Consider the following 144,179-nt stretch of genomic DNA (forward strand, 5'->3'; position numbering starts at 1 on the left):
TAAGTCTACAGTTATAATTGGAAGTTTCAATGCCCCTCTCTCATTAATTGATAGAACAAGTGGAGGAAAAATCAGTAAGTTTATAACAGACTTGGCCAACACTGTATACTAAATTGGCTTACCATTAATCAGAGTAAAATGCACACTATTTTCTAGTGCACACAAACATTTACTAAGAGAGACTAAGTTCTGGTGCATTAAAAAAAAAAAAAAAAAAAACTAGAAAGAGATGAGAAATTCCTTGAACTGATAAACCACATCTATTTAAAAAAGTAAAGCTAGCCATAGACCTAATGGTAAAAGACAAAAAGTTTTCCCCTTAAGATCAGTAACAAGGCAAAGATACTTACTACTTCTATTCAACATTGTATTGGAAGCTAGTCATAAAGCAAGGAAGAGAAATAGAAGGCATACAGATTGGAAGGAATAATTAAGACTGACTTTATCTGGAGATGAAATGATAGTATATATGGAAAACCCCATAGCATCTAAAAAATTAAAATTAAAAGCCTACTAGAATAAGTTTAGCTAGATTGAAGGATTCAAAATAAATACACAAAAAATTAACTGCATTTCTGTATACTAGCAATATGTACAGAGAATTAAAATCTTTTAAAAATCCATTTAAAATAATATCAAAATATGAAATATCCTGTACTGAAGAATGAGTCTGACAAAGATGTGCAAGACAAGTACACTGAAATCTATGATGCTGAGAAAAATTAAAGAAGGCATCAACAAAAGAAGACACACACCATTTCAATCAGAATACTAGGAGTGTTTTGTAGAAATTGACAAATGACTTCTAAATTTCTATACTGGAAACCTTAAACTACCTGATTTCAAGATTTTTCTAAAGCTATGGTGATCTAAACAGTGTGAAATTGGCATAAAGATAGAAAAATAGATCAATGGAACATAATAGAGAGTCCAAAAATAGATAGACACATTTGAGTGAACTGACTTTTGACCAAGTAACAAGGAGATTCAGAAAAGATGGATTTTGTTAACAAATGATGACAGAAAACTGAAGAGCCATACAGGGGGAATACTTTTTCATACTTTAGACAAAAATTAAACTCAAAATAGTTCAGGACCCAAATTTAAACCTAAAATTATAAAATTTCCAAAAGAAAACATAGGGAAACTCTTTTTGAGCCCTTCGGCTAAGAATAGGAGCCGTAAAAGAAAAAAAAAAATTGTAGATTGGGCTAATTGAAATTAAGAATTTTTGGTCTTTGAAATGCATTGTTTGGAGAATTTAAAGACGAGCCACAGATTTGGATAAAATATTTCAAATTACATAACTGATAAGAGTTTCATATACAGAATATACTAAAAAATGTAAAACCTCAAAATTCAATAGGAAAGCCAACTAGTTAAAATAATGCAAAAGATTTGAATGCGTTGCCCAAAAAAGACGGTAAATACGTGCATGAAAAGATGTTTAACTTTGCTGATCATTAGCAACATGCAATTTAAAATCTTCCCGAGATGCTGCTATGCATCCTCATTAGACTATCTAAAACTGACCATACCAAGCGTTGTGGGGGTGTGGAGCAACCCAAAGACTAACACACAGCTGGGGGGGATCCAAAATGCTGTAATATCTGTAGATGTCAGTTGGCACATTTTTAAAAGTTAAACATACACTTCCCCTATGACTTAACAATCCTGTTCTTGGATATTCGCCCAAGAAAAATAAAAACATACATCCTATAGGTGACTGTTTATAGCCGCTTCATTTATAGTTACCAAAAACTGAAAATAATCCAAAATGCCCGTGAACAGGTAAATGGTTAAGAATGTTTGGAACAATGAATACTACTCAGCAATGAAAAATAATAAATCCAATCAACACAATACTGGGGATGAACCTCAAAGCATTATGCTAAGTGAAAGCAGCCAGAGACAAATAGCTATAGGTCGTGTGATTTTATTTGATGTATGTGACATACTGAGAGACATAGGGACAGAAATCAGACCAGCAGATGCCAGGGTCTTGGGGTAGGGAAGAAAGATTTGGAAATTTTATACACTCATCAAAAGCCATGAAATTCTACACCTAAAAAAGTGATTATCATATTGTATTATATCTTAATCATATTGACTTTTTCCCCCTACATCCTTTGCTTATCTTTCTGCCTTTAGTCCTAAGTTTTTTTCTCATGACTTCCGCAGTAAATAACTAAAAGTGTTTCTTTTAGTGTGTGTCTTATTGGTAGTTTTGTTTCTAGCTTATGAACTGCAAAGTGAGTGAAAACATTGTTTCTCCGTTAAAAGCCCATGCCATGAATCAGTTCCTCTTTGCAGGCCCTGTTCTGTGATTCCGTGGCAGTGGACAGACCCCACACGAGACTCACATCACTCTGTGAATTAGACAGAGCAGGCTGTAGTGCTGACAACACTTGGGTCCTTGTTGGTAACCCCAGTGCCATTTGTTTCTGGGAATTCTATGCTTTTTCCAGGCCCCTACCGCTAAGATTCATTTTGGGAAATGTGATCATGTGACATCTTCTTGCCAAATGTCCATGAAGCAAACTTTATTCCTGACCATCCTTTGCTTCCCCAGCAGAAGTGGGACAACCCATATGGAATGGAACCTTGGCCTTTCTCTGCCTTCATTTCGGTCTGGTGTCCAGGAGCAATGCTAAGCCCCAGGCCATTTCCTTCTCCTGGGCCTCACTCTGTTGACTCTCAATTTGCCAGAGCCACGGTTTCCCCAGACTGAAGCCCTTGATATGTGTCCAGCATCTATTCTAGCAAGACCTTTCATTCGTCCCGCTGAAAGTGTGCACGGCCACCCCAACCCCACATCCTACCTAGGACTCCAGAGCCTTGGAGAAGGGGAGGGGCCACCCAAAGTCTGCTGAGCATGGGCCCCCCTTCTTTTCTGGGGTCCTTCTGGCCTGACTGAGATCCTCTCAGAAAGGAGTGGAAGGTGGCACTGGGAAATAATGGCAGCGTGCTAAAATTAAGCATTTTAAGAGCTTGTATTTGGTGGAGGGGGAGCATCTGGTCCATTAGGGTTTTCAGAGGTTTGAAAATTGAAGGAAGGCTGAGACATCCTATCTGGACACCCTGCTTCTTACAAGGCGACACTTACTACCATGAGAAATGTCCCCTAAGCATCTCCTGCTGTGGCGAGCATAGTGAGCTCACAGCCCACATACCTTCCCCAAGTGCTTGCCACGGCCCGTGAGCCAGACGTCCTGGCAAATGAGATGTACCTGTGAACAAAGCAAGCAAATCCTGCCTGGGCGGAGCTTATGTTATTTAAATGACTATTGCAACCAGAATATGAGAAATGTATCTTATTTAGTGTTTGAATCTATTTTTTTTTTTTTTGCTAATTGCTTCAAAAATTTTTTGAGTCAATATTAACACAGAATAGAGACAATAGAAAAGGCAATAAACAAAATCCTTAAATGCATCTTTAAAAAGCCCAAATTATAACAAGAAAATATCTTTGATGTTTGCTTTGTTTGGCCACATCACCGAAATACAATAGTCCTCAGACCCACCAAGGGAAAAATATCTCCAAAGTTCACAATGGCGGGCAGAGACCCCCAGCAACAGCCATCTTAGATGATAAGCACAGGCTTTGGGGCCAGAAAACCTGGATTCTACTCTCAACTTGGAGGCGTTGCTTAAGATTTCTGGGGCTTGGTTTCCTTAGCCATAAACATGACTGTACAAATGCTGCCTGCCTCCCTGGCTTGGTGGGAGGAGCAAGCAGATGAAATGTGTACGGCTGACCAGGCCAGCTGCTGTGCAGGCCCTTTGTGTGCAAGCTTTTTGCCACCTCACAGAACAGAGAACTCCCCCAGAACACACGATCAAAAAGCCATACAAAGATATGATTGCAGCGAAAAATCATAGAGCCAGTCTGTGTTTTTAAAATGGTAATATAATGGGATATATACATATATATGCATACATATGACAAATATAATGGCATATATGTATATATGTGTACAATATATACATATATAAATATAATGATATATGTGTGTATATATTTGTATATATGTGTATACAAATATAATGGTATATATGTGTAATATAAAGTTATAAAGGACATGCATGCTTGATGCTTTTTCTTGAGGATGTTGGGTTTTGGTGGTGTTTTAATTTTGAGGCTAAGCTGAAGCTAGGGAATTTTAAAAAATACAAATAAAATACAAATATAATATTCACAACCTGATCACAATCTTCTGATGTCTAGCTGTTAATCAGAGAACAACCAGACACAGGGACTGCTTTCACCCCTACAACCGAGAGTGTACCTAACCCTAAGGACTCTCAGCAGACAAAATCAAATGACCTTCCCTCAAAGCCTTTCTCCAAGAGAAAGGCTGGAGCTCACTGCAAGGACTGGGCTTGGGAAAATATGTCATCTGTCTCTCTATCGCTAAGAATGTGAATTATCTGGAATCCTTTTCCTCCTTACCCATAATTGTGTCATTTGCTTTTCTCAGTGTGGCAGGAACAATCTGTTTCTTTTCTATTTCCTGCTAGTGTCATTTTGTCATATTTGGGTTCAGCAGTAAGATTCCTGTGTTTTGTATCTCTCAGTACTAACTAGGGATATTCAAATCTCCAAGCAAGTTCTGGGCACTCACACACACACTCCATTCACATCAATTTCATCATTAACTTCTTGAGGGCAGGGACCAGGTTCTTTTGTGTTTGGCAATGCTCAGTACCTGCATTTTTGAATGATGAATACATCATATAAACCTATTTATTGGCCAAAGCCTAAAGTAAAGGTAAAATTATCTGTAAGTGTCTCATACCATGCGCGAAAACATGAACATTTGAAATCGTTTACTCTGTGGGCTCACGCCTGTAATCCCAGCACTTTGGGAGGCCAAGGCAGGTAGATCACCTGAGGTCAGGAGTTTGAAACCAGCTTGGGCAGCATGGCGAAACCTCATCTCTACAAAAAAAATTTAAAATTAGCCAAGCATGGTGGTGCATGCCTGTAGTCTCAGCTACTCGGGAGGCTGCAGTGGGAGGACTGCTTGAGCCTGGGAGGTGTAGGCTGCAGTGAGCCAAGATGGTGCCACTGAACTCTAGCCTGGGAGACACAGAGAGACCCTGTCTCAAAAAAGGAAAGGAAAAAAGGAAAGGAAAGAAGGAAAGGAAAGGAAAGGTAAGGAAAGGAAAGGAAAGGAAAGGAAAGGAAAGGAAAGGAAAGGAAAGGAAAGGAAAGGAAAGGAAATAGTTTGCTCCATTTTCTATTGTAAATAGCACTGACCTACTAACTAGACAACAAAATTATTTTTAAACTTTGTTGACTCCATTTTTTCTGTCTTTCACCAATATTCAAATTATGGAATGTAATGTATCTAGAAGAGTGTAGACCATCAGAGGTTGTCATAAAACTGTGAGAACTGGTGGTCTATGAGCTACGGGGAGATCATTTTAATCACTCCTTATTAAAATACCAGTGGGTATTCCCATCAAAAGAAGGATGTCATCAAGTCAGCACCATTCTGTCCCCTTGATGTGCATGAAATTGTCATTATGTCTGATCTGAATATATGTCTATGTAGGAAAAATAAACTAGAATTCTGTTTACAGCTCTTTCCTGAATTCCTTAAGCTCATCATTCAAATGGCCCTCTTCATCCCTAAAATATGCATACTTAAGCCAGCACAGATGTGGCGGGGGATGCAGGTTGGAAAACTGTGTTAATGCAACATCCTGCCCTGTGGATGCCTCCGTTTGCCATAGGAAAGCTAATGGATGTGTCCCCGGGAGACGAGAAGCTGGCCCATGGCAGGCAGCTCCAGAGCTCCATATGGAAATCCACTATTAAATGTAGGTGCTCTTAAGGGCTGCTTAATTAGTAAACTCAGGCGGCCACACAGTTCGCCGGGTCCCTGGGTGAGAATCCCATTCCGGCAGTGAGGTTGCATCTGGCACATGGCGTCTGCTCCACACCCGCCTCCGTGCCTGCCAGCTCCGGGTGACTGGGTTTGGTGAAGATTTCTGCCTGCTTGTGGGCATGCTTCTCATGCCCGCATTTACTAGGTCTATTGCTTTTGTTGTGTTTTGTTGCCCTCACCCCTCCCTGGGCAGTCGATTTCAAGGCCCCTTGGCCTTCCCCTCAATACCATTCTTTGGCAGGCTCTCCTTCCTTCCCACAGTTCACCTATCATTTTCACTGACTTCAACACGATCTCTGACACAACCCCCTAACCAGGCAGGGAGCTGGGTTAGAGGCACAGCTGCTCTGTGCTCTACAGGGACTCACACTTCCCCTGCTCGAAGCCCTCTGTTGTCACCGGCTTAAAAGGCCAGAGAGCTAGAATGTCTGGGTCGACTCTATCTGCTTGCTGTCGCCATGGCCTCAAGCCAGCCATGAATCCTATGTGTTTTCATGGCGGGTGTTGGCGGGTGGGTAAAGGTTTCTAGGATTTGGCTCTTCCAATGCCTTCAAAAATTCTTTCACCTTCCTCTTATGTTTTAGAATTGAAAACAAACAAACGAACAAAAGATTCCGATACGACATTACAAGACAGAGAATGTAACTCATAAGAACTTTAAATACTCCAGATGTGACATCATTTCCAAAGTAATGATTAAACTACAAGGCAAGCATTTGCTTTGAAGGAGTCATGTTGATGCTGATGGCTTACCTTCCTCACAAACTGGCAAACTCGTCACAATCAAAGTAACATATATGCCTGCTTAATGTGTTCACTTTGCTAAAAATCCATGAGTACCATTTTCAAACTAGAAAACATGACACCCCCAAGGCCTAACTTGATTTTTGCTGTCAGTTTCATTGGAAAGAACATTCTCCCATTCTGCAAAGCCTCCTAGATGGACGGTGTTAGGTTTTCCTGGGCCTGACTTGAGTGTTGACAATCTGACATGTTTCAAGAGGACTTAGAAACTTTGTTCATCTAAAATATATAGAGGAAATGTGTTCCATGTCTTTCCTCCACTTTCCTTTACATCTGTTGCTTCACTCATTCTCTTAATTTGATTACAATGCTTTTGCCCTTTTTTCCAGACTGGCAAATGTTGAGTGACAACTACAGCCTGCTGGCCACGATGTCCACATTTCTCAGCCCTTATAATCATCCTGTGCAAACTCATGATGTCCTCCCCTGGGTCCGGGGCATATGGGCCCTGCATTTCAACAGCTCATTCAAGCAGATGGAATTCCCATGTTCCATGTCAGGAAGTGCCTGCAGCCAGAGAGACACCAACAGCGGGACAGATCATATGAGTCACAGCGTTTTTTCCTCTTTGTGTCCGAGAGAAAGGACAAACTTTGGATTCAACAGAAAGTCCTTAAAATGTTTGTCTTGAAATAAGGATGAAGAGGCAAATGGTTCCTTGCCCCAAGCAGTCGCAGTCTTGCCTATGGCTCGTATGGCTGTAGCATGTAGAGAAAAGATATTTCTTTAAGCACCTTCTATGTCTCAGGCTGGTGTTCTTATTTGTCCGCATTCTGCAGCTCAGAAAACTGAGGCGTAGGGGGTTAAGCACCGTCAGGAATCTGGTGCAAAAGCCTACACTTTCACAGCCTCACTAGCTGATCAAAAATCCAGCAGGGCTGGTGTCAGACACATACCCACCCATCCAGCTCCCTGCCGCAAGTTGAGAATTTGGCAGAGACTCGTAGCATTTCTCAAACTCTCCTGAGAGACCTGTGAGTGGAAAACTCATGGCAAACTGACTATACACTGAACTATGACCTGATTTAGAAATACCTTAGCAATGATTGCATTTTCACTTTCTATAACTGTTTTTTAACCCATTTATGTGGGCTGTGTAATTAGAGAGTAAATTCCATTTCTTTGGAGATGTAATTCATTGATAATTTTGATCAAATTTAGAATGAATGCTAAATTAAGAGTAAATTCAGAGTTGAATATATTAATATTGGGGTAAATTAGGAAGGCTTTTAATAGTCAAGAATTGTAAATAGCTTTTATTGAAAAGTGTGACCACAGTAACATCTGTTATATTGGGGCCAACACAGTTAACCTTTCTTATGGGTCATTATAAGCAACAGTCAATAAAAATGTACTATGCAGAATCTTTCATACAGTTTTATCCCTTTGCACAACATCTCCACTTTTTAAGCTGTTAATAATGTTCCAAAATAAACCTTCCATCAGTTCAAGCTAGCACATTTGTCTGAGGAAAAACATAATAAATGCATTGCCTACAAGCAGTTAAGAAATCAAAACTACTGCAAGCTGAGGAATATCTCTATAGGGAGCCCTGGTGCATGGTAACGTAAGCCCCCATGCAAATCCACTCCTGTAAGCTATGGCACGGCTACAAAAAAAGGCAGGCACCATAAATATGGAGTCTGTAGATATAAAACAGCAATGATGTAATGCTGGAGGATTTATAAGTTCCTCCACTTCTAGCTGAGAATGTGGACAATACAAAGCCTTTAAACAATTCTATGTCGCACAGGGTCATGGGACACCACAAAAGCAAATATTTTGTGTGTGTGTGTGTGTGTGTGTGTGTTAAAATTGGGTTTAAAAAATATCTTTCAAAAACGCAGTCATGGTTTGTACTCTGTAGCATGTTGGTATTCAAGGACTGAGTTTTCAAAAGAGAAACATAGGTAGCAGAGTTTCCATCTGGCAGATTCCCTGTTGAAGTCACCCCAGCATCCTGCATGAGCGTTAGTTACGTTACCCTATGCACATATCAGGCATCATTCTCTGGACTCAGCCTTTGAGCTTGGACCCAGGAATTGGCACTCAGTGGGCCATGGGGCCTCCACCTCTTCAGGCTTTGGGTGCAAAGTTTCCTAATCATCAGCATAGGGCAACCTTCTCCCCTGCACCAACATCTTCCACTCTCCCACAGTGAGTGCTCATTCCCTTGATTGTGCCCAGCAACGTGGCTGTCTTTGGCACCATATCATTATCACCCCTCTGTCTGGGGCGTCCCATCAGGTGGGCATGCTGGTCACCCTCAGATTTCTCCTTATATGGGTGCACTTTTTGCATTCTTGTCTCTGTGGGAAGGGCTGAAAGAACTGCTGGCCCACACAGGCCGACCCGGCCCCTCATGAACATCTATTGAAACTGATGGATCTGATGCCTCGCATCTGCCAAGCTGTCATTCAAGCCAGGGGGGATTTGGAGGAAGACAAGGCAAGCATTGTAAAAATGACTTTGTGATCTAGTTTATTGGGCTCGCCTTGAACTCCTAGGTACGGTTGGGGCGGAAAACCTTGTTTCCTGCAAAAACAACTTCACATAAATGGGAAAATGCACCATATAAGGAACAAGTGAATATTTTCCCTTGATTTGTGCCTGAAACATATGAGTGGAGGAAAAAAAATATCCCAGCTGTCTACTGCATTGTGTGAACATATACATGCATTTAAATTACTTATATCATTACTTACAGATGTAATTGTGAAATATGTTCTTTTTGCATTCAAAATTAGGGACTGAACAGATGGTGAACGCTCAGTTTAAAGCAATATGTCCATTAAAATAACCCGTACTGTTGGTGTTTAGTGTAACAATAGCAATGAGTTCATTATAGCAGGGTTCTGCAGCACTGCTCGCATGGGGAAGAAGAGCTCTCAGAAAATCCTCACTGGCCCAGGTGACACACATTCCGAGATTGGGCCACTTTTCCACCCCCTCAGCCATCAGTGGAGAGCTTCCAGGGTTGAACTCCTTGTTTTGCTTAGTATTTTGCTTCTAAAGAAGAAAGTCAATAAACAGCTGACATTTAGTAGTGCTTTGCTTCTGGGTTATTTTTTCTCTACTCTCCAGATGTGCTGAAATGTGTGGTTCCAGATGCATCACCTCCAACAGGATGATGCTGCTCCCACCAGGAAGGGGGGGTTTACCCAACTAGCCTGGGTCAGTTGCATGGGCTAACAGCACATCAGATCCCTGCTCTCTCTTCTTGGGGCTCTGCAAGGACCACCAGAAGGCCAGGCACCTTCTGGGCTGGCCAGGGCTGTCTCCTAACTCAGTTGTGACTAAATCGATCCAAGGCATCTGGGTCTGTTGCTGCCTCCCCTGTTCTCCCATGCACCTCTCATAATATGAATACTCTCAAAGAAAGGCAAACAAATATCAGCATCCCTCCCCATCCCCTGCCATGATTTCCATTTCAGCAACAGTGCCAGTGGCTCATATCCTCTAGAAAACTGCTATAAATCAAACCGAAAAATGTTGAACTCTCTCTGGGAGCCCCGAGCTAAGAAAGAGGGGGAATATCCTCCCGTGCAGTCTTGGGTCAATCCATTGGACAAACTGATTCAGTTTCTCCATTTTTAAAACAGGGAAATCATGATTATTCACCTCTTTCTTATGGCAGTTGATGACCAAATGAGCTGCACAAACCTCACACCCACAGCGGTTGGGGAGGAAGAGGAAGGAAAGTTCCACCATGGGAAGAGCAGGGCATGTCTCGATGATGGTGTGCAGAACTTGCAGGTGACCTGGCCTCCAAAGTGACCAGGAGTGATGGTGCATGACTCGTATCAAGGCAAAGTAAACATTCCTCCCAGGCTATGGCTGGGGAAGAGTGTGTCTGAGGACCCAGTTTTCCTGGAAATACCGATGGGAAAAGACAGTGAAGAAGCAGAGTGTTTAGGGTGGAGGTAAAAAGAACAGAGACAGGAGACACAGATGAACTTTCAGGCAGGTGTCATTGTTCTTATGTCAGAGTGTTAGGAAGACTATACACTTCCTCCTTTTCAGGGGGTGCAGGGATCTGCACCCAAACTTACCAGAGTCAAGTGTCTGCATGCTCTTCATGGTGTCCACTGTTTCCTCTTTGCTGCACCAGGACAGAAAGACAGGAGGGAGAGAGGGTGATCCAGGCTTGGGGTGGACGGAGGACAGCCTAGTAATCCCTCAGGGCCAATCTTCTTTGAGTGTCACTAGGGATAAAAGAGGGACAGATGGGGATCACTTAGTGGGAGCCGATGTAATTCAGTGGTGCTCAATTATTGCTCTTTATCAGCATCTTCTGTAAAGGATACTCAAGGGCAGCTACCTGGGTCCACTGCATATCCACTGAGTCAGGATTCCTGGAGGTGTAACCCTGGATGTTTTTCTTTCTAAAAATTTGCTGTGTAAGCAGCAATACCATGTGGGTAGGGTAGAGAAGCCAGAACTGAATCCAGGAGTGGTATGCATGCCTACTTGAGATGCCTGACAGCCGTCCCATCCCTCTCAGCACCTGCTGTATGGGTCCTCTTCCCAGCCCTGTCCAGCCAACCTGCCCAGACTCTACTTGGCTGTGTCCCCCCATGGTCCGTGAGCTTGCCATGTACTTCCATTCCATCGTGTTTCTGCTAATTCTGTCATTCTATTAGAATATTATTTTAATGGAGTTTTTCCCACCCATTGCCACTCTGGTGAGCCACTGCTCATCCTTGAAGGCCATGCTTCCACATCACATTCTCTTTGTACTACTCTAGACATTACCACTGCCATACAATGATCATACTAATGGTTGCCCCATTTGTTATGGCAGTGAAGCCACATTCAACATTTACTGTGCTCAGCAACTCATGTGGTTCTTGCACAAAGTGCCGATGCCTGGGTTCTGCACAAAGCGCCAATGCCTGGGTTCTGCACAAAGCGCCGATGCCTGGGTTCTGCACAAAGTGCCGATGCCTGGGTTCTGCACAAAGCGCCGAAGCCTGGGTTCTGCCCCGGGACTGCTCATGCACGAAGTGTGTGTTTTCTGAGCACCCCAGGCCACATATCTGCAAGTGGCCTCTGCAACAGAGGCTGAGAACCCTGCAAAGTGCTCGCAGTAGGAGTCTTACCTGGGCTTGGCTACAGAGCAAAGCCCTGCGACCAAATCCTGGGGCCTGGAGGGCAGCATGGGTCTTCTTCACTTTGAGAGGCCAGGACCTCCCCAGCACAGTGCCTGACACATAGTAGGTGCCCGGGAAAGATATGGCAGGTTAAATAATAAGTAAGACTGGCACAGATGGCCCCGTGTGAAGTGCCAGAGGCAAGGGGGAAATAAAAGGAAGACACTGGTAACACCTGCCATGATAAATAAATGAAGGAAACTCACCTGGGCCATGAGAGGAGAGGAAGCAATGAGACAGGGATTCAGAAAGATCGGGGGCGGGGGTGGAATTGAAACTGTGGACTCAAAAAAAAAAAAAAAAATCAGACAAAAGCAGCGTAGCTACATGTGGCCAAACACGGGATGTGGTAGTCAAATACAGTCAGATTCAAGGAGGCTTGATTCAAAAAGAAATTACTTTCACTTAAGTCCACAAAGCAAGGAATGGGAAAAACTCGAAAAGCAAAAGCAGAAACAACTAATGGCAGGTGTTAAGGGCTGAATCACATGCCCCAAAATTCATGTGTTGAAGCACCAACCCTCAGTATTTCAGAACGTGATTGTATTCGGAGGCAGAGTCTTTAAAGCAGTTGTTAAGTTAAAATGAGGTCATTAGAGTGGGTCTTAATCCTACATGACTGGTGTCCTTTTAAAAAGAGATTAGGCCACAGACACGCACAGATGGACAACCATGTGACGACAGAGAGAAGGCGGCATCTAAGCCAGGGAGAAGGGAGAGAGGCCTCAGGAGAAACCATCCCTGCCGACACTTTGATCTTGGGCTTCTGGCCTCCAGAGCTGCCAGACAGCAAGTGTCTGCTGTTTAGGCCTCCTGGCCTGTGATGCTGTGTTACCAATGCAACCTGAGCAAGCCAGTACAGCAGGTGAGACTGTGAGGAATTTGCTCTGCCCACTGAAATAGAAGCTTTATGTCAAAGAGTAGGAGACCCATCCATGACAGGTGAGGGGCATTATGGCTCCTGAGAGACAGCCAGAGGGTGGGAGAGGAATTCCACATCTGCGGGGGCCAAGCTAAAGTCAGACTCTCTCTGGACTCGTCCTGACCTGTGGCCACCATCACACAGGGGCCAGCCCGTCGCACTTGACAGTTGACCAACAGCACTTACCAGGCAGCCTCTGAGGGCCAACTCTTTGCCAGGCCTGGGGTAATGGAGATCAAGGACCCTGGTCAGCCCTCCACTTGTGAACAGTGAGACAAATTACCAGGCAAAGCCTCGGTGGGATGGAGGAGGACAACAGGCAGAGATGGAAGGATCTCCTGACCAGCTAGGGGCTGGGAGGGCCATAGATTCTGTCTGATTATATTTTGAAGTATAAGTGAGGATTAAGGAAGAAGGAAACATTGGGAAATCCAGGTACAGGGAGTAGAAGGGCAATTCCAGAGACAAGAGACAGTCACGCACCTCTAGACCAAAGGATCTGGTGTGTCCCAGCTGTGAGGGTCGATGAGATCCAGTGACGGATGTTCCTCCAATGCACTAGGCACTGCAGAGGCACTAGGATACACTGTGCCACTGCAGAACCACCCAGGACTCTGCCTTCATGGGGCCTACATCCTAGCAAGGAGATCTGGTGCCCCAGGAATGGGCAGACCCATGAGTTGGAGCTTACCCCGTTGGCATCACTGATGATTCTGTAACTTCCCTCTTACGTCACTTGCAAATGCATTTTCCTCCACCATGACATGCTTCTCCCCACTGCCAGGTGAAGGCCCCATCCAGCTTAGCCATCTCCCAAATCCTACACAGAATGAGTTCTTCTATTCTGTGTACCCACAGCAAGTTAAGGATGAGTTAAAGCATTTGCCACAGAAGGCTAAGCTTGCTTCTGTGTACAGCCCGCCTTCCCTACAATATCTGTGCCTTCAGCAATCCCTGGTTCAGCAGACGTGTGTGGAGCGACGTGGAAGCGAGTAGATGAACAGAGTGCATTAGGTACATCATTCGCTTAGGAATAAAGGGGATACTTGGAGATGCAAAATGCACTGCAGTCTCTATAAAAACCCAGGCTGAATAAAATGGGCTTCATGGGCAAGGTCAGCACCTGGGGCTTCTCATTCCTGGTCAGCTGTGGTTGTGGTTCTGCAGCAAAGAGCAGTGTGCTCAGCAGCGCTGGTGCTCTGAGCTCACAACACCTTCCTCTCCACCTCTAGAGCTGCAGGCAGAAGGAAGCAATTGAAGAGCTGGGACTCCAACCGGGAAAGAGGGCGAGGACAGCAGAGTCGGGGATTTATGTGCCTGGAGGGAGGGTTGAGATGCTCAAGGTAGGAGAGAGCACCCTTTCTGTTGACACTATTGGAAGAGCAGAAATCAGTTTTTCAGAAGCCGAAAACATTGGCAGTGGGGTTTGAAAGATGAAAAAATTCCAGTTCAAAAAGTAAGTAATAAAAAATAGTACAAAATAGGAAGAATGATCAAGAGCAGGAAACCTCTCCATCTCAGATGTCAGCATGGTGGGATTTATTGGGAAAGAAGACCAGGAGAGCCAGGGAAATGTAAAGGCCTTGGAATGATGAAGCATGTGTGGAATATTTTATGCAAAATTAATATATAACAGTTGGTGATGGAAAAGGAACCACAGCAGCATGCACATTGTGTGGATAACCTTATAGGAAACCTCAAAACAATGTAAGATAATGGATAAGCAAACACCACGTAAAGGGGCCAATGAAAGGTGAGAATTGTATGCCTCAGTTATGCCTTGATCTTTATGTGTAGCTGCTTCCTAATGTGTGCTTTTTCCTGTATTGTAAACTCTGGAAGACAAGAAAGGGTTTCTTCATGCCGACTTTCCAGCACCTGGCATTGTACCAGGCATTCATTAACAATAGGAATTGAATTGAGGTACAAACACAATGACTTCCACATTAAAATACCATTTAATAGAGTTGACCTGGAAGGAACATATGATTATCTTTACAAATCAGGTGCATTTAGGTAGATGAAAGGAACTAAAATGAGCCAAAGGTGGTCCAGTAAGTAAATAGCATAGAAGATTATTTGGTGAGGATGACAAGGCAGCTTCCCAGAGAAGAAAAGAAACTTGGCAAAGATGTTAGTGGAAGAACGTCCTGATCTTGATTCTGCCAGTTACCTGTGACCTCAGGTGCACCTCGTAAGCTTTGTGGATAAATTGATATGCTTTACATAAACACAGATGTAATTCTTACTGACTATAAAAGTAACACATGCTTATTGTTAAAAAAGAAATACAGAAAATTATAAAGAATAAAATACAAATGTTGCCTGCAGCTTCATTTACCACACATAATTACCTTTAACATTTGTGTGCATTTCCTTCCAGTTTTTTTGCATGCATTGATTTTTTAAATTTCCTTCATGAAATTAGATTAATACATCTAGCTTTTATTCTGCTTTTGAAAATTAACATTTTCTTTTGAGCGTTGCCTAACATTATTAAACATTATTTTTAAATGCTTTTGTAATGCTGTATAGTATTCCACCCAATAGATATATTCATTAATGCAGTAAGCAAATATTTAATAAATGTTCACTGTGGGCCAGGTCCTCAGCTAAGCCCTAGAGCTAACAGTGGGAAACTAGGAAGCAGAGGGTTATGGAGAGAGGAAAATGTGGGATTGTAAACACACATAGGTGCGTATTACCATTGGTTTAGACCTTCCTCTCTTGTTAGTCACTTTTCTGGCATTTTTGACATTGTAACCCATACATCAAGGCCTTGTAGCGGAGGTCACAGCCTGAACCTACGCTGAGCCTCCTGAGTGCTGGAGATAAGGTGCTGAGTGCAGACACAAGGGAGGTATTTTCCCTGTTGCATTTCTGAGAATGGGTAGATGGTTTGGAAAGGATCTCTCCTAACCACCTGGCCCACGGACTTCGAGCCCCATGGGGAAAAAGGCTGTTGTCAAAACAGAAGGCTATTTTCAGGAGGGCCTCCAGAAGACACAGGACATGAACAGCCCAGGCAGGATTCCAGGGGCACAGAGTGGCCTCCTGAGACAGAGGCCCTGGTGCCCCTTGGGGTCAGAGCTGGCAATGTGGACAGGAGACGGTGGAGACGGTGTGCTCAGCAGGACAGCAACGTTCTCTGGGTGGCTGCTGCGTCAGGGCAGGCTAGGCTCCTCAAGTGGCTTGCAGCACAGGAGAAAGCGAAGGCATTCTGGTTTCCATGGTAACTGTAATTGTGGCTCTTACTTGGTTTGGTGCAGGTTTTCTGAGTCTTTAAGAAATAATTGCAGGAGGAAGGTGCTGCGCGTAGGGCTGGAAGTCGTGCGTGGGCAGATGGGGCAAGAGTTACTCCTGTTTGGGTGGCTGATGAGAACTAGCTGGGAGAGTCGGTCTACCTGAGGAACTAACTGCAGGACTGGATCTGCAGGTATGAACTATGTCAGAGCTCGAATACATCCTGCCAACGTGGTTTCCAGGAGCACAGCCTCAATTTACACCCCACCATCGAAGTGTGAAAGCACCCATGCCCCCACCCCTGTGTCCCTGTTAGCCTCCAGGATTTTTAGAAACCTGAAGATTTTAAAATATTTTATCTTTGAGCAGCCCAGGCAGGATACCAGGGGGCACACAGTGGCCTCCTGAGACAGACGCCATGGTGCCCCTCGGGGTTAGAGCCAGCAGCTCGGATGGGAGGTGGTGTCTTAGCTGGACAGCAGCATTTTCTCTGAGGGCAATGCACTATTTCTAGTGTTTTATCTTTGCCAATCTGATGCTGTTTAAATGGCATGTTGTTTTAATTTCCATTTTTGTATTCTAAAAAAAAAATGGTTTTCTCACATATTGATCAATTTTCATTTTCTTCCTAAGCAAACTATCTTTCTATGTCTCCTTGCTTTAAAACATTGTAATGGTAGTGTTTCTCATATGGATTGCCATCTATGTGTTAAGGATATTTACTTTTCAGTTTTACATTTGTTGCAGGTCTTTTTCTCATTTGTCTTTTGCCATTTAGTTTTGTTTATGATTTTTGGCATATAAAATATTTTAACCTTCATACAGTTAAATCGATCAGTCATTCTCTTTGATTGTATCATTTTATTGTATGATAGAAAGTCCTGCTCTACCCTGGACACACTTAAATAGTTAGCATATTTTTCTAATGTTTCTAATGGCTTCCTTTTTTTACTTTTATCCCTAAATTTATCAGGAATGTTTTTGGAATATAGTTAATGGAAAGAAGAGAAGGCAATCTCTATTTGTTTCCCCATTTTTCCAATGCTATTTGTTGGATAACACCCTTTTCACTTCTTTTATAATGCATCATCCTTTATCACATTTTAGATCTTCATTTAAACTTCTCAAGTTTCAGTGCTTTTTTTGTCTTTTACAAAAAACTGTATTTCTATTGTAATGTTAATTTTTGATTTATGGAAGTATTTCAAATAATGAGAATATCTATTATTTTTCTTCCAGCTGCACTTTTGATTTATTTTTATTAAGTTCCAAAAATAATTCTGCTAATATCTGGTATATCGCATACTAGTTCACTTAATCTTCAAAAATCTTTGAAAAGTATATTTTATAATTTCCACTTTATAGTTGGAGCAATTTAAAGTCAAAAAATCCTAGAAACCTTCCAACATTGCTAATAAATTTTAGCAGGTGAAACTGGTAGGCCAGCATTTCTACACATGTCTCTCTGATGGTAAATCTCAAGTCCTCCAAATCGCACAGAGATCTTCCAGGATTTTGATGATTATATTTGAACCAAAATCCTCAAACTATTCCTCTGAAAGTATTTTTGGTGTTAGGAATCAATGAAGAAATGCTTCATCAAAGAGAAAGAAAGTGACATGAGGGAGAGAAAATGAGGGAAGGGGTTTTAGACTTGCCTGTTCCTCAGCTGCATTTGCTGGTCTCTGCATCCAGTTCCAGGAACACAACCACCTCCACCAACATTACTCAGGTCTCTCTTCTTTTCCATTTATACCTGGGGTTTAAGGTCTCCACAGGGCCAGAGGTGCAGTTATTATGAATCAAAATAGTATCCCCAGTACAATGGGGATTGATTGTTTATCAACTATGGAAGAGCAAAGAATTCACAGTGATTTCAAGAGTAACTGCTAAAATCACAGTAACAGCTAAAATTGTGAGCTTGTTTTGTCACCTGAAATTTCAACTGAGGTGTCTAGCTTAGGGGCAGTGCTTTGTGTGTCCTGAATGTTATCTTCCTGTGGGAAAAAAGTGGTACCTCAATAGCTTCTATAGTTTTACAATTTGAGTAATTTGCAATTTTCAAAGAAAAATACATTTCCAGTCTGGTTGAAAGAAAATATAGCAAATGTTGGGATAGAGGCCAGAATTGAATTTCCTCACTGCTAAGTTGCATAATTCTGTATTATCAGCCAATCCACTGAAGAAAACTGGAGTTAAATCTTTATCCAAAAGGTAAGCTCTCACATAGGAAGTTAATGGCTAATGGTGTGATATAGTTTGGCCATTTCCCCACTCAAATCTCATCTTGAATTCCCACATGTAGGAGGGACCCACTGGGAGGTAACTGAATCATGGGGGCAGATCTTTCCCGTGCTGTTCTCATGACAGTGAATAAGTCTCAAAAGATCTGGTGGTTCTAGAAGGGGAAGTTTCCCTGCATCAGCTTTTTTTTTTTTTTTTTTTTTTTGCCTGCTGCCATCCATATAAGATGTGACTTGCTTCTCCTTGCCTTCCAGCATGATTGTGAGGCCTCTCCAGCTACGTGGAACTGTAAGTCCATTAAACCTCTTTCTTTTGTAAATTGCCCAGCCTCAGGTATGTCTTTATTAGCAGCATGAAAACAGATTAATACATAGTGAAATTTATTTTATTAGTATTTCTTCAAGGTTTCTAGCATTGTGTGGCTATGATATGAGGAAAAAAGCATACCTATGTAGATATTTTTCTATGTGAATGCTTTTGCTCTCAAAATAGTAACAAAAATTCCTTTGGAGGAGAAGTTGCATGCATGCATCTTCTTGCATAGATTGTCCTATTGTTCACTCAATCTGTAAACTCCAGTAAAGGCAACTCCAGCTCATTGTTCTGCCGAATGCAGTCGTCACAGAAGCCTAAAGAATATTTTTTCTTTGAAGAAGGAGCTATTTCATTCCCAAGTACCCAAATACACTTAAAGTATCTAATAGAAATAACTGGTGGATTTTCTCTCAAACCTTAAAATGCTCTCAATTAAAAAACATTTCCAGAGAGAGAGAGGAAAATTGCCAATGCTGAGATTTATGTAGTAATTTTATTCATTTTGAAATGTGATAGATATTAGGTATTGTGGCAGATTGTGAGATAATATTCATCTCTTTTGTAAAACATATATTCCCATGGGTTATCTAGAAAGTATTAGATGTTTCGGCCAGAATAAAGTATCATCTATTTCCAGGAGACTTTCTCCATCAGGGCTCTTGAGCAGACCTTGAAAACAAATATATATATATCCTCCTCCAGTCTTTGTGAACCATTCGTGTGATAATTCTGGGACTGGCTCAGAAACCCCCATCCCATCACAGGGACCAATACACATTCCGTGCTATTGGGGTACTAGGTGGAATGTCGCGCAGTTCAGAATTAGGTTTTCAATTTCATCCCCAAAGACAAACAATTTTCAAAAATTCCCCTACGTCGCCTGCTGGAATACCTAAATCTGTTTTTCAATGTGGGACTTGTTGTACTATAAACAAAACTCTATTACATTTAGGAAAACAGAAAAATCCCAGACTTTGTTTCAAAGTTGTCAATTTGTGCGTAGTCTTTGTTTTTTTAAGTGTGTATACTGGGAAAATTAGACTGTTCTCATATTTCCAAGGAGATTCTAGGTTTTTGCATTATGGCTGGACACATCTCAGAATGAATGACCCTCATGTCACTCCTCACCAGAGTCCTGGAAGAACCAGAGACAAGAGACGGGATTGGAGCAGCTGTTTGTCTTGCTGCAGGGAGGGAACACCTCCTGGACCCACCCACAGTCTCACCCTGAGTGCACTGGCGCAGCCTCAGGAGGGCCACTGCCTTGTCTGCAGCCACAGTGCCTGGTGAGCAGCCTTTTCTCTAGGGCTGTCAAAACCAGATCTGAGCCCACAGCCACAGCCAGGTAACTCTGAGAAAGTGAAGCATGTAAGACCGTGTGGCAGATCCACGGTGCATTTCTGTGAACCACATTTTCAGCTAGTGCCAGAGGGTCTGCAGTCAGCAACGCCTCTCCAATAGCCCTTCTCTTTAAGTTTCAAGTAGAAAAGAACAAGGCAGCCTGCAGTCCCAGCACTTTGGGAGGCCAAGGCGGGTGGATCACGAAGTCAGGAGTTCAAGACCAGCGTGGCCAACATGGTAAAACCCCATCTCTACTAAAAATACAAAAATTAGCCAGGTGTGGTGGCACACTCCTGTAATCCCAATTACTCGGGAGGCTGAGGCAGGAGAACTGCTTGAACTCAGGAGGTGGAGGTTGCAGTGAGCCAAGATAGTGCAGTTGCACTCCAGCCTGGGCAACAGAGTGAGTGAGGCTCTGCCAAAAAAAAAAAAAAAAAAAAAAGAAGAAAAAAAAGAGAAGAGCAAGACATAGGCACTCAGAATGCAAGCCCAGCCTGTGCCCACGTCCACAAGCTGGTGTGGCCCTCAGTTTTCAGAGCATAGGCCAATTCAGGGGATATGTTTAGAACAATGCCTGGAGGTCATGATGACTCTTGCTTCAGCCGTCCACAGGGCACCACAGGCTCACACAGGCAGCATGGCCTTGGTCATAGTACTGGACTAGAAACCCTCCTTCTTTGCTAACAGATCAACAATGAATCATGCCCTTAGACATTAAGTGATCCTACCCTCTTATGGGTGTAACAGTGGGCGTATCACCATAGCTTTGCTATAAAAAGTTTACTCTCTTCTGGGAAAATATATCTTTAAATATCTTTTTCTGTATCATCTGGTCTTATTTCTTTACACACACACCCTGAAAATCATATATCTCCTTCATCCCGGGCACTTTTTGCAATAAAAACTGATATTTAACCCATCAGCGAGTCCTGTGGGCTTTACATCTAAAACACATTTTAAATCCACTTATGTAATCACTGTCCCCCACCATCTATCCACCTCATCTTCTTCAGTAATAGAACTTGGGAATTTTAGCTGGGTGCAAGAATATGTCATTTCCCAATCTTCCCTGCAGCCCGCCATGACCAATAGGATATAATTAGACATAGTGTGTGAACTTCCAAAAAATGTCCTTAAAGGAAGGGAGCACGCTTTTCTCCTTCTCTTCATACTTTTCTTCTAATTGGAATGCAAATCTGATGGCTAGATCTAAAGCAGCCATCTTGGACAATAAGGTAAGCTTCAGAATGAAGGCCATGCATGGTGGGACAAGATAGAAAATCCTGGGTCCTTTGTACAGTGGAGCACCCTACCAGCTCTGGACTGCATACCTAGAATTCTGTGGGAGAAATGAACTTTCATCTCCTTTAAACCCTGCTTTTACTTGGGGTTTTGAGTCACTTGCGGCTGACCCTGATCATAACTAATACATTCCACGACTTCATCCAGGATCACCTGGTTGCCATCATGTCTCATTTGGACACCTGGCTGTCTCCCTGCTTTCTTTCTACCAAAGCAGTCATAGGGGTCTTTACAAGCACAATCAGATCATGTTACTGCCCTGTTTCAAACCCTCTGATGGCTCCTCATTGTACTTAAAGTAAAATCCAAACACCCTGAGATGGTCTCCGTTGTGCCTGGCACCCCGTGTCCTACTCCCAAGCACCTCCCATGTTGCACTCAGCCATGCTGGCTCCGCCCTCTTCCTCCAGGAAGCCTGGGCTGTTCCTGCCTCAGGCCTTCGCACTTGCTGTTCCCGCCTCAGGCCTTCGCACTTGCTGTTCCCTCTGCCGGGTGCACTCTCGCCCCACACCTTAGCGGCCAGTCCTTCTCACTCTGTGGATTTCAGTTTAAATATGCATCACCAACAGAGCCTTTCCCTGGCTGCTTGATATAGTGTTTGCCTGTCCCCAGCCACTGGCCTTATTTCCATGTCAGAGCGTCAGTCAGTATCTGAGTGGAGGCCATGCTGCCTGAGCCTTTATCATCTTCTCACAGTGGAAGGTAGACTCAGTGGGAAGGGGAACCGTTTCATTCCTGCTTAGTTTTGTATTTTAAACACCTAAAAAGTGTGTGGCTCGGCCGGGCGCGGTGGCTCACGCTTGTAATCCCAGCACTTTGGGAGGCCGAGGCGGGCGGATCACGAGGTCAGGAGATCGAGACCACGGTGAAACCCTGTCTCTACTAAAAATATAAAAAAATCAGCCGGGCGTGGTGGCGGGCGCCTGTAGTCCCAGCTACTCGGAGAGGCTGAGGCAGGAGAATGGCGTGAACCCAGGAGGCGGAGCTTGCAGTGAGCCAAGGTTGCGCCACTGCACTCCAGCCTGGGCGGCAGAGCGAGACTCCGCCTCAAAAAAAAAAAAAAAAAAAAGTGTGTGGCTCTTGGTAGGCATTTAATATAAACTTTTTTTTAAGAAATGAAATTTTTTCTTCCACTTTATGAAAATTGTAAAGAAATTTCTCTTAAACCTTTGTTCTGTCTAAGATTTCACGCTGACGCCACTCTTCCTCACCCACCCCAAGGCTCTTCCAGGGATTCATCCCTTTCTTCAATGACACTTTAAGTATCTCTGACTTGTCCTTAACACATTTGAATCCTGGTGTGTTTGTGGATCTATGTTCTCTTCCAGATGAGAGCTCTGAAGGGCAGGGATCTTGTCTTATTCGACTTGACACTCTCAGGATCAGGCACCGCACCTGGACGTGCTTATTTTCACAAATGGATGGGTTCCATTTTTAAGGACCACCGAATTTTGCTTTGGGTAATAGATAATCTGCAATCACTATCCAGGTTGTCTACTTCTGTAATCTCCACGGCATGGCTGGTAGGAGAAGGACTAAAGGAGAAGTTTTCAAGTTGCCCAGCTTCTCTGTGGTCTGGCTGGTTTTGCTTTGCACCACATTGAAGCTTCTATCTGGTCCACCAGCCTCCAGTGAAAACAACTCTGCTTGCTTTATTCCCAGGGTGATTTTTGCGAACCAAGGCTATACTGGTGCCTTCCAGGAAGGGACCCTTCTGGGATGTGTGGCCTGGAAAAGACTGGAGAAACAGAAAAAGAGGAGAGGAAACCCCAGGAGGTAGGAAAACAGAAATGAAAATGTGGTGACCATTGGTGCAACAGATTTAGTTGTCATACTTGGTAGATCTGGGGAGGTGGAGCTAGGGGACTAAGCAGGTCAGCAGCCACCGCAGGGCTCATGGCTTTTGAATGGTGGACAGTAGAGAAATGGCTGCCCACTGGCACCAGGTTTTCATCATTGGCACACTTGAAATTTGGGGTTGGATACTTTCTTACGTTGCAGACGCTATCTCACACATTGTGAGATATATGGCAGCATCCTTGGCCTCTACCCAACAGATGCCAGCAGCACACCTGTCCCCAAAGACTTTTGACAACTGAAAATGCCTCCAGCTATTGCCAGATGTTCCCTGGGGGTAAAATCACTCCCTCACTCCCTTCAATTCACTGCTGCACCGGTGTGGATGGAAGAGGTTTTTCCTGGATGCTTCAAACACACGATGCATGCTCTTTGTGAACAAGGATACTTCTGGTGGCTGCGGGGAGGCGATTTTTCTGATGAAAATACACTCAGGGTGGTCTCACAGGGAGTGGAAGCCACCCCACGATACCATGAGTCCAGGGAGAGCCGGGAGGACAGAGGTTCGCACACCAACCGGGAAAGCAGCACTGCCTGGCTGGAGATGAGACGTGTGGCTGGGCAGGTGCAGTGAAGCAATGGCTTCTGCTCTGATGCCTTCCAGCAGGGCATCATCACTTCCGAACTTCCCTCAGGCCCCACTCTTTGCTGTTGCTCACTACAACTCATTCCTTCTTTCTGTGACCTCTCAGGCCCTGGAAGGGATCTGAGTTCGTGGTCCTTGGAACAAAGCATCAACAGGTGCTGGTGACAGAAATTGTGCTGACAGGCCAGGAAGTCCTAGAATCTCTACTTAGTGCACCTTCTTAATATTTCAATGTGCATATGTAACTCCTCATATATAATTTCATTGTAAGAATGTCTGGTCCATATCTCAGATTTTATGAAGATTATTACAAGTACTATGTCCCAGAAACATCCCAGAACATTACTGGAGAAATCTGGAGCCTCTGCCCCCTGGAGCTGCTTAGTGCTGGGGTTGCTTCTCTGTTTTGCAAATCTCTGGAATGGGCAGCTCCAGTACATCAGGGTCTGACCACAACTTCTACCCACTCTAACTCTGAGACCTGGGCCCCTTGCTCACTGGAGGGCCAAGCTCACCATCACCCCCAATGCCCCCCAAATCTCAGTCTTGCATTAAGTGAGTCTTCTTCTTTTCCCTGCCTGGCTCCTGGGGCTGTTGGGAATGCACACGGTGCAGCACCTGCAGCATGCTTCCAGCGATGTCCTCATTAGGCTGTCAATTCTGGACCCCCAGAAAATGACCAGGCTGTCATATCTCTAAGAAAATGAGCAAATCAGCCCTGAATTCTGCCCCCAGCCCACCTGCCATTCCTCCAAATGCCTGTGTTTGCAACTCTTTTCTACCTCCCAGAGGAGGCTCCAGATTTCCCCAGTAATGTTCTGGGATGTTCCTGGGCACACAGTACTTATAATAATCTTCATAAAATCTGAGATATGGGCCAGACATTCTCACGATGAAATTATATGTGAGGAGTTACATATGAAGGACCATCCCTTCTCCTATTCAAAGCCAATCCTCCACTGTGCCCGTGACCGCCGCCCTTCGTTTCCATCTTAGATGTTGCTCCATGAGGGAGTTCTTATATCTGATTTTTTTCCTCCCTATGGTCTGCTTTCTTAAAGCCTTTGAGCCTAAAGACATTTCACTCTTTTTTAAAAACCCTCCCTCCACCCTTGTCATCAGCCCCAGCTCCATCTCACCCCTTCTCATCATAAGGTCAGGGACTTGGACATTGTTTCTTGTTTTCTGGCCTATCATATGGTCTATCTTGGAGAATGTTCCATGTGCTGATGGAAAGATTGCATATTCTGCAGTTTGGGGGTAGAATGTTATGTAAATATCTGTTAAGCCTATTTGTTCTAGGGTGTAATTTAAGTCCATTGTTTCTTTGTTGACTTTCTGTCTTGATGACCTCTGTAATGCTGTCAGTGGAGTATTGAGGTCCCCCACTATTACTGTGTTGCTGTCTATCTCATTTCTTTGGTCTAGTAGTAATTGTTTTATGAATTTGGGAGCTTGGGAGGTTAGGTGCATATATATTTAGGATTGTGATATTTTCTTGTCGGACTTATCCTTTTATCATTGTATAACATCTCTCTTTGTCTTTTTTTTTTAACTGTTGTTGCTTTAAAGTCTGTTTTGTCTGATATAAGAATAGCTACTCCCGCTCACTTTTGGTTTCCATTTGCATGGAATATTTTTTGCTACCTCTTTACCTTAAGTTTATGTGAGTCTCTATGGGTTAGGTGAGGCTCTTGAAGATGTCAGATACTTTGTTGGTGGATTTTTATCCATTCTGCCATTCTGTAGCTTTTAAGTGGAGCATTTAGCCATTTACATTCAATATTACTATTGAGATGTGAGGTACTGTTCTATTCATCATGCTAGTTTTTGCCTGAATACCTCATTTTTCTCATTGTGTTATTGGTTCATAGGCTCTGTGAGATTTATGCTTTAAGGAGGTTCTGTTTTGGTGTATTTTTAGGTTTGGTTTCAAGATTTAGAACTCCTTTTAGCAGTTCTTGTGGTGTAGACTTGGTAATGGTGAATTGTATCAGCATTTGTTTGTCTGAAAAAGACCTTATCTCTCCATCATTTATGAAGCTTAGTTTTGCTGGATTCAATATTCTTAACTGACAATTATTTTGTTTAAGGAGGCTGAAGGTAGGACTCCAATCTCTTTCTTACGACCCCTTCTGGCTTGCAAGGTTTCTGCTGAGAAATCAGCTGTTAATCTGATAGGTTTTCCTTTATAGGTTACCTGATACTTCTGTCTCACAGCTCTTAAGATTCCTTCCTTTGGACTTTAGATAACCTGATGACTATGTACCTAGGTGACGATCTTTTGTGATGAATTTCCCAGAAGTTCTTTGAGCTTCTTGTAGCAAGGCCAGAGAAGTTTTCCCCAATTATTCCCTCAAATAAGTTTTCCAAACTTTTATATTTCCCTTCTTCCTCGGGAACACCAGTTATTGTTAAGTTCGGCCATTTAACATAATCCCAAATTTCTTGGAGGCTTTGTTCATTTTTTTATGCTTTTTTCTTCGTCTGTGTCTGATTGGGTTAATTCAAAAGCTTTGTCTTTGAGCTCTGAAGTTCTTTCTTCTACTTGTTCTAGTCTATTGTTGAAACTTTCCACTGCATTTTGTATTTCTTTAGGTGTGTGTTTCATTTCCAAAAGTTGTTACTGTTTTTTCTTTATGATATTTATTTCTCTGGAGGATTTTTCATCCATATTCTGGTTTTTTTTTAATTTTGTTAAGTTGGTTTTCACCTTTCTTTGGTATCTCCTTGAGTAGCTTAATAATCAACCCTCTGAATTCTTTATCTGGCAATTCAGAGGTTTCTTCTTGGCTTTGATCCATTGCTGGGAAGCTAGTGTGATCTTTTGAGGGTGTTATAGAACCCCGTTTTGTCATATTACCAGAATTACTTCTCTGGTTCCTTGTCATTTGGATAGACTATTTCTTAAAATTGTTCTTGAATTTATTTCTCATTGGAATGTGTTTTTTTTTGTTTTTGTTTTCTTTCTTCTTTCCTTCTCAAGGATCAGACTTTAATGTTTATTTTATCTTAATTTGATTCCAGGTGATTGCAGGGGTAAAGACTCTGTATGAGATCCTTAGTTACAGAGTTTTGTGCACTAGTTTTCCCTGATGCTCCTTGTAGTAGTTAACATTCTTGGTGTGTGGGTGAGCTCACTGTCTCCTATGGAGTTGGAATGGCAGGGATCTCTTGAAACTTATCTCATTCTCTCATGGTGTATACTTTATCAATTTATTTAATTTTTTCCTGGTGTTTTATTTACTGTATTGATGATTCAGGCTTCAGGCCAATCAAGGAGTAACCCTGGGTAGGCACCCATTGTCGCTAAAGCAGGTGGGTAGATGTAATAGCCAGCAGTGGGCTGAGGCCCCAGCCTTGATGAGGGTGGCTGGAGAAGCACTCAACCAGATACGCTGAGGTTTTATCAGGGTGAAGAGTGAGACCTACCTCAGTTCCCCTCCCAGGTCAGCAGCAAAGCTATTCACCTAACAGCCTCACTCCTGTCCTGGTGTTTTAGCTATTCAGATCAGATAGGCACCTCTTTACATCTATAGGAATGTTGATGCTCCAGTTAGGGAGGAATTGTGACTCTGCCTCTCGTGCAGGCCTGAATCTGGAGTGTGGTCCTCCTGTGGGACTGCACTCAATTTGGACTGTTCCAGAAAGGCTGTCTATAGGTGCCTCCATGCTGCATTCCTGTGGGAGAAGCCCCGGCTATATCTTCAGAGGAGTCCCAGAGGGGAACAAGGACCCTTTTTCCAAGGCCTTCGTGATCACAGAGGCTGCCTGTCTGTTGGGGTATAGGTGCAGACTTTCACTGTAGCATCAAGCACTGCAATTGTGTCTCTGCTGTGAGAAACTACCCACCAGCAGAAAGATCTGGAACTCAAGTCTTGCTGTTCAGATTTTTTTGGCCTACAGATGTGGTGCTTAATAAGGTGCTCTCCCCATTCCCCTAGGGATGGGGCTTCCTGAGAGCCAGGCTGCAGTGGTTGTTAATGCTCTTCTGGATCTAGCCACCCAGCAGGGCTACCAGGCTCCAGGCTGGTGCTGGGGAGTGTCTGAAAAGAATCCTGGGATGTGGTCCATGTTCTCGTCTCCCAGCCATGGATACCAGCACCTGCTCTGATGGAGGTGGCAGAGGAGAGGCTCTGGTTGTAGATATGTTTTTGTGTGCTGGCTTTCTTAAATGCTGGTTATAGGATTGGTGAAGTTGTCATGTGATCAGACTCAGGGCCTCTGGTTAGCCAGAATGTTGCAGGTGGTGGGATTAACTGTTGTTTTCTCCTTCCTTGGAGCAGGGTTACTCTGTCATGAGTTGCTCTAATGGCCTGAGGTGGTTGGCCTCTAGCCAGGAGGTGGCACTTGCAAGAGAGCACCAACTGCAGTAATAGAAGGGGGATATAAGCTTGCCCTAAGTTGGCCAGGGTGAGTATTCTGGTTATTCAGGCAATGGTTGGGGTCACAAAGTTCCCAAGAGTGTTTGTCTTTTGTGTTCAGCTACCAGGGCAGGCAGAGAAAAACCATCAGATGGGGGCAGGGTTAGGTGGGTCTGGGCTCAGAGTCATCTTGGGAGGGAATTGTCACAGTCACTGTTGGGGATGTGGGGGTGGTTCTCAAGCCAGTGGGGTTTTATGTTCCAGAGGGGAACATAGCTACCTCTGCTCAGCAGTATTGTTCACCAGGGAAGTGGGGAAAGTCAGCATTGAAAGGCCTCTCCCACCTCCCACACCATTGGCAAGGCCAGTCTTGCTCCCACTGTGCCCAACTAACAGCACTGAGTTTATCTCCAGGTAGCCTGTGTGTGGGGGGAGTGTTAGCCGGGGGACACTCAGTCCTTGCCCCAGGCCATAAGCTACTCCACTGAGCAAGTAAGCCGTCCCCATCTGCCTACTATGTCAGCTGCGGCTCCTGTCCTCCTATCTCCTATCTGCAGCAGATCACAATCACCCCCAGATTCTGCTCCAAAAAGTTAATGTCCAGTCAAAATTATTGCAAAATTCAGTTGCAAGCTTCTTACAGCCAGTGACCCTTCCCCAGTTCTGCTTGGTGCCTTTTCTGAAGGCCCCTGTGAGGTATAGTCAGGGATGGCTTCCCTGGGCTCAAGCTGAGACTAGGAGCGCCTATAAGGCTCTGCCCGCTGCTGCTGCTTCTACTTTTATATTTTGCACGGCTCTCTAAATCCATTTCACCTCCAGGTAAGGTTAAATCCTTCTCCCTTGATCTGGATTTTCAGATTCCCCAGTGGGGATGTGTGTTCGAAGGCAAGTTTTCCCCTCTCACAGTTTGGGTGGGGACTCACAGTTTTCCACCTTCTCGCGGAATTTGCAGTGCTATGCCACTTCTTTCAAAGGATCTGTGAATTCTCTCGGTTTTCCTGCCGTGGTTCTTGGACCAAGAGTTTGTGATGTGAATCTCCAAACACTGTTCTGTCCATCCAAATGGGAGCTGCAGTTAGTCTTGTCTCCTATCTGCCATCTTCTTTTCATCCTTATTAGGTATTTCCCACCAGATATTCTTTGGACAGAGAAGTCTCAGATAGCTATCTGATCATAGTCTTACTGCTTAAAGAGGGGCCTTGGATGGAGGCTTCCACAGTTTATACAAGAAGAAGTTTTGTAATTAACTAGCTTAAACCTAGGTAGGAAAGATAACTCTCACTCATGCTCCTGGGGCCAGCAGCTCTGCCTTGAGCCCTATACCCCGGCATCAGCCAGACAATAGGCATCCTTTTCTGCCTGCTCTTGGGAGCTATTCTCACTCACTGCAGCTTTGCCTGCTGTGGGCAAGGTCTGTTAGTTCACGGTTACAGCTCAAACTGTTCCCATGAGAGCCTGGCCTGCTCTGATTTCCCCTCTTATGGAATATGGGAAGCTGTACAAATTCAGCAGAAGAGGGGCTCCTCTGATGGAAGACATTGTCTTGTAAGAACCTGTATTAGTTTAGGTCTAAAGCATGAGATGTTCTCAGTAGAAATATTCTGAAGCCAAAATAAATAAAAAAGAAAAAGCGGAAAAGAGTCAAACAGGCAATTATTTGTAATAGAAAAAAACTATTGATTTTCCTTTTTGATACATAGTCTAAATTATCCCTCCAGAAAAGTAGTAATGCATCTTTAAACAGATTTATTGGTTCTAGGAGGGGAAAATGTATTATTTAACTTCAATGCTATTGGATTTTTCTTTTATGTTAGATATAGAAATAGGACAGACGAACAGAGTGGGACGAGAAAATTCCTTCAAGAATCACAGTTGTTGTGGATCCCGAGGTAAGAGACTCTGGCTTTTCTGTCAAAGCAATACGAGTTTGTAAATAAAAGACCATTTTTCTGGCTAAATAAATTATATTGCACAGTTATGACGCGTATATTTTTCATAAGACCTAAAGTTCCTGTGGGTGGAATGAACAAACCACAGAGATCCCCCAGCGTGACCTGTAGGCTCAAGTTCTTTCTTGTGAAGGAATTTTGGCCACAGCAGAATCTTGTGACTTCTCTGATCCTGTAGCTCTAAGTCCCTTATCTGGGCTGGATACTCCCCATGTCGCTCACTCATTGGCTTCTGAGATCAGAATACACAAACTCCTGACATGCAGGGACATCTTCCAGTCGGCTACAAACAGGAGCGTGTGGTTGGTGGAAAGAGCCGGGGCCTGCTTTTCCCAGCCCCTCATCCTGGGCCTCCTTAGAAGGGACCTTGGATTCCTCGGGGAGTGGCACATTTGGGGTCCCGCAGTCTGTGAGCCTGGTCCTGCATCTGTCTAGGCACCTGTTCTGTGGCTTTGAAAATCACTTTACCCAGGTGTCGTCATCTATCACTCAGGCAATCTCAGGTGACCTTGCTGAATCATCACAAGCAAAAACTGCTCAGAATGATTGGAAAACATTTTTCAAATATAAAAGTGCTCTAAAAGCCATGGATGAAAATTTCAAGCCACCACTACCAGCCAAGTCCCTCATTACATTTATTCTTTACAGTTCAGCAGTTTAGGAGGGTTTTGTGTTTGTTTCAGTAACCAGGCTCTCTCAATTACCTAGGGATGTATTCACTGGGGTTCCATATAGAATAGCCCATAAAACTAGTGGTCAGAAACAATCAGGCCCTCTTGATAACAAAGGAAGCTCCTGGGCTGCCCTCCTCCCTGCTCCCTCAACCACACTTCTCCCTACAGCTGCCTGGGTGTTTTCATTCCCATGCCTGCAGGTGATGCAGATTCTGGCACAGAAAGGGAAGCACCAACCCTGTTCTCTCCATTCCACTCGGCAGTTCTTTCCGCTCTCAGAGATGACCGTGGTCTTCTGGCCAGGCCTGGGGTTTTCTACTTCTAGCCTGGGAACTAGGAGTAATAAGCATGACAGAGTGATCCACACTTGCGTCGAAGAGCTGCATTCCATTCCAGTGGCTTTGGACTAGAAAATCTCCTTCCCTGTTCAATCAACAAGATGAGGCAAGAGTTGTCCTGGTCATCCAACAACATAGGGCATAAAGGGTCTTCCCATGTCGTCATCTGCTGTCATCTGGTACACTTTCCTCTCAACCTCCCTTCCTGTAGGTACACATGCATGCCTGAACCTCATCCCTTCTACCCACAGAACTCAACAGTCGTCTATTTGAGGACCAACAGCAGGTCATATTCTATATGCCCACATATGTATCTGGGGAGACTGGCTGGCTGCAAGGCTTTGTAACCACCTTCCAGGCAGATGACGAGATGGAACCTTCTTGACATACACCTCGGTTAAAAGTCAAGTCAATAAAAGCCTGGCTGCATGAAAGAGGGCGATACATAAAGACTGGCTATATACCTTTGTTTGATCTGAGTAAGAAATGCGTGCATTCAATGAGGCCACTGAGTTTATGATCAAACCTCCTGGTAAAGAATAGAGCACAGAGAAACCCATATTCTTACCGTGTGACAAATGAGACTGCGAACATGGACCCTTCTTTAAAACTCCAGCTAATTCAGGTTGCAGAATGAAGTGTGCCATGTCATAATTAATCCCTCATGTATTGCAAGCAATTTAATGTCAAAATAATCAACAGAAGCGTTTTTTACCCTTTTGTGAGTACATAATAAATACTGTCATTTAGCTGCAGCAAACATTGGGTTTCTTTCCTGGTCTTTGAATAACGCTCCTCGTGAGGTAAACACCAGACCTCCTTCTCCATCTCCCCCTCCCCAAGCCCTACAAACCACACATAGAGACACTCTTTAGGAAAATAAATCATGAATGTCAAAAGAAAAGTAGTGTGATAATTTCTAGTTGGTACTTGGCATCATGATTATTCTAACTCAGAGTCTAAACACCAGCTAGGGGCAAATAGCATAGCAGAAGGAAGGAATCCGAGTGGAAGGGTGCCCTCACACTGTTTGTCATTTGTTTTTTCCTCGTGGATTACTGTCAGTGACGTGACATTTATTTTTCCAAGGCTAAGTCCTCGCTATTAAATGATCAATGAATTCCTTTGGTTAAACCCGGCTCACTTTTTAGATAAATGGTGTCAGAAGTGGAGTGACCTAGTGCTGCCTTCTTTCTCTATAGCAGGGCAGGTGTGGAGAGACCTGGGTATCTGGCTGCTTCTTCAGGCCACACTTCCTCCCCAGAGGTAGCATTTCACAGCCTTTATTGCATCCTCCACTTCCAGGGGACAAGTGTTCCTTTTGCTTTAGATAGAAGCTCTCCTGTTAAAGTAATATAGTGATCAAAAAGAGAGCCCAGGAGCAAGATTCATGTAGATAATTAATCTCCAGTTGCTTTTGTTGAGAAATAACTGAGCTAAAAATCTCAGCTTTGAGGTGACACTTCACAACAGGTGGGAAGGCCAAAGCAGGACTCTTCTGCTTTAACAGATCTGTGTGAAAATGATTGTTAAATATTGAAGTGGAAGACAAGACCCCAAGAGGAGCTCCTTCTTGGTGATTAGTTTTTAAAGATCATGGACCAGACTTTCCCATGAAATCACATTATGTGTTACCCTTTGGCATCTGTTCAGCCATTGTTGTAAAAGAACACAGGTCCCTCCTTTAGGTATTTACACATGTTTTGTGGATCTGCAAGAAGCTCACCAGTACTTACGTTTCACAGTAATTACAGTTTTCTTTACACCATTATCAGTTCTTAATTAACTCACATAAAGTATCTACTTTGCCAAAAGCTTTGGATAGAGGCTCCTGTGATACGGAGAAAAATAAAACACAGTTCAATCCTTCAGGCACACACACACACACACATACACACACACAGGCATGCACACACACGGAGGCATTCACACACAGACACACACCTGCATGCACACACATGTTATTCAACAATTACAATAACATTCAATAACCTGGGTGTCAGTGCCTCAGAGACCAGGACTGTTTCTCATTTCTCCTTGAATTCATGGTTCCTGGAACAATGCTTTGCACATTGTGAGTAATCAGCCACTGTCCCGGCATGATAATGTTCACCTGGACAGGAAGGGAGGACTTTGAGGCACAGATGAGGCAGCAGGTCACCTACAGAACACCTGAGCAGTGTTGGGGAACTTAAGAAGGCAGTACAATCGTTTTGCTCTCCCAGATCTTACCACACCTCTAAGGATGTTGGAATGCAGTCGAAAGGCACGTGACATCTTTGAGTGGCAGCACATAAAGCTGTTGCCAATCAAAATACTTCTTTTGAATTACCTTGCTCGATTCAACAGCCAACACTCAAGTGCATCCCAAGTGGACGGCACAGGTACAATGAGTAGGGAGAGTGGCCTGTGTGAGGAGTTCCAGAACAGCGAGCCCAGAACCCTGGGGACTTCCCGAGACTCCGGAAGTGGGGCAGGCTCTGCCCACAGGCAGAGGGGCAATAAAGACAAACCTTGCCGACCCAACAGCTCCCCGTGAGCTGACTCTATTGGCAGTATATCTTTATTACTGGGAAGAATACCTCGTCCATACAATTCTCTAGTTCCCTATAAAGTGGCTTCAGATGTTCAGAGGCGAAAACACAGCTCAAAAAGGTTTGCAGAAGCAGCATTTAAAACCGCCAAATCAATCTCCCCTTGTAGACTTTTCTTTTAAAATAAACTTATCTCTGAAAACTGCCTCCCGAAGCTTTAGCTTTAACAGTAGAGCTTCACTGTTTTATGAGCTAGTGGTAAAATCCTAAAGCCAGCAGCTCCTCTAGGAGATACTAACACACCCTTTACAGAAGTACTGCCATGAAAATAATACGTGCCAATGAAGTCACTATAAATTCACAGGCACTCACATGCACACACAATACATCGTATGTGTACCAAAAAAACCCTTTTTCTACACTGTTTCTTTCTTTAAGATGACATATAACAGCACAGACAAAACCCTCTCTGCCTCCCTTCTCACTATTCTTAACAAATCCATGCTGGACAGAAACCATCAAAAAGCAAAGGTGGCAGTGCCTGAATGTTTCACTTTGGCACTACTGGCCTGTCTGCACGATAACAGTAGATGCAAGAATATTTCACCAGTGTCATTGCTTAACAATGTAATATGACAGCATCCATGGAACTGATTAGCATAAATCAACATAATACCCACTTTGCAGCATTAGTATTGAAAACTTTCATCTTGAAATAGTAAGAGGAAAAAGACAATACATGATGAATTGGAATGATTTTGCTGGAATGATACCAGATGACGATGTAAGGGTACAGGAGAATAGAGCCACACACTAACATGCATATGTCAACATAATCATCCCAAGCAGCTTTATTTTCATTCTACAAGCTTCACACAAGTATATGCATAATGTCTTAAATATGGCTAAGAGAAACGAGCTAAAATTATCCTCACAATTCAAAACAGGTCAATGATGGGGTAATACAATGTAAAAGTTTCCTGATTTGCCAAACATACCATTTTGAGAGTCTTACATGTAATTCCCTGAGGTTTAAACTACAGATAATTGCATCTCACAGGGCCATCACCTAAAATAAAGAAGAAAGCAGAACTGCGTCACTGAATGACATTTTCGATAGTTGATAGATGGGTTCCACTTTTCAGGGTGATCAAGCAAAGGTCACGTGCTCTTCCACCAGCAGTAAACACATCCTCCCTCCCTTCCCTCTTTTCACTCAAACCTTCAGCTTTTTAAAAAATTCATCCAAGTATTTTCTATGAAATCATTCTTTATTTTACTGAACTGAGGAAACCAAAGGACTTGAACATTAGTCAGAGTGGTTTTCTTGAACGTTCCAGAAAGTGGAACTGAACTTGGAGCAGGGGCTGGGCACATCCTTGGGATCTGGTTAATATTCAGGTACCTTGTGATGACACTGTTTACTCTTCATGCATCCATTCAAATTGACACATTGTGATCATACACGAGCATGATGGTACAGTTTGGGGTTTTGATACATATATGTTGTATAATGACCCAGTCAGGGTAGTTAATATATCCATCACCTCATGTGTTTAGCATTTCTTTGTGGTTAGAGCATTCACAAGCCTCTCTTCTAGTTATTTTGTAACGTACAATACCTTACTGTTCACCAGTGTCTCCCTACGGTGCAATAGAACATCAGAACTTGTTCCTCTTATCGAACTGTAACTTCGTAGCCATTGACCAACCTTTCCCCATCCTTCCCTCCTCCCTTCCTTCCCCATACTCTGATAACCACTGTACTACTCTGTTTCTATTATATCAGCTTTTTTTAAGATTCCACATATGGGTGAGACCATGTGGTATTTGTCTTTCCGTGTCTGGCTTATTTCACTTAACATGATTAAAAAAAATGGGCAAAAGACCTAAATAGACATTTCTCAAAAGAAGACACACAAATGGCCAACAAGTATATCAAAAAATGCTCAACGTCATTAGTCACCAGAAGAATGAAAATCAAAACCACAATGAGATATCACCTCACTCCAGTTACGATGGCTGTTATCAAAAAGACAAAAGAAAAGAAACGTTGGTGAAGCTGTAGAAATAAAGAGAACCTTTACAGTGTTGGTTGAAACATAAATTAGTGCAGCCATTATGGAAAACAGTATGGAGGTTCCTCGAAAAATTAAAAATAGAACTACAGTATGATCCAGCAATCCCACTGCTGTGTATATAGCCAAAGGCAATGAAGTCAGTATGTTGAAGAGCTATCTGCACCCCCATGTTACTGCAGCGCTATTTACAACAACCAGAATATGGAATCTACCTAAATGCCCAACAGATGAATGGATAAAGAAGACGTGGTGTATACACACAATGCAGTACTACTCAGCCTTATCAAAGAAAGGAAATCCTGACATCTGCAACAATATGGATGAACCTCAAGGACCCTATTTACTCTTAATGTATCTAGAGGATGCCAGGATTTAGCTATTGAAAGTAAACCTTAATGGAAGGTGGCATATGATGTGGCTCCTGGGGTTACAAAGAGACAGCCACATGTTTACATGCAGTTTCCCTTGCTGACCCATACATGCTGGGAGCATGTGAACAAATAATACAGGCAAGGGTTTACTTCTGGAGCAACAGTTATGGTACCTTTATCCATGCAGCTTCCGCTCTCCACCATTTACCTGTCTTTGCTACTCCCAGCACCTTGAGCACTGAGAAGGGAAAGATAGTACAGGTACTTTTCCATTGCAACCTCGGCAATAAAAAAAGCATTGCTGTATATTGAGGCCTTCTGCATCCCAGGCATCATATTCAGTACTCTTACACATAATTTTTAATTCTTAAAATAAAATGACCCTTTGACATAGGAGTAAGCCCACCTTACAGATGAGAGAAAAAAGGTGGCTTACAGAATGCAAGAAGCTTTTTCCTATTTCCACAGCACAGAAGCTAGCATTCGGACACAAAAATTACCTGCATAATTAGGCACTAACTATGCATTGCCTTCCCTGTCCAGTGGACTTCTGTGGCTGTTTAGCAACAGTAAGAACTAGGCTAAGAGGTGTAATCCAATTAATAACTAATTATTGAATGCCAGCTATTTGCTCAATTCTAAAAAGAAAACAAGAAGACAATTAAACATTGTTTGCCTTTTTTTATACCTCCTCTTACAATCTTAGCTTCTTAAAGAGCCACCTTTGAACAACAGCAAAAATAGATAGTTACCCAATGCCTTATTCTTTCTCTACTTTGCAATACATCAATGACCAGTTATTTTGGTAGTACATTGATTAAATTTAGCAAAAAGAAATAAAAATACACAAATAGTTTACATATTTTAATTGGATTGCCATTTTTTATTTAATGTAGGCTTATGTCTAAACTATCTCAGAGAATTAAAAATCTGGCAATTCTGAAAGACAATTGGCCATGGGAAAAAAAAGGTCTCAGATCCCATTAGCGCTCTTGCATATATGAGGAGAGAGAATGACTGTTGTCAATATGCAGTCGTTTTAACTTAAGTGGATCCTTATAGCTTTGACTTTCTAATCCCTGGTTTCAGTCCATGCTTTCTTTCAAGTCATCCATCAATAAGAATTTTGGGTTGTCTTGCAGTGCAGCAGATATCTCTTCTCTGTACTTAAATAATGTTTTAAATAGCCTAATGTAACCTCATCAACAATGTGTTTACATTTCCACCACTGAGCTTTCTCGTCTTCTTGCTAGGTCTCTGCTGTAACAGCAGATCTAGTCAAACCGCCTTTCTGAGTCATAGGAATTGCTATGTAACACACACAGAAACTGGGATTTATTGTCGAGAGTTGAAATAATCCAGTGGATTTGGATAGGTTCTGATTCAGATGTTCGTGTGCAAACATACTGGCATGATTTTCTTAACAACTATGTGTAAAAGCAGATCAAATAGAATCCAAGAGCTGGAGATAAAATTTATTGTTAGAAATAATTAGGGTAACATTTTAATCATCCAAAAAGTTTATTATGCCCAATTTTAGGATTTGCAAAAGTTGTGATGACAGGATTGATAATTTATGGGTTATTGGCTATTATGTAATGATAATGAAAATAAATGCATTGATTTGAGACTATGTATGCCAGCTTTATGCATATAAATAGACTTTAAAATCCTATTGTGTTTTATGGCTCCACATAAATAACAAAACAACCTCATGACTTGGAAACAGAGCATGTGCATCTTAAACACTCCAATAAGATGGCTTGGTTTCTTCATTTAAACTCTCATTATTAATGCCTATCTATGCATGGATATATTCCTGCTTGGGAAGATACAGAAGAAAGTAAAATCAGTGTTTCTGAGACATTAATGTGCTCATGAATCACCCAAAAGGAACCCTGTTAAAACACATATTCTGTTTCCACAGAGAAAGGAAGGGCCTAACAGTCTCTGTTTTTAACAAGCTCCTGGATGCTGCTGCTGCTGCTGCTGCTGCTGGTCCAAGGCGCACTCTTTGAGTAGCAAAGCACTGGACTCCTCAGTGCTCCCAAAAGCTCAATGGTAACTACATCCTTGATGTCATGATTTAGATATAGAAGAAAAGAGTTACGACTGCTATCATAAAGAATACGATACCTGGAGACATCTGCAAAATATATTTTTAGGAGCATAACTTACATAAAGCATTATAAGCAGCTTTTGCAATTGCACAGTTTAATGGCGTTATTTTGTTCTAGGACCTCAATTGTGTGAAGTTCCTTATTCATCTCCTCACCTCCCTCAAGAAGTGACACTCTATAACTAGATGAAAAGACACATGTAAGCAAAGCTATGTTTATTCACCTAGCAAAATTAACATACAATGTTTGTCACTGAAAGCCAAGTAGAATCTTACACGACATTCAGAAAAGTTTACATGGTCTCCCTTCTCCTTCTCCTCCTCCTTCATCTTCCCTTCTCTTCCTCCTCCTCTTTCTTCTCCTTCATCCTCTCCTCCTCCTCCTCCTCCTCTTCCTCCTCCTCCTCATCCTCTTCATCCTCCTCTTGTTTCTTCATCATCTTCTTCTCCTCTTCCTCTTACTGCTTTTATCAGCAAGGAAGTATTAATATTTTGGATTTAAAACCTCTTGTCAGTACTTTTTCTGCAGATATCACTGTGTAAATTACCAATTATAATTTGCAGCTGACCGTCCTGGTATGAGTACTTGAGTGGCTCAGGGGCCCACAGCCCCTGGATGGGAGCACAAAGGGAGCCCCCTGGATCTTCTTATAAAAAACTAGGTCACCCATCATCGATTCATGAAGCTCCCCAGCAGAAAAATATGGAATCTATAAACTGGTCAGAACTGTAAATCTGTCGATTAGAAGGTCATTCATGAGAATAAAGACATGTGACATTTATAAAATGTTATGCAAGCATCGCCTCATTTAACTGTAAGTCTTTTTCCCACTTTTTGTTTCAAAATGATTTGCACTGGATTTTTCATTAAAAGTGTAAATGCTAACTTTTTTTTTCTATTCCCCCAAGTAGAAACAAATTTAACATTAAGGCTATGTTTTTAGGAATCTGTTACCCAAGGTCAGGCAAATAATGTGATTAAAAATGTGTTCACTGGTCTTATTAATTCAAACCTCAGGCCAATATTTTGTGAATTTCTGCAGGTGCCAACCCTCGAATATGGCATTGCGCACCTTCTTTTTTGGATGACAACAACTTTAGTTAGAAAGCCATTTCTAAAGGAAGACACTGTACCAAGCAATTTTAAATTTAAGCAAATTTAAATTTTAAATTCAATGTTAAAGTAACAATTACTTTATCAGTCCCAAACTTCCAAAACCACTAAAGGAATTACATTAGTTCAATATTGGCAATACCACATTTTACCCACAAAACACACTCACACACTCATAAATGAATTGAAAATAGAATATAATTTAATATTTATTTAATTCAATATTAAATTGATTTAATTCAATATTAATATTGATTTAATATCATTCATTCATTTAATAATAATGAATGAATATAGAAGTAAACTTTGCTTAATATTTGAAAGACCTAGAAAAGTGAATAAAGTCACACTCTACTTTCTTAAAATCAGTTTCACAAAATATATTTTATTTATAATCTTAAATTTTTCCTAGCTCATTGGTAAAGCTTTGCTTCTTTAATATTCTCAGGTATGTTTATTTCATAAGGCTTTTCTTTCTAAAAGTCTTCTCTTTCTCTCTTAAAATGCATGAATGCTAGGAAGTTCCAGTTTTCTCTTAGTATTGACTTTCATGTTGATGAATATGCCTTTCTTTCTTTTCTTTTTTATTTGTATAGAAATCACATGATATTGTTTTCCTTTATTTTTGATTAAAATGTTACATTTGATGTTCCAGGAATAAAGTAGCTCACACAAACCAAAGTAAAGATAAAACTTTGAATTTGAAAGCTAGCCAGACGGACCACCTGAGCAATATAAAAAAGCTCTAAATCAGCAGAACCGTAAATCAGTCACACCATTCAAATTCACATTGTAATGAAATTTATTTTCGAGACAACTTACAATGATTCAAGCTTCACTATGTATTCAGTGAGGTGCGAGGGGGAACCTGAGTGAAGTTATTTACATCTTACTAATTCCTTTATAACTTATCAATTCAGACAACTTGTAATGTATAAACAATCCTGCTCTATTGTCTAAACTTGGCAAATTTTTCTGTGGATTCAGACACTGAGTCAGGTGGACTGACGGCTTTTTTAGTCCCCAGACTCTGCTTTGATTAGAAAGATGCTTTAAGTGGGTAGCAGCCTGAATGAGTCAAATGCAATGTTCAGAGTGGCTCTCATTCCCAGAGAGCACTTCCTGCTTGGAGAAACCAGAAAACTGCAGGACATTGTTAGAAGATCTTTCTGTTACAGTCGTAGTACAAAACTAAACCTATCGTTGCTTTTCTTCTTATTAAAGATTAGGTATGTGGTCCTTTTTCTAAATTCAGATCCTATGAAACAATTCCATTATCCTTCATCCAAGGGCCATCTAGTCAAGGTTATTGTACCTAAATGCACTCTCACATATGTGGAGGGGCGTTTCTTCCTTGGAGACAGAGAAACACCAGCTTGGGAGGGAGACACTCCTGGATGCAGGAATACGGCCCAGATGACTTTTGAAAACAGCTCCTGGATCTATTTCTTTAACCCAGGTTGTCTTTTATACTTTATATTTATTATATATAAAGTTTTCTTAGCAGGACGGAGGCTTAATGCAATGGTGTGTGACCATCTTCTGGGGTTTCTAACAAACTGGATCTACACTATGTTGTTTTGTTCTATCAGTGACATGAAAAAAAGAAATGTTTGGTTTTTAATTATATACATGTGATAGCAGGTACTGGAAGTGATATTTTAAGCTCCTTCAGCTTTGTTTCAAGGTTTGAGTGTAATAATTCCTATGCAAATCATTCTGTGGCAGAGTTCACTGTCACACTGATGCTGGAAAGAGAAACTTTTCTGTAGTAGTTGAAAGGGAGAGGAGAAATTCTGGGAGAATACATGATGATCAGGAAACCAAACCAAGACAATTCCTTCTAGCACCCTGAATTTTTAATGTGAAATTACATAAAACAGACTCACTGTGTGAGGGTAGATGTGGCTAATGTCAGGTAAGAGACACACAGCATGAACCAAATCCTTAGACTCACAGAAAACACTAATGGAGACCCATTGCTCAGAGACTAAGCTAGCTAGGGGCTGCTTTACACCAGGCCAGCCATCCCATCAAGGGAAGTTGGGTTTTTCATTTCTACCATACCTTTTTAGAAGCAAAACAGCTGTTTATGGAAAGATATAGGTAAGTATTTTATTAGACAAAACCACATATACACTGGTCGTTAGAAATGTGAATATATGGAGCACCTTAGGGTGCTGTGAGGTTTAGAGATGTCGCTCATGCATCTCCTATTGCTATTAATCCAAACTCACAGCCTCGACCCAGAATCAGTGGATAAACACATTTTTTGAGCTTTGGAATGACAGCCAGAGTTAAAGTTGTAGCAATGACTCCAGAAGTGTCAAAACAGATGTACATTTCAATGGTACATCAGGTGGGAGGTGGGGCATCGAAGGGGTGGAGAGGAAAGGAGAGCTGGGAGGAGGGAGAGGCTCAGCCTTTCCATGCCTGCTTTCTGCCCCTGGAAGCCTTTTCTGCTGAATTCCCTCCTGCAATTGTGGTTGAAAGGAGCTGAAGTCATCTGGTATACCATCTTCCTGCTTCTTAGACTGTAAATCATCTGTAAAATTATGGCTTTCATGGTACCTAGCACCACTTCTTGAATGTGACTCCTCAGCTATCTAATCAATTCCCCATTAGTGGCATCTACATTTTCTGAAAACACTTTAAGTTTCCTGGAAACTATTACCAAATGTTTTTACTGAATTACCAAAGTTAAGAATATTCATACTACGTTGGCTTCTACAAAGAGTTAAAATATTTAGACAACAAATTCTTGATCAATTCTATTTTTCCTCTCTTTAGAGACCCTCCAGGAGAATATAAAATGCTCACTGTGTAAGCTACAGCTCTTTTAATGCAGCATTGCACAAACAAAGCTGCTACAGACTCACCCATCATGTGTTTCAGGAATGTCACTTGATTTAGTGCAATGGTGGTCTACACGATGCTGTTTTAAAAATAGTAATTGTGGGCTGGGTGCGGTGGCTCACACCTATAATCCCAGCACTTTGGGAGGCCAAGGCAGGCAGATCATCTGAAGTCAGGAGTTTGAGACCAGCCTGGCCAACATGGTGAAACCCTGTCTCTACTCAAAATACAAAAATTGGCCAGGCGTGGTCACAGGCACCTGTAATCCCAGCTACTCAGGAGGCTGAGGCAGGAGAATCGCTTGAACCCAGGAGGTGGAGTTTGCAGTGAGCCAAGATTGTGCCACTGCACTCCAGCCTGGGTGACAGAGTAAGACTCCATCTCAAACAGAAAAAAAATAGTAATTGTGTTTGTGAAAATAAAATGATTCACTCCCTTGTGTAAATGCATGTGGCCTCTATTTGGCTGTGACAGCTTAAAAAAAACTCTTTTTCAAATTTCATTTTTCTTTTCCAAATGTAATCTGTGACTTTTACGCATTGCCGGAATAAGAAGTGGCTTTTCAGAGGCGAAAATAAAAATATACTTTTTTAAAAGCCATCGGTACTTCCAGGGAATAGCTTGGAAACAAGGATGTAGTTGCTATCTAAGCCATCTATTTCTTCACTTTTAAATTTTACTCTGAAAGTTACTTTGGAGAAACCGCATTTTCCATTTTAAAGGGGCTACTCGTATTTCGTGACATTGTCCCCACCCAGAGGGCTCCTTCCTGTGTGTTTTTCTCGCAGCTTCTTCCCTGCCTGGATGTCCACTGCTTGCCAGATCAGTACCCAGAAAAGTCAGCATGAAAGGCAGTGCCAAAGGGCAATTGGCTGAAGCGAGATCCCTGCATGGGTGCAAGGCAAAGCAAGCTTTCCTGGGCACCAGGGGACCTGCCTGAACTCACCGCAGATAGACGTACAAGTGCTAATCACGAGGCCACCGCAAGTCGTGTTAGGTAAGGAGACAAGCGTTCTAAACGAAAGCAAGTAAGGTCACACAGTTCCACCACTGACACCAATGGATCTTAAAGGTTCAGATGTAGAGAGACAGAGATGAGAGTTTTAGAAAACATTAATATTTACTATCCACATTCCATATTAGCACCTGATAGGGCAGAATTTTGTGTAAAAAATGGCTACATGTCAATCTAGTAAGAATCCATTTACTGAAATAAATTCTACCGTGGAAAGACCTAAGAAAAAAGAAAAGTCTAATAAATTAATCAAAATGATATCAACATAATTGAACAGAACCCACCAAATAAGTAGCATGGAAATCTCTATTCAGACGCTTGCCCGTGTGTTAACTTCCAAAGCCCTTATATTTAAAAATTATCATACTTTAATACAAAATAAACATACAATACATATCGGAAAAGAAAATTCTAAATTGTTATGTTTATAAAAATAATAAACTAGAAATATATGGCTTTTAAACATTAACTTTTAAATTCAAAACAATTAAAACTAAGTTATTAAATAAAGTCCATATAACAAAATTTTCTATTGGTTTTTCATAATAACTCTCTAGTCAGAATTTACGAATTGATAGTGGAGTAATACATTTGTGTCTTTTCTTCTAAAAGAACATGTAACTGAAATCCAAAGTTACCATGTTTTATTGTTTAATTAAAAATTTGAACCCTAATGTGGTTATAATGTAACAATATTATAAATACCATAATAACGTGTGCTGTTCTAATGGGATCTCCTTTTTCACTCAACAGACATTGGAGACTTTGGGTTTTGTTTTAATCAAAATAGTTTTGTAATTCAGGACAGCATGATTAGCAGTTGCCTATGCTACGTCCAGGTGTGAACAAGCCATCATTAACATCCAGATGAGCTGTCCGCCCAGCTCATCTGAAGACCTGAGCGGAATCTCTTCCAGAATTCTGAGTTGCAGAGTTGATGCTCAGTGCTTATTTTAATGTATCCTGGGATCTGCAACATGTGCACACATCCAGTGTCAGAAATTTTAATTTGGTTTTTCTAAATATTCTCAGGATAATCCAAATCCAAATAGAATTTCCCATTATAATGAACACACTGTTTTATATACTTTGTTCTCAAAGAAATTGAAATGAGTCACTGACTAGAAACAAACCATAGATTGGCATTAGTTCCAGATGAGCCCCGTGGATCTGTGTTCTGCCATATCTTGCCTGGTACCTTCCAAAACTTTCAGCATGCCAAACCTGGCAACCTGGGTGACTAGGGCATGCTGCCTGGTGAACCCTTGGTCTGAATTTAGAGGGAGTGTGTTGGGAGGTAAGGTTGGAGTAGGTAAGGTCCTCGAATGTCCTCATTCAAGAGCCCTTTCTCTGGAGAGTCTTTCCCTGTGGACCTGAGAGCCAGCATCTACGTCGGCCTTTAGTGCAGCCCTCAGACCCTCTGTTACTCAGGGCTGCCTGGCTGAATTAAGCAAGGGAGAGCTGAGAAGAGTTAACTGTACATTTTGGAGGGAATTTCTCCCACTGTCATTTGTCAACTCGTTGTTTTGTCTAGGTGACACTTGTTTATTCACATGGTATTAGCACGTTCTCATGGATCTGAAAAAGAAGATCAGTTTTCCAGGGATAAACAGGTATCTCTTTACTGTGAACCCTGGGACCCGATGGGCTTGTGTCTCTGTATGCCCACGCGCTTGGGAAATGCCTGCACTGCTGGTGATGCAACAATGCCACCCTGAGCTCTCCCCATGATTCGCTACCTGTTCCCAAAAGTCTAAGAACCTGGGCTGTGGCCAGCAGTAAGTGAGCAGAACAAAAGAAAGAAAAAGCCTTCATGGTATTTATGGTCCACGGCCTAAGTAGAAGGAAATACCAGAAATTTCCAAGACAGGGACTGTTTTCAGGAGATTTTTCAGACTCATTTTGCATAACCACATTTACTTATCCAAGAGCCTTAGACGGTTAGAATTCAGCATTTGAACTTCCGGGTGCTCATTTGAACCAAAGCCAAACTCTGAACTTTTCAGGTTTCCCTGTCATTAATCAAAATTTCGAAGATCCATGGCATGTAATGAATCAAGTGTAATAGCCACCATCAATTGCAATAGCAAGGAGCCATACCAGGGGAGTACCAGAATGCTATGTTGGATAAAAGTCAAGCTGGCTTTGAATACCAAGTGAATCGACACTGAGATCGGATACGGAGAGAAGCTGACACCATGGGTCAGAGACATCTGCCATGGATAAGGAGAGGTGAGCCGCCCAGCCGCAGCCAGAGCACACCAAACACAGACCTTGAGGCACTTGCAGGATGTGGCCTTAGAAGGCCTAGAATTCATGTGCTGCCCTGGCATTTCTGAGCCTCCTGGGGCCCCAGAAGCTTAACCATGAGCATCCCTGCTCTGGCCAGAATGGCCCCCACGCAGCAAGAAAGACCCCATCCAACTAATTCCCCTATCAGCTGAAAGAGCCCCACCCCACTGGTCCCCCCATTGAACTAACAGGTTTCACTTCCTTGCCAATGCACAGAGTTCTGTACACAATCCCACCTCCCCACGGAAACCAGGGGCCACCCCACCTCTTATTACTACAAAGCCCCTGCTGGTTCTGCTGGAATCTCTGCTGTTGAGTGCAGTCCCCGTGTGGCCCTGTGTGGCGTGTGATGTCTTCTCCTGGGGCCCTGAGTATGTTTAATTAATAAACTTCTGTTTAATTTTCCCCGTCAGGTCTTGGGTGTCATGTGTCCAGCCATCTCCTACTGTTTAGAGTGGGGGATCCTTTCTCCCACAACGGGGTGAAAAGGGGGTGATCAAATAGACTGGGGGTGTCTGTCGAGGACAATTTTGCAAATATAAGGACATTTGTGGAAATATTTCAAAAATAAAAGCCAGAGAAAATTATTTACCAAGAAGTATATAAAACAGGACTCCAAACTCTCCTTGTGAGAGGTGTGTACATGTCTGTATACGCTGTGCACACACAAGGGAAACTGCATTATCAGGAATGGACTCTGAGTCTGGTGCAGGTCTGCTGTATACCTGCATTCCAGGAAGTTATATATCTTGGAACACTGGACCCAGAGGATACTAACAGATGTGTTGAAAAATATATGGTCTGTGGTCAAACAGGCTTGAGAAATGCTGACTTTAACAAACCTAGGTTTATTACTAATGTGCATTCTAAACCATCCCACTTGTTTGTAGGGCCAATATTCCACAACAACCAGTGCCAGCCTACTTAATGACTTTTGTGCTTACAAAAAAAAGTAAAGTAAGTAATTGAACATATTTTTGAACCTGTCCCCATTTTCCCACTTTTCCCCATAAATAGTACACGTATTTATTTGGCACAGATAAAAAAGAAAGTAAAATAATGAGCCATCTGAAGGCATCCTCAACGAATGCTCATTCCATTGGTCACTCCTCCTCACCAGCATCATCCCCCACCACAAACCACAAAACATTCCCAAAATTTTGAATGCTTCTTCCTCTTTCTCAGTACATTTTCCTCATTAATAAGCAGGTGGACACCTTTAGACTCATATTTGGCCCTGCAAGGATAAAAGATGACTTGCACAGGAAAATAAAGAGTAGTGTCCAACAACAACACAATTGCATTTGATATAGAGGCAGACACAAAACACAGCTCCATTAATATTTTAATATTTGTTTTGGAAATGTCAGCCCATTGGTATTCAGAATATATAATTCATCATATTGTTTTTGTTTACAGAGTGTACAGCTTAAAATCTCTTGATTCTAAAAGTTTTCAAGATAATATTTCAGATAATTTTCCCACCAAGATAATACTGAAGACTAGATTGATTAAAGACGGACAGAGACAGAGAAAGGGGATAGAGATAATGATAAGCAATGTAGGAAAGAATTAGAGCCACGTAACGTAAGCAAGGTGAGTTTGATATGCTAGACAACAGTGAGATCTACTCATTGACAAAACAAAAAGTATCAAAGACTATTTATCTTAAAGAGCTCTAAGAATTATTTTTTACAAGAATGCTTAAATTTAATTTTAGATGAATGTATTTATTTTTAATGATTAAAGTCCAAATTGACTGTTTTACTTGTTTGCATTCTTACCATCACTGATTAACAGAAAATAATGCATACACCAGCACTATAAAATTCATAGCAACATTAGTATAGCTAAAATAATTCAGTCATTTAGAAATTATTAAGCAAATACTATTAAACATGGTTGTACTAGATACTAGAAACAAATGCATGATTCAGACATAGTCCTTGTCCTGAAAGAATTTATAGTCTAGTCACACATTATTAAAAATATCCACCAGGTTTTAATCACATTTGCTGTTGATTTGAAGGAAAACATCTTTTTTAGAAAATGTAAGCAACCTATACAATTGAAATTACTTTAGCCAATTGTTAAAAGTGTTTTATTTTAGTTAGTTGGTTCATACAAAACCATTTCAAATATATGTTTACCTGGACAAAAAAAGCAAGATGTCAAATGCAAGGGATAATATGACTATATCTTTATGCTCTTTGCATTGTCTCTTGGGTCATAATTATAATAATGAAGTAATCAGCACTAAAGCATTCTTAACCCATGGCCCAAGTTGGTATTTCATAAATAATATCTTACTAGAAATAAGTGACTGTACTTCTAAACCAAGATACTTGCCAAATCAATGAGGAGTAGGTGGTTTATTCAAAAAATGTTCTTCAGACAACAGACTAATCACAAAGGGAAAAAAAACATTAGATGTCTTATACCTTCAAGGAAAATAAGTTCCAGTTGAATTTTAAGATATTCATGTAAACCTGAAACCATAAAAATAATAAGAAATTATGGGATAAATAATTACAAGAGTTTGGAGTGAGGACAAAGTGTCTTTAAACGTGACATCAAAGCCAAAGCTGTAAAGGCCATGGCTCCGATGAGACGCATCTCTTTCAAGTCGGAGAGTACCACTAGTGCTTGTCATACAGGACGTGTTCGCTTTCCACTGCTAAGTAACACATTACCACAGACTGAGTGCCTTAAAAGAACAAAAATTTACAATCTCACAATTTTTGTGAGTCATAAATTCAATACATTCCACTTGGGGCCTCTGCTCAGCATATCCCCAGGCTGAAATCTTGGTGTTGCCTGGCAGATCCTCATCTTGAAGCTGGACTGGAAAAAAGATCCACTTCTAAGTTCCCGCAGATGGTTGGCAGAATTCACATCCCTGTGGTGTAGCCAAGACCCCCATTTTCTTACTAGCTGTCATGTAGGAACCCCTCGCTCCCCAGGAGTCTCTCTCAGGTCCTCACGACATGTCCCTCTCTACAGACAATTCAAACACGGCTGTTTGCTTCTTCAAGGCCACAGGAGAATCTATTACGAAGAATCTCTCTTCAGGGAAGGCCTGAGCTCTCTTTTAAAGGATTTACCTGATTATGTCAAGCCAACCCAGAGTGAGTCAACTAATTAGGAACCTTAAATACATCTGCAAAAGCCCTTCACTTTGCCATAAAATATTTATGGGAGCAAAATTATGTGAGAGTGACAAGCTCCACCCACACTCCAGGGGAGATGATTATCCAGAACATGTCTAGAGGGTGGGGATGCTGGGGGCATCTTAGCATTCTGCTTCCACCCAGAAGGAGAACAATAAGTACTTTTAAATAAATGAATGACAAAATAATCCATCAAAACAAACTTTAAGAGTGAACTTCAAACCCAGAAAAACATTTTGTAACAATACAATTTTTATTTTAGTCCACTAAGCCATAAACTTTTAATGTGCAAATAATAAGAAAAGGACATTTATAAATGATTTTAAGATATGTTAAATGTGATCAGTTTCACAAACGATGAAATAAACGCAGATAATAATAAGATATTTACGTAAGAGTTTGGTGAAAACCCTTTTTAAGAGAACGTATGGTGTTGGTGCAGAAGCGTAAGAAATCATACTTCATACCCCATCATACCTCAAGAAAATAAATTGATATAACCTTTATGGAGAACATTTTAGCAATATGTATCAAACACCTTTAGAGAGCTCATCCCTTTGACCTGGAAATTCCATTTTTAGTAATTGATCCTAAGGGGGAAAAATTGATAAGAATGCAAAGATGGATGTACCCCATCTGGATCAAAATAGCAGAGTAAGTGCACTCGTTTTTAACCCCTTTCACCCAATATCCCACAAAATTCAAAACAAGATAGAGAACAGAGACAGCATTAGCAAGCCATAAATTTTGACACATTTTTCTGGAGACAGCATCAAAGTCACACAAAATAAATGTTGTCACAAAACTAACAAAAAAAAAAGACAGAGAAGGCAGAGGCAAAGAGAATTACAGCCCATACTACATTAAAGAAAAGTCTTCGGACAAGATACTTCTCTTGTTTGCCTTGATCCAAACACAGAGGCAGCTGTTGGGAGAGCAAGAGTAGGCTGTAGAGAAATGTGTCGGGCTTCAGCGTCACTCTTGTCATTAACCTTGTCTTATGCATCTGTTTACATACTGGTCACTCTTGCCCCACAAGACTGTAGGTTCCATGATGACTTCAAATATTAAAATATCAAATAGTAATAATGAAACCCAACAGTGACAAGAACAAAAAGCTTGTGGGGGGGTGGGGGTGAAGACCGTGAGAATCAATCTAACTTAAAATCAACCACTTAGATTGTACCAAAGTCATAGATCCATCACCCAGCACCCCAGGATCTATCACTGTGTGAGGTGCCACTCCCTGCAGGGGTGTCTGCGTTACTGGGAGTGAATGGAGCCCAGCCACATTGGTTCCTGCCTAGACAAAGACCTTTGAGAGTGTGAGAATTACATGATGTACCACAGGGAAAGGAATGTCTGGCTCAGGTCATAATTTTTTTGTTGCATCCATTATTGTTCTGGATGTCATGATTGTTGTTGTTATCAGGATTTTAACCTGGTTCTGTACTTCAACTACATGTAAACCAAATGCTCCTTAAAATTATCTAACTTGGCCTCTTGAGCTATTCTTTACCTATCCCGTTATCAGAAGAGAATGAGCCTGGAACCCCACATCTATAAGCTATGAATGCTAGTGGGCACTTTTAGTGCCATTAGCTACTCGGGTTATTATCAGTTGTAGGAAAAGTTCGGCAGCATGTTTGTCATATCACTATCCAATAATGACAGGAACAGAAATAAATGCAGGTATCATAATTCCTATCTTGCTACTTGACATAAATTTTGTCAACTGCTATACCCAAACATTCTCACAGTATCCTGACTAATGCAAATTGATTTCTGATGCTTTAGTCGACTATTGAATAGTCAGCTGGGGATATTTTAATATCCCCAGACAAAAAGAAAAACAAAACAAAAATGTGATTTCATTTATATGGCTAAAATGTATCGTCATTAAGTGTATAGGAATGATTTCCAGTGGGCTGAAGTCAGGGAATTGGCTGACTAAATAGAAGAGATAACCAAAAAAAAAATACGTCTAAGTGGATGTATTACAAGAAAGGATGTACAGAAGAAATAAAGGAAGAATAAGTTCATTGCTACAAGCCCAGACGTTTCACCTTAATTCCTTGCTCAAGCTCTCTTTGTTCAGGTTATGGGGGAAATGGACCCCCAGCAGGAGTGAAATCAACTTCCAACTTCATCAGGATTCTGAAGGGAGATTCACATATGAGACATCACCGCATGCTGCCACAGCAACATTGAACATTGAACAGAATGTAGAGAGATTTCGTGTATACCTGCTCCTCCTGCATGTACATAGGCTGCCCCTAGTCAACATCCCAAACTGGAGCGGTATATTTGTCACAGTCAATGAACGTACATTGACACATCATTGTCATACAAAGTCCATGGTTCACATTAGAGTTCACTCTTATATGTTCTATGGGGTTGGACAAATGATTCTAAATTTTTCATGGTTACTGTAGCCTTGCAGTATGGTTTGAAGTTGGGCAACATGATGCCTCCAGCTTTATTTTTTATTCTTAGGACTGCCTTGGCTACTCGAGTTCTTTTTTGATTCCACGTGTATTTTAAACTAGCTTTTTTACTGATTTTGTGAAGAATGTCATTGTTAGTTTGATAGGAATCACATTGAATCTGTACATTGCTTTTAGACAGTATGGCCATTAAAAAAATATTCCATCTATAAGTATGGAATATTCTTCCAAAACTGAGGAGGAGGGACTCCTTCCTAACTCATCCTATGAGGCCAGCATCATCTTGATACCAAAACCTGGTAGGACATAGAAATAAAAGAAGACTTCAAGCCAATGTATTTGATGAACATAGATGCAGAAATCCTTAACAAAATACAGAAAACTGAATCCAGCAGCACATCAAAAAGCTAATACATCATGATCAAGTAGGCTTTATCTCTGGGATGCAAAGTTGGTTCAACATACACAAATCAATAAATAAGATTCATTATATAAACAGAACTAAAAACAAAAAACACATGATCATCCAATAGATACAGGAAAGGCTTTCAATAAAATTCAACATCCCTTCATGTTAAAAACCCTCAACAAACTAGGCATTGAAGGAACATACCTCAAAATAATAAGAGCCATCTATGACAGACCACAGCCAAGATCATGCTGAAGGGACAGAAGCCAGAAGTATTATCCTTGAAAACCGGAACAAGACAAGGATGCCCCCTCTCACCACTTCTATTCACCATAGTACTGGAAGTCCTAGCCAGAGCAATCAGGCAAGAGAAAAAAATAAAAGGCATCCAAATAGGAAGAGAGGAAGTCAAATTATCTCTTTTTGCAGGCAATCTGATTCTATACCTAGAAAACCCATAGCCTCTGTCCAAAAGCTCCTCCGTCTGATAAATAACTTCAACAAATTTTCAGGATACAAAATTAATGTACAAAAATCAATAGCATTTCTACACACCAACAACCTCCAAGCTGAGAGCCAAATCAAGAATGCAATCCCATTCACAATCCACAAAAAGAATAAAATACCTAGGAATACAGCTAACCAGGGAGGTTAAAGATCTTTACAAAAAAAAAAAATTACAAACACTGCTCAAAAAAACTGGAGATGACACAAACAAATGGATATCCATGCTCATGAACATGAAGAATCAATATTGTTATCATGGCGATCCTGCCCAAAGCAGTTTAAATATTCAGTGCTATTCCTATCAAACTAACAATGACATTCTTCACAAAATTAGGAAAAAAAACTATTTTAAAATACATATAGAGCCAAAAAAGAGCTGAAAGCTCAAATAGCCAAGGCAATACTAAGCATGAAGAACAAAGCTGGAGGCATCATGTTACCTGACTTCAAATTATGCTACGACATACAGTAACCATAAAAATTTCAGAATCAGTTTGTGTCAACATTCACAGAATAACTTGCAGAACTTTGATTGGGATTACATTGAATCTAAAGATCAAATTAGGAAGAACTAACATTTTGACATTATTGAGTATTCCTATCCAATAACATGAAATATCTCTCCATTTATTTAGTTCTTTGATTTCTTTTATCAGAGTTTTGTAGTTTTCTTTATAAAGATCTAGCACATGGTTCATTAGGTTTATACATAAGCATTTTACTTTGAGGGGTGGTGATGTAAATGGTACTATGTTTTTAATTTCAAATTCCAGTTGTTCACTGCTGATATATAGGAGAGTGATCAACTTTCTTGTTAACCTTGTATCCTACAAACTTACTGTATAATTGCTTATTAGTTCCAAGAGTTTTGTTGTTGTTGTTGATTCCTTTGGATTTTCTACATAGATAATCATGTTGTTTGCAAACAAGATAGTTCTTCTTTCTTCCCAATCAGTGTAACTTTTATTTCCTTTTTTATTTTTGTCTCTTTGCATTAACTACAACTCTCAGCATGATACTTAAAAAGACAGCCGGGTGCCGTGGCTCATGCCTGTAATCCCAGCACTTTTGGAAGCCGAGGCGGATGGATCACCTGAGGTCAGGAGTTCGAGACCAGCCTGGCCAACATAGTGAAACCTCGTCTCTACTAAAAATACAAAAATTAGTTGGGCGTGGTGGCGGGCACCTGTAATCTCAGCTACTTGGGAGGCTGAGGCAGGAGAATCGCTGAACTCAGGAGATGGAGGTTACAGTGAGCTGAAATCACGCCATTGCACTCCAGCCTGGGCAACAAGAGCAAGACTCCACCTTTAAAAAATAAATTTAAAAAAAAGTAGTGAGAGGGAACATCCTTGCCTTGTTCCTGATCTTAGTGTGAAATTTTCCCACCGTTAAGTATGTTTCTCACCATTAAGTGTGTTCTCTGTAGGTTTTCTGTAGGTGTTCTTTATCAAGGTGAGAAAGTTCCCTTCTATTTCTAGTTTGCTGAGAGGTTTCTTTCTTTTTTTTTTATCATGAGTATTGGATTTTGTCAAATACCTTTTTGGCATCTACTAATATGATCATGTGATTTTGCTTTTATAGCCTGTTGATGTGATGGATTAAATTGATTGATTTTCAAATGCTGAACCAGCCTTGCCTCTTGGGATAAACCCCACTTGGTTGTGGTGTATAATTCTTTCTATATATTGTTGGATTTGCCTTGCAAATATTTTGCTGAGGATTTTTGTGTCTATGTTCAGAACATATATTGGTCTGTTTTATTTTCTTATAATGTCTTTTCTTACAATGTCTGTTTTATTTTCTTATAATGTCTTTTCTTATAATGTCTTTTATTTTCCTATAATGTCTTTTCTTATAATATCTGTTTTATTTTCTTATAATGTCTTTGTCTGCTTTTGGTATTAGGGTACTGCTGAAAGTATTTCTTATCTTGACTAAGGTGCCTTTTTCCTCTGGCTTCTTACGAGATTTTTTATTCACTTTTGATTTTCTGCAGTTTGAATATGGTATATTTAGGTGTAGTTTTGGAGGGCATTTATCCTGCTTTGTCTTCTCTGAGCTTTCTGAATCTGTGGTTTCCTCTCTGACATTACTTTAGGAAGACTGTTGAATTTCTTCAAGTATTTCTTCTGTTTCTTTCTCTCTTTCTTCTGCTTCTGGTATTTCCATTACACACATGCTACTTCTTCTGTAGTTGCCCACACAGTTCCCGGACATTGTGCTCTAATTCTTTTCCAGTCTTTTTTTCTCTTTGCTACTGTTGCAGTTGTCTTGTTCCTTAGTTCAGCTAAGTGTGAGTTCTTGTCCCATGACCAAGAAGAATAAGGCACACAGACACCAGAGAGTGGCTAAGGCAGAGCAGGGTTTTATTAAGCAGCAGAAAAGCTCTCAGCAATGAGAGGAGACCTGAAGAGGGTTGCCAGAAATGAGGCAAGTTCTCGAGCTTTTATGTGGCAAAGACAAGGAAGGCTCCTGTGGGTTATACCCTAAGGGGAGGGGTAAAGTTGCATCTGCGCATGCCTGGGGTTGGTCATAGCTACTCTGTCTTGGTTACTACCCATGAGTGCCTAAGTGAAACCCACAGCAGGGCTAAAACTACAATGCTAATTTCTTGTTAATGATATTATAATGAGCTAGGTTAAGGATATTTAAGTTTATTTATTGCACCTGCGCCTGGGTTGAGACAGTCCCTTCTGAGCAAACATCCTGGCATTAGGGGAAGCTCTTTACCACATTTCTTTCTTCTAGCTGCAGGGGAGGTGCAGATGTGGTCCTGTGAGTGTTTTTCCTCTCCAGAGACCCTCCCTCTGTATCCACCTAGCTGGCTTCTAACTGCCTCCTCTCTCACTCTCTCATTTTGGAAGTTTCTGTTGACATTTTCAAGCTCAAACATTATTTCCTTCAGCCATGTTCAGTCTACTAATGAGCCCATCAAAAGCATTCTTCACTTCTGTTATAGTGTTTTTTGACCTCTGGTATTTCGTTTTTAGAATTTCTGTCTGTCTGTTTACATTTCCCATCTGCTCTTGCATACTGTCTGCTTTATCTATCACATCCCTTATCACATTAATCATAGTTGTTTTAAATGTCTGCTCTAATAATTCCAACATCCCTGCCTTATCTGAATTGGGCTCTGATGCTTGCTTTGTCTCTTCACACTGTATTTTTCTGCCTTTTAGTATGCCTTGTAATTTTTTTTCTTGATAGCCAGACATGATGTTCTAATTAAAAGGAACAAGGGAAAATAAATAAGCCTTTAGTAATGTGGTGGTAAGGTGTGGGGGGAGGTGAAGTATTCTATAGTCCTATGATTAAGCCTCAGTCTTTTAGCCAGCTTAGGTCTCTAGACTATAAACTTCACAAGTGTTTCTTAGTAGCCCCCCACCTCCTGGCCATGTGAGACAGGATGGTGAGTGAGTTAGTTGGGTATTTTTCTTCTTCACATGGAAGGCTAAAGGGAGATAGAGTTGGGCATTTTTTTTCCCCCAAGAGTGGCTAGGGTCTAAAAAAATCAAAAACAAAAAAGATGAAAAAAAGAAAAACCACAGTAGTTTAGGCTCTTGTAAAATTGTCTCTCTTGAGGGCAGTCCTTGTTAAGAACAGAATGTTCTGACGTATTTCAAAATGGTTTCTTTTCTTCTCCCCCTGCTGGAAGCACAAAAGGATTTTTCTGTGAAAGCCCAATCAAGCTCCTGGAGGTAAACCTCACAAGTATCAGGAGAAGGGGCATTCTCTATAACTGGGTCTCCCTGGAGTTTTTAACTCTCAGCTTTGTCCACATTGAGCCTCCAGCACTTTTTCAACTGCAGGTTAAGTTTCCCTTCCTGGGCTCTGGTTCCCATGGAGGTTTCTGCTCATGGGTTTCTGCTTTACTTACATGATTCTCTGTATTTACCTGTCTGCCTCTCTACTTTGCAGGCAGCCTGTTTGCTCAGTTACCTCACTTTTCCAACAGATCTAATGAATCATTGATTGTGCCACTTGTTCAGCTTTTTACTTATTGTTAGAATGGAGCAACGACTTTCAAGCTCCTCACATGCCAGGCCAGAATCCAAAAGATTCAGAATCACTTTCTATTCTCACAATCATCCCATGAATTAAGCATTATCATTCTCATATTATGAATGAGGAAACTGAGGCTGAAAAGTTCAGATGATTTCACAGGGACACACAAGGTGGTAAAAAGTATTCTAACCCTGGTGTCCTCCATGTACCAGGGGGTTCTTACAGCATAAGTATAGTGGGCTGAGTTAGCAGGAGACAGAGGTGGGGAAATTGCATATGACTCTGAGGGGTATACCAAACCGCTACAGAGGGAATATCAATAAAAGGGGACTTTTTTTTTTTTGCAGAAATTGATATGTTGACCTTAAAATTCCTATAGAAATGCAAAGGACCAAGAATAGATAAACCAATGCTAAAAAAAAAAAAAAAAAGACAGAAGACTCACATTCTCTCATTTTAAAACCTATTACAAAGCTATAATAATTAAAGCAGTGTGGTACTGGCATGAAGATAGACACATCGATGAATGGAATAAAGTTAAAAGTCCAGAAAGAAAACCTTACACTTATAGTCAATTAATTTTCCATAAAGATGCCAATGGGGGTAAACAGTCTCTTCAACAAATGTGCTGAGATTACTGAATATCAACATGCATAAGGCTTTATTTGGCCCCCTCCCTTATGCCATATACAAACTAAACCCAAAATGGATCATAGACCTGACTGTAAAAACTAAACCAATTTCTATGTCTTGTAAAAAGACTTAGAAGTAAATCTCTGTGGCCTGTTGGAACTTTAGGTTAGGCAGTGATTGCTTAAATATGACACCAATAGGAGAAGCAATAAAAGGCAAAATTGATAAATTAGACTTCATCAAAATTAAAAAATTTATGAGTCAAACAATATTATCAAGTAATTGGAATATCAGTCCATAAAATTAGAGAAAATATTATATATCAGATAAAAGACTTGTATCCAAAGTATATAAAAGCAACTTCACATAACACAATAATGATAAGAATAACCCAGTCATAAAACACGCAAATGATTTGGATAGACATTTCTCCAAAGAAGATATACAAATGGCGAAAAGCACATGAAAACACATTCAATGTCCTTACTCATTAGGGAAATGCAAATCAAAACTACAATAAGATACCACTGCACATCCAATAGAATAGCTATAATCAAAAAGCCAATAATAAAGGTTGGTAAGGATGTGATGAAATTGGAACCCACCTTGCTGGTGGGAATGTAAAAGGGTGCAGAAACACTGGAGAACATTTGGGCAGTTCCTCAATATGTTAAATATAGAGTTACCATATGTCCCAGAAATTCCACTCCTAAGTAACTACCCAAGGAAAATGAGAACATATGTCCCTGCAAAGACTCCTGGATGAAGACCGAGGGCAACTACTGCTCGTAACAGCCAAAAAGTGTAAACAACCCAAATGTCCTTCAGCTGACAAATGGATAAACAAAATGTGGTATGCCCATACAATGGAATACTATTTGGCAAAAAAAGATGAATTACTTATGCACGCTAAAACAAGGATAAACCTCAAATATTATGCCACGAAACAAAGCCAATCACAAAAGATCAAATATTATTATTCCATTTATCTTAAATGTCCAGAAGAGGTAAATTCATGCAGGCAAAAGCAGATAAGTGACTTTCAGAGGCTGGGGTTGAAGATTGAGGGGGGTGATAGGCAGTGACTTTTAATGGGTATGGGGTCGAAGATTGAGGGGGTGATAAGAAGGGACACCCCATAGATATGGGGTTTCTTTTGGAGGTGATGAAAAATGTTCCAAAATCAGATCATGATTGTTACACAACTCTGTAAATACATTAAAAGCATTGAACTGTGTAATTTAAATGGGAGAATTTTGTGGTATGTAAATTACATCTCAATAAAGCTGTTTTAAAAAAGTGTTCAGATACAAAAAGGAGGTTGCTAAAAACAGTCCTTCTTCCTATAGATGAGGCATTTTTTTTATCAAGCTCACTACATCATATGCTTCCCCAGATGCTTGGTTTGGTTTCTCTACTTTGGGGTTCTTACAATAAAACCTATTTCTCCACAGCCTCTAAGACTTTATGTAGATTCTATATGATATTCTCGAATCATAAAGAGGATTTATGTCTGTCTTACTTGAAGGAGATGGGTAGAGCTCCCTCATAACCCTACAAATACAAACATTTTCAATGTTTCTGCTGACGGCCTGATGAAACAATAGGACCTCAATAGTTAATGCGCTTGTTTTGTCCCTTCAGGACAATAGCTTTAGTTATAGAAATGCCCTCTGCTGTATTTTTTCCCAGAAAATATGCATTCAAAAAGGCTTGTGAAATGTATGTTAAATAAATCTTTTTCACTATGTTGAAAGTTTAAGCGATTTAATAAAAATAGAATCCAACATTTTACGACTTGAACAAGACTTCAAATGCAGCATTACTAAACTCCATTCTTCCCGTGACGGCATCACCTGGCAGTTCAGCGTGAGACAGGCTTGCCTCCTACATAGCTCCAGAGCAACTGTGTGGGAGGTGAGCCTGGCCCTGTAACCTGGTAAGGCCACAAAAGCTTAATTAATTTTCAGAAAACAAAGTTACTTGTATGGCCTAATTAGCCTACATTTCTTAAACAAACCCAACACAAAGCTAGGTGATATCATTTTATGCAAACAAACAAAACCTAATCACTCCCCACACTTAGATGCCACCATTATTACAGTTGTTCAACATTTTTTAACTCTCCATTGCTTGGAATAATAATAACCTGTTAGAACTTTGAAATGAAAATCTTTCCACTTGACAAATGCTGATGTTTTTAAGCATTTCAAAAGCCAATGTCAAACAGGCTTGCTTTTGATTTTCATCTTGATCTATGCATGAGCATTAGAGAAATTAACAAGAGTGAAGGGCCTGAGATTAGCCCCTCCTCCATAATTCCCTAACGTCAATCAGTAGGGGGAGCTCTCCTATTATTTAAGTGTCCACAAACAAAGCACAGAAGCATTTTTATTGACTCTCCTGGGGACAATGGTGAGGTTTTTTTTAAAATGGATGTTATAACCTGAAGAACATTAAGACAATGATTTGTCCAAAGTTAGAGATGTACCTCATTCAGCATTGACAACATATTTTCTAAAACAGCCTTGCAAATTAACGAGGGTGTAAAAGTTGCAGGCCTGTAGAAAATTATCCCATTCCAAAAAGGAATCAAGTACCTGTCACTTATAGTGGAATAAAACTTAATTGCATCAGAATTCTAATGGCCATAATGGGCTTCATCATCTCTTTAACATAACAGAATATTTGGAAAAGTTATAAAAGGGGAAAAATAGACTAACAGATTTTTAGACTTTGAGAAAGGTGGCCTTAAGCTATAAATTATAATGTGAAAGGCACAAAATGAAAAGAGCTACAGAAAGTATTAGACTCTTTGAGATTTTGTAGTTACATTACATAAAATGTCGTGGTAAGGAAATGAATGGTATAACCCGTAAGTTTTCATATAATTTGCTAAAATAACACTTCCACAATTAGAGATTTGCATGATTCTTTTTATTATTGTTTTTTGTAAAGATTGAGCCTCCCTATGTTGCCCAGGCTGGTCTCAAACTCCTGGCCTCAAGCGATCCTCCTGCCTTGACCTCCCAAAGTGTTGGGATTACAAGTGTGAGCCACTGCACCTAGCCTGCATGATTCTTTTTTGGAGCTTTTGAGTGAAAGTAATGAAGTCCCTATATACGTACACAGTATATATCACAATATGGTCACAATAGGGTAAACTGAAGACCAGAAAATACAGAGTGAAGTTATCAATAGGCAACAACAGCAAGAATTGTGTATCCCTCTATGAGTACATCATATTGCTGAGTGTGACAGAAACTGTCGATGTCCCCAAGTTGCTTCTACTCTCTCTTGATAATACAGTTACCAATTTTAATCTGGGCATATGGGTTCTCATGGGAAAAACTACAATCCCCATCCTTCCTTGCAGCCAGTAGAAGCGAGGTGACTGCATTCTGGCCAATGGGGTAAGAACGGATGGACTGTGCAGAGTTGCAGTGCACAAGAGAAAGAGGAGCATGCTCTTACCAACTCCATTCCCCCTTCCCACTGGCTAGAATGTGGATATGATGGTGAGTCATCTGGGGCTATGTGGAGAGGACAACAGGTCAGGAGACTGAAGCAAAAAGGTAGGAAGAGCTTGAGCCCGTCATAGCTTTGCAAAGCGGAACCACCAAACCAGATTTGACTTTGCTGTGAGAGAGGACTGTCTCCAGGTTGTTCAGACTAGTCTCCATTTGTCTCTCCATGTGTCTCCACAGTTTAACTAGTATCCTATACTGAGAATACTATAAGAAACATAAAATAAGACCTGAAACCTTATTTCTTTCTGTTGTGGAATTATCTAGGAGTTTAGAAAGTGAGCCCAGCATTGGGCTAGCATCAAACATTTATCATGAGACTTATTGACTAGCGATTCAGTGTTTGCATTTGGGAAACAGATAGATAATAGATAGAAAGATAGATGTAGATAGATAGATAGATAGACAGATAGATAGATAGATAGATAGACAGACAGACAGATATATATTTCCCCTATGAACAGGCAGTAGAGGAGGAGGATGGGGAAGAGGAGGAAGAAGAAAGAGAACAAGGAGGAGAATAGGGTGGGAGAGGAGAAAAGAAAGGACCATCTCAATTCTTGGCTGGAATTGTCCCAGTTACATCCGTGGTGTGACATTGTTAACGTGCCTTTTTTAACTCTCAAAAGTACCCTGACTTGAACAATAACTTACATGGCCATTCTGCCTCTTGGTGTCCTTTCAATAATCCCAAACTAACTCATATAGCTGGAGCTTGATATTCAAAGTGTATAATCCACTGTAGAATGTGGGCATGGTGTGAACAGGGCCTCTATATAAGAAATGCCTGCATAGATACTAAAACTAAAAGAATACAAAATGCAAAAGTCTAAGAAAAAGATCACTGCAGGTGAAACAATGAAAAGTATTTGGTTTTATCAAACCAAATTTAGAAGAGAAAATTGTGGTAGGAATGGTTTCCATAACCTGGAAGAAGAAGAGAAAAATAATATAGAGAAAGTGGCCCGAGAAGACAGGAAGAGCCTGGTCAAGGGAAGAGACGCTGAGGACCGGAAGGGAGATCTTGGTAGCAAGGATCAGCAGAAGCTATCTTTAGCGTGAATGCTTTGCTTCTATGTTATACATGTTTTCATAGAACTGGTAATACAGGTGTGATAGGTGTTCAGAAAACACACCACTCCTACCCATGGCCCTTCAGTGGCACACCCACGTCACTCGAGCCTCACATAGGACAGTGCAGAAGCATTAGAAGAGCATGAAGTGGTGAGAGTCAGCCTTTCAGAGACATTTATCAATGGGTTTCTTTTTTCTTAAAGAAAAGAGATACATCCTGAGGCTAACAGTACGTCTGTTTATTTCTTTTTTTTTTTTTTTTTTTTTTTTGAGACAGAGTCTCGCTCTGTCCCCTAGGCTGGAGTGCAGTGGCACGATCTCGGCTCACGGCAACCTCTGCCTCCCGGGTTCACGCCATTCTCCTGCCTCAGCCTCTCCGAGTAGCTGGGACTACAGGCGCCTGCCACCACGCCCGGCTAATTTTTTGTATTTTTAGTAGAGACGGGGTTTCACCATGGTCTCGATCTCCTGACCTCGTGATCCGCCCGCCTCGGCCTCCCAAAGTGCTGGGATTACAAGCGTGAGCCACCGCGCCCGGCCTGTTTATTTCTTATAAGTTCACAAAATGGCAGGGCTTCCAATGAAAATTAATATTTGCCTAATGGGTCCATGATTAGCCTGTTTCGTCAGACCCCAAATATGCCCGTGTGTTACCCCCCAAGCTCTCCTTGCCAGTGCCTACCCCCAGCAGGATGAAGGAGACACACACAGGGCAGCTGCATTCCTGTGTCTGTGATTAAGGGGGTGAAGAAGGAAAAAAGTTAGAGGTGAGAAAGTGCTTCAAACCCAAACATAATGTACACATCTACAAATCTTGACAAAATGTTAACAGACACAGCAAATCACTTACTAAGATGTTCTTTAGCCTCAAGTGTCAGGATAATTTTACAGTTTTAAGTCTGTACTTTAAGTAGTCAGTAGTGTTAGAATTTTCTCTAAAATTCATGAATATCAGTGTGTTTACATAGTTGGGTATTATCTTCACAGATTTAACGGAGAATATAAAATTTATAAATTTTAACAGAAATGCACAGAAGATGAAATTTATTCATGGTAGTGGTTTTCTTTTTGTTTTTGTCTTTCATGTTTTTTGTTTTTTAATGTTTTTGTTTGTTTTGCTTTTTGTTTGTTTGTTTGTTTTTGTTTATAACATCTGCTTGTTTAACTTCTGGAAGCAGCAGAAAGCTAGACAAGGCAGGGGTGGAGTCCAGGGAAAGGAAAGACGTCTAGTTTTAATAATTTGTACAAGCTAGAAATGATTCCAAGGGATCACAACGAAGTGGTTTCCTAATGAGAAACATTTTCCTTCACACAGATTGGGCTCAGAGGATGGGATCAACTCACACGCCATAGTTGCATGTGAATACACAACCATAGTTTTCATTGTGATTTTAAGTAGTAATCGAAAAGACTAGTGTGTTTGCTGGCCAGGATAGAAGTGAGTGGGAAGCGTGTAGCTTATGATGTCGGGGAAAAATAAACTGACTTAATAGCTGGAAGTCTGCAGAACAGAGGCCACAATGTTAAGGCAGGTGAAAATGTTAAGGGATGCTAATTTTTGCTATTGGTAAAGGACTCAAAGTTTTAAGGACTGCATTCCCAAGAGGAAATGCACGTTCAATGACAACTTGGATAGTGGCGTGTGACTCCTCAGCCCAATATTATAACATGTCAAGTCTTTTCCAAAAGCCACCCACTCTGCTCTATAAACAGATGAATCCTGGCTGAAGAAAGCTTCACTAACTTTGAAGATTTGAAAGGCATACAAATCTTAGGGAAACAAATCGTGACCAATACAAGTTGAAGAGCATCTGTAAGACAGTATTACAAAGCTGGCTGACTTCCATGACTGGAGAATAGTATTAGGAAAGTGACTCAGCAAAATTCTTTAAGAAAAAAGCTGAGTCATTGGGTCAAAACATCATTGGTTTATTTTGAGGCATTACAGATATTTGGAAAATAAGACCAAAGTCTTATTGTTATGATAAAGCAGGCTGGTGAAGAAATCGCAGAACTGGTTATCAGTTTAATCAACTTAGTAGTTTCCTCTCACCCTGTTTTTTTTTTAAGAGTGATCAATAAAAACATTAATTTTCAGGAAGCAATAAACACAGAGCTATGTGGTAGGAAGAATAAGAGCAGACATAATTTTTTTGTCTTAGACACATAGAGTAAGACGTCATCATAGGTATAAATTTCTTACATGATGTTCACATAATTACGTCTTATTTCAAAGGCATTAGGACTCCATCCTAGAAATTAAACAGAAAAATGACACATCCAGTTGACCCCATCCACGGGGCCTCTACATCTTTAACAGTTGTTCCGTGATCTGGTAGCCAAGTCTCTCCTAAAGGGAGGTTGAATGCAATCACGTTCACGGGTCAAGCATACTGTCTGTGTGGCCCACATTCTCCATGAACCTGTGGGGCCACTCTTGTTGTTGAGTTGCTGCTGCTGTTATGGTTATGATCATTACGTGTCCTTTACAAAGAGTTCTGGGATAAGGATGTCTATATAAAGTGTCTATATTGATTATTTTATTCATCTAACATCATGTAAATTATTTTATTATCAATGTTAAAATGTAAGTAAATCTCACCTAATTCATTCATTTTTCTTCACTTATCCTGTTACTAAGCACATTTGTCAACAATTCATAGAAAAATACACAGTGGGTTTTTATAATGTTTTAAAATAACTGCCCACACATTTGGTCTCACTGTTTTATGATGCAATTCTTGGTCCTCTAATGAGTTGCCAGTTGGCTCCTAAGCCTTCCAGGCCAGCATTCCCTAACACTGAGGAGCATCTCAGAAGTGCCTCGATTCAGAGGTAGACATAAAGCTGGCTGAGTAGAGTGCTTGTGATTGAACGTATTTTGTTATTGTTTACATTAATAAAATATAAATAAAGTGCCAACCTCAGAATTTGCCCCTCAAAGTGAGATGCTATGTGCTTATGGTCTTCTGCAGAAGAAATGAGGTGGCTGGTTTTTCATGGCTTGACTATTCCCATGGAGAATGCATCGTTGTTCTCTTGCAACTGCAATATTTTTTTTCTATTTTCCTTCAATTTCTCACAAGATCTTTTCTCATTAATGTCTAAACCACGAAAAGTTTTAACAGTTAATTTTTTCACTTAACCAAAATGTATCTTAATTACTTGTAGAGTTTTTAAAATTTAGTCTTGATGTATAATAAAATTAAATAGATTTGTTTTAGAATTTTCCAAAAATGAAGTTTTGGGAGAAGGTGGAAAATATGGAAATATTTTTCCTAAGAATTTATTTACTTTCGTTTCTTTTTCTTTTCCTTTCTTTGTTTTTAGAAAACATTGAGAGAGAAATAAAGTTTCACAATTCCATCGTGCCAGAAACATCTATTAAATTGAATAGGAGTGAAAATATTAACCCTCAATATTACATTCTACATATATGTTGAATATGTTTGTCTGTTGGGCATATAGGACTCTTGGTCTTCTAGAGAATTCTAGAACTGTCAGAAATGGTTACAGTGGAAAACTTTTTTTCCAGGAAGCAAAAATATGTTAATGCCAAATCAATTGCATTCTTTTCAATTCCATTCAAGCAGGAAAGGAAATCTCTATCTGAAATTCAGACCCACTTTTACTACATCTCATTCCTAATTATCTAGACAAATATGGCAACTTCCAGCTCACTTTTTCTGAAGATATATAACTTTGGACTAGCTTTCAAAAGCAGCTAACCTTAACAAGGATGTGGCAGCTGTTGGACAACTCACAAGCACATTCCGCTGTAATGAGAGCCAAGAAGCACTGGAGAACCATGTCCAAGTGAATCTGAAAAGAGAACGTTAGTCAGCCAGAACATCCTTACTGGAAATAGAATGTAACAACAACAAAAAAATTGGTCAGTAAACTTTAAGATTTTATTTTTCAAAAAATGCCTACCAAAATAATTACCTACCCTAGAGAGAAAAGTTGCCCATTAACTTTGAATGACATCTTCTAATGATTTTATCAAGTTTTCATGTATGTGAAATCATCTCTATTGTTTGAAACCACCAGGCATCTCAGCTTATATTTAGAGAGAGAGGCAGAAGTAGCTTGTGAAAGGCATGTCTAGCTCGACGACCTGACCTCTGAGTGGACCTGGAGGAAGGGGCCAGGTCTAACATGCCACTGGGCAGAGACCCAGGAACACCTCGCCAGGCCTTTGGCAAGGTTAGTCCTCCTGTGTGGGGATACTGAGGCCACACCCAAAGGAGATGTACCCGGCAGGGGAGAGAAACGCTGGCCAGATCCAGGATGCAGAGTCAGAATTCAAGGAAACAGGAAAAGAGCTCACTGTGTGTTAAATTTTGGACAGCGTGGTCCCAAACAGTCAAAGGAACACTGAGGAGATGCATGTCTGTGGCGTCCTTGTGTAGAAGACCAGAGGGCACTGTGGCAGGGTAAGGAGGAGCCCACAGGGTGGATGGGCAGCCCCTCGTGCTGCCAGCCCGGCGCCTGGCACCTCTAAATAGCACTCACGGTAGGATTCTGTTTTTCGTTCTCTGGTTTCCATGGTGCACCATTCCACAGACAGTTCTGGTTGTTTTACTGACAGGTGGACCATATCCTACATCACTTTCCTATATTTCTCAGTTCAACTCTGCACCACATAGACATGAACGCTTTGTGGTTAAGACACAGTTTAGTCAGAAGAACCGATGGCAGCTGGACCAGTGCAGAAGGAGAGTAAGAGCAGGTGCATCCCCCAGCTGCCAGGGACAGCTTCTGACCACAGAGTGCTGGTGACTGCAGCAGGACCGTGGGCAGGTCACTTCACCTCTGTGGGTCCCAGTGTCTTCAATAGTAAAATAAAAACATTGAATTAATATCTCTTTGACCTTATAAAGGTCATCGTCTTCGTCATTCTTGTGGAATTTAATATCAAGAATCCCAGAAAGGCAGCGGCCTTCATCTGCACTCACTCCTCGGATTCAGCTACCGAGCCCCTGCTCACCACGCCCTTTCTCTAGTTGCACAGCACGTCCTTGACTGCATGTGAGAAGCCTTTCTCCAGACTCCAGCAAAAGAGCCTTGGGAGGAGAGTGAGGGCTCCCAACCACACTTCTCAGTCTATAGAGGTGGAAGTGTTTAGAAAAGAGACAGAAAAAGGAAAACTCACAATGCATGGGGAAAAGCCCGGAAGGACTCCTCAGGCAGCTGTACAGGCCCCTACTCAGGACGCTGAGGCCGCTTGCACGGGGTTCCACTGCCGGTGTGTCCTGTCTGCAACCTGTGTGATTCAGGCCCCCTTGGCTGGGCTGCTAGGTCCCTCAGAGGCCCTTCTGTCCTTAGCACAGACGCCTGTCTTCCCAAAGAATTCGAGGGAGGCCAGCAGCACGTGAATGCCCACACCGTGCTTTACGACGCGGAAGATGCTTACAGCCAAATGGGAATTCTATGAATATAATGTTAATAAAAATTGATTTTTGAAAATGAAGCATCTTTCTTATACTACTTGCAGGTTAGATAAATAAGCCACATGAGTGATAAATGCCTGCTCTTTGCAGTTATAATTAGCCAAATATTCTTTTACTTATTTTGGCCCCTATTTTACTATGACCAAAATAATACTAAATAGATCAATTAGCAGGTTTGACATAAGACCTGGGAACTTATATTTTTGAGAACTAGGCCAAAATGCTCTCCCCCCTTGTCAATAAGTTGTTGGGTCTCCTGCTCCTTGCCCCGCTTCCCACATCCGAGGAAGGGCTGAGATCCAAATAGTTATCGCACGATGGATGGCGTTCCTTCTTCATGACCTACCACACTCACATGATTTAAGCCATGGTTTGGGATGTTGTTGATGATTTATTGTATGAAAAATGTAAATGATCTGGATGGCAGATGTTTTATATTTTCTGACCATTCATTTTCAGTGGGAATGTAATTAAAATTTATGAAGTGTATCTGCTGAATTGCATTGGCAATTGATGATCTCCTCCAGGGCTGTCTATCCACAGATGATGAGTAATTGTGGACAGAGACGTGTGGTGACAAGGGCAGGATGTGATGTTTCTGCCAGAGTGAAGCGACCTACGCAGACAGGATTCCTTTGCCTTTGTCCCCAGCCCCCAGCCCCACCCAGCCCCACCCAGCCCGCACCATGGAGAAAGGTGGGACAGTGTCTGCTCTTTCCTTTGCAGAGTTTTAAAACTCTCTGCGAGGCTCCTGTGTCCTCAGATGGCCTGAAGACCTTCTCCTGAAAGGCATGTTAGAGGTCCACCACAGAGATCCAGGGAGACGATATCATCCTTCAGAGAAAACCCACAGAAGGGACTTTGGCAAATTCCAAATCCTCCAGAGAGCTGTCATTGTTTGGCCTTGCAGATCGTGTTTTCAAGCATCGAAGTTACCATGAGAGGATCAAGTCAAAAGATTAGCTATAATCCTATCTATGTGCATCCACTAGATGAAATGTGATCATGCAATTATCAGCTGACGTGTCTACCTCCCTACTAAGCATGGAGCTTCTTGAGGTCACAATTCTCTCTGTGTCTAAAATCTGGCCAGCATCTGACAGCAGAGCCTGCCACACAACCCATTCTTGCACTTGGTTAAGCTGTGCTGAGGAAGCTACAACTGAGGAAGAGGAATGCCAAAAAGCCAGAACATGCCACACCGTGGTGTTTATTGGCATGGTTTTTCAGTACCTTATGACTTCTTGTGAGACCTTTTCTTTTGTGAAGATGCCAAACTCTCATCACCGATATCATCACTGTCCTGCAAAGTCCCCAGAGCATTCCGTTAAGTTCCCAGGTTCTCAGTCCCAGCAGGCCACAGAATTGGATGGCCTGGGTGAAGGAGGTCATAAGATGCCCGAGCCGCAGCATCAATGGTGTGGACACTCTGTGTCAGTGCAGAAACTTTCACTTTGCTTCTGCTTCTTTTGCACCTAAATGTTTACTTTAAATTCCACAAGTCAACTTGTGTGTGGTTCTGATGAGAATGTGACCTAAAGTGCTACGAGTACAACTCACTAACACTGGGGCTCAAATAAAGACTGATGACGATGGCAACCAACAGAAGACTCTTTGTGTCAAGCAGTTTCTTTTATCACCTCACCTTTCTCCATGGAACACCCTTTTTTATTTCTCTTCTCCCTTCTGTTGATCTTCATCACCAGCCCATCCACCTATTGTTTAATCAAGTACTCTCCAAGCCATTCATTCTATTTCATACAATCAGTAGGATGGAGTCTTTGATAGCTAGTACTTCTCACTAAAACAGAAAAAAAGGTAAAAATACTGAAATAACTTATTTTTATTTCATCAGACCCAGATGATCACTCTATTTATTGAGATGCCTGGACACACAGGAGGTCTTTAAAAAGCATTCACGAGTCACGGAAAGATAGAATTCCTGAGCCAAAGGGCACCTCAAATTCTTTAGCACAAGCCCTTTATTTTATAGAAGGGGAGAAAATGGCTCAGTGAGCTGAGGAGTGGCAGCTCTGGGACTGTGATTCAAAACTCTGATGGCTCCACATTGCAAGCCCGACTTCTGCGCATAGTCTGATTTTGTTTTGAGATGCCAGCTATTTTCTTTCATTTATTCTCTGGCGCTTCAAAGTCACAGTAAAACAGCAACTTAGCACTGCATGAACCAGGGCTCTAGGTGCAGCTGTGAGGATGAGAACCTGAGTACAGCGTTTACAAGAACACACTGTGTGCCAGGCCCTTGTCTGGACAGCAATGCTACCATAAGTTGTATGATTACTCCCATTCTACATGGAGGCAACCTGGCAATTTCCACTTTAACCTTTCATTTCTTCTTCTTTGGCCCATAATTCCCTTCAAGAAAACTACACTTGCAATCTATAATCAGTACCAAAATTTGGTACAAAGATGTTCATTGCAACATATTAAATAGCAGAAGATGAAATGATGGTTAAATAAATTACGGTAAGGCCAAGCATGGTGGCTCATGCCTGCGTTTTGGGAGGCTGAGGCAGGTGGATCACTTGAGGTCAGGAGTTCAAGACCAGCCTGGCCAACATGGAGAAACCCCATCTCTACTAAAAATACAATAATTAGCTGGGTGTGGTGGTGTGCGCCTGTAGTCCCAGCTACTCGGGAGGCTGACGCAGGAGACTTGCTTGAACCTGGTGGGTGGAGGTTGCAGTGAGCTGAGATCGCACCACTGCACTCCAGCCTGGGTGACAGAGCAAGACTCTGTCTCAATTAAAAAAAAATAAAAATAAATAAATAAATTATGGTACAGCCATATAATAGAATATCTCCTGAATGTAAGAAAATCATGTCTTTATCCTCTGACCATAAAATTCTACTTCTACTATTTAGGAAATAAATAATGAAGGGTATCCATAAATATTTAGCTAAAAGTTATGTTTATAGTTTCATTATAAATCACAGATTAACAACAACATAAGTTTCTGATAAGAGTTTATTTGTGAAATAAACTATAATACACTTATATAGTGGAACACCATACACCTAATAAAAGTTATCACACAGACTGTTACTCAAAATATTCATGTAATATACTATTTATTATACAGTTAAATCATTATGTTACCAAGCAATATAGAGACAGCGAAATTATACTATTTTCATTCAAATTTCACATAAATAGATAGAAACCAAAAAACTAAAATGTTAACAGCAGTCATTTGTAAGTGAGGGGATTATTACTGATTTTATTTTCTTATCTTTCTTTTCTATATTTTTTATTTTTCTCATAAAGAACGTAAGTACTTACAGAGTAAAGAAAAATAAAAGCAATATAAGTCCCTCATTTGAAAGTTATAACATTAATAGAAGAAATCAGAATACAACTCTCTATCTAAAGTATTACTCAAATTTTGTTTTTAAATATTTGGACTATAATACACATGCTTCAGAATACCTAGGAAATATATACATGATTATTCTCATGGCTTAGAACTATAGGTCATTTTTATTTTATTCTTCATATCTCTGTTTTGCCAAGTTTTCTGCTGCGAACCTGTATTTTATAATAGGAGAAAACAACAACATTCATAGGACACATAGAGGTAGAATCCGAGTTTTCTTATTTTAGTTAAAATACTAAAAAATAAAGCAGAATATTGAGTGCATCTGGAAAAATTAGACGGAAAGTGAACACTTCTCTTTCTTTTCTTTAAACTTTAAGTGGCTTCCCGACTGCCAGAATGTTTACCAAACTCAGTGCTAAGATTTTCATTGACAAGCACAGGCATGCTGTAGCCCGCTTTCTTGTGAACTGTCACAATAAAAAGACATTCACATTTTAGTATTTGGGCAAAATGTTTAACACTCAAACATTTGTATTTTTCCTTCAGTTTTCAAAACAACTTTAAATCTCTCTTTTCAAAACAGTGTTAAATGATGTCACTCATTAGCTAGCAGGTGGCTGACAGTGGAGAACTGTGTTTAATGCTTCCATTTCCAATGCAGCTGGAAGCACAGACCAGGTGAGCGTGCAGTGTGCGGGTTCAACTTAGGACCTGCAAGCTGGGCATTGAATAAGCTGGGGGCGGCACTGCAGGAAGCTGGGGTAGACTTCCGAGCCCCAATCAGAAATGTGAGGCGTGAAGTCCAACCTCACACTGTCTGCATGGAGATAGATCTGGGAAAATTAAGCCACTGGCAATAAAGGAATCAGTGCTGCCCAGAGTATAAGAGCCATGTGTCCCACATAAGAAACCACTGTCGGAAGTCCAGCTGTCATTTTAGGGCAGACTGAAAAGGAGATACAGAAAATATCGGGGAAGTCAGCTGGGAGGGCTGTCCTGGCCTGAGCCTAGTGACAGCCGAGAAAAAGAATGTGGCGTCAGTGACGTAGTTCACATGGTGCTGGTTATGATGTTTGGCTACAATAGAGGATGAGGTGGCAATGATGATTAACTGTCATCGAATGGACATAAAGGATGAAATAATCTTGAATCTCTCCTGAGCCCACCAAGCCAGGCTAAGCCTAGAGGGAGTCTGGGGGAGCCTCTGTGTTTGGATACCCAGCCCCTTTGCTGGAGGAAAGCTGTGCATCTTCAATGGAGTCTCTGAATCCAAATGGCTGGGGTGGGGTCAAAAGCACTTTCTTTCATGCTGGGATTTCATTAAGATCTCTTTGGGGAACACAAAACACTTAGTGCCTGACTAGGCCTCGTTCGTATCAGCACCGGGTTTGCAGCCAGACGGTTTTTAAATCCTACCCATAACCATTGCCCCCGAGTTGCTCAAAGGGACAACAGGGGTTGACACAAACCAGCCATTCGGTCAGCCCAAGGGACTGGTAAGTCTTCTGTGACCCTGTGCTTGGAGGTGCAGATGGCCCAACTTGTGGCATAAAATGCCACCTGTAATGGGTGACACTAAGACCTGAAATTTCACGGAAAGGCCAGCATGGTAAGTGTTGTCTGCTTCGTAAGATTTTTGTGCAGATTAGGTGAGAGGAGAGGCTATAGGTTCAGTGTGGAGGACAGGGGCCAGCTCAGAGCAAACGCTCAAGTGTGAGTCCTTACAGCCTTATTATTCCTCGTGCTTCACATTTGCTTTGCATTTCACAGACTTCAAAGCATTTTCACTGAGCATCCTCATATTCATTTCTCACCTTAGCTGAGAGGTAGAGAGTGGGGTGCAATTATATTTACGCCCATTTTCCATTCATGGAGATGGGAGTTTCGCGTTTTGCCCAGGGATGGTGTTGGGTGGTAATGGGCCGGGGTTCCAAGGCCCGGGGACTCTGTGGCCCAGTGCTCTACTGAAAACACGAGGATGCTGTTCCATGGTCATCTGTACCTGCACTACAGCTGTGCTGTTTTGTGATATCTTTTTCCATGGTAAAATCAAATGATTTATAAACACATTGATTGACACCACCAGAGCACTCCTAACAAGGATTCTTTGGTTCAGCAGAGATAACCCAGGCAAGAACAAGAAGAAAACTCACAAGGCTCTTGCTCCTGGAATGAGTGAATGATTTTTCAACCACTAAAACTGCCCTCTTGTAAATTCTTTTATTTATTTATTTATTTATTTTGAGACAGGGTTTCACTCTGTTGCCCAGAATGAGTGCAGTGGTATGATCTCAGCTCACTGCAGCCTCAATCTCCTGGGCTCAAGCGATCCTCCCATCTCTGCTTCCTGAGTAGCTTGAATTACAGGCACACACCACCATGCCCAGTTGATTTTTGATTTTTCACAGAGCTGGAGTCTCACTATGTGGCCAGGCTAGGCTTCAACTCCTGCATGCAAGTGGTCCTTCCACCTTAGCCTCCCGAAGTGCCGGGATTCCCACACCCAGCCTTGTACATCCTTCCATAAGCTCCCATGCATTCTCTCAGATGTGTCTTGTTTCCTGGTTGTGGCCCCTAACCTGCCCCTGTACTGTAGAGTCTTTCCAGAAAACCAAGAGCTGCAGACGCAACATTAACAACATAGATGGTGGTGAGTGTTCTCCATTGAGTGCCTGCTCTGTGGTGGGCAATGAATGAAGATCCTTGATGACTTTTCTTAATTTAGTCCTCACCATAACCATTGGCAGGTAACAGCCCATAAGCTGATAAAGGCAGGATCTGGACTGAGGAATGACGGGCTCCAGATGCAAAGCTCCTCACCCGGGTGTTAGCCCACCTGCCTGGTGGGGGAACCAGAGCCAACACTGCCCTCTGCTCCCTTCCCCTGGGCCCCCCCCCCCACAGGCTTCTACAACACCAGGTTGCACAAAACCAGGTGCCTTTCACCTGCCAGGTTTCATCTCAGGCCCTGTGCTCTTAATGATAACCATAGATTTCCCACTGGGAACCTGGGCCATCTTCCTTGTCACAAGGTAGCCAGTTGAAATGAACACAGACGCAGGCTACTGGAACCATCGTGCCCCACTCACAGCCTGGGGGAGAGCTCTGCAGTGGCCTCCAGAGTCCACCCTCTCCGCCATGGTTCTTTTCTCCTCTGAAGCTTCGCCACCCCCACCACACCTGTGACCTCTTCTCTCTAAATTTCCATAACTGTTCTTCACTGGGCCCACACCCAGGACATAGAAAGATGGAGGTGGTGACTCACACACGGCCTGCTGTCTAAGGGGAAATGGTGACATTCAATCAGAAATCTCAATAATATGTGAAGAGATTTAAGACTGAAAATGCCCAAGAAACACCTAAAGGAAAAGAATCGTGGTCTGGGAGACTCTGGCCTCCTTTTCTACGCCACAGGAACCATCATCTCCACGCATGCTCTCTCGCCTCTTGCACTGACTGCTCCGTAAATGTTCTTCTGGGTCTTCCGGGTGGAACCGCAGTTTGTTCAGCTCTCTCTCTCTGCACACCCCAGTAGGCCTAGTGCAGAGTTTGGTTTTGCACAGGTGCACGGCTCAGCGCCTTCGTGCCAAAGAGCCTCAAGGGTCTGGGAGCTACTGCTACATCACAAACCTCCCAGGCTCAAAGGCTCACAGTTCAAAATGTTACCCATTCCCCTTCACACGTTTGTGAGTCATTTGTGCAGTTCTGGGGATCCTGGGTGGGGGTCCTCATTCCTCTGTGGGTGGCTGTGGGCTCTGCTGGGATGGCTGATGGGGCATACCTTGAGGACACAGTCAGGTCTCCTCTGACACCTGCTCCTCCCGCCGGCAGGACGGCGTGCTCCTGGTAGTGGCAGCCTCCAGGACAGCAAGCAGAAACACAAAAGCACATTTTTAAAGCCAGCAAGTATGGATGTGACTCCCAACCCCTTGGCCAGGACAAGTCGCTTGCCCAAGGCCAGTACGCATGCGGGAAGGCACAGGCCTGAGAGGCCAAGGGGCATGAAAGTGGGAGGCTGTGAATGTCGGGGGCCCAGTGTACCTCATCCCACTGCAGAGGGAAGCTTGCATCCAGCCAACCTAAATCCTACACACTTCCATTTTAACGGGTTTCATGCTAAAATAAATGAATGTTTCTCAAGGCAACATTACACCCAGTTCTGCCAGTGCAGAGTCCTACGTCCTTTGTGCAGGCTGTGCAGAGTCCTGCGAGGCCCCTGGTAAACAAAAGATGGGCCGTGAGAAGCGGGTCCCACGTGAGGATGACGAGAGGGTGGGAAGTGCCAACACGGATCCCATTTAGAACTTCATCTTCTCCAAAGAATGTCAAATTTTGAGTGGAAAGGGGAAAAAAGGGGGGAGCCCCAAACGTAACACAACACTCTAAAGTCAGCTCTTTTTCTCTCTTGACTAATTAAGGTTAACCAGAATGGTGGGGCTGTCAGGCGTGGGGAACCTTTCCCGAGAGAAGAAAGGAGCCGCTCTCCAGGTGGGTTCCCGACTCTGGCTGGCTCCCACCACAACACACATTTGGCATCCATGACAGCACCGTCAAAAATAATAGCGAGAGAGCTCACTGTCTGTCACGATGGAATAATTATGTATAGGCTTTCCTTACACTCAAGATGGATTAGATATTTCATTGAGGAAAATATATGTGGCTTTTAAAAAGAATGTAATGTATTGAGGGCACTGCTGAGAATAATAGCCAAATAAAGACTTTTTAAAAAAAAGTTCTGTGTGTGTATGTGTGTGCATGTGAACATGTCACTCACGAAGAGATGGGAGATGTCATTCGTAAGCTGGTTAATTACAAAATGCATTAATGTTTTATTATACCCTTATCAGTAATTAATCACCCACTTTGATGTAAAGTTCAGCCTCAGAAAAGTATCATGAAATTGTCCTTCATGTATGAATGAGGATTTTTAGGGGTAAACAAAGACCATGACAAAGATAGAAGTGCATTCCCCCTGGAAAGAGGACAGGGATTAGCCTTGTGTGTATCTTACACTGTGTATGTTACCCTTGGGGTGTTTATGAGGCCAGAACCAAAGGAAGCAAGAGAGAGAGAGACAGAGCAAGGGGAGAGGAGACAGAGAGAGAGAGAGAAAGGAGAGACAGAGAGAGAGACAGAGAGGGGGTTGTCTCCAAAACAGGGGGGATGGGGAGCTTTCCTTAGTGGTGTTCTTCAGGTGCAGAGTTTGAATAAAAATGCAAAACAGGATGCTCCCATTCAGTAAATATTATCGTTTTTATTCACTCATTAATTAAGTTGCTTAATTGCTGCTGTCAAAAGACTCTTGAGTTTGTGACTGGGGCTGCTGCACTGTTTTGATAGGAGCAGAAGGAGAGAAAGGCAATATTGCTTGCTCGCTTGGCTTTCTGAAGAAGGAAGCCTCAGTGAGGCAGATCAGAAAGGATCCAAGAGGGTGATGTGGAGGGAACACTGCTATCGCTTCTGGGGGGAACGGCAGTTGCAGGACTCCTGTAGGAGGCTATTTCATTACTGTGATGGATGCCCATCGCCGGCATATTATCATTTCAGTCATTACTCTGTGAAAATCACTTTTATGCAAAATATTTCCCCCTTTAATCTAACTTCCCAAGAGGGGTAGGAATGGAAATAGACTCTGGCCTTGTCAGTCAACACAATCCTGCATCCCTTTGTATCTGCTTCAGAGGAATGACTCCGGGCTGTTTCAGAACACATCCTGTCCACTGCACTCCCTCTGCAAATTCCCAGCGCTTCCAGGGCCTCCCATGCATAATGCTCCACGTTTCTTCACACTGGGGTGATCACATGTCCCACGGAGCCTAAGCCAGACTGCCGCTCAGCAAACACATACCAGAAATAGCCTACAAAGTGTCTTGGTGCTGACATTTGATTAACGTTCCCTGGCCTTTCCATGCTCAAATACGCTTTATTTGAAATATTTGAATAACCTTTGAGCACACCCTTCCTAATTTGTCACCCTGTGCACACCCAAAAATAATAGGCAGGCTAATACCGTAGTCACAGCGCCCTCTTGCCCACGAAGAGATGGCTCCCGCCATGTCTAAGCACACTGGGCTTCCCAAGAGGGGTGGCGCCACCCCATCTACCACCGAGGCATGGAAAAACAATGAAGAACAACAACACGGGCCCACTGGCATCACCCTCAACGGGAAAAGTGACGGTGGATCTGCACAGTAAACATGGGTGTGTGTATCTGACCTTCCCCAGAGTCTCAGGTAGAGGTGAGCTCCATCCAAGTTTACTCTGCTTCCCTGCCTGAGGGCAACTAAATGTTTTTCTTCTGCCTTTCACAATGTAGCTACTCCTCCATCCAGTGGAGCCAAGGGCATTTATGTGTGCATGCATAGGCCACTTATGCATTGCCTGTGTATCGTGTGCATGTGTAGGTTATTGCATATGTGTGCATGTGTGGATTGTCGCATATGTATGCATGTGTGGATGGTTGCATATGTATGCATGTGTCCATGTTCCCTACTTTGTCAATGATCTCAATTGCATGCTTATTGGGTGCCTGGTTGATAGTTTATCTGAGAGGAGCTGCCACGTGGTGAGCCTCACCTGCAGGCTGGAAAACCAAGCCACACAGAGAATATGATGAAGGGCTAGGAGGTCAGGCCAGTTAGCTAATGAGTTACTTGAATATTTTTTTGTTAAAATATAGCTAGACATGTTGGAATCCTGATGTCAAATCGCTATGAATTTTGTGCCAAAAAAAAACCTTCATTTTCAGGGCTGCCATGGGCATTGCTTGTATATGCTGGGAAATTACTCTCTCCTTTGCCATGAGGAGGGTAGGAAGAAAGGAGGGAGGGAGGGAGGGAGAGAGGGAGGGAGAGAAGGTTGAGAAGCATCTCAGTTCACAGCATTATTCTCACCCTCTTCAATTTTATGAGAAATTCATTTGCATTTAGGACAAGGTGACTTGCTTCTGTTTTCCACTACCTTCATGAAGGAAGGTGCGGAATAGTTGTTACAATTTTCTAACACTTACCTTACAAAACTAATGGTTTTATTTGACTGTCAAACACAACTCTGTGAAATATATTTAAATGCCTTGGTATCTTGCATCTAGGGGTATTGATTAGGTAAGATACTGACCATGGGGACTATCAAATTCCTATAATGGCCTGAATGTGTCCCCCCAAAATTCATATGTTGAAATCCTAACCCTAATGTGATCTTATTAGGAGGTGGGACCTTTGTGAGGTGATTAGGTCATGAGGGTGAAGCCCTCGTAATTGGAATTCCTGTCCTTATAAAAAGAGACCAGAGAGCCCCCTCACCCCTTTTGCCATGTGAAGACACAGTGAGGAAGCAGGGCCTCACCAGGCACTGTACCCAGCCTCCAGAATTGTGAGAACTAAATTTCTGTAGGTTATAAGCCACACAGCCTATGGCCTTTTGTTACAGCAACCCACAGGGACTAAGACAGGGGCCATTATATCCTATGATTGGTAGACAGAGATGCTGCAGTTTGTATAGACCAGGAAACCCAGGAGCTCAAATCACAAGGAACCTGGAGCAGAGGGAGGGGAGGGTGGCAAAGGGAGACCACCAGAGCAAGAGCTCTAACGCGATCATGCTGCAAATTCAGGATGAGTTAGAGGAAGCCAACACCATGTCTACATCACTACCCTTCCCATCACATTAAATGATTTAGATGATCTCAGGCTTCTGAAAATAGCAGCATGAACACAAGTGTCGATCTAAAACAGGAAGATTACAACCATACCACACAGATATATGAAATATTTCCCAGGAAAAGAAAAAAAGCCACTAGGGGAAATATGGTTTTACCTGTTATTATTCTTGTCATGTTGCGAGCATTCATGTAGATAGTCTTTGTCTGAGTAGGAAACGACACAACTTTATGCAATATGGACAATATTCTGGAAAAAGATTCTAAAAAATTTAAAATTCTAGTTTTTGACATCAAAAGTCAAATTTTCTAAAAAAATGAAGAAAGAATTATTTCACTTAGTGCTTATGTCAGCTTTCTATTACCACTATAACAAATTACCACAAACTTACAGACTTGAAACAGCACAAAGTTACCATCTTGCTGTACCGTGGGTCAGAAATCAAACACGGGTCTCCCTGAGCTAAGATCAAGGTGTAGGCAGGGTGTGTTTCTTCGTTTGCTGGAGAGGAGAATCCATTCCTTCCTTTTCCAGCTTCTAGAGATCATCCACCATCTTTGGTTGGCAGCCCCTTCCTCCATCGGCAGTCCTGTCTTCTGATTTAAGTACCCTGTCAATCTCTTTAACTACCCACTTCTACTTTTAAGAACCCTCATGATTACACTAGACCCACCTGGATAGCCTCTGTATTTTAAAGTCCACTGATTAGCAAGCTTAACTCCATATGCTCCTTTAATTCCTCTTTGTCATGCAACTCACATATTCCCACAGTCCATGACTAGGATGTGGACATCTTTGGGGGCCATCATTCTGCATACCACACTGCTCTTCGGGTAAGCAAGAATAACATGAAGAGTTGAAGGAAAAGCCATCCCAGCAGGCAGGGATTACCACACTGGGCTGGCCAAACACTCCCCAGATATGCCATGGAAAAGTGCAGAAGATTGTATTATCAGATCAATCTGGGAAACGTGAGATCATCACATCGTTTTCCTAGAGGTTTGTATGGTTCCTGTATCTGCTCTAACGAAGTACCACAGACAGGCTTGAAACAATAGAAATTTATTCTCTCACAGTTCTGCAGGCTAGAAGTCTGAGATCAGAGGTCAAGATGTCAACAGAGCCCAGCTCCATCTGAAGCTGATGTGGTTTGTTTGGCTGTCCCCACCCAAATCTCATATTGAAGTGTAATTCCCATAATTCCTACCTGTGGTGGGAGGGACCCAATGAGCGGTAATTGAATCATGGGGGTGATTGCCTTCATGCTTTTCCAGTGATAGTGAGTGTGTTCTCGTGAGATCTGATGGTTTTATAAGGGGCTTTCCCCCCTTCTCTCTGCACTTCTCCTTCCTGCCATTGTGTAAAGAAGGACATGCTTGCTTCCCCTTCCACCATGATTGTAAGTTTCCTGAACGGTGAGTCAATTAAACCTCTTTCCCTTATAAATTACCCAGTCTCAGGTATGTCTTTTATAGTAGCATGAGAAGGAACTGATACAGAAACCTATAGAAGAATCCTTCCTTGTCTCTTTTAGCCTCTGGTGTTTGCCAGCTATTCTTGGCCCTCCTTGGCTTATAGATGCATCATTCCCATCTCTGCCTCCATCGTCACATGGGCATCCTCTCCTTGGTCTCTCTCTCTGTCTCTCTCTCTCTCTGTCTCTGTCCTGCTCTTACAAGGACACCAGTCATATAGGATGAAGGGCCCACCTTAAATCCAGTATGACCTTAACTAATTACATCTGCAAAACCCTTATATCCAATTAAGATCATATCAACAGGTATGAGGACTTCAGCCTACCTTTTTGGGGAGGTAGAATTCAACCCACAACAAGGCCCACACTAAGGATTAGCATTTTAAAGAGTCTGAGAAGTACTAGGGAAGAAATCCTATTTAACTTGGTTTAACCTACAGCTTCCCAAATTGATGACCATAGAATCGTTTTGCATAGAATGCCTTTTAATATGCCAAACAACACATTGTGGGGAATGTAACTCTAAGGAAAAATTAATATTGCAATTCTACCACTCAACACATTCTTTGATTTTGAAATTCTTGCCTTTATCTGATTCCTTATCTTTAAAAAAAATCACTCCACTTATTCTTTAGCAGTTTTCTGACATAGCATATTCCACAAGAACTCCAGAATTCCTCTTTTGTTATATTATGACTTTTATATGACTTTCTTTTTTCATATATCTTATTGAGGAATGGCTTACATACAGTGAAATGCACGAATATTAAGCATGCAGTTCAATGAGCTTTACAAATGCATACACTTGTAAAACCCACACTTCTATCAAGACACAGGAAGATCTTTTATGCCCCTTCCCACTAAATCCTCCCACCAGAAGTACTCCCAGTTCTGATTTAAGTTACCATAGATTAATTTTACCTGTTCCAGAACCTCAGATAAAAGAAACCATATTGTATGTACTCTTTCATGTCTGGCTTCTTTTATTCAGCATGATGTTTTTCAGATCCATCCATCCATGAGGTGTATCAGGAGTTTATATTTTTTTATTGATGAGTAGTATTCCACTGGATAGATAAACAAAATTGGATTACCTTTTCTACTGTTTTTAGATAGCTGGTTTGATTCCATTTTTTGTTATTATGCATAAAGCTACTGTGGACATTTTGGTATAAGGCCTTTTGTGGACATATATTTTTATTTCTCTTGGATAAATACCTACAAGTGGAACTGCTGGGCCATAAGGTATAAAACATAAGTATGGTTAACTTGTTAAGAAACCGCAGCAGTTTTCTCAAGTGAATGCACAATTTCACACTCCCACCAGTCAGGTACGAGAGTTCCAGTTGCTCCATATTCCCACCAACATTTGACACTGTTGGTCTTTTTCACTTTAGCCTATATGAGGATTTCTTCACCTTTTAATAAATCCTTCTATGCCTAGGATAGAACCACAAGTAAAATCCTAAAGCAGGATCTTGTTTATGTTTTCGTTTTAAAGCACAGACAGTTTAAGCTTAAGGAAGAGCCTATTCTTTTTGGACTTAGATCTAGGAAGATTGTGAAATTCGATCTATTCTAGGAAGATTGTGAAATTCAAATATATTTATGTATTTAAAAATACTATATTGCTAGCCACCAATGACTCAAAACGAATAATTTTTTAAACCACAATAATCAAATTAATGAAGTTTATATTTTGTTCTTTCGTAAATTTGAACTGAAATGCAACACGTGGATAGAAAAATATGAAGCTATATTTTATACTTATGTCAAATTATTTAATCATAAACACTGAGCTAGAAAGTGCTAAAGACTAATTATGTCCCCAATATATCTACATTCACAATGGTTATAACAGAGCAAATAGAGTATAATGTAACTTATAATATGATCATAATTTGAGACCTTAAGGGGACTGAAATATGCTCACATTTATGGAAACTAAATTATGAAATGACTCTAGAATCCACATGTTGGCAGTGGTTTAAGGCAGCCCGTCAGTGATTAGTATACACCAATACATATATCAGTCATGCTGCACTAGTAGCTTTGGTGTGATAGTTTTATATTTACGCAGGAATTTCGTTTCCTAGAAGTTGTAAGCTCTCCTAGGAGAGCCCTCCTATGGAGTACGTGGGCTTTCTGAGGCTTTGCAGCCCCTCAGGCTCTGCCCTGGCAACAGTGCCCAGCACCATGCCCACCTAGACATGCTCTTGGCAAAAAGCCCTTCTGCCCAGGAGACTCAGAGGGCAGCCTCAGGCCTGACCACAGCAGCCCTGAGAGTCCCTCTTCAACTTCCCAGGAGATGCTTTCAGGGGCAGGAAAGGGGTCAGGAGCCAGGCAGCTTCAATGCTTCAACCCTGACCTGAGCCCCAAAGTCGTCAGGGCACCAGCAGCTCCCCTCTGTAAACCTGTTTATGGAAATTTTTAACCTAAAATAATTTTCTCTCTTTCTCTTTACAACTGAAGAAAAGTACTTCTTAGAGCAAGCTTTAACTACCTACCTTCAATGTTTCATAGTCAGGGAAAGCGATACAAATCAACGTGTTTAAGTAGTTCCTTTACTAGCGTTGATAGAATCCTAAAATCGCCCTAAAGAAGTGTCTTTGGTGAGGAGTGAAATCGCATCTGGAATGTCCGTCCACAAAGCCAATTGCATGGCGAGGCTGTCTGGCGATGCTGCAGTCCTGGAAACAGGAAGGCTTGTCCTAAAGTCAACAGGGATCAGAACCGCACATAAACCGAAGCCAGCTCTGCAAGTCCGTTTCCAGAGTCACATTTTCGGCCTGGGGGTGAGTTGAGGGCGGGGGGAGCACGCTTGATTCATCGCCTCAAATAGTCACGGTTAGGAGCATTTCAGGGCTGTGTTACTTCTGAATAATTTGATCGCTTTGATCCAGGCTGTGGGGGTGGGGCGTGGGCAGAGGGGAAGCAGCAAAACCCTACAGGCGGGCCTTTCATTTCAGGAGCCGGGAGTTCTCTTTAAAACACGTGTGAAAATCCACTGGAAAAAACCGCAGGTCTTCCTCTTCAAAGTCACGCAGAGCAGAAGTGACCCCGACCCTAAAAACCCGGGTCCTGTACAACTTGAACTTTCTTAGTCGCCGATGTTTTCTTCCCCCTCAAGGGATTAGACAGAAGTTGTACATAGAAGCACTTTTAGAGTCAGCCTGCCATTAGCCTCTCCCTATGAAATTTCTAGCGTGGTCATTACCGCTCACTTAGCAACGCTCTGGCGGGGCAGAAAGTTGTCTTTTGCTCCCACAAAAGCAAACACTTTTCCTGGTCAGGCGATGCATGATAGAGTCAGTTCTCCTGCGCTTGGGCCGATCAATAACCAAGTCAGGGCCCCCGGACGCAGCCCAGAGCACAGCCCCGCGCTCGAGGGTTCCCGGGTGCCCGGCCCGGCCCATCCATCACGCGGCCACCGCTGCGCGCAACCCGGGCGGGACGAGCCCCCGCGATCCGTCTTCGCCGTGAACTCTGCGTCCCCTCCTGACCTCGCGCTCAACCCGGACACACGGGGAGGTGCGAAGCGGCCTCCCGGGGCCCGGCCCGCTCCCCGCCCCACATCAAACGCTCGCGCTGACCCCGGCGCCGACCGGTCCCTGCACGTGCAGCGCGGCCGCGCGCTCCCGGGTCCGCAGCCCCCATCGCCGACAGGGCCCCGCAGGGCGCAGCGGGGCTCGGAAGGGGAAGTCGGCCGGGCCTGCGCGGCTTCCCAGGCTGTCCTGGCGCGCAGGCGGCCCCGGGCCTCCTTGGAAAGGAACTGCCCCCGCGTATCCCGGCGCGGTGAGCGCAAGGCGGGTGCTGTCCGACTTTCAACAGTCCCAGCGAGAATGTCCCAGGAAACTAAACAACTTTTTAAACTGTCTTTCCGAAGAATCAGGATGCTGAGAAGTCAACCAGCTCCTGGAGGACTGACGGGAAAGGCACCTGGCCTCGGCCTGGGCGGCTTTCCATTCGTTCCTCACTGCGCCCCCTCATCTCCACTCCCCGGGCCCTGCAGGGAGCCCCGTGGTGCCGACCATGGCAATGCCTGGACCTATCAACTCGTGAAACACACGAGCCTTAGCAGAGATAGGATTTCATTCCTCACCAGAGGCCCTTGAGATTTCAGGATTCTATCAACGCTAGTAAAGGAACTACTTAAACGCGTTGCTTTGTACCGCTTTCCCTGACTATCTAACATTAAAGGTAGGTAGTTAAGCTCGCTCTAAGAAGTACTTTTCTTCAGTTGTAAAGAGAGAGAAAATTATTTTAGGTTAAAATTCCCCATGGAGAGGTTTACAGAGGGGAGCTGCTGGTGCCCTGACGGCTCTGAGGCCTGGGTCAGGGCTGAAGCACCCACCGATGCTGCCCGGCTACTGACCGCTGCCCTGCCCTGCCCCTGAAAGCGTCTCGGGGAAGTTGAAGACAGACTCTGGAAACGGAGACAAAGCAAAGAGATATTTCTTGGTAGCTCCAAAAACGGGAAACCTGAGCCAGCAGAGGCTTTGTCAGGGTGCATAGTGGGCAGCCGGGAGTTAGCAATAAGGGCACAGAACGTGGCAGCCTCCCCTGTTCCTGGGCAGGCGAGGGTTCCGGGTCCTTCTTCCTCTCCTCGCCCTGAGGTCAGGGAGACAGCTGCAAATGCCGTTTTTCCAGAGGCTGAAAGGGAGCTGAAGAGTGTGAGGCCACTGAATCATGAGCCATGAAGTTTTGACTTGGCAGAGAAACAAGCACGGGCCTTCCTTCGCAGCTTCGTTGCATTATCATGCTTGATTCCATTTCAAATGTGCCTTACCCGCGGCAGAATATTTATTGTGTTTTCAAATTCCAAGGTCTTTGGGAGTTTCTCCAAAAGTTTGAATGTTTTTCAAGTAACTGTACTTATAAATGATGATTTGCTTGGGTATTTTTCAAAACAAGAGCAATGTAAACATCGAAATAGATGCAACATTTGATTCTTATATGGTAAAAATGCGCACCACTCTGCAAAAGGAAAGATTTTAATGTTTATTAAAAGTTTAGATATGAAAATAACTTGGAGGTTGATGTCTGGAGATTTAGAATTGCTTACACGTCACTTTTTCTGCTTCTCTGCTTCTACCATTTTCTCCATTTTAAAAACATGCTTTCTTGAGTTCCTATATTCCCCAAGGAAACTGTGTTTTGGTTTCATATATTTATTCAACAAACTTCCTTTGAGCAAGTGTTACATGCTAAAGAGTAGTAATGTGAAGATATAAAAGTTAATAAGCACCAGAAATTAATGAACAGCAACACAGAAGTTCCTTGGAATAACTAATAAAATAGACAATAAACTAATCTGAGAGAAAGAATATAACTATACATTACCAACAACAAAATGGGAAAATAGGATAATAAACAGGTAACCATAAAAATTTTAGAATCATAACAAATAACGTGCATAGCATCATGCTAATCATTTGAACAAACAAACCAAATGAAATAAAATATTTTTAGGAAACATCTTACCAAACTTATCTCCGAAAAGCTGGAGACAGTAAAAAACCTATTATATCAATCATTTTAAAGGAAATTTAAAGGCGTATCAAATATCTATCAAAAAAGCCTTCAGGCCCAGATTATTTATCAACTTAAAAAAATACATAGTTTCTTCTGTCATTTAAACGCTTATAGCATGAAAAATATGGAAAATATGGTTTAGTAAAGTAATTAAATACAAATTAAAATAATATATCAGTAGGTGTCTGATATGCCAGGACAACAAATTAGAAAATAAAATGGAAGCGAAAATCCTACATAAAAAATCAAGCAGGGGCAATCCAATTGGGAAAGATTTTCAACAAATGATGCTCAAACAATTGGATATCTACATGGAAAATGGTGGATTTTGGTAGACCCTTGCCTCACACCACACACAAAAATTAATTCAAAATGTAAGAGCTAAGGCTGTAAAACTTCTTAAAGAAACATAAGAATAAATCTTTGTGACCTTATTTAAGCAAAGATTTATTAGATAAACAACAAAAGCACAATGATAAAGGAAAAAGTTGATAAATTGAACGTAGTCAAAATTAAAATCTTTTCACTTCCAAATGTATACCATTAATAGAGCAAAAAGACAAGCCGCAGACTGGGAGAAAATATTTGCAAATCATATACTCTAAAAAAGATTTGTAACCAGAGTAAGAGCATATAAAAATCTCATAACTTAATACTAAGAAGATAAATAGTCCAATTAAAATCAGGTAAAAAGGCCAGGCACAGTGGCTCATGCCTTCAAATCCTAGACTTTAAGAGGTCGAGGCAGAAGGGTCGCTTGATCCCAGGAGTCCTAGATGAGGCCAGGCAATGTAGTGAGACTTTGTCTCTACAAAAAATTTTAAAAATTAGCCAAGCATGCTACTGCCTGCTTGTAGTCTCAGCTAGTCTGGAGGCTGAGGTGGGAGGATCTCTTGAGCCCAGGAGATCAAGACTGCAGTGAGCTGTGATTGCACCACTGCACTCCAGCCTGGGCCACAAAGTGAGATCCTGTCAAAAAAAAAAAAAAAAAGTCAAAAGATTCAAATAGAAATTTACCCCCAAAAAGATAACAAAATGGCCAATAAACACATGAAGAGATGCTCAGTATTATTAATCATTAGGTCAACATAAATTAAAACGGTAGTGAGGTACCACTTCATGCCTTCTAAGATCACAATGATTGAAAAGTCAGATAATACCATGTTTGGGTGAGAATATGGAGAAATTAGTACTTTTGCACATTGCTGTTGGGAATGTAACATGGTTCAGCCACTTTGAAAAATAGTTTAGCATTTTCTGAAAGAGTTAAATATAGATTTATCTTATGATCCAGCAATTCTACTCCTAGGTATCCATGCAAGGAAAATAAAAATATATGTTCACACAAATACTTACTTATACACCAATGTTCATAGCAGCATTATTCATAACCAAAATGTGGAAGCAATCCAAATGTCTATCAATTGATGAATGCATAAACGAAATGTTGTATATCCATACAATAAAGACTATTTGGCAATAAAAGGAAACAAAGTATTGACACATACTATTAAATAGATGAACCTCAAAAATATACTAAGTGAAAGAACCCAGTCACAACGGACTACATATGGTATGATTGCATTTATCTAAAAAGGGCAAATCTGTAGAGACAGAAAGTATTAATAAATAAGTGGTTGTGTGAGGCTATGACGGAAATGAAGATTAACTGTTAAAGGGCATTAAAATGCATGGGGGTGAAGAAAATGTTCTAAAACTGGATCATAGTTATGGTTGCATAATATGGTAAGTGTACTAAAAATTATTGAATTGTATACTTAAACAAGCAAACTTTATGTTATGTAAATTATGCACCAATAAAGCTGTTATATAAAATGGCAACAAGACTCTACTTTCAGCTGTGATTGCATAGTTTGTGGAAGATCAGTGGTCTCACTGCACACAAATAGGAAATGTGGATTAATTTTTTAAAAATGCTTGTTGGACTTGCCAAGACTCGAGGGGCCATGACCTTGGGGAGAAGAGAAACTCAGTGAAAGAAGTGAAGGCTGCATTTGCCAATTCTTGATGCCAAGCAAGAGGCTGAGAATCCAAGCAGAAGGCTGCCGCTGAGATTTGTATAATTCAGCAGAGAATTTGGTTGTCACTTCACAATGCTGGAGAGAAAAAATTGACTTTGTAACGTCTAACACAAGTGGATCTTAAAAGGTCAAGATATTGAAATAATAAAAGCTCAGAAAAAGGCTCAAAATGCAGAGGATTCCCACTCAAGGCATTTGCTGAACTCTATTTTTATATATTAACTTTTAATTTTGAAATAATTTAGACTCACAAAAAGTTTCAAAAGTAGTGCAGATAGTTCACATATACCTTCACTCAGCTTCCCCTAGCAGCATCTCTGGCTTCTATTTCCTAGATGTTAGTAGCACCCTCCCCAGTCATGACGATCAGAATGTCTGCACTCATTGCCAAATGTCCCCTGGAAGGCAAAATCACTCTTGTTTGAAAACCATTGCCCTAACATTAACAACTTATATGAACATAGTGCACTTATTAAAACCAGGACATCAGCATTGGTATAATATAATTAACTAAAATGCTGACCTTATACAAATTTCCCCTGATGTCCATTTTCTGCTCCTGGACCCACCCAGGAATTCACACTGCACTAAGTTGTGACTCCCTAAACAGCACCACTCTGTGATGGTTCCTCAGTCTTTCCTCATCTTTCATGACCTTGAGTTATTTGATGAGACCCAGTCAGTTAATTTGTTGAATCTCTCCTGATTTTATTCATCTAAAGTTTGCTTATGATTAGATTGGGGTTATATATTTTTGGCAAGAATTCAATAGAAGTGGTGTGCTCTTTCCAGTGTGCTGTATCAGGAGATATATAATGTCACTTTCTCTCTCTCTCTTTTTTTTCTTTTTCTTTTGAGATGGGGGTCTCACTGTGTCACTTAGGCTGGAGTGCAGTGGTGCAGTCTCTGCTCACTGCAACCTCTGCCTCCTATGCTCAAGCCATCCTACAACCTCAGCCTCCCAAGTAGCTGGGAATACAGATGTGCACCACCATGTCTGACTAATTTTTGTATTTTTTGTTGATATGGGGTTTCACCATGTTGCCCAGGCTGACCTCAAACTCCCAAGCTCAAGCAGTCCCTCCACTACGGCCTCTCAAAGTGCTGGGATTACAGGCTTGAGCCACCATGCCCAGCCCTAGTGTCAATATCTCTTATTACTGGTGGTGTTGATTTGATCACTTGGTTAAGGCGTTGTCTACCATATTTCTCCACCGCAAAATTATAATTTATCTCTTGGTAGTTGATAAATATCTTGGGAAAGTCTTTGAGTATATGCAAATATTCTGTTTCTCTTCCAACTTTTGCCCAAGTGTTCAGTATCCATCAATGGTTATTCCCTGCATTAATTATTACTTTGAGATTTGCCTAAGGGTACTTTTTATTTCCCTCATTTCTTCTACATGTATTAATTTTAATTCTTCTATAAGGAAGAGTTGTCACTTCTTTCCAACTTATTAATTTATTCATTTTTATATCAGTATAGACTCATTAATATTTATTTTATTTTGTGGATTGTAATTTAATACATCATTTGTTATTATTTTGTTGCTTAAATTATTCCAGTTTTAGCCATTGAGAACTTTGTCAGATGAGTTCTGTGCCCCTTTTGTTTCCACCATTTTTCAAGCTCTTCCTTATTTTCTTGGTTTGTAAGGTGTTCCAGGCTCACAGGATGTCTCTGCTTCACTTCTGAAATCAATCACTTTTCCAAGAAGCCATGGTGCTTTTTATTGGAAATGGTGTTTAGAAAGCAAGATCTAGACTCTGTGTGCTCAGTGCTATTGAGTTGTAATTTCTTCTCCTCTTAGCAGACAGAGCTATGAAATATATGTGTACATATTATATATGTACACATATCTGTAGATGTAATATATATATATCTACATTTTATCTACCTGTATAAATATTTAAAATCATAAGTTCATAATCAAAAACCACACATTTTATTTTAGTCTTCCCCATTTCTTTATTTGTATCTTTTTCCCCTCACTGTGATAAGCCTGGTTCTCACCATCTACAATATATATACTTACTTGTTCAAACCTAATAGGCACATAAAGTAGTTACAGAATTTCTAACCTATACCCTGTGGGAAAAAAAAAAAGATTTACTAACAATGGTATTTTTGTAGTTTTTTATCTTTAGCTTTATATCATAAAGGAAAAATACTAATTTCCAAAGTTATTAATGTTAGTTATTTTCTTCACCATTAATTTCAGTGTTGTTTAACTTACTCATTTATAGTACAGTTTGGTTCATATGTTACTGTTTGTATTCTATTTTGAGTTCCCCCTATATTCTGATTAATTTTATATGTTCACTTACTCATTTATTTGGGGAATATGTAAAACATTACTATGGTTCTAAGAGTCAAAACTATGCAAAAATATATATCTAGAGACAAGCAACTTTCTCTTCATTTCTAATCATTTGCTGAATTCTTAAACTTTATAAGGCAAAGATCTAAGAAGCTAAGCAGAAAACTGCTGAATGGAAAAGGGGGATGTGGAGCAGTTTCACGATTCTGAGAAGATAGCAATTGAAATTCAGAGCCTGCCAGGAAGTAACATCCCTAGTAAAAATCCCAAGATTTCCATTCCTATCTCTGGAGGTATTTCTGCCACCAGTTGATTCAGTTCCTGATTAGATTAAGATAAACTTCCCCAACTCTCTACCCACCAAAAAGGACAGAGTGAATGCTCTCTGAAGGAAAATGACATTATCCACAGCCTCAATAATTTTTTTACATAATGTCTAACATTCAATCAAAATTTAGTAGACATACTAGAAACAGAACCAAGAAATAAAAGACAATAAAAACAGACCCTTATAATAATTTGTAAATGTATTATTAATTTCTTCTATGAAAGCAGATTTATTGTTAAACTAATGACACAAGTTTCTGGGTGCCTCCTTTGCACAAATCTTTCTAAGACTTGGAAGGAGCCCTACACATGTGCACTGAAGGTCACATTTGCAAAACTTGCAACAATAACCAAAAACAGATTTGTTCCAAGTACAATCAGTTAAGACTGTTTTTTCTTTCCATTTTTATTTTATCTCTGTCTTAGTCCACCTTAGTTCCTATAGCAAAAGTGCCATTAAACACAGTCACATACACACATTTATTTCTCAGTTCTGGAGGCTGCAAAATCCAAGATCAAGGCTCTAGCAGATTTGGTGTCTGCTGAGGGCTTGCTTCCTCACAGACAGCTAGCTTCTTATCTCAAATGGTGAAAAGGTGGCAATATCTCTCTGGGGTATCTTTTATAAGGGCACCTGTAAGGTTAATTTTAGGTGTCAACTTGACTAGATTAAGGAATACCTAGATCACTGGTAAAGCATAATTTCCAGGTATGTCTATGAAGGCAAATTCTGTCTATCTCTTTTGGAGTTAAGACACCCTTCTTCTTCTACCCTTAAACATCAGAACTCCAGGTTTGCTGGTCTTTGGACTCTGGAAATTATACCAGCAGCCCCCAGGTCCTCAAGACTTTGGCTGCAGACTGAGAGTTACACCATCTGCTCCCCCAGTTTTCAGGCTTCAGTACTTGGACTGAGCCAGACCACAGATTTCCCTGACTCTTGAGCATGTAGACAGCCTATCACGGGACTTCTCAACCTCCATAATCACATGAGACAATTGCCCTAATAAACCCCTCTCATCTTTCTATAGTGATATAGATCTTTTTTTTTTTCTTTTTTTTTTTCTTTTTTTTATTATACTTTAGGGTTTTAGGGTACATGTGCACAATGTGCAGGTTTGTTACATATGTATCCATGTGCCACGTTGATTTCCTGCACCCATTAACTCGTCATTTAGCATTAGGTGTATCTCCTAATGCTGTCCCACCCCCCCCCCGCCACCCCACAACAGTCCCCAGAGTGTGATGTTCCCCTTCCTGTGTCCATGAGTTCTCATTGTTCAATTCCCACCTATGAGTGAGAACATGCGGCGTTTGGTTTTTTGTCCTTGCAATAGTTTACTGAGAATGATGTTTTCCAGTTTCATCCATGTCCCTACAAAGGACACGAACTCATCATTTTTTATGGCTGCATAGTATTCCATGGTGTATATGTGCCACATTTTCTTAATCCAGTCTATCGTTGTTGGACATTTGGGTTGGTTCCAACTCTTTGCTATTGTGAATAGTGCCGCAATAAACATACATGTGCATGTGTCTTTATAGCAGCATGATTTATAGTCCTTTGGGTATATACCCAGTAATGGGATGGCTGGGTCAAATGGTATTTCTAGTTCGAGATCCCTGAGGAATCGCCACACTGACTTCCACAATAGTTGAACTAGTTTACAGTCCCACCAACAGTGTAAAAGTGTTCCTATTTCTCCACATCCTCTCCAGCACCTGTTGTTTCCTGATTTTTTAATGATGGCCATTCTAACTGGTGTGAGATGGTATCTCACTGTGGTTTTGATTTGCATTTCTCTGATGGCCGGTGATGATGAGCATTTCTTCATGTGTTTTTTGGCTGCATAAATGTCTTCTTTTGAGAAGTGTCTGTTCATATCCTCTGCCCACTTTTTGATGGGGTTGTTTGTTTTTTCTTGTAAATTTGTTTGAGTTCATTGTAGATTCTGGATATTAGCCCTTATATATATCCTATTGGCTCTGTTTCTCTGGAGAACCCTAACATAGGCACTAATCCCATTCATGAGGGCCCCACCTTCATGGTCTAAGCACATGCCAAAGGCTCCACCTCCTAAAACACCACCTTGGCTGTTAGGATTTCAACACATGAATTATTGGGTTGGGGGATGGTGAATAAACATTAAGTATATTGAACTCTCTGACACATTCTCCTCATATCAGATGGCAAGCTTATCAGGTGATTGAGTGGTCATAGGCATTTTGGAAATCTGACCACAGGGAATTTGAATTGAGGGTCCATTTAGCTTAGGATTAATGGAACATATTTATGTAGTTCACAGTCACTTCCAAGTATAAGTTACTACTAACTCTCTTAATGTTCAATGGCTTTTAGGGATACATTACTTGTCTCTGTTGATGCAGGCCCAGCACCCATAATTATGATCTGGATATGAGAGCAAGGTCCATGAACCATGAAGTTCATGAAGCGTAAGTTTTGAGGCCCTCATTTTCATTTTCATGAGTCCCTTTCTAGGTCTCTTACTTAATTTTGTATCTATAAATGTATTTCCTTTGCCTTAAAATGAGACTCAAAATTATAATCCTCAAGTCTCACAAATCTTATGAAGTTGTAATTTTTGTGATTTCTATTCTTTCTAAATAAAGATTCACTTTTGGTGCCTAAACTTTCATAATTTTGTGGATTTTTTTCTTTAAGTTGGCTTTAAAATTGTTAGTAAGCTGAAAGATAAATTTGAAGAACTGTTAATAACGTCTTATTAGATACACTTTCCAATATTAACATTTATAAAAGGAAACATCTTAAAATCAGATTCTACAGTTTTCAGTTCTTTTGTGAGCAATCTTATTCTCTTTTCTGCTTTATTCAGCTTTTGGAATGATGGGTTAGAAAAAGCTGGAAATAACTTTTATAATGTAGGTATAATTTCTTTCTAAACCATAGGTCACCATATAACTTTAAGATATTGCTGTACTTTAAAACACGTTCCTTATCATATTAAATTTCATTATGGCAATAATGCATAGGTGTGGTTGCAGTGCCTAATAATACAAGAGGGTATAAAACGCTGATTTGTCCATTTTAGAGTTTATCAAGTTACTCCTGTAATGAAAGATGAGGAATTCAATGTATTCACCTAGCTTCCACCTGTCCTTTCTCCCCTCCACTTTCAATTTTTGGAGGAATGTTATTGGAGTAATTTTTAAAGACAAAGTAAACTTTTTGAGTCTTTTATAATTGGAAAGTGTTTTTTACTCTCATTCTTAATTACTGCTTTTACTTGTATGATATTTTAAGCTCAAATTTTCTTTCCTCACAATTTTGAAGATATTGTCCTCAGCACTTAGTATCCAGTCATGCTAATTAGGAAATTATACATCAATTTGAGTGTTTTTTTTTTCCAAAAAAAAACAAAAATTGTTCCAATTCATTATATTTTATTATTTGCCATTGGAGGCCTTGTCAAAGCAAGCCAACTTAAATGATTAGCCTTAATAGCTAAATGGCATAAAACATAAATAATCTGGCTTTTTTTTTTGCTCTAGTTAACAAAATACTTTTATTCAAAAGACATGCTCAATTTTTTTTTTTATAAAGTCTGTTCCTCTATCAAAACACAGTCAAAATCTTGTTATCAGATACAACGAGGTCATCAGAGAAAGTTGAGTAAAGAGGAAAACTATTACAATACTATGTAACCTAAACATCTTTAAAGCCTAAAAGTTTAATCAAAACTTACAAATGTATACTCATACTCTTTAACCGATGAAGACGAACACTTCTTTTTGAGGCTGGATCTATCAATGATTTCCTTTTTTCTTTTTTTTTGTATAAACCACATCCCTAGTTCATCTACTGCGTTTTCTTCTATATATTCTTTTAAAGCAGAAAGAGGAGGAAAGGAATTGGGAAGCAATTTAAGTGCAGAATCCTAGACTTTTCAGGCTTTTTCCCCAAACATTACTGCTTTCTTGTTCATAATTAAGTCATCAGCAATTTATCAACTTGACTTTATTAAGTCTTTTCAAAGAATTCAACTTACTTTTCATAAAAACAATAACTTTATTTGATTCATATGGTATTTTATTATATAACCTAATTATAGTAAAAAGGATAAGTGGCATAAACTGGTTTAAATATACTTGGAGAATTTATAACCTCATCTCCAAAAACAATCTGCTGATGGGTTTTTGAAATAGAAACTTGTTTTTCTTTTTCTTTTTCTTTGTTTGTTCGTGTGTTTTGTTTTGTTTGTTTAGACAGGGTCTTACTCTGTCATGTAAGCTAGAGTGCAGTCACGGCTCACTGCAGCCTCGACCTGCCTGAGCTCAAGTGATCCTCCCACGTCAGCCTCCAGAGTGGCTGGGATCACAAGCACGTGCCACCACACCTGGATAATTTTTGTAGCTGGGCTTTCACCATGTTGCCCAGGCTTTTCTCAAACTCCTGGGCTCAAGAGATCCACTCACCTTGGTCTCCCAAAGTGCTGGGATTACAGTTGTGAGCCACCGCACCCAGCCAGAAACTTATTTGTAATGTTTTAAAATCACTTCTCAGGCTTTATGTAAAGTAGCCAGACATTCAAATATTTAAGTGTACCAGTTCATAAGTAGTTAACAATGGATTCATTTCATACTGCTCTCACTCCTGCCCAAGCAGGTACCATACTACTGGTGAAAATATCCAACTCTGTATGTGTCAGTAATTAAACTGCTACACTTGAACACTTCCCATAAATATATTTAACATCAATTTCTGATCACTGTCAACAAATTCAGGCTTTCTGAAGGTTTCACATACAGTGGCAGGAACATTCGCGATACAGTTATATTGTTTATGAAATAATTATTTTCTGCTCTATATATTCGATTGTAGCTATTTATGATTGATTTTTATTAAACTTATTATTAGAATCAGCTCCTACGGACTCCTCATAATACAGCCTTGTATTCCCTAGCAGTAGACGTGTTTATTCATTTACTGTATAATGTCATTCATTTATTAATTCATAATCCATGAATGGACCATATATTTTCTATGTATCTGGCACTGTTCTTTGGGTTATTGTTAAAGTAATTCAAATACCATAGGAATTCTCCATTCCTTCTCTCTGTCGTTGTGTACTTCAGCGTCTTCCTATTGGGAGAAAACTCATTTGCAAAAGGCAACTGGCATTATATCAGGGTCATGTGGGAGAAGGAACCTGCTGGTTACCTCTTAATATGAGGAAAGTCCAGAGGTGAAATAGGAAAGGGCTGGGGTACTGCACTAGGGTGGGGAGGCTGCTTGGAGGAGAAAAGAAGAAAGACATGACGAAATCTGAGGTCAGAACATCCAGACAGAGACAGGAAGCACAAAGACCACAGCTGCAACAGGGCTTGACAAGGTTCAGAAGCAGAACAAAGCCCAGGCTAGACGTGCAGCCTCGACCTCCCTGGGCTCAAGCGATCCTCCCATCTCAGCCTCCAGAGTATCTGGGACTACAAGTGCCTGCCACCATGCCTGGCTAACTTTTATATATTTTGTAAAGACGAGGTTTCACTATGTTGCCCAGGCTGGTCTCAAACTCCTGGGTTCTAGCAATCTGCCCACTTTAGCCTCCCAAAGAACTAGGAGCAAAGGCAGAGGGGCACGAGGTGAGCTGAAGAAACAGACACTGCAGGAACATGGAGGGCTTTACAGACCGAGATTCCACACAGGAAAGCAGTAGGGAAACGCTTGAAGAGATAAGCATGCAGCCTTTGTAGTTTAACATTTCAACATGACCACGAAAATTGTGGGTGACGTTCACATAAAACAAAAAGAAACACAGATATCTTCCTTTCATACAATGTTTATTTACTATTTACACAATTATGAGTTGTTTTAGAAAATTAAATTTTTATCAAGAAAGAATACTCATAGACTTCTAGCCCTTTGTCTTTCCTTCCACCTCTATTTTTTATGGCATTTGGGAAGATTTGTTATTTTTCATAATACACAGCTTAGGTTTGAAATATTTTTCTTTAATTTCCATATTCCAAAAATTCACAATACTATTTATGTGGGCATGTCACTACTAATACTACTCCATGTCACATAAACAGTCGTGTAACTTTTTATGTTGTCTCCTGGTTATGTGGAGGAGGTTTCAGAAACCCTATATTACAGGCTTGCTCTAGGCTGCTCCTGTTCCGGGGCTGGTACCGTAATATATGGATTGAATCCTGCTAGTCTGATGCTCTTGTCAGCCTGAAAGCTTGCCTTCCAGTTTGTATCAAACCATGGTATACAATAAATCAGGACGTGTGTCTGAACAGCTGTATATTCTTTCTGTGGCTTTAAATATTTTTATAATCACGGGTGCGATATAGGACTCAGGGGACCTTTAAAGCCAGCATTTCAAAACAGCTGAATGGGCCGGGCGCGGTGGCTCACGCTTGTAATCCCAGCACTTTGGGAGGCCGAGGCGGGCGGATCACGAGGTCAGGAGATCGAGCCCACGGTGAAACCCCGTCTCTACTAAAAATACAAAAAATTAGCCGGGCGTGGTGGCGGGCGCCTGTAGTCCCAGCTACTCGGAGAGGCTGAGGCAGGAGAATGGCGTGAACCCGGGAGGCGGAGCTTGCAGTGAGCCGAGACTGCGCCACTGCACTCCAGCCTGGGCGACAGGGCAAGACTCCGTCTCAAAAAAAAAAACAGCTGAATGGAGATTCAGAAAACCTGTATGCTATTGGACTAAATTGCAGGAAAACTTCTCTGAACCTTTGATGCATGTGGGGTTTAGTTTTCCTGGGAACCACGTTTAATTCTACAATTATTAATTTCTACAGTAAGAGCTATTCCTGCAGTTCACTGAATGGTAGGATATGGAATGTAGGATGACCTTCCTTCTTCCTACACCTTTGAAATTGAGAGCAAACGCATAATTCACGTTAGATGGCAAACCAGCCCTTGACCTCAAACAGACAATATAACAGCTAAGCCAGCCCAAGCAGGCATAGGACAATTCTCCTTAATAAATCCAGCAAACTTCTCCATGCTGGACGTAGCTTCCTTGAAACTGGACACTGGAGAAAAAGCTCCACCTTGAAACCAGTTCCCTTGATTCCCATGAAAGGGACAGTGCCCATTCGATTATTATTAATATCTCATTAAAGTAAATTAACTAGTTCAAAACAGAACCCACATGACCAGAACTCCGCTGGTCTCTGGGTCTTGAAGTGGCCAGATGATGACTTGAAGTTGGCACTGGAAAATGTGGAAGACCAGTCATGGGAGTGAAGTGGCAGAAAAATCCTGGTGGTTGGTTATTCTAAATTCCCAGGGAAGATCTTAATAGGTCATTTGTTAGTAAACAATATTAAATTAGGACTCCTGAGACATTTTAAATGTGTATCCTCAGAAACTCGTCCTTGCCGGCCTTCTGGGCCCATCCCCACCCACTGCGTGCACCAAGACACATGCCACACATTGCTTGCCCTGCTGCTGGGTCCAACGTGAAGCTCCCCCAACTGGCTCCTGTGGAATATGTCTGAAAACATGCACGGATGTGTTCCTTGGCACGCTGGGAAAGCAGAACATTTCAATGACTCAGTTTTCTCCACGGGAAATTATTCTGTTGGAAAGTGTAAAATAATGACTGAGTAGCAAAGTTGCATATAACAAAATGTAATTGCACTGATATTTAAATCCAGGAGGTGCATTGCTAGAACTCTATGATTTATGAAGCTTTTCCTATGTGGTTTTCAAGGAAAATCATTTTTCCATTTTTGGTATAATATGGTTTTACTTCCAACAACTTCCCTGTGGGTTTATTTTTGATCACTTTTTCATAGGGTGAGGCTTGTTTGTGCAGAGGCCATCGTGGCAGTGGGAAAGCTGGTGACCAAATTGCAAAAGCAGATAACTCACTGCAAGAAAATGTAGGAACATTCCACATAAATGTGGTTTTACAGACACAATTCTTAATTCTGGAGGCTTCTGCAACTCCTCAGGACCTTTCAACAGCATGTAAGTCAGCTACAATGCTCCTCGTTTTCAGAATGCTGTTACCAAAGGTCCACATAAGGTTGAAAGTAGCATCACATGCCTCAAAGTAGCTCTGCCAGATGCGCTATGCGCTGCTGCAGCCTCCCGTCTGGCTGATAGTGAGCCACGCGAGTCCCATTCGATCCCAGTGGAGGGGAGAAAACCTTCCTTCCTTCTCAGTTCCATTAGTGCAGCCAATGCAGTCTCCCTCCTATCCTAGCATTGTGATACTTTGCCCAGGAAGCCAAATAAATGTATAATTCTACCTTGCTATAATTGCATTTCCCAGCTCACCTATCAGAATGGTGTTTCCATTGTTGCTGACTTTTGTCAACAGCTGCAGCAGTCTCCTGCCGCCTCCTCCCCACACCAGCACTCACAGATGAAGGTCTCTGGGGATTGACAGAAAATGACCTGCCGCTTTGGGTATTTCATGGCTCCGTGTGTGTATGTTTTGTTTTTTCTATCAGTGATTAAAACTACAAATTTAGTTAATGTACAGCACAGACTTTGTGAATAAATCTACACACACGCACACACACACACACACACACACACACACACACACACACGGCTCTGTAATTGCTTTTAAATGCCGGAACCAAGGCTGTCATCTACTCTCCAGACACTGAACTCACCGCTGCAACCCTCCATCCCTCCCTCGCCACACCTCCCACCCTGGTCCCACACCAACCTTTTGTTCTGGTGGCAAATCAAAAATCCCAGAGCTTTTCCCAGCCATACCTGGTATAAAGTAGACCGGTTTTCTGTGTGGCCAGCCTCTGTAGTTGCATTTTTGGCAGATTAAAAACAAAAGATATGACCAATAATACTCATAAAATACTGTGCTTTCTTGATGTTCCCCCTTAGGTTCGCTGCAGAGACACAACTGTCCAACCATTTATCACTCAGAAATGTTTTACTGATCCTCTGGAAATATGTCATCATTTAGGAGTATTATATATCTTTCTAAAATCACTCAAGATTTATGGTGGCGACTTGAATTCCTTTAGAGCTATCTGCTTCACACTTTTGAACACCAAAGGAAGAGAAAAGATTGTATTTTAAGGAATTTAGACCAATGGTTATGAAGAAGCCAGAGACCAGAACATATCCTGAGATTAGACACAAACAAATGAGAAAAGATGACTGCTGAAAGCGACAGGAGCCTTCTAGGATTGGGCAGGACCCCACCCTACCAGCCTCCCACCCTATATCGAATCATTTCCTTGCGTGTAATGAGCCATGGAAGTCCAGTTTTTACCTAATCACTTCTATCACTCATTGGCTCACCCTACCTTGAGATCCCCTAAAGGTTCTGGGGAATGGTGACTTCAAACTAAATCGCTTACCAAGGCTGATATTTGAATTACAACTGTGGAGGGACGTGTCTCTTGGATGGATAAATCTTCAGGATAAATGAAAGGAATATGTAGAAAGGTTTCACAACAGACAAATCTGCAATAACCTATCTGAAAGAGTGAGTAAGCTCCTTAAAAACGACCCTGGTGTGAGACCTGTGTCAATGTCAGCAGTGCCACCATTCCCATTACTCCTCCAGCAGAACACTTTCCTGGAAGTCCTGAGGAGCATTCATCAAAACAAATGGGCTGCTTTCTTTGGGGGGGATGCTGCTGCCCTTGGAGTCCAAGACACACGCATTTTCCCCTGTGACATGAAGCGGTATAAAGAACGGTTGTCACCATTTGTGACCAACAACCCACAAGGTTCAAAGTGTTCGCACAGGATAAGAATGTTGACAGCATCCTTAGAACAGACCCAAGCTAACTGGCCTTGGAACTGAATGGAGTTAGCCTCACCAGCAAGAACCAAGGAAACTCACCAGCCTCTGAATTGATCAAGGTCTTTGCTCAAGGAGAGATTCCTAAAATGCAAAGCAAAAAAACAATGATTTTTTTTTTCCAGGATGGGTAGCTGGGTTCTCATTTGAGCCCAGGTTTATGATGGAAGAACATGAATAAAGTTCCATCCCTCTTGAGAGCAGTTGATGCCCATATAAGGGCAGTTTTCTTCTGGAGAAAGTCCCAGGGGACCATCCATTACCCCCAGGACAGCCACTTCTGTTTAGCATGTACGCAAGGCTGCTCAGGGGATAATAGGACACTTGGGGGTGCATGCCATCAATAAAACAAGGATGTTCAACCCTGAATTTCACTTTCCCTTCTTGCCCAGTTACTTATTTTCCCAGTTCCCTGGTGAGAATAATGCTAGCTTAGTTCAACAGGGGCAGAATGAAGGCAATGCTGAAGGTGAAGGCAATGTTCAGTGCATTTGTCCCAGCAATTCAGCACAGATACCTGCTTAGATGGAAAAACACAGTTAGTGTCTGTGCCTCCAGAGTGTCAGGGAGCATTTTTAACTTAACCTGTTCAGTACTTCACATTGCGTCTTGCATCTCTGTGTATTTGCTTCACTGTGAAGGTTAAGGGAGACAGATGAACATCTGCAGATAGACATTCACATGCCAAAATTGTGAGCCAACATCCAGACTCCCAAGAAAAGAATGTGGAAAAACTGGCAAACTCTAGAATTATTCTCAACGTGGGTGAGCCCTTAGCAGGACCCTGAACTGGGTGGCTCAGTGACTAAGGGGATCACCTCTGGCAGCTGGTGTTTGCCTGGGCGACCCCCAGAGAGGCTCTATTTGGGAACTGTAGATGATTAGGGGATTTCCCTGTTGACAACTCAAATGCCCTCCCATCTCTCTCTAATGCTCTCACCTGCTCGGGGGGCACCTCTATCTAGAAATACAAGAATGGTGCCCAGGGATCAGCTTAATATTTTTGACTCCAGTGTTTTTTGACTCCAGTTCTTGTGATAGGAGCAGTCTTCAAAAGTCAGCTCCAGGTGCCTGCAATTAGGATGGAGTCTGTCTCAGCCAGAGGCAGTGATTCAAGTCTGCTCCCTTTTCCCCGTGGCTCTCCCCACCCCTTGGCCTGGATGTCCCCATGAACACTGCTGGTAAGTGGGCAGCATGACCACCACTGGCCTGCTCAGACCTCAATCTCTGAGTCTTCTCCTTTCTAGTGAGACCTGCCCTCTCTACCATCTCCTGCAGTCTCCTACAGTCTCGTATCTTTAAGTAGTGTTTACGCTACTTAAACATGTATCTTCAGCCTGATTCCCTAAACTCCAGACTTAAAAATCAAACTATGGCCTTGACATCTCATGAGGATATTTAATAGGCTCTAAAGCTTCACATTTCCCCAGCTGAGTTCCTGGTATCCTCCCTCACAGCCTTCCCTATCGCAGCAAATGGCAACTTCGTTCTTGCAGTTACTCAGGCCAAGCACCTTATTATCCTCCTTGGCTCCTCTCTTTCACTCCCAATGTGCATTGAGTCAATCTACAGATCTTGTTTACTCTTCCTTCAAAATACACACAGAGCCCAACCACTTCTCACCACTTGCATCTCTCCTACCCTGGTCCAAGCCATGAACAGTGTGGCCCAGGTCCTGGCAGTGGCTTCGTGGCATTCTCCCTGCTTCCTCCCACGAATCTCTCGTTTACTCTCCTGTGTCAGATCATGCCATTCCTCTGCTCCAGAAGCCTCCGCTGGCTTCCCATCTCATCCAGAGAAAATAAGAGTACCTCTATGACCCCCGAGGGCTCACTGCTCCACTCACATCTCCCCAATCGCCTCTCCACCCCTCCCCACACCCACCTCCTGGCTGGTTTTCACCAAGTCAGGCAGCCTCCTACTCTGGAACCTCTGCTCTTGCTGTTTCTTACCTGGCCTTCCACGTGGCCCCTTTCTCTTCGCCTTCATACTTTAACTTCAAGGTCACACTCCCTGACCACTCTCAAATGTACCCACTTCCTTACCAATGTTTTTTTATGCTCCTTTCCTGTCTTGTTTTTCTCCTGAGTACCTACCACTCTCTAACCCAGTCAACGTTTAATTTTTGTGGGTACATACTAGGTGTGTATATTTATGGGGCACATGAGATGTTCTAACACTGGCATGCAATGCATTTATCCTTTGTGTTACAGACAATCCAATTATACTTTTTATTTTTAAATGTATTATTACATTATTGTTGACTATAGTCACCCTGTCGTGCTATTGAATAGTATGTCTTATTCATTCTTTCTAATTTTTTTTGTGCCCATTAACCATCCCCACCTCCACCCTTCCTCTCCTCCATTACCCTTTCCAGCCTCCGGTAACCAACCTTCTAGTCTCTATCTCCTTGAATTCAGTTGTTTTGGTTTTTAGCTCCCACAAATAAGTGAGAATATGTGATCCGTGTCTTTCTGTGCCTGGCTGATTTCACTTAACATAATGACATCCAGTTCTACCCAAGCTGTTGCAAATGACTGAATCTCACTCTTTTTCATGGCTGAATAGTACTCCATTGTGTATATGTACCATTTTTTTTAATTTATTCATCTGTTGATGGACACTTAGGTTACTTCCAAATCTTGGCTTTTGTGAATAGTGCTGCAATAAACACGGGAGTGCAGATATCTCTTCAATATACTGATTTCTTTTCTTTTGGGTGGATCCCTAGCAGTGGGATCGCTGGATCATATGGTAGCTCTATTTTTAGTTTTTCAAAGAATCTCCAAACTGTTCCCCATAGTGGACCACCTAACCTATTCTTTATTTTTATTGTTCAGCTCTCTCATTAAATAGAAATCCCATAAGGATGAAGATATTTTTCCATTGTGTTCTCTGCTGAATCCCTGGAGCCTAGCATGTGTAAGAAGACACAGAATACATATTCACTGTGTGAGTACATTTTATCTTGTGGCATCGATGATCCAGGGCCAGAGGAGCATCCAGAAAAGGACAGCAGAGCCTCAGGTGCTCACCGGTGTCAAGGAAGGTCTGCGAATAGCTTTGATGCAAACTGTTAATCTTCATTACTGGTTCCTTTTGTGCCAACTAGTAGAGGTACTTGTTACTTATTAGCAGAAAGACTTTACACACTTCAAATAAATTAATGCCCTTTAATACCTGATGCAGTTGGTAGAAGTGAGATAGTCACATGCCAATCGAGTATAGAAGGGGAAAAACAGAGGAAGATGAAGTGCAAAGAGAAAGAATTTAGCATTCATAATACGGAGACCTATGTCTCACTTTTTAAAAATTTTGTATGTAAATATTTTTATTTTGAATGGTTCAGAGCAAACTGATTTTTAAGTACTTCAAAATTCATTCATTCACAATTTTTTAAGGAAATTCTAGTTAATTTCCTAAATTAAGTAGATGGGAGGGGACTAAGAGAGGATCCACAAGACAAAAGAATAAAAAATATTCTTTCAAATAATGTGAGAACAATTTAATTTTGAAAGACAAGGTGATTCCTAAGCTGAAGTCAGATAAATTGTCAATAAAGGACTTCATTGTGTCAAAATAGCAGAAAAAGAAGACAAACTTGGAAGCCAGTGGTTTTAGCAATGAAGGAGCTCAAAAAATATCAATTATTGATTTATGCCTATTTATAACATTTTAATTTTAATATGAATGCAAATTTATAGAAAATTTGCAACAAAACAAGAAATGTTTTTATAGAAAATTTGCAACAACACAAGAAACATTCAATGTTATTTTTTATTTATTTATTTTAGACGGAGTCTTTCTGTCACACAGGCTGGAGTGCAGTGGCACAATCTCAGCTCACTGCAACCTCCACCTCCCACATTCAAGTGATTCTCCTGCCTCAGCCTCCCGAGTAGCTGGGACTACAGGCACACACCACCACACCCAGCTAATTTTTGTATTTTTAGTAGAGACGGGGTTTCACCATATTGGCCAGGCTGGTCTTGAACTCCTGACCTCGTGATCCACCTGCACTGGCCTCCCAAAGTGCTGGGATTATAGGCGTGAGCCATCCCGGGCCCATTCATTATTATTTGCCCAGATTCACCAGTTTATATTTTTCTATACATTTGCTTTGTCAGTTGAAAGAAAGAGACAGGGAGAGAGAGACAGAGACAGAAAGGGAAAGAAAAAGAAATGAAAGTAATTTGGCAACATTGGGTTCCTTTACCCCTAAATACCTGAGTGTGCATTCAATAAGAACAAGGGCTTTCTCTTATATGGCCAAGGTACAATTATCCAAAGCAGAACATTTTCACATAGAAACAATACGATTATCTAATCCACAGCCTAGATGCAAATTGTGTCAACTGCCCCAGTGGTGTCCTTAAAACTGCCCCCTCCAGCCCAGGAATGGGCCAGATCCCACATGCATCTGCTTATCATGTCTACTTCGTCTCTTTGCATCTGGCACTGTTGCTCAGCCTCTGTCTTTCTTCATCTTAACATTGTGAAAAGTACAGGCCACTTACTCTGTAGATGTCTCTTCACTGGGGGTTGCTGAGGTTTCCTTGTGACTAGATTCTGGTTCTGCACTATGGCAGGAATTACGCAGAAATGCATCCTTCTCATTGCAGCATATGAGAAGCCCAGGATGTCACTGTCCCAATATTAGTGATGTTAGCTTCGAACACTTATTTAAAATGAAATTCACCAGGTTTCCGGACTGTGAGGTTCTACTTTTCCATTTGTAATTAACAAGTAATTTACAGGGACATAATTTGAGACCTATTCCTCCCTTAACTTTCACCCACTGCTTTTAGAATCTATTGCTGACTTTCTCATTCCATCACTGCTTTGATCCATCCAGAAATCATTTGTATTTCAACACTGCACTTTTCCATTTTAAAATTTCCATTTATTTTTATATCTTCTATTTCTCTGCTGAGATTCCTGGTCTGTCCACTTATAATAACCACGTTTTCCCTTAAGTCCTTGAACATACTTATAAATGTTGTTTTAAAAGTCTTTGACTGCTAAATCCAGAACCTAGATCAAATCAATGTCCATTTCTCTTGGCTGTGGGTAAAATCTTCTGGTTCCTGTGCATGTGTAATCATTTCTTATTAGACTACACACTGTGGATACATACTTTAGAGACTTTGGGTTCTGTTATGTTCTTCTAAAGCACATTAGTTTTTGCTCTAGCAGCCACTTGACTGAAAAACTCCAAACTGTCCTCCTTGCCGTGGGCAGGAGGGGACACTGCTGAGTGTCTAGGCTTGCAGCTGTTGCTTTTCGCAGGGAAATGTGGGGGCTTTCCCACGCACATGCAGTCCAGTAGTTACCCAGGGGCAGGAAAAAGTGCATGCACAGGTTTCGTTGCTATCCTTTCTGTACCCTTGATTTCTGGAATTCCCCCTCCACTTTCTAGCTGCCATCAGCTTCAAACTATGCCTGGTGACTTCTCAAGCAGATAAGGGTACAAAGCTCTTCTTGGGTTCTGCCCATGCTGTGCAGGGGCAGAACCCAAGAAGTTTGGGGAGTACCTTAAGGCAAGAAAAAAAAAGGAGAAGAAATGCAAATGGTACCCAGTGAATTCCCATCTTTCAAGGGTTGCCTCCCCAGTTGCTGCCTGCCTTTCATCATTCTTCAATGCTTTTGAACAGTTGGTTTTTATATCTTGTCCAGACTTTGTAACTGTTATCTGTGGGAAGGTTATTCTGGGGCAAGCTTCTCCACTATTATCAGAAGCAGAGCCTCTCTAATCATCTTTTTAAATCTAGAAAATCTCATGGTTTCTTAGAGCTTCAGGCTTCCTGTCAGTATTTTACATGACACTGTAAACTTTCCATCCACATTATTATTCTATGATATAGAATCCAGCCTTTATTCTTGAATTTCTTCTTACCACTTACCTGAGTGAAGCATCTCTGCATAAATTCTAAAAGCATATTTCTAGTGGTTCAAGCTGAAGTCATCTTCTTTAGCAAATGGGAAATCTAACAGGTATTGCAAATCACATAATTGGGGCTATGCAAACTTGGGTGTTAGAAAAAATGAACATCTCAGAAGGAAATCTCTCTCATCATATAACATATGCATATTCATATATATGTATAGATAATTTAGGAAAGCTGAGTTTATATAGCTGCAAGTCTATATGCCTAAGGAGAGTGTTAAATGAACTTTGTGCCAAAACTTTAAATATACCCGAGATACTTTTCCAAGTGTCTCCACTCTATTCTGTCAAAGGCACACAAATTTTTAAATAACAGTCCAAATATGCACTGTCCTCTTTTTACGTTTTCCTCAAAGCGAGGTTCACTGCCCCAAACCTTCCTGGAGGCAGATGAGCGCATGTATTTAAAGTGCACCCCGGCCTATGTGTACATTTCTTGCTCAGTGCTTCCATTTTGTCACAAGTAACATGACTCCTGTGTCCTCTTCCTTCCCCAGATCATTTAATCCTGGGCTGCTGAGAGAAAATGCAATCTCTATGACAAAGCCAGCTCCACCTTCTATCGGTCCCCTACTGTTGGGTGAATAGTCCTCCAAATGCTGGCAGGAAGGGGATTGACTGCTAAGGAAGGAAATCTCAGGCACTTCCTGCATCTGAAAGGAAGGCACAGGAAAAGCCTCAGGATGGAACTCAGACTGGATGAAATGGAAGATTTTGCTAGACAGAAATTAGCAACACTCCTACAAAGAAACCGAAGTTCCATGAACACTCCGTTGCCACCCTGCAATTTAGTGTCATACTCTACTTGTGACTCTAACCTAACAATGTGTCATCTTTACTTTTTATGTTATTTATTTACAAGTGCATTTTCAGTATCAACCCCTTCATTCATTAATCCTAATGTGGCCTTTTCCAATGTCTACTTACCATTTTAAATACTTATCATAATTTACAGAGCTTTCTTGAACACATCCAAGGTATATTATATGAGGCTAGCTTAATGGAAAGTCTTGTATACCAAAACAGGAAAAAAAACACATTTAATTTATGATGGCTTTGAATTTTGATCATAATTTACTCATGGAAACCTATTCATACAAAGCAATACCAATACAATTTTTCAGAAGCAATAAAAAATAAAACAATAAATGCTGATCTTATTAGTTTTTTCCTGAAAGTTCAGACATAATCCATTCTGGGATTATGCAAATTGTGCTTAACTGGAGAATATTTAGGTTATTATAATTTATCTTGAGCTAATTCTATTAGCTTAAATTTTGAAGCATTTTAGCTACTAGAATTTTCAAATTTATGTGTTTCTCTTTTCTTCCTTAAAGAAATTATCAAGGGCTTACCCCAGTTCAAGGTCTTAAAACAACAAAAGAGATAGATGTATATGGAATTAAGAAAAAATATCACTCAAAAAATTACGACCAAAGAAGAATCATGTTTTGTAAATTCTTTCATGTCACCTCCTAATTTTAATCCACAAATTGGAGTCTGATTTAAAGTAGGAGAAAACTCTTAATAAGGATTTTTGCAGAGTACGTAATACATATAAAACTCCCCTCATGGAAGCCAGGCAGTCTTTCTTCCAACAAGATGAAATCAATCATTTTTCAGGGCTTACCATAGTAAAGCAAGTTCATACAGTAAGTGAAAGATACATACATTAAGAAGACAAGGTTCTTGACTCAATGGGCTTAGAGTTGAAAGGAAGATGAGGCTTCTAAGAGCACAAATCATTCCTGGGCAGCTAGAGGCCAGGGCAAGTGCCTCCAGGATACTCAACTTAGTGGGCGGGCTGGGGAAGCCCAGAGAAAGAAGGGTCTCCTCAGACACCAAGAAAGGCTTCCTGAAGGAGACTGTGTTTGAGCTGGGATTTGGTCGGAAGAGTTGAGTGTCCCAGAGAGAAGGACTCACATAAGCAAAGGACACAAAAGGGGAAACATTAAGAGACAGTCCCCAGGACCAGAGGGAGGCTGTATAAGGTGAAGGGTTTGGTGCAGCTACAAGTAGATTAGGATGGGGAATATGGGGCATGGCCAATACTTTGAAATGTTTGGGCTTCCTTTTGCAACCTGTGAGCACCCTTTGAAGGTCTGAGGATTGGCTGAGCATGAGAGTAACATGATTTAGACATGGGCGTTAGGCCATGCTACGGAGATAGCTGGGCCGCTGAGTGGCCAGTGCAGCCATGCGTGCCCTCCAGCAGCATGAGGGTCCAGATTAGCGCAGAACTCTGAGATATTAAAGGGGAGTGGGAAGGGTACATGAAGCCAGAACCAGCAGGGGTGGGAGGAAGGGGATGGCTAACGATGACAGCGGCTAACTAGATGGCTACTGACACCATTCACAGGAGCAGGGAAATCACGACAAGGTGGAGCTGGAGGTTGGCCAGGCAAATGGAGTGTTTGGGGGTGTCAGTGAGGCTGACTAGGAGAAGCTCTATGCGTGGTCTGCAGGCAGACGATCACGAATTTGTAGTGAATAAAACACAAAAGGGAATGTAGACGACATCATGTGACAGTCAAGAAGAGCTCCAGGGGAGTCCACTGTTCAAGAGGAAGAGAACGAAGAGACAAAACAGCCAAAGCGGGGTCCCACAAACAGGGTCACTGTGCAGAGAGGGGCGCACAGGGTCTGAGAGTCTGGGGGAACAGAACGCTGCTGACATAGTGCATGGCTTCTTAAGGGCCTCACAGCATGACTGCCACAGAGGCGGGGCGGAGTCCTCCCAACAGTGAACATGTGTCTGTGTGTGCCTGGGGCCTGCATGGGAACTTGAGACTCGGAGCTGGAACTAGGTAGCAGAACTCAGAAAACGGAGTCAGGCGTGAAGCTCACAGTAAGGACCAGACAATCCGAGGGGGACTGAGATCCAGAAAGAGAATCAGAGCACAGGGACACACTTCACGAGCAAGCCTAATGAAGAGGCTCCAAAAGCCAGGGAGTGACCAAGAGGGAAGGGATGCAAGCGAGGTTCTTTCTGGCAATGTGCAGCCTCCAAACCCCAGTTCATGAAAGGACCAGCTTTAGTGTCTGATGCACACTCTTCGAATTTAGCAATAACCTCTACCAACCAACAATCTATGTTTCCAGGGATGATGCTGTCTGTTCCTTCAGAGGCATTGAACCGGCATCCTGAACTCCTCTGCAGTGACTGGGACACCGCAGACCCCTCAGAGGGAAGGAATTGCACCTATTCATTCCAGATGTGGTGTATGCTGACGGATCTCTTCACAAGTCCAAAGTTGAGATAACTTCTATGTGCTTGACAAGTCTCCTTTTCTATGACAGTTTAAAGAAAACATTTTCTTCCAAAGAAAGAAAAATAGGGCTTACTCTCTATTTTTAGGAGCAGAATAGCAGCAGCAGCTGAAAGTAAAAACCTTTGGGCTCTCACAATCCCATAAATAAAGCAATAAGATTCTCCAATAAAGTGGGTTAACAGGATAACCTGGACCAAGTCTCTAAATACCGAAGACCCACTGAGGGAGGAGATTCATTTAACTAAGACTCTAATCAGAGGCCACTGATTAATCTTAATCCTACAAATCATCTACTGCAACTCAGCCCATAAACTGTGGGATCTTTCATTCTCATGCCCCACAATAGGTGTGGGAGGAGCCCAACTGACATAAGAAGACTGTGGCATGACGTCATAAAAATCACCAAGTGGCATTGTGAAACACCCACATATGGTTATGATGCCGCACTGCTATGCTAAGCACAGCGCACACTCAGGAGTGATCTCGCAACTGCTCCTCTGCTGCATGGCTGACGAGGCTTCTCATTAGTTATCCATGCCCTCGTCTAATCACAAATGCTTTAGTCAAAAACCAGGGCATGTGAGAGTTTATAGGAAACAGGACATCTAAACCTCGATTGAGGGAAGGGAGGAAAAGGAGGGAGGAGTGGGGAAGGTAAGACTCACCGAATTCATTTTCCTTTCTATCACCTGGTACTTCCCCTGGTCTTAGCGGGCCCACGTTGCATTGGCACATGCTTCAGGCTGTAGCCCACGCTGGTTTAACCTACTATAGGGTTTAAGTTTTCAAAAATAATTTTCAGCAAATGCACTAAATATGGTCAAATATTTCAGTGTTGTTCCTAATTATTTAAAGATAACCACCTAAAATCCACTGACTATAGATTACCTTCACCCAGGTCTTCAGCCCCAGTTGATTCATATGGCTGTTTAGAATTAACACCCAATTTTCCTTCCTTAATCCACAGACAACCACACTTAAAGGACAGCTAAGAAGCCGCAATCCCTTTCCAGCAAATAGCGCTTAATTATCTTACAGAGCGGTTCACATCTTGTCACTTCACTTTGACCTCCTTGTTATCCTGCCTATTTTGTGGGAAAGGAAACTGAGGCCTACAAAGGTTGGGTCAATTGTCCTAGATCATGTGGAAGGCAATTGGTTCCGCCAAGATTTAAACCACCTTTGCCCTGTTTCTGGTCCTCATAGGTTCTCAATCAGAACTACAGAAGGACAGGAAGAGCTAGAGAAACCATTCCAGAGCTCAGCTATAACTGGGCGTAAACTCTGAGCTCATTAGAAAACTAGAAAATTACATCCTTTTGCTCTTGCTCACAACTTTTAAGTTGTACTTATCCATAACAAGGAATTACCATGTTTATAGATTGTAGTGACCTGATTTGCATATGATTATCATGAAAATAAACATGATTATGGTTGTTTTTGCCCCCTAAGTTTAGTTGGCAGAGAGCAACTTTGTCCTTCCTTGGAACCCATCTCAACTGTCATAGAAAAAGCTGTCCCTCCTAGATGAGGTCTCTTTCCACTCCCTACACCCCACTGTCTTTTAGCAGCTGGAAGTTTGAGGCCTGTGGGAAATTGAGGATTAATTTTTAGTCTGTGGTTTTTTTTTTTCTTTTCTTTAAATCACCAACTCTGAGAATTCTAGACGTTACTCTGCATGTGTGCTCCACAACTATCAACTTTCACAACTTGGGATCTGCTAGAAAACGGGCTTCCGATCTCCCTTCCCGTCCCTCCACACAAGTCTCAAGCCTCCTCTGTCTCTGCTCCCTCTGCACGTTTCTGCCTTTCCCTTGTCCATGGCCTTGGTGGGACCCACTATTGTTTGCTCTTCTTTCTAGAGAATGAGTCTTGTCTCCAACTAGATGGGAAAAACCACTCAGGACAAGACCATCAGAACAGCACTGGCTATTAATTTGTATGCTGTGCATATGTTCACTGTTCACATAATAACAGGTATTTTATTAGTCATACTGTGCATCAAGCACAGTGCATACTGTCCTGGGCATTTTTACTCAACACCAACACTGTGGAGCACCCATCATGAGCTTCTGTAGGCTGGGACTCACACCTATGTGCATCTCTCTTCATCAGGCACCTTGTTAAAAGCCATCCACACTACGGGGTTAACGCCGCAAATAGTTGGTGAACGTGTGTGTGTTAAGTACCACTTAATTTTCCCGCTAATTGGGCACCATTTACAGACAGTGGAAGATCTGTGAAAATTCCCATGAGGCAGCACAGCAGCATCCAGAGGCCACCACACATGTCTCATGGCCACTCTCCACCCTGTGATAATGGTCTGCACAGGACTCTGCTTCCTGGGGTGGCTCCCAAGTAACCTCCATTCAGCTTTCCTCCTGCTGTTCCATGGTGCTTGTCTTCCAGCAGAATCTCTCTCACTTTAACAATTAAATGGACAACCCAGGAAACCTACACTTGGAATTCAGTGAAAAACATGTTAGACTCCTGTGGAGTGTCTCATTAGGTTAAAGGAAAGTTACTGAAAAGCGTGATGGGAAAATGAATTTCTACATTTTGCTTAGGGCCCAAAAAGAATTCCAGATTTTGTTTCCATTAAAGTGCATATCGTAGTATTTATTTTGATTCAGGGAGATGCAGTTCATTTTTAATATTCACAAAAGCTTCTTGACATCAGATCCAAAGCTTGTGCCGTGGAGATATGGTTAAACATTCTCACGCAGCATCACTGAGCCAGAGAGCGAACTGAGAAACCTCAGAATTCCATGTGTGGGAAGATTCCACCCAACTTCATAAAATAATACCTGGACCTGAGAACTCTATGTGTGGGAAGATTCCATCTGGCTTCATAAAATAACACCTGGACCTTCAAGGTTGGCAAAGAAGAGAAAAGCTCCTTGGGAACTTAGTTACCAGGTCTCATAGCACGACCTCTGTGTCCTCAGAGTCGCTGTCATCACGGAGACCTCTCACTGGTCACCCTGCTGCAGCCCTCACATGGACCAATATGTCTCCACAGCTCCTCCCTGATTCCCCATAGCACAGCTGGGAACATTTAAACAAGACTCTGCAGGAAAGGGACGGATACTCAAGGGGAATTTGCTGCAGAAGAAAGCACCTACCACAGTGAGTTTATGGGTCTTTAACTTTGGGTTACAAGAGAGAAGTATCACTGCAGAGCTATGGTCCTACAAAGCACTCTTTTGCCCCAACCTCCTGTGAATGCTGTCTCTCTAATCCAGATTCTATGAAGTTTAAGATGAGACGTCAATCCAGAGCTCTTTCTTTCTCACTTCTGGCCAAAACAACCTCCCAATTCCAGTTCCCAATCAGAGGAAGAGCTGCCCCTTTCAGAAAAGGTACCGGGCCCCCCGCTTGGCATTACATCAGTATACAGGCCAATGAGTCAATGATCTTTCCCCTACAGAGAGAGCCTCTTAACACAGATGCAAGGATGCCTCCAAATGCTTTAAGCCTAGGTGCACCTGCAACACCTACAAACTCAACCTTCCCAGACAAATTTGATACTGCACTCCTAGAAGAAAGTTTCTTTTCCTTCATTACAGGACAGAAGCAAAAGTTGCAACCAATTTCACCATTCATGAACCAGTGGCCAATGTGCTGGCAACAGACGCCATTTATAGACACCGCATTTGCAGAGGTGATGGGGTGATCAATAGCTTCTGAAAAGGAAGTTTATGACCCAGTCATATATCAGAAAGGTTAAAGTCCTAAGACAAAATTTCTGGAACGTCTTTTCCTGTAGCACAGGGTTCCTCTTAGTGTTTCTGACTGTGAAGAGGAGATGGATGGGAGCAGGCAGGTAGCATCTCCTTCCTCTGTCTTGATCTCCACCGTTGCTTCTTTATTTCCTTTTCCTTTTTCCATTTCTTTTTTTTTTTTTTTTTTTACATTTTAAAAGTAATGGTCTAGGGCTGGGCACGGTGGCTCACGCCTGTAATCCCAGCACTTTGGGAGGCCAAGGTGGGCAGATCACAAGGTCAGGAGATTGATACCATCCTGGCTAACACAGTGAAACCCCGTCTCTACTAAAAATACAAAAAATTAGCCAGGCGTGGTGGCGGGCGCCTGCAGTACCAGCTACTCGGGAGGCTGAGGCAGGAGAATGGCGTGAACCCAGGAGGCGGAGCTTGCAGTGAGCCGAGATTGTGCCACTGCACTCCAGTCTGGGCGACACAGCGAGACTCTGTCTCTCAATAAATAAATAAATAAACAAACAAACAAAAGTAATGGTCTTAAAGTTCTTCAATCTTAAATCATAGAAGGCTTTAAAAGCTGGTTTTGTGCATTTCGTATGTCATAGTTATAAGTCGATTTGAAGTCCTTATAATACTTTATAAATTTCATCAATCAACATCCAGGTAGGTAGAATCTTAGGTACATGATGATGGTTATGAATTAATACTAGGCCGGTGTGTACTGGGTTTGTCTCCAGGCCTTGCGTGAAGGCTGTGATGGGGTGCATGACTCAGGAGGCACTCAGTGGGAAATCAAAAGAGGCAATGGTAACACAGCACCTCAAACATTTCAGGGCAGCTGGTCTACAACAGGTACACAGTAGGCATGAGGAGTGCAAAGATGGGAGAGGCAGGGGTCCCCACCTCAGGGAGCACATGGATACAGAGACCATCCCTGTCCCCTTCATCCTCAACTCTTGATTTCTTCCATCTTTCTTAGGTTGGAGGTTAACTTGCTGCTGAAGAGATTTCAGCAGCATGGGAACTTACATGTAATCTGAATAATCAAAAGTAAAAGAGTTCATCTTCTGGGTCCTACTTCTGCTGTTTTCATGCACTGCTTCTTACCCATGTGCTAAGCATTTTCATGCAGCCTCGTCTGTCTTTTCAGTAAGAAAGCCAGTTGATAACTAATTCATACTTAGGTGGGCTGTTAAACCACAGAATGTTGACAAGGAAAACAACACTTAATAATAAATCATATGATGGTAGCGTTTCTATAGCCAGTAGGAAAATGGTTTCAGGTGTGAACAATTCTCACTACTTCCTGGATCATACAACGTAGATACTCTTCATTAATGACTCTGAAGCCAATACAGGGCATGAAACTGTAAGGAATTCTTTCCTACTATTGTCCAGGCAGTGGAATGGGACTTTTTTTTTTCTTTTGGCCAGTGTTCACTGGTTCCACAATGTTTCTGATCAAATCTTCATGTTTAATTTCTTCTTAGGTATTCATGCATCTAGGAGTTCTTATTTACTGGAAACTCAGTATCTCCTGTTTGCAGGCAGTGACTGGGTGTTCAGTGAGTCCAGATATCTCAGATGGAGGCTGTGGTTAAGCTTGGTGCCCAGTGGAATCTCTCTCATGCACAGAGGACGAAAATCCAAAAGCTCATATTGGTTCCAGCGCAACAGACAGCCTGTTCCACTGGAGTTGTGTCAGGCGAGGTGTGCACATTTGTACCATCTGTCACAACTATTTACCCCTCTCTTTTCTCAGTAACAGCAGATACACTTGACCATGGCCATGCGACTCGGGGGAGCTGATCCACCACCAGGCTTGGCCTGTGGCTTCCTTTGCCCACAACAGCGTGAGGAGTGTGATGTGCAGCATATCTGAGCAGAAGCTTTAAAAGCAATTGTGTGGTTTGGTTCTTCCCCTTGTACTTCTCACCTTCCATGAAAAGGGCCTGTTCTCCCAGATCTCTGCTCCTTAGCCTGAGTCCTGGAATGAGAAGACACACAGTGTCACAGCAGTGAGACATTTTAAACAAGAAAGAAATGCTCATTGGTATAAACCGCTGAGATTGGGAGGGGGGTTGTTGTCACTACAACACACCTACTACAACGTGATATGGGCTCTAGCACAAGGGACATGCACTTCATCCCTTGTCACAATGATTTTAAAAATCCATTACTGTGCACAGGACTTGGAGTGATACAGGTGTCAGGCAGACAGGATAGCAAGTGCACTGGGATGCTTCCAAAGTTTTCAGGGATTTCAACAGTCCTATCAGTTGAAGGAAGAGTGATCCTCCACCCCGTGCAAGGACATTATTAGTGTGAAACTCCCAAGTGCTGTATCCTAAACATACCCCCTTAAGAACAGAAAGAAATTCTCCCTCCTCTCAGTTAATTACATAAACTGTACATTATTCATCAGATTTCCATAAAACATTGCTTCTACTTGTATGTGTAATCATGAAATAATTCATAAAGTTTCAGGTCAAGGAAGGAAAAGTAAGTATTCCATTTTTAGTCCTGACATGGACACCCCTAATAAAATGTAGTCACTAATATGAATCTTGTTGATTGCATTTGCTACTTATTTTTAAGTGTCAGTGGATTAATACTATAACATGGTTTATCTTGGTTGATCAGAAATTATATCTGTACATTCAGAGAAGTCGTAACTGAATAGCTAGAAGTGTCAGATTACAACTATGGGTGGTCTTCTTTTTTGTATTGTTGAATGAAGAAGAGACACAATGGTCAAACATTCTTGAAGCAATGCATTGCAAAGAAAAGTTCAATCTGAGTGGTAGATTTGAAAACTAAAGGATAAAACAGTTACAGACAACAACTAACAAACCGATTGTGTTCTGCCTCCATTCCAAAAACGTGTCACTAAAATGACAGTGTCTTTGCTCATTAAGGCCATTAGTAAAAAATAATTTGGACTTCTATGTCTCTTGTACACTTGAAATTTACAGGTGATGGGTAAATTTCACTTATCACAGTAGAAATACTCCAGCCAATCAAAACAGAGGTGAACACAGCACAAGTAATTTATTAATTCACTGTTCTTTCCTGAAATGGGCTTCAGTCCGTGCTATTGGCTCTGTATTTCCTGGTTGTAAAGTTTAAAGAAAAGGGCACGGGAACCATGAGACATCCCTGAGGCCAGAGCCCCATCCCATCACCTTCTCGCTGTTTGCCCATAAGCAAAGTGACTTCTCCAAATCTCTTTGTGCTACATGGGATGTCCCGCTGGCCTCATGGCCTGGCTGGAAAGATGAGGGGTGTGGTGTGATCGCACCTGGCACAGACCTCACCCCAGGAAGGGTCACTGGGGCTGCCTTCCTCTTCAGGTCTCTTTAAATTAAATGTTTCTGTTCTATAGAAACACATTTCTCTCCTAACTCTATTTCCAAGGTTTTTCTCCTTCCATATAAATCAGTAAAGCTTCTTTTTACTCTTGTTAAAAGGACAACCTCTCTAACTGATTTCTCTAGGACACTAAGAGAGCCACACAAAATGCTCTGAGATTGCAGAGGTGCAGGGAGCAGCTGTTTTTGGAAACACTTCAACCTTGAACCCTCACTGGACATAATGACATATGTGTAAAACCTCTGGGAAGTCCTGTAGGAAAAAAGATTGATTAATTGCGGGGGGGGGGGGGGTGGATTTGCAAGAAAAGTGTAGCATTATTTTTAATACAGCATTTTAACTTTCATAACTGATCTGATTTCACAGTAAAACTTATTGAGCTCAATTAGTGAGAACTCAAGTCTTTTACTGAATTCTCAAGCCCTATTATGATAAATTAAGGACAAAATGTTTCTAAATAACATATAGAGATATAATTTACATATTATAAAATGTAGCCTTAAGTGTCCAATTCAGTGGTTTTTAATATACTCACAGAATTGTGAAACCATTACCATAACTAATTTTAGAATATTTTTATAACCCTATAAAGAAATTTCATGCCCATCAGCAGTCACTCCTTCTTCCCCATCACTACACACCCTGACAACCACATCCTGTTTCTATGACTTTACCTATTCTGGACATTTCAGATAAATTGAATCATACCACATGTGGTCTTTTGTGACTGGTTCTCACTAAGTATAATGTTTTCCAGTTCATCTTTGTTGCAGCATGTGTCTGCCCTCACTCCTTTTTGTGGCTGACTAATATTCCACTCTACGGATTTATCAAATTTTGTTTATCCATTCATCACTTGATGAACATTTGGATCATTTCCACATTTTGACTATTATGAGTAATGTTGCTCTGAACATTTGCGTACAAGTTTTTGTGTGGACACATGTTTTTACTTCTCTTGGGTATATCTCTACGAGCAGAACTGCTATGTTGTATGATAACCCTATTTAATATTTTGAAGAACTGTCAGTCTCTTTTTTAAAGTGCACCAGCTCAGTTTCTTTTGATTAAAAAAAAAAAAAACCGGGGGTTAAATGTTCAGTCGCACAGCCCTGCCAAAGATGTCCAGCGACTCAGACGACAATCTTTGAGGTGCCCATTGAGTCAAATTCCTATCTCCCTGCTTCCCCATATCCCTCTCCATGGTGTGCCCCTGTCTCAGGAATAAGGGGTCTCAGCCTCCCATAGCATCCTATGAATGCCCACTGGCCTCTCTTACACAGTTGTTATGCTGACTTCTGGGCCAGTGGCCCTGCTGGGTGGGCGGCTTTGGCTGGACTACTGGGGGACAAGCTGGTCCCCCAAGGAGTCCAGACTCTGGCTGTCCAGTTGTGAAGGCTCTGCTGTTTCTTTGTCTCAACCCCAATCACTGTCATATTGGTTCTCAAAGTGTAGTCCGGGAGTCCCTGAGGCGTTTTCAGGGATCCAAAAGCTCAAAATTACTTGCATGATAATACTAAGGCATTAGTATTATGTGCAATGGGGTTTTCCAGAGCCTGCATGAGGTTAGGTATTTCGAAAGACTCAGTGCAGAAGCAGATAAGAAAACCCAGTTGCCTTCTATTAAGCTGGGCATTATAGAGGTTTGTAAAAATGTGAAACAGTCCCACTCGTCTCACAATTTTACTTTCTTCTGGACATGGAGCTGAGCTGAACAAAGGTTTCTCCTACAGGCCTGCAGCCTTTCCCAAGCTACACATGGAAGTTGGGCAGCTAGTCCAAAAGTTATTGGGCATCTTACACTATTTTGATATTCCTGTCATGTTCCCCACCCTGACCCTACAGAGCTCCACGTGCGAGAAATACTAGGATGAGATCTTTCATTTTTTCTGACCCTCCCTGATCACAGAGACCTTGCACACACCACCTCCTCAGCTCCCTCCACTCCTGACTTGTGGCCTCTGCAGAGGTCCTGCCAGCCGGACCCATATCTCATGGTGAGAGCCATAGGAGAGCCTGCAGCTCAGAATCATAGAGGGGAAATGGATTCGGTTTCAGTGCCCCCAAAATACTGTCCCTGTGCACTTCGTTTTATCAAGTGTTTCCCAAATTAATAAAACCTCCTTTCTTAAAAATAACCTGTTAATATCTTGGGGTTCCAGGTTCACACAGAATGCTATAGGAAGCATTGCCATTAGGAATTATACTTGCTCTTTAGTGACTACAGACTTTAGATATTTCTGGAAGTTCCTCATGGGACCTAAAGCTCGTTTTTGTTTTGTATTTGTTTTACTTAAGTTAGTCACATTTACAGGAAAACTGCTTCACGATCAACCCAAATAGAACAAAATAAGCTCCAAATTCAGACTCTAGAGAAGTCCAGGTGCCTCCATGCACTTCACACATTATGAAATCCTAATTAGGAGAAGAATATTGTTCATGCTTTTGGGATTCCCATTAAGAATGGCTCACTGGCTTCTAGTTTTCCTGTGGAAGTACTTCTCTCTCACTACTAGCAGTGGTGGCATTTGTGGAACATCACAAATACCTGTGGATCCCCAGGCCAGCGGATCTCCAGGCAGGGCCCAAGGATCCTAAAACTGGAGGATCCTGGGAAAAGGGCCCAGGAAAGCTCCCAATATTTCTTTCTGCCCCATCATCTCCAGCTTGGTTTTATTGTGTTAATGCCTGGATAACAGCCCCAAACAACTCCTTGGCTTCAAACGTAGGACAAGCATAGAAGTAAAGAAAGAATTGAGACCCAATACTCCAGTGACTTTCTTTAATCACTTACTCCTCAGCCCAGTGAGGAAGCACCCAGGTTTCTACTCAAGCAAATGCCTCCTGATGGCCCTTTTGCAACATTAAAACATCATTTAATCAAGCAGTACAGATCTAAACATATTTTATTCAAACCTAATTATTTAAAAATCCTTACTATCTCCAAATGATGCACAGAGTAGCTCTCTAATGATTGTTGTTTGTTGAAGACCACTTTAAATTTAAAAAAAGAGACAGAGACCCTGATTTTGTAGTGAAGATGCAATGACATGTATTTCAACAATAATTAAATCCACCAATTCCACCTCTTTATAACTGGAATAGAGACTTTCGCAGCATTAAGAAGTCCCATTTTTCTCCTCTTCCTTCTTGACTTCTTCAAGGCTAGAGGCCTATTAGTTAGCTGGTAGACTATTAGAATGCAAATATGATACAACCCAAGTAGCTCCAGCTTTGAAACAAAAGGGTGGCTAAGTACCTGCACTCTCTCAATGCAATACTCCAGCAGCAAGGCGAGTCCAGTTTCCCCCATCGTCAGTCAAGCCCTGACCCTAAGTTTGACTACTTTCAGCTTATGGGAAGCTCCATCCTACATTCTTCAATGGTTCCTAGCCCTATTTTACCAGTAGATGGATGCTGGGATTGGGGGAAGGGAGCTGGGAGAACCAACCTAATTAAAACAACTTTTGCTTCGTCTAGTTAACAGCAGGTAATACTGAGTTTTCTCCTTCCCACGGTGGCTCATGCCCCCTCATAACACGAAAGAGGCATTGTCCTTCCCTGCGCACACAATCTGCAACCAGAGAGAGCCACCAGCCACAGAAAGGATAAGGCCCCATGTTAACTATTTTCTCATTTGTTAACTTAAGAAAATCATTTTCTTCCATTTTTCCACTTCTTGAAAGTATATCTACAAGTTTTTAGCCGAGAATTTTTGGATATAGTTGGTTTGGGGATCACATATTTAATTTGCTATGTGTTTATTGTTTTTCTTTCTGAGAAAGAAGAAGAATGCTAAATAAAACTAACTTCGGGGCTCCTGTTATTCCAATGGCCACCACCTTGACTACATTTATTTTCATTGATATTAATTTTCATTAATTTTGTTTATGGTCTTTTAGCCAATTATCAGTCAAGATGCTTTCTTAAAAGACTGAAATTCAGAATAAAAGGCACAAAACTTATTGCTATGAATTGTAACCTCTGCTAAACCAATGATATATGGCATGATTTGAGAAAAATTTTGTTGGCACACTGTCAAATGTATTTTTGACCACTAAAAAAAATCAGTCAGTGATGTATATGCTCAAATCACACTGGAACACTAAAGTCATACTGGTCACAGATCTCTTTGATAATTCACTGGGCTTTTACTTATTGTATTTAAAAGCCATGAGAAACCTGAGAAATGATCCAATCTGGCACCCTCAACTTAATAGGGAACTCAGTTTCATAGCATTCTCTGTGAATCTGCTTTTAATTTACATTGATACTTAAAATTCGACATGGCAGATCTCAAGAGCTGTTTTAGATGCATTACCTTTTCCTCAACTAATTTTATAACTCAATAAAAACCATAGTTCTGGTTTTACTTCTGAAACATGACCTTAAATATATAAACTTATTTATTTTAAACAAAATTAATTGTTTGACAAAGAGTTAGCTGCTTGTAACATGAAGCTCGAAAAGCCAGACACTGTAAATAGTAACTGTAATTATTTCCCTTTTCAGTTTGAAAATGAACACCATATTCGTTTCTTCACATTGTTGGTTCTTTTCCATGTGACGGTGTTGCTGAGGAATCATAGCAGGATACAAGGGGTTTCTGAAGACTGGAAAAGGGCAAACAGCATATTTCGAAAGTAGGTAAACGATAACATTAGCAGTCAAAAAAAATACTACATATTTTGAAAGTGGGTAAGCCATAACCTTAGCAGTTAAAAAAAAAACTAGAACATTCATCAAGCAATCAATCTGTAGCCACCTAGGAGAGTGCGCATGCTGGGTAGCTCTCAAATTACTTTGTAAAAAGGAAATTAGGCCAGATGAAATTAATATCCATCCGTGACAGAGCACGGGGCCACATAGATAGACAGAGTGAACCACGTATACTGCAGCGACCTCCTTCTATCTGAGGTCGCTCCTTGAGACAGGATGAGCACTTCGTTAGCAAGAGCCTGCAAATCTCTAACCGCCTCTGAGCGCCAGTGACATGGACCCTCTAATAGGTAAACCATTTCATAATGAATCCCTCCTGGTCTTTTAGTAAATAACTCTCTTGGGAAGAAGGCCAAGAAATCTCAGCCCTTCTTTGAGTTTATTTCTAGAGTGATTCCAGTTGTGCTTAGTTAAGGTCTCTGTCTACCAACAGATAGGTGTACAATTGGCTGGAAACATTTTCAGAGGCTTATATTTAAACTGGAAGGCATATTAATTTTATTTTTCCTTCCACAGGTAAAAAACTCCTTCTTTCTCCCACTGTAGGCTTTTTGTGTTTTCAACATACCCAGCCTCACTCGGAAAAATAAAAACAAAAATAAAGCACCCACTCACTTGAGCAGCCAAGTTTCAGATACCAGTGGGCACGAGCTCTTCCAAATGTCTCCTGTTCTGGAGATGATCACAGTCTTCATATCGAAACTGAAACAAGCAAACAAAAAAAGAAAAAACTTACTACCAAACACCCCAGGAATAAGACTTCAACTCCATTTGGAAATTGAATTTCTTCCATAGTCAATCAATATTTAATAAACAGAGAAAAGAAGCTCATTACAAAGACCATCTTGTTTCTCCACAAGTCATCTATGTGAGATTCCAGAATTTCAGAGTGATAAGTTCTTAATTGGAACGTTATATATTCTCTTTGCAGCCAGTAAGCACGCATCACTTCATGAGAAAGCACCGCGGCCAGCATTTCTCCTGGTCTGCTCCGGGTTTCAGTGAAGGGCAGGCCTGGAAGCACCTTGGGAAATGACGTAGAGCCAAGCTAACCCTGGAGAGCCGCTGAGCTTATGGGGAGTTGAGTGATTACGCAGGCATAGTCCTGAGTTTTATTTTCAGTTTGAATACTGCTAACTAGTCTGTACAGTCACAGGCTTACTATAAGGAGTTTATTCTACATCAGCTATATTCTCTCTTCCTTAGCAGCACTTAATGAGTTGGCTGGAAAGTTGTTCCCAGCCAAGCCAATATCCTATGAGTTATAAACGACGTTTCATGCTCATATGCAGATTTTCTGCACTGAAGTGAATTATTTACAAGGTAGGGCTTATGGATTCCAACCATCAGCTGCCTGAGATTTACACTTACCCGTTCTCTCTACTCTCTTGCTGGGAGGATGTGATGTTTTCCACTGCCCTGAAGATTTAACGGGAGCTGCCCTTCCTGAGGCAGGTGCTCCCTTACTTGAGATGGTAACTGGAAAGGACGCGCACCCTAGAAGCTGGAAGGTAAACTAAGGTTCTCCTAGAGGTGCTTCTCCCTGCCCTGGGAGGATGCTGTCTGCATGTAAGTGCACAGGAGGAGCACCAGGAAGAATTTAAATTCTGGGGAGGCCTTCCTGCCCATTAACAGTGATTTTATTACCTTGGGTTTTAGCTACTTAGTTTAATAATTTCTTCCTGAATGTGTGAAACATCCAAATTTTCTCCTAAAGGAAGCTCTGTGTTCAACAGTGTGCTCTGTCCTCTGTGGAACAGAAGAACCAACATGTCGTTTCTGCCGCCCAGAAACTCCAGGGGTTGAAAAGCCTCCCAACTTACAGCAAGGATGATGAAAATGTAAGTAAGAGTTCAGCACCAGACAAATCCACCAATGGAACAAAAAAAGCAGCACAGACATCAAGTTAAGTACACAAGGGTCTCTAGTCTATGATAAAATCAGCATTTAAAATTAGCAAAAAGTATGTTTTTTTAAATATGTTGAATGAGAACAACTGACTACACATTTGGAAAAAGTAAGATGAAGATCCCTACCTTATATCATCAACAAAAATACATGTATGTTAAATCAAAGACCTAAATGTAAAAATAAAATCCAAAGAATACTGGAAGAAAAGATGGAGGAACATTTCTGTAGCCTTGCAGTGAGAGCAAACAAAAGGAAAGAAGGGACTTACCAAATTTTATAAACTTTTTCCCAATAAAAACCAGACTAAACAAAATTAAAACATAAGTGACAAACAAGGGAGGGAAAACATTTATAACTGACTATTAATATCCCATATTCAGAGAAATCCAACTCATTGGAAGAAAATAACAGACAATACCCTAAAGGGATAAAGAATACGTATAGGCAAAAAAGAAGTACGCACGGCAAACACACCTGTGAAAAGATGCTCAACCACAGTATTGATTAAAGGAATAAGGAAGTCAATAACAACAAAATAGTTTTTGCCAAATCTGATTGTCAACATGTCATATATTGTTAACACTGATTGCTGTCGAGGCTGTGAAAAAATAGGCAGCTTCATAACTGTTGGCAGGAACAACCAACTGCTACAAACATTTTGGGGGCAATTTGGAATTATCTAATAAAATATATTTGCATACCCTTTGGCCATGCCATTTCACTTTTATGGATCTAACAAAAAATAAAATAAAAACATTATAAAGGTATATGTACAGGGATTTTGACTGAGTACTGTAACAATAAACACTGCCTGCAGCCTGATATCTACCAGTAAGAGATGCTTTCATGAATTATGATAAGTTCATAAAATGGAATGCCATCCTCTCATTAAAATCTGTAAACAACCAAATTTCCATCAATAGGGGAATGGTTAAATAAATTGTAGTGCCACCATTAAGCTGAATATTATGTAGCTACTAAAGAGAATGAGACAGAGCTGTACATAGATGAAAAGATATCTTTGCTACCTCAAGTGAATAAAGTTGTAGACAAATGATAGATACTATAGATGAATAAGCAGATGATTGATGGATGATTAGATACATCCTGTATAACTTTGAGTCTCTGTGTGTCCACGGAAGAAAAGGACCCTCAGAGTTGTTAGTGGCGGTGATCTCTGTGAGTAAGGACGTTTGTTTTGTGTGCAGCTAGGAGCTTCACTGTCATCCCACATGCTAGTTCCGCCTGGTGGTGGGAGCACACTCCCAGGCACGTCGGGATGCTCATCTTCCCCAGGACCGCAGATGTTGTCACATGTCGGGGCCATCCATTCTGACATCAGCAGAGACTCCCAGCAGCAGACACCTCTCCCTCTGGCTGGGGAGCCAGTCACCGGATCAGGGACCCTTCAGCCCCACTCCTGCTCTGCAAGCTGTCACCCATCTCCACACAGAGAACACAGAGAATTGTTCTGCCACTGCTGATGACTGCTTGGCTATGGGAAGCTCCGGGCAGCTGTTAAGTCCCCTCTGCCTTGAGATCCCTATATCCAGTGTCACTGTGGGCTCCTGGTGCTTCCATGGAGACTTACCTGGGAAACGGGTTGCTCTCTATGCCCAGATTCCCAAATCCTTTCTGGTGTTTTTGTTAGCTCTGTATGAGGTGTTCATGGTGCAGGAGGCAGAGCTCAGTGTCTCTTCCGTTAGGGACCCACTAACAGAAGACGGAGTATTTGTGCACTCCTCTTTCCCTATCTGAAAGTCCCAGGGAATCTTGATCTTGTCAGGATTGAGTGCATGACTGTTAATTGTCAGCCATTCTTACAAACACATTTCATAAACTGAATATTTTGTGTTCTCTGAATTCTAGGCTCTCAGAATTCAAAAATCAAGATGAACTTTCCCCTTCTTTTTTGCTGGTGTCACTCATCCCTGAGTGAGGAATGCAAAATACCAAAGCCAATTACGTGGTACGTTCAAAGGGTCCAAAACCACCCAGGGTGAAGCATCAGACCACCAGGTTTGTTTGCCAAATGCCCACTCTCCCCGATCCTCTTATTCTCTCTTCAAAAACAGATACAAAACAGTAAGAAACATCCTCCATTCTTAGTGAGAGCTGAGGGTTTGGATGATGTGGATGAGCTGGAGGAGGTTTTCCACTCCTACCACATGGAAGGCAACTGAATACATTCTCCTTAGCCGCTGTAGTTCTCCAGAAAGCCCCTGGGCCTCCGAGGTAATGCAGGGCTCTCTTCTCCTTGACCCATCTTTCCCCTCCCCCAGTGCTCCACCCTCTTCCTTCCTCCTCTGATATGTGGAGTGGGTTGCTCTCGAGTAGGAACCCGGCAGGCATGTCGAGGCATCTTTTCAGCAGTCAATGGGGCAGGAGTTATTTTTTATTCTTTAGTGCAGTTCCAGTCCCTAGCACAGTACTTGGCATGTAGTAAGTGTGCAATAAATAGAGGAGTAACTTTGCATTTACATGAAAACACTTTTTGCGACCGAGGCACATTCTTTAAATTTCCTTGAGGACAAAAAAAAAAAAAAATTTATTTTTATCTTTGATAATAAATTTTATGTCTATAATCAATAGTAACTTGGAACTCATTTTGAGAAACAACATGGATAGCCATGCTAGATAATGACTGTGTGTGTGTGTATGTGTGTGTGTGTGTGTGTGTGTGAGAAAGAGAGAGAGAGAGAGAGACTCCCAGGCATCATCATCCTAAGCAAGTACAAATCAGGAGTTGGTTTCTTTGCAAAATAAATAGTTGTTCTTTGTTTTTTGTTTTTGCTATTGTTTTCTAAGATAAATACTATGAAGGGCACAGCACTCATTTGAATGCCTATATGTCATTTATTTGATTAATTTATTAAACATATTTGAGGTGTCTACAATTTATTCATCCCTGTTCTAGGCAACGCAGATCACATGTTGAAGTAGACAAAGTGTTTGCACTCAAGAGACTTAGGAGAAGGAAGACATCCTAAGTCAAGCAAGGATGGCCCTTATACAGAGATCCTGAGACAAGAGGGACCAGTCATATTCTAGAGGCTGGGACATAGAACCTGTTTGGTCTGGCTGGAATGAAAATTGCAAGGTGGGGAAGTGGAGAAGAGAGGCAGGGGATGCTGAGAAATTGATTTGGAGGGAAGCAGATCATACCAGACCACGAATGGCCTTATATGTCCTGTTTTATCCTAAGAGCAATGGGAATCATTAAAGGGTTTAAGTTCAGATGTTGGATCTCTGCTCTGGAAAGAAGAGTTCAGCAGCAAAATGGGAGGTTACTGCAGGAGGCAAGATTAGAGGCAGGATTATAGTTACGTGTCTTCTCCAGACACAAGCCAGAGACCACTGGTTCAGGTAGGTAATTTCACAGAGGGTGATCAGAAGAAAATAAAAGCAGACAAAATCAAAGACATTTAGAATTCACAGTAGTAAAGCCTGGAGATGGACTGGGTTTAGTGTGGAGACAGAAAGGTTGGCAGCTGAACATCTGGCATGGGCTAGGGCTCTGGAGGCTCAAATGGGGAGTAAAGGAATCATCTCTGGGAGAGGGACTGTTGGATTCCACCTTAGACTTTCTTCAGGAAGCATCCTTAGGATGCCCAAGGGACACCCAGGTAGGGGGGCCCAGGAGCATCAGCGTGGAGGCCTGGAGGCTGGACCTCAGCAACTGTCAGCATGTTTTTGAGTGTCTCATAATCAGAACACAGGAAGTCCAAGAAGAGGAGAGGATGCATTTGTACTAAAAAGTTCACAGAGAAGAGGCTATATATAGACCCAAAAGTGAGACTGCATTGGATTCAAATAAGAGTTCGGATTTGAATGAAAATACAGGCAAGGGGAAATTCAAGGTACAACAGACAGCAATGAGACTGGGGGAGGGGGAAGGAGAAAGAAAACCAGACACTGATCAGAGAAATCCAGCAAGTGTGTTCGATCAAGTGTTTTACTAGAAGTGGGGGTTCTGTAAACCTATGAGGAGTCTTCCTGAGACTCAGCACTCAGAGCCTGGCCTCTGGGACCCACACGCAACACTCATCACTGTCGTCAGGAGACTAGCTTTACTGTGACTCAAGGCACAGGGAGGCCAAGACATTTGGTCAATGTTTCATGTCAGAGCAACATGGCAGCCTATGTGCCCAGGGCCCAGTGATGCTTCCAAACCTCATACCTCCTCAGATGATGGTCACCTCACTAAGACTGTTGCCCGATTCTCAGCAGCATCCAATGTCAGAATAGCACTCTTTCCACAAACCAGGAAGATTCTGCCAGAAAAAGCAGCAGGCAGCAAAATATTCTTAGTACTTGGTGGAGGGATTCCCTTTCTTTCAAAACCTAATTAAGGACTGGCAAATAGAAATCTTGCTCAACTCAGGTTTTATATAGCAATTGATTGTTTTATTTAAGGGTCTGCTTTAAATTCACCAGTATTTTCTTCCTTCCTTTCTTTCCTTCTTTCTTTATTTTTAACAAAGTTGCCCACACTCAACTATTGTGAAAACTCAGAATACAGAGATTGAGAATCTTTCTAAACCTTGTTTGTTTTCACATGTACTTGCCCTCTCTTGGAGAATTTGGGCTTCATCTGTTGAAAGCCAGAAGTCAGAACAGTGTTGATCCTGGAAGCTCAGGAAGTCTTGGGCGACATTTGGAAGTTTAGATATTCTGGGGTCCATGTTCTATGCCAAGAACTAGTCCCTCAGTGTGTAGCAGCAGAACAAGTGTAATGATTTGATTTCTTACAGCCACTGTCACCTTCATCTATATATTTGCTGGTGATTTATTAATATCTGTTCTACCTGTCTCGGCCTGCAGGAGACCTTGTATTGCTGCATGCCTTCTATAGAGTAGAGAGAAATGAAGGGAGCAGATGGGATTATGACTTATTTTCCAACGTTGAATTTATAAAAAGATCTTTTGTCAGACATTGCACAGCAGTTTGTGGGATGAAATTAATCCTATGAATAAAATTGCTAACCTCACCTAAAATAGGTGCTTTATTTAAAGAAGGATCGATGAGGCTTGCTAAATATTATTTTTAGTGTTGATAAAAGCTTTTCATAATCTCAGGCTGCAAACATGGGCTAAATTGGCAGTTCTGGATGCTATGCCAGCACCTGGAGCTGGCTAACGATGTCACCCACAGTGTCAGTGAGACAAAGCCACCCCGAGCTGTCTCCAGGCCTCTGTCCATCCTCTGCAATCTCAGGGTAGGAGAAATGTTTTTCTCAGTGCATGTGAATCTAACTTTGGACACATCTCACAGTCTCATCTTCCAAGGATCATCATTCGTGAGTTAGACAGCAAAACGGTTGGCCGTGTCCACCACGTAACAAAAAACATTCTTGAGGCTGTCAGGCCAAACCCCTGAGCTCTTTGTTCTTTGCCCAATGGTCTCATGGCTTCTGGTTTTTAGGGGAACATTATGACTGGTCTACTATTTTGATGCTGCTTCTTTTTGAAAAGGTTCACAAAGAAAGTTTATTTCAGAGTTCACATATACTCAACTTCTATCTATCATCCCTTATACAAGGCTAGAAAGGGCTTCGAGAAGCCAGTGCATCCTACATTACTGTCTTTGTGGCCTTTGGTGTTTCATTCTCAGAGAATTATTCCAGGGTTCCTAGCTATTCTGAACTCAAAATTCCTGCTACCATCAAACAGTACTTGCTCCGGTGAGTATAATCCTCAGCCTCAAAACACTACAAAATCTTGGGGGAAAAATTAAATTTTAAAATATGTTCATTAGATAAAAACAAATGGTCAATTTTATTGTAATATTTTGATTATATCTATCAAAAAAAGAAAATGTTTTTTCCCCCTTTTTTCTCTTGCAGTTTTCTACGTTTGAAGTAATCCAGGAACACAGCAGCAGCACAATAAATGACACCACGTTTCTCTCTCATGGCCTTCATACCACGGATTTCCCCTTCTCAAGACAAACAGAAATTAAGAGGAAATCAGATTGCTTAGAGATAGCAGATTATTGCTCACTTTTTAAAAGGAGCTCCACAGAGAGAATGAAGAACGTGTAACTTTTCGCAATGATAATGTCTGCTTTGCTCTTGAGGGGCACTCTTCCTTTTTCTGCTCAGGAATATTCCAGAGGACAGTTGCAGATGCCACCCAACCCTGCGAAATCTGCCCTGCGATTCGAAACAGATCTAACATTGCAAAGAACTTCTTCATTAGGACATCAAGCCTGTAGTCATATTTTCAATTGCTGCTGTAACTTTTTCCTTGCAAGTGCTTTCACTTATTTCGGGACCACCTAAGGCTCTGTGTGGTACACAGCAACAGTTTGAGAGATTTCTGTGATGTTCTGTACATCATATAGTTGCTAACAACCTGTCAAAGTCATCCTGACACCAAACTGAGAAGCTGATGGTTTGGGTAACGTATTAGAGGAGATGAAAAAAACGACAGTCCTCATTACTGTAATAAAACCAGCAGAGACACACTGAGAATCAATTACTGATTGTGACCTAATGAACTAACCCTCAGTCAAGTAGAAAACTGCACCGAGCCTCTTACATTATCAAATGATTTGGGATGGAGCACTGTCTGAAGATGGGCAACAAGTCGAGGCAGACGAGTTTTCTTATATTGTGGCTGACTTAATTACCTTGTTCCTGAGTGCAGAGATCAAATTGAGCAACTTAAGGTGCTAAAGCTCTGTGCCAGCTGGAAACGAAAAGGAAATAATTAACACCAACAAGAGCTACGTCTAAGGTTGTGGCACCTCCTGACAGAAGCAAGGAGACTCAAAGTTAAGGCGGCTGCAAAGTCCTTGACGAGGTGAGCCCTGCTCTGTCCGCTTGGCTGGATTCATCCAGGTTGCCTGTGGCAGCTGTGCACTGAAGAGTCCGGCTGGGGAGGCAGGGATTCAGAACTCACAGTGCAGCCCGGCGACCGAAGGGCAAATCCACCTGAGGACCTGAGTGCAGATGGCTGGGCTCCCTGGAACAAAGTGGAGGAATGACAGAGGTGTAACTCTTACACCACAGCCTCCATCTGTGTGTCCCAGAGAAAAATACTATAATGGAGACTATTCTTACACACACACACACACACACACACAGAGTTCTTGTCACCGATGGAACAGTCTGTCTTTGTCTTTCATCTCCCACAGTCATGTCCCGATCCCATTGCCCTGCATCACACGTGAATCCAGTGAGGTCAACAATGAATGGATGGTGTTCACAAAGAAACCAGCTTATGGAAGGGGACCTGTTACCATTCTTTGAATTAAGTTCTTGGAAGCCATTTTTCATTTCATTTGTCACTGTAGTGTTCTTCTCTTCACACATGCAGAGGTGGCAAGGCACCAAACCAAAACATGGCAGGCTCCTTCACTGCCAGACTAGGAGATGAATCCTGGGTACACTGAAATGGAAGCACTCAGAAGCAATGACGCCGATGACAATCCAGGCCCCAGGTTCACATTCCTCAGTCCTCCCATGAAGGATCTAGTCCCACCCAGAGGACACGCCCAGGCTGCATCTGCGCTACCTGCACTTCCCAACAGGCGTTTGGAGAGGAGAGACTCAGCTCTGTCAACACAAAGCTCTGTGAAGCCAGCTTGAGTGCTTCCCACAAAGGGTTGAGTGGGATTAATCTCCCCACATCACTGATGAATCAGTCCCATCAGCACTGCATATGGCATCATCAGACCACAAGGACACACTTTATGAAGGGGTTTCTCAATATTGAGTCATCACTCGAAGACCTGACACACAAATGAGTCACAGCTGGGAGAGCGTTTGGAGAAATGGGCACTTGAGAAATGGGCTATGTAGGCTGTATCCCCTCCATAGGAAGTTGGCAAACCAGGGCGAGGCAAGGATGCCCCTACTGCAGCCACACACGACAAATCAGGGGCAGGGATGCCTAACTTTGCCCAACTTTAGATGAGTTTTAAAAAGCAGCACTTCTCAGAAATCACCTAGTTAAACGCAGATTCTGATTCACAGGTCTGGGTGAGGCCAGAGATTGTACAATTCTAACAAATCCACGACAATGCCGCTGGCCTTGCCTGTGTTTGAACTATCCTGGGAGCATCAAGGCCTTAAAGCTTCTGTTCCTTCCCCCAGGGTCCTCATCCACTTGGGCAGACATACTAGACACTCTAACTACATCCTATGAGCACAATCATAAGTCCTATGAGCAACTTACCACCCAAATGAGCTGAGTGCTCCAGTAAGTTTCTGGAGCACCAGGCCCCTTGGCCAGCCCAGTCTTCAAGGCCCACTTTTGGGAGCATGGCCTTTAGGGCTCTCACACAAGCAAGCCAGTAGGTGGTAAGGAGCACAGCAGAATTCCCCAAGAGCTCGAGGGCAGGTTTTGATCAGGCCAGGCAAGCACAGCACAGTCAAAGTAAACCCACACAGGTACCCCGCCCCGACCATGAGACTCCCTGGAGTTAGTTGAGTCTGACCTGAGAGCAAGGTACAGTCACGGGGAGTAATTTTCAAATTAACGAGTTGTATACAGACCATGAGGCAACTGCTTGTCCAGATGCCTTGCATAGTCCACTGATGGAAGTATTCACTAGGCTCCTTGCAGAACTGAATGCTGCAAAAAAGAATTACACAACATCCGGAAACTTGAAAAAGAGGGAAGGGAAATTTGGCACAGGCATCTCCCTCACTAATCTGAGTCTTTGTTGAATGAGAACACGGTGCCTGGTGCGGCCACTGCTGCCACCAGGGATGCCAGGCCGAGCCATCATTCAGTGCTGCTCTGCAGCGTGCTGCTCTGCCCTCCTGAAAGCTGCGTGATTCATTGGATTTAATATTGTCCTGAGTCTCACTCCGGGGACTTCTGCAGGAATGTTGTTAAAAAAAAAAAAAAAAAAGAAAAAAAAAAAAAAAAAACACAGCCATTTAAAACAGAGTCTGTAGGCTCCGTTCTATAAAATAGGTTATTAACTTGTGGTGATGGCAGCCAATAGTTCAATTGCTATAAGGTCACAGGTTATTCAATGGGAAGGGCCACATTTTAGATTGTTTTACCCTGACTCCCCGCTGATATGCAGGCTTTACCAGGATTAGTGTTAAAATCCTCACTGTGAAACGCAAGGCCCAGAAAGAAAGCCGCATCCTGTTCGCCTCCGCCTCTCGACCAATGCGGGACCTGTAAATACTCCTCCCCTTGGCTGCTCTCAAGTCCCTTTACGATGAGGCTGGCTGGTAGCAGCGAAGAGGTCGCGCGGGGACTCTCTCCACCTCCTCCAAAGACTATATAATAGCCCATGCAGACATTTCCTGATGTTTAAAATCTCTCCAATTTTCCTCCTCTGCTCCTGCATTTTTAATCTCTGGAATGCCTATGACTGGACGCATGTGCCCACTCCTCCCCACCCCCATCCACCAACATGAAAAGAAGATTCTGTCTGGATTTGGGTCTGCTCTTTTCTGGATACCTACGAGAAGTTCATCGGGTGCTCTCTCACACTTGCCAAGCTGAATCAAGCCCCCAGAGGGCTTCCCTCCCACATTGCCTTCCCGCATCATGAGGGAGACTGCTGCTGTCTGAAACATAATAACCGTTTCTTAAAATTCCTTTCCGATCACACCTAAACTCTGACAAGTATTTGCAGCTTCTATCTCCTTTGAATTTAAGGAGGATGACAAACCTGAGCACAGAGCAAACAATATCTCCACCTAATGATTGCAAGGCCAATTTCCAGGACTTGACTTCTGAGGCCTTACTGACTTCCGGAACTTGACTTCCGGAGCCTGACTGCCTTCCAGAGCCTGACCCGGAAGGCTTTGGTAATTTTGAACCGGAGCTTTTTCAGGAATCTGCAGGCATGGTATCTGAGGCCCTCACAGTCAAGCCCCCTCCACACACTGGACGTCACAGCTCTGCCCCATGGACAGTGCAGATAATGTTTAATTGAAAACAAAAGTGTCATTTTGGAAGGCCCCCCCCCCCCCCCCCGCACCTGACACACGTGGAGGCTTCAGAGCATGCAGGGCTGAGCCTCACTACCTTCTCCCTCGAATGTTCCCTGAAGCCCCTCGGATCTCCTGACACAGGCGCCTTCTCCATCCCTGCCGCCTGCTGCTCTCACCGAGGGAGGCTGCCGTCCCAGCACCCTGAGCTGGGCTTCGCGGTTGAGATTCACACTAACTCGCCTCAAAGAAGCTACCAGCAGCGAAACATCTCCTTAGGGTGTGTCTGCTCCCAAACAGACGCCACTTGGAAAAGATCACGTTTGCTGTTTATCTTCTATTTGCCACAGTAGTACACGAAAATAGAGTATTTGCAAGAAATTAAGAAGAACAACGAAACGGAAACTCCCTGATGATCCCACCCTTGAGATAAACACGGGTAACATTTTGTAGGATTGCTTTTCACTCTTCTCAGTCCCATTTCAAAAACAGCACAACATACAGTATGAGATCACTTGAAAGTTGTCAACCATGGACTTTAGACCAAACTTGGGAATGAATATTCTGCCTTTTCTGCTCACGGCCTGTACATTTCCCACCTCTCCCTTTCCTACCCCTCCAAGTGTTCTTGGAGGAAATCATGGTGTACCCACGAGGCCATTCTGGGGATATGTTTAAAACTCCTCCTTCACAGAAACAGCCAAAGGGTGAAAGTATAAATCAGCTGCCCAGTGTTAAAAAAAAAAAAAAAATCAACCATGCAGGGTTCAGACTGACCTTCCCACCAGCCGAATGAGCAGAAGGGCTCAATGCTGTGCAGATTTGGGGACGTGCCCTGACACATGAAAGACTTGTCATCTGAAAATCACTGGGGGCCATGGGGGCCTCCATTAAAGTCCTCAGAGGCCTTCCTTCATCCACACACAGCCGGGCAACTCCAAAAGATGCTGTGCCCTGAGCAACATCTGAGCCCCTCTTTTTTGAGGGCTCAAAACAGGCCATGTGCCACCCACAGAGCACCTGGCCTTCCCCTTCACAGCAGGTAGCTGATGTAGCTGTTGGTCTGTACTTAGAGGTTATCTGATGCTTGTCTGTCTTCCCCCATGAGATTTTAAACTTCACAAGAATAGTGACTTTGCCACTTATGCTCAGAATTTTATTTCTAGTGCCTGAAACCGTGGTTCTCAACAAATATTTGGTGAGTAGATGAAGAAATAACAAGTGGGTGAGTAAAAAGGGTGGATTTTCCAAGGCTAGCATGACCAATGGCCAGCCCAAGATCATTCCCCTCACAAGCTGTCACTCCTCCTTTACCCCCAACCCTCCACCTCTACACCTTACCTACCATGTGTGACTCTGTGAATCACCCACCAGAAAGGCAAAACTGAGACAACTAAAGTGAATACAAGGGCACACGCCTTCCTATTAAGGTCCTGACAGTTTATGATGCTAAAAAAAAAAAAAAAAAAAAAAAAAGAACGCTGAAAGCATTTAGCTAGGATCACGATGAATTGAGAAAAGCCACAAAACTTGAGTAGTTGGGATCATCTCCCCTTTATAAGCTCCAAATTTGATGGCCCTTCAAAGACACTTTCTAAATCCTACCTCACACTACCTATCATTCTTAGTAGAAGCTACCCACTTTCCACAAAGTAATACAGACTATCAGATAAGGAGTTTCTAGAATTTCTCTATGCCCACCCAACCTATCTTTGCACTTCTGTTAGAGAAAAAGATACCCCTGTACTTCTCCAAATCTGACCAGGCTACTTTTGACTCTTTCAGTCTCTCTCCCCACAACATTTCCCCACACATGCACACACATAGACACACACATATATCTTTAATCTTCCCGTTTCATTTGTCTTCTTCCCTCCCTTCTGTAAACATGTTCAAAACTCTTCTTAAAAATAAAACACAAGTGCCCCAAATCATAAAACTATTTCTCTTCTCCAACTCTCTCTCAGGATAGGACCATCTTTATTTCTCACTTGTAGAAAGAAAACTATATGCAAAGAAATGGAAACCCATTTGCCCCTATCACAAGTCAATTTCTGCTCACACCACTGCTGAGATAGCTCTCTACTAAATAATCAGTAGTTCCCTAGTTGCCAAATCCAAGGATAAGCACACTAAACAATCTCTTTACAGCATTAGATATTGCTAACAATCCCTTACTTCTTGAAACATTTTTCCCTTAGCATCCAGGATATCTGTATCTCCTGACTTTCTTCCAGGTTTTCTGAATATTTCACTTCGATCTCTTGGGGATGGATTCTCCTCCTCCACCCACTCCTCAAATCTTGGCGTTTTACCATGAAATAAAGGGGTTCTTCTGGTCTTTTGTTCTGAAGCTACATCCTTTCCCTGTGTTAACACATTAATTCCTTTGGCTTTAATTACTATGTCGAGATGTTAATAACTTTGAAATCTGTGTCTCTGGTTCTGACTTCATTTCAAAGTGGCAGAACCTTAAGTCTGGCTGCCTCTGGAGGCCTGCACTGAGTTTGGAGCTAGCATGAACCAAAATTTGACATTGCTTTTCAGGCACTTGTTCCTCCTCCTCTATGAGAATGTGTCATCCTTTTTCCAAGCTTTGGATTTCCCTTAATTCCATGGTGCTGTGTCTTTGTGATCAGTTGATCACAAGTCACCTCAATTCTACTTTGGAAATGTCTCACAACCCTCACCATTTCTCCTTCGCCCCTACTACAATTGCCTTAGATCACAATCCTTACCAATTTCTTCTTTTTATTTCATTTTTCTAACTGCCAACATAATTCATTTTCAACAGAGAAAAATCAATACATAGAAATTTCAAAGATGAGAGCAAAAATTTCTCATAATCTTCAGAATTAACTAATATTAATATGTAGGTAAATACTAGAAGTTACTGTCAAACAGGCATACAGTTTTGTTAGCTATAGTGTTCCCAGGATGCTTTTTCAGATCATTTTATATTGTCTTACATCAGTTTTACTGGCTGCATGAGGTACCATTTTATAATCACAGCATTATTCAGTTAAACAATCCCTTAGCATTTGATATGTATCAGTGAGGATCAAAACAGAAAAAAATTAAACCACTCTACTATTTAAAACACAGGAAATTTAACGCAAAGAACTTGTTACAAAGGTGAGTAAAGGACTGGGAAGACATTTAGGGGATAATGAAGCAATTCAGAAATAGTAACAGTGAGAAGACTCACCACCCCATTCATACGGTTAAGCATAGTTGCACCATTTTGTCTGTTTTATTATTTTTATTGTCCATCTCTTTGGTGCCTCTGTTCTTCCTTCTCTGCCTGTTGGGTTAATAAAATATTTTTAGTATTGCATTTTAATCTTTCCATGGGCATTTTAGCTATACCTCTTGCATTTTTTTAGAGGTTGCTGTAGGGATTACAAGTGCACCTTTAAGTTATCACCATCTAATTAGAGGTAATATTATACTGCTGCAAGTAAAACATTGGAAGCGCACAGCAATATAATTATATTTATTGCCCTATTCATCCTTTGTGCTATTGTTTCCACAAATATCCATCTGTCCGTATTATAAGTACCACAATATAATGGTAGAATTTTTGCTTTAAATACCTTATGCCTTACAGAAATTAAGAAATGTGTGTATATATAGCATATATGTGTACGTATATGTACATGTATATATCTTAAATATGCATTCCATATATTTTTACCCACACTTACCATTTCTTACACTCTTCCTTTCTTCCTGAAAATCTGAGTTCTCATCTGGTGTCATTTACTTCAGCATAAAGAATGATCTTCCTTGTAATGCAAATCTGTTGATAGCAAATTCTGTTAGTCTTCGTTTATCTGAAATATCTTCATTTCATCTTCATCTTGACAGGTACCTTTGCTAGATATGCCATTCTGGTTAACAGATTTTTTTTCTACACATGGTAAGAAGTCATTCTATTGTCCTCTAGTCTTCTTGCTTCTAATGAACAGTCAGCTGCCATTCGGATCATTGTTCCCCAGTATGTAACACCTCATGTTTCTCTGGATGCTTTCCACATTTCCCCTTTACCTTTATGTTTCAGGACTTTGGCTGTTGCGTGGCTGTATAATTTCATGCCTCTCTGCTTCTGCTTCTGCTGAGATTTCTACTAGAAATGACCTGTCTCTCAACCCATTATCAACTTACTAATATCCTACCCGGGCACTAAAGACCAGTTCGGAGGTCTCCTTCTCTGTGATACCTCCCCACAAAACTCCTGACAGTGTAATAGCTACTTCTCTCCTCTCCCAACACTTCGCCTTTTCTCTTTATTATAGCATATGAAACATATCATTGTAATTATATTTTTGCATATCGCCTTCCATTTGACTTTTCTCAATGACAAGAGTTCTCTCTTATTCTCTTTGCAGTCCTTGTACCTAGCACAATGCCAGAGGCATCACAGATGTTCAGTGAATGTTTACAGGCTGATTGGATGAATAAATAAACAAATTGAATTCACCAAAGACAATAAGCTAGTGTTTCTAGGGCCCTTTGTAAAGAGAAATCAAGTGACATTTACCCTCAAGTTTAACTTGATGATGAGTAACACTGTTTAGATTTTGATTGAGGACATTTGATTCCTGAGAAACCTTCAGGGGAAAGCTCTCAGGTTTCTGAATGGAGGCCAAGAATGAGTTTTAAATCTGAGACAAGTGAATAAAAGTAAAAGCAGTCCTTTTTTATTAGATGTTACCTTCCCAGTCATTATGAAATCATTTTGTATTCATTGTGATAACACCAATTATTAATGTACCATTTAGTATTCATATGACTCTCTTATGCACTTCCATAGGAATTCTCTTGTAATTAACTATTAGTTGATGTTAATAGTAATAGATATTTAAAATAATATGCTACCAAATAGGGTCACCAACAGAAAAGGGATCAATATATTCAAGCATGAGAGACTTGAGGGCAATCTCTTTCAGCATGAAAAGTTCTTGAGATGCTGTAGAAAGATCTTGAGAAACCGTAGAAACTCAACTTAGCCCAAGATGGGACCCCAGGAGTCTTGACCATCTCTCTTTTTGAGAACATGATTTTAATTTAAAACAAAACTGTGACAACCTGGCATTTGATTCAGCATTTTTCTTTCAGTTTATATGCAGATCAACTATGTCCTAAATTATCTATCTCTTACTTACTTCATTTACAACCTGTATTTTTCTATTAGATACCAAATCTTGTTTACTAAATGACTGTTATAGAAAAGAGATTTGGAGGCAATATCAAGATAAAATGTACATTCATCCTCAGATCAAAGAAATGCTGAGCTTACGAAGAACAGTAGTTTGTGAAAGATGAGTTACTAAGCTTCACCTTCAAACGGAGCCATTCGAAATACAAAATGAAGATCATAGTCTGAGCTCATGGGTTCATTAGGCTTGGGTGCACTTTGTGAGTTGCTGAGTGCGGTGGAGATTGTCTCCCCCAGCATATGCACAGCTTCCAAGTGTGGCCCTTGTCATTATAAATACTGCAATCATAGGCTTTGGTCTGACAGATGCCAGCTTTAAATCATCCACCTTACGCCCCAGCTTTGGTACCTGAGGTCCTCGAATATGATGTCCTCCTTTCATGAACACCAAGAGGAAGATATCCCCAGTTAAAGGAATTCTAGAATCATGTGGCCACCTGAGTTGTAGGGGCCCTTGGGACTTTCAACCACTGAGGCCTTGGTGGTTTCTTTAGAGCATCCTGGACATTGCACCCTACAAACCTCAACTGACCTTGGAATAAAGTTAGGTACATAGTCCCCATGTCTCTCCCAAGACAACTAGGGCCACCCCGTCCCTAAAAGATGCCTCCTGTCAGCATAAGGATGCCTTATATGTGTACAAGCAGTGATATGAGTTCCTTAAAAACTGCTTCACCTTGCACTCCACAGCCAGATGTGAAAGGTAGATACATACAGTGGAGGGAACACATCGACCCCCATCTCACACGATTGGACAACCCACTGACTTCTGGGCCTGAGAGAGTTGTGTTCATTTGGTGCAGAAGAGGTGAAGAAACATTTGAACACTACATGGGGGAGGAAGAGAGTAGCCCCCAATAGGGCAAGAGCAAAAGAAGCCCAAAGTGACACACCAAGGGCAGACCTTGACCTGCTCAAATGCTGTTTTGTGCAGCTGGGATCTCCTTGCAGCCCCTCCTCCAGGGTGACAGCTGTCAGGACAGTTGTGGCAGGTGGAGGGCACCCTGGTGGCTCTGCATTGAGGAGTTGCTGCCAAAGGGGGGTAGCAGAAACCATGGCAGGTTTCCCAGGCAGGAAGCACAGGCACAGCACCATATTTCTAGGAAAATTAGCGTGGCCTGTGTCTGACAAGGGCAGGTGGGCTTGTGATGAAACAGAACTGGGTTGAAGGAATTGGGGCTGTCGATGTTTGTGCAACCTCAACACACACAATCACTTTGGGCTCACTCCCAACGTCTCCCTCTCCACCTTAGAGGTAAACCTGCATCTCTCCCCTTTCAAAGTCCTCCTCCTGGATGGAATCTACTGATCAGCATGAATCCACATCAGCACCTAAAATCCTAGAATGTCAAAGCTAGACAGGCCCTCACAATGGTCTCATCCAACCGTTGGATTTTACTGATGCAGAAACTAAGCTACAGAGCGAGAAATACAGGTGGCTGGGGCCACGCTCACCCACACTTACCCAGTCTGGCTCTGTAGGCAGCAGTCGACGTGCGTCCTCTCCCCAGCGAGGTTGCTATGCCTTGAGTCCCAGGCATTTTCCAAATGGTAAAGTGAGAAGACCATCGCCTGTTGTTCTTATCCTGAGACAAGGAAGCGGTGAGCTTTGGAAAGCACATCAGGGCTGTAGCATGCCCACCAGGAAAGGACGACTCCGTCTTACCCCCAACCCTCCTGGCACCTTGCTCCTCCGTCCTCATGTGCATTACAAGATGCCATGCATGAGCCTCAAATCATCTTTATTTCCACTTACTCTGTAATCCAGCCACTGCTCAGGGCTCCTCTCTGTGGTCTCCTTCCTATAAGTAGGAGAGAGTACTGGGTCCATTCTGACCATGGACACCAAAACCACCACTGAAGCAGCAGCAGCAGCAAAAGGGATGGAATGGAATTCTACCCAGGGTTTGCCCCTTTAAAAGCCAGGCAGTAAGAAAGCCCCACACATTCTCTACCTTAATCATGAAAGGGCTTCATCTTGCCTCTGCCGTACCATGTCTATAAAAACCATAAAGTAGAAATCTTTAATTACTCAGAAAGCTCAGGCTTCAAATTGTATATTTAATCTGGATTTAAGGAAGTATGTTCCGTGAACAGTGATGCTGTGGTGTCTAAACACCTACTGTTTCCATTTTTCAAGGCACACACAGGCACTCACAGGCACAGATGCAAATAAACCAACTATGCTTAGCACTGGCTACCTTTCTATTGGGAACCTTCTTTTAGAAATTAAATATTTCAGCACCTGTTATAAGACAGGTGATTCTTCCACAGTAGAGAGAAATAACAGTAGCATAAAAGAGGCTATTTTCACTTACCTTGATTACTAATTTAGAAAATGGGGGCTATTGAGATTAAAATTTCTCAGGACACCTACCTCCTTTACTTTCTCCTTTTCTTCTCGCTCTCTCTGTCTACTCCCACCTCTCTCTTCCTTTACTTTCGGACAAGAGCCTTTCTGGCTCAGGAGGTGGAAGGCAGTGGCCAGCAGCAGTGGATGCCCCCTGGGAGAATGGCAGGTGGGAAAGAAGCAGTAGACAAGGTGGGAGACTGGCCCCATGCAGGAGAATAAGTACAGATGTCAACGTTTCATGTGTGTGTAAACATCATAGGAGTCTGTGTTCTGATGGTTGGAGAAAGAAGGTACAGACATGAAAAGGGAGAAAGCTATAAGAGACCTGTGTTGTGAGATTCAAATTAGAGTTATTGATGTACATTCATGATAGATGATAGATGATAGATAGATAGATAGATGATAGATAGATGATAGATAGATAGATAGATAGATAGATAGATAGATAGATGATAGATAGATGATAGATAGATAGATGATAAATAGATAGACCAATGGGGGATGAAGACAGAGAGAGAGGAAGGGAGGGGGGAGGTGGATGGATGGATAGGTAGATATAGGAAGAAATATAAATGTGAGTATGTATACATCTATATTGTACATATGCATATTTATTCATACTTATAGACAGACATTTTCTAGCCTTAAAGATCTGAGCAGCAACACTACAAGTACCAATGAGTACATCTGCCACCCAGTTCTTGGTTTCTACTTATGACTTTCCACTAAAACAACAAAGATTCCTTGAAGCAATGGCTAATATCAAACCACAGTAGGAAAACATAAGATGAGCTTAGAATCGATTTTTCTGGAAGAAGGAAATAAATTGCCCAAAGAATGATAAGGACGTGTCAAAAAACGTAGCAGTAAGCTTGAAGGTGTTACTACTTGGCCAAGGCTGGGACAATTTGAGAGCCAAAATAAATAATGGTAGTAAGCAAACTCTTACCCAGTGGATAAAATAGTAATCATGGTGTTCATAAGGATATAAATACATGAATGCATAAATGAGGAAAAGATAAATCTCTTCCTAGTAATGAAAAACCAACTAATAAATGTAATAATAATGATGTCATTTTTAAATTGCTGTTTGGCAGCCATGACAATGATAATTAGTTCAGGTGAGAACCATTCTGGATGCTAAAACCGGGATGAGGAAGTTGGTCGAAGAAAAGCTTTCACATGCTCCCAAAGCATCTCCCCACAAAACACTTGACAATTTTTGGGGGAAGACAAAGTGACTTTTCACTGGAGGAACTTGGCAAAGGTGACTTCACCAGCAGTGGGACAAGCCTGCAGCCTGTCCACCTGAGAGGATGCACTGAGGAGGACACAGCACCCCCTTCCCTGACATTCCAACCAAAGGTGCACGGCCTGGGTCTGCTTCTACGGAAACATCAGACACATCCAAATTGAGGGACAATCTACAAAAATAGTTGGCCTATCCTCTTCCAAAGTGTAAAAGTCACGAATGTTGAGGAAACCATTACAGACTGCAGGACACTAGAGAGACAGGATGACTGGGTGCAGCCTGGGACCCTGGCCTGGGTCCACTGGGCATCAGTGGGACAGTTGGTAAATTTGGAAGGAGTCTCTGAGAAATGGGTCCAGGGATAATGTTTGTACTATTACTGCAACTTTTCTGTAAGTTTAAATTGTTTAAAAAATAATAATGAACAATTCCTGCCACACTGGCTGAAAAATCTAGGAAGAGACTAGTGCAGCAAGAATTGTCCCGATATCTGTGTCCATTCGCAGTGAGCTTGGTTCTGCTGTAATGATTTCCCACAAGTATTTTGCTGTGAAAGAAAATATAATGAAGGATACTTGGAATTGATGCACTAATATCTAGGCCAACACTTCTTCCTTTTACTAACAAAAAGGAGTTGAAATAGCAGTTTGAGGCTGACAATAAGTATGTAATTTTTGCTTTGCTGCTGACTTCCCATTTGTCAGTGGACACAAAGGAAGGCATCTCTTTCTCAACAAACATCAATGGCTCCCATTTGCCTATAGAATAAAGTCCAAACTGTCTAACCCAGAATTTGAGGCCCTTGATCTTCCATTATAGGTCCAACTCCTGCTAGCGATCTGCTCACAGTTTATAAACAGTATGTTTTTACAAAATTCTTGTCCCCTGGTTCCTTCTGCAAAGCTTCCTCCAGTGTCGTTATTGTTGTCATTATTGGCATTCCATCTCTTCCTCTCACCCCCAGTACACTGCCTCCATTTCTATTACAGCATCTACTTGATTCTTTCCTTTCAGATAGTTGGTTGTTTACTTGCCTGTCCCACTCACTAGATTTCATGCCCTGAAGGATTTGTTATTTAGGAAACGATTTCATGGGCCCATGTCCTCTTATTAGATATGAAAAGATATATTCAGTAGGAATTTATTGAGTATCTACTATATCCCAAGAAACACCCAATATCATTCTCAAGATATAGTAGATACTTAAATTACTGCTGAATGCATCTTTCCATATCTAATAGCTTCCAAATAAAACTACCTTGGTCAAACGCTCAAGAAATTGTTTACTTTTGAAATAGAGGGGGATTTTTTGACACACACACACATGCACTGATTGAGGGTCACACAAACTACTTAGATGAACTTTTCACTTGAGTAGACAAATAGATGGTCAAATGATTAGTAGCATCCATCACTGGTTTTAATGTTTATGGAGCACAAAATATTGAGAAAAGTATTCATTCCCATATACTCTAATGTAGTTATTTCTGTGTACTTTCCAGACTTACTACTAGTAACAAAGGAAGAGGGAGTTAGAAGCGAACTTGGCCTTCTGTCCAACGTGAATCACTGATCACATCTGGCCTCACTAGAACACCTTCATTGGTTTCAGTTCAATGCACCAATACGTAATGCGCAATGAAGACAGAGTACTCCAAGAATAACTGACTTGAAGTGTGTTTACAAGTGTTTTGGTAGCTGATGGAGGGATAAAGTCATCCAAAGAAATAATTTTAGTTTTTCCCCCTTTTTTATTCGAAAATAAATACAGTATTTGAAAATGCCAATACAGTACCATGAGATATTTCAGTTAAAACAACCTTGGAAATACAGAACCTACTCACCCAAGAAGAAAAACATTCCTTTTACTGTGCAAGAAGAATACATTCCTCTTCTCCTCCACTTCACGACTTGCATGAGAAGAGGGGAGAGCCTTTCGCGTTGGTTGAAAAATGTCTTATCCTCAGGCCCCTCCAGGGCAATTACTGCTGAGGTGGATGTGTCCTCTCTGGGTTTGCTCCTTCAGGAACTAAAGATCGGTGACAGGAACACAGAACACTCAAGTGCGATCTTAAACCTCACTCTATGGCAGATGATATCTTTCAAAAATACAGATTCTTTAAAAGGTTTGTTTTGGGTTGGGATAGAGTTTACATCGGCATTATCTATGCAAAATGGATTTCCTATCCAAATAAACATCATAAGCAGTACTTATTTAAAGGGGGTTTCACTAATTAAGATTTTTTTTTTTTCCGAGATGGAGTCTCGCTCTGTCACCCAGGCTGGAGTGCAATGGTGCACTCTCCACTCACTGCAGCCTCCGCTTCCCAGGTTCAAGGGATTCCTGCCTCAGCCTCCTGAGTAGCTGGGATTACAGGTGCATGCCACCACATCCAGCTAATTTTTGCATTTTTAGTAGAGACAGGGTTTCACCATGTTGCCCAGGCTGGTCTCGAACTCCTGACCTCAAGTGATCTGCCTGCCTCAGCCTCCCAACGTGCTGGGATTTCAGGCATGAGCCACAGTGCCCAGCCAATTAAGATTTTTTTTTAACTATTTTAAGCATTCAGAAATATTGACTTTTCATGCAGCAAATTCTGAAATGGAGCTTTAGGGAAAGCAAGCAAATGAATTCTTTGTGAAATCTCAGCTCTGCAAGGGCAAGGCTCCCCTGGTCACACAGCAGCAGCCTCCTTCAAGGTGTGCTCTCCAAGATTACAAACCTGCGTTTCCTCTAAGACCTTGCTACTCAGAGGTGGTCTGCAGATCGCACCAGTAGCATCGCTTTGGAGTTGGTTGAAACACGACACCCCAGACCCACTAATCATATAATTGATGAGCACTTGAAAGTTTGAGAGGCATCACTGTCTCCTGAGTGAGAGGGGTTTTGCTCCACTCATTTTTAAATAAGAAAAGTTTGTGATCTATACATGATTTAGAAGATTCTTCCCAGGATGATTGAACACAATTTAGAAGGGCAGGAAATCTCATCTTGCCCCATCACAAATTCTCTTGGACCGATTAAAGATTCATTAAACTCCTTGATGATTCTTACTGCTTCCACAAATGGATTTTGAGAGCCTGCTCAAATATTCGAGAGGGTTTGGCCCCCAGCACACCTCTGCTCCTTTCCTGTAGAAGATGTTCTTCAGAAGAGCCAGCTAACACTCATGTGGAAAGACAGGGAAGGGAAGCTCCCCGTGCAGTCAGATTGGCCAAATTGACCCAAGCAATCAACAGGTGCCAACTCATTCTCACATCCCAGTTCAGGTTTGCTCAGTAGTTGACATCCTCAAAGAATCTCGACATGAAACCATTAGTATACAATCACCTTGGTCACACTGCACCAATCTTTACATGTGACACTACCTGCTTTACCCACAATCCACTCTGAACATCGGTCTTCAG

The 144,179-nt window shown here is 41.7% G+C and overlaps 1 protein-coding gene and 2 long non-coding RNA genes across 3 annotated transcripts; 1 reads left to right on the top strand and 2 right to left on the bottom strand.

The window, feature by feature from the left end:
- Nucleotides 1-10,822: 10,822 nt before the first annotated feature.
- On the bottom strand, nt 10,823-65,620 carry LOC134731959 (uncharacterized). The gene is made up of 3 exons (XR_010114710.1): nt 65,477-65,620; nt 64,876-65,004; nt 10,823-10,906 (listed from the first exon to the last, which is right to left on the bottom strand). It is a non-coding gene; the product is annotated as an uncharacterized lncRNA (long non-coding RNA).
- Nucleotides 65,621-111,206: 45,586 nt separating this feature from the next.
- On the top strand, nt 111,207-120,054 carry SMIM21 (small integral membrane protein 21). The gene is given in 2 exon segments (XM_055296240.2): nt 111,207-111,442; nt 119,920-120,054. Coding segments are annotated over 2 exon segments (264 nt in total). The 5' UTR covers nt 111,207-111,313.
- Nucleotides 113,599-138,771, bottom strand: LOC129491741 (uncharacterized). The gene is made up of 5 exons (XR_008660601.2): nt 138,632-138,771; nt 135,653-135,747; nt 135,154-135,249; nt 120,742-120,828; nt 113,599-114,022 (listed from the first exon to the last, which is right to left on the bottom strand). It is a non-coding gene; the product is annotated as an uncharacterized lncRNA (long non-coding RNA).
- Nucleotides 138,772-144,179: the final 5,408 nt, after the last annotated feature.

This window comes from Symphalangus syndactylus, chromosome 1, assembly GCF_028878055.3.
Source record: "Symphalangus syndactylus isolate Jambi chromosome 1, NHGRI_mSymSyn1-v2.1_pri, whole genome shotgun sequence".
NCBI lineage: Eukaryota > Metazoa > Chordata > Mammalia > Primates > Hylobatidae > Symphalangus > Symphalangus syndactylus.